The following is a 143,249-nucleotide window of genomic DNA, read 5'->3' as shown; positions in this document are numbered from 1 at the left end:
TAGGGCACGTACTTGAGGGAGAGGCTAGTGTGCTTAGCCACACAAAATGGATGCCAAGGCAGCAATGATATGGAATAGTTGAGCCAAACTCTCAATACCTTGCCTCTTCCTTCCACTTTTAATGACACTTATAATTACATTGGACCCATCTGGGTGATCCAGGATAATCTATAATCTTCCCTATTTTAGAGTCAGTTGATAATTTTAATACAATCTATAACCTTAATTGCCCTTTGCCATGTAACCTCATATGGGTTCTGGGGATTGGAACATAGACATCTTTTAGGGTGGGGGACATTATTCTGCCTACCACAGAAAGTATTGTGTAAATATTCATTTTTTTGGAATTCATGGTATGGAGCTTGGAAGAAACACTTAGGTTGGAAACAGACCAAACAGACCAAACAGACACTTTGGTTCGACTCCATTAGATAACACCTAACAGAGGTATCTCTTTAATTAGAGACAGTAGTTAGTCAAAGGTAAGGAAGTCGTGGCTCACAGGGAAAGTGTAGTCTGAATAGAAGAGGACTGAAAATAAAATGGTCTTAAATGAGGGGGTGCCTGGGTGGCTCAGTCGGTTGAGCATCTGACTTCAGCTCAGGTCACGATCTCACAGCTCGTGAGTTCGAGCCCCGCATCGGGCTCTGTGCTGACAGCTCAGAGCCTGGAGCCTGCTTCAGATTCTGTGCCTCCCTCTCTCCCTGCCCCAACCCACTCGCATTCTGTGTCTTTCTCAAAAATAAACATTAAAAAATGGTCTTAAGTGATAACACCTAAGAGGTAGTCCAAGAAAGAGAAGTGCACAAAGGAGACAAGAACAGCCAGGAGGAAAATCGGGAAAATGAATATAGTGGATACCATTGGTTGCCCACTCAGCAGCTATCCCTCTACATCTTTGCTAAGAGAGCCCTGCTTCTGTCGGATATTCACTCCCCACACACATAGCCATGGGGCTCAGGAAAGACACCCTCAGCCAACAGTACATGGCATTTCTCTGGTGACCGTTACTGTTCCAAACTCTTCCAAAGGGGTACATGTGACCCACATTGGCCCAACAAGATCAAGGACTTTATTTCATGATTGGGAGGAGAGATGTCTCCATTCCTCTGGTTAAGAACCAGGAAGCACGCTGCCCTACTTTCTGCTGGCAGCCACTTTATGATGATGAGAGGGCCAAATCTTAGGATGAAGCTGATGCTGTGGATGCTACAGCAAAAAGCACCTAGATTTCTGGTGATGTTCAGCCACAATATCGACTGCTCTGGAAGCCAGCCCTCAGTTTGCATTTTCTGTTAAGTGAGACGGCTTTCTTATCATTTCAACTGGTTTGGATTGAGGTTTCTTGAATCTGCTGCCAAAGGCATCCTAGGTGATGATGAGAACTACCACAGAAACCCAGGAGGGCTACAAGGTCTGGAAAGGTCTGCTTGGCTTAAAGTTATAAAGAAGACAAGTAAGATGAGAACTGAAAAGGGTGTTGGATAGCAACAAAGAGGGGGTTGATGACATTAGGGAGAGCACTGTCAGTTGAGTGGGGTGGGGAGAGACCTATTTCAGTGAGCTTGAGTGCACTGGAGATGAGGAAAAGGAAACCAAGGACTTTGATTATGAAGGAAGATGAAGTATTGTTGGAAGACATAAGGAAAAAGGAATACAATTTTTTAAATAAACGTTTAAGATGAGCATGTTTAGTAGAAAGGATGATAATTACATGTACTGATAGCCTATTATGCATTAGGTACTGTACTAAGCATTCCATATGTTCATGTTTTCAGTCTTCATAGCACCTGTGTGGGGTGGATATTAGTATCCCCATTTACATATAAAGTAACTGAGGTCTAGAGAAATTGAGAGTAACTGTCTAAAGAGCACATACCTGGGAATTAGCAGAGGCAAATCTAGGTCTTTTTGGTGTGTGTTGTGGTTTCATAACTATTTGACCATCTGGTCCGCTCTTATCCACACTGACTGTAGGTTTTTGAAAGTGGTGATAGGTGTATAAGTATCTAATGTATATAGAACTTACTTGGTAAATCTTCATCCTCATTACATTTTCTGGACAACTGCACACACATATAGTATACTCCTTTCTGGGACATTTTCTGTTGCTTTGGCCCAGACCTCTTTGTTGAGCCTGGTGTCAACGAGCGTATCCAGAGTTACCATCTCCCTCATGGCAAATTTCCAGATCTCTGTGAGTGCCTGAGGAGCACACCTCTTGAAACCTGTTCCATGGATGATGCACTTGTGAATGTTGATGGTGTATTCTCTGGTCACTCACTCACTGCTGGCAGAATGGCCCTTCTCGTTTGCCCTTCTTTGTGAGAGAGCCACAAAGAGGGAGAAGAGGGCAAGGTATTCCAATTCAGGTTCAGTCTAATGCTGCCCTACCCTTCACCCCTGTGCTGTCCTCCCTAAGAGGTCAGGAGAGAGAAACAGATTGCAGAAGGGGAGATAGTTTGTGAAGTGAAGCCTAATACTCAGAAAATGCATGTAACATAACCTTAGTTGTGGTAGTTGGCTCTGTTTGGACTGCTCAGAGTTGCCTCTTAGAGTTGCCTCTCCTTTGTTCTCCAGTATTTGTCTTTATAAAGCCTTGAGTTATCCTACAGTTCTTTATATATGAAGCGGGGTGATAACCTGCATTCCCTTTCATTGAAGTGCGGGTTTTTTTCCTTTAATTTTATCCTGGTTGACATGTAAAATACATATAATTTTGGTATTTGCCTAAAATACTGATGTTTGACAAGGGTGAACCCTTGAACATAACTCCTAGTGCCAGATGTGAAGGAAAGCCTAGATCTATTGGAAATGTTTTCGGGTTCTGGGCAAGTGTCTTATATCATGAAGTACTGAGAGTTCACAGGAGGGAGGGAGGGAGGGAGGATGAGGCTGCCAAGGCCAGACTAAGGAGGGCAAAGATCTCTCTGGTTGGCTTTCCTAATAAACTCCCCAGCTGCCATGGGATATGAGTTATAACGGGACATGGGGAGTATGCAGAACTTGGAGGGACTTGTGAAGTGAAGCACTGGGAGATGAGATTGGCTTGCATGGTCTTGTTCAAAATGTACCCTTTGAACCAGGAGATAGCCTGTAGCAGACATTGTGGCTGGTTTCTCCTATGTCCATTCCAACCTAGATGATATGTCTAAGCTAATCATGGTACTCCCATCCTCCTTGCTATTAGGTTTTTTAATATTTTTGTTTTATTTCAGAGAGAGTGTGAGTGAGCAAGCAGGGGAGAAGGACAGAGAGAGAGAGAATACCAAGCAGGCGCCACACTCAGCACAGAGCCCAACATAGGGCTCAATCCCATGACCCTGGGATCATGACCTGAGCTGAATTTAAGAGTCGGGTGCTCAACCAACTGAGCCACCCAGGCACCCTGCTATTAGGTTTTTTAAAACAGCTTTTATGAGACATCACTGACATATAAAAATTATATATATATATTTTTTAAGGTATACAGCCTGATGATTTTACATATATTGTGAAATTATCACCACAATCAGGCTTGTTAACATATCCATCACCTCTACATAGTTACCAATGTGTGTGTGTGTTGAGAAGATTTATAATCTATCATCATAGCAAATTTCAAGTATACAGTAAGTATTGTTAACTATTATCACTGTGCTGTGCATTAGATCTCCAGAGTTTATTCATCTTGCATAATTGAAACTCTGTACCCTTTGACCAGCATCCCTTTGCTACTAGTTATTACTAGACATGCACAGAATTCTACCAGTCTCAGCTAATAAAACAAGAGCAGGACTTAGAAATGGACAAGAAAGTGTGTAGCCTCATGGCTACTGGCAGCCATCTTGGTGCTATGAGGAGTTTTTATACTAAAGACAGTGGAGCAGAGAGAAAAAAGATCCTAGTCCTCGATGGCATTTTAACTGACTCAGTTGACCAACGCTGGTTTAATACCTGCCCTATCTCTAAATATCCTACGTAAGACAATATATTTTCTTACCATTTAAGCCTATTTGTTTCAGATTTCCTACAACTTGCAGCTGAGCGAGTCCTACCCAATGTACCTGCCACAGGATAGCAAGCATGATGACTGACAACATCCTCTAAGACTGTAAGCCAAACTGGACTCTTTAGGTTACCCTCAGGATGGCCACTCAAAGCCAAGGAAGGGGAATTGGTGGGTTTTTGTGCCAGTTAACAGTATGTGTAAAATAGAAATACACGCATACCTCATTTTATTGTGCTTTGCTTTATTGCACTTTGCAGATACTGCATGTTTTACAAATTATAGTTTTGTGGCAACCCTGCACTGAACAAGTGTATTGGTGCCATTTTGGTAATTCTCACAATATTTAAAACTATTTCGTTATTATTATATTTGTTACAGTGACCTGTGGTCAGTGATGCTTGGTATCACTATTGTAATTATTTTGCGGTGCCATGAATTGTGCCCATATAAGACAGAGAACTTAACTGATAAATGTGCTCTACCAACCCACCCTGCTATCTCTCTCCCTGTCCTCAGGACTCCCTATTCCCTGAGATACAATAATGTTGAAACTAAACCAATTAATATCCCGACATTGGCCTCTAAATGTTTAAGTGAAAAGAACAGTCACATGTCTTTCACTTAAAATCGAAAGCTAGAAATGACTAAGCTTAGTAAGGAAGGCACGTTGAAAGCAAAGACAGGCTGGAAGCTAAGTCTCTTGCAAGTTAGCCAAGTTGGGAATGCAAAGGAAAAGTTCTTAAATTGAAAGTGCTACTTCAGTGAACATACAAATGATAAGAAAGGCAACAGCCTTGTTGATACGGGGAAAGTTTTAGTGGTCTGGATAGAAGATCAAACCAGCCACAACATTCCCTTAAGTCAAAGCCTAATTCAGAGCAAAGCCTTAACACTCTTCAATTCTATGAAGGCTGAGAGAGGTGCGGAAGCTGCAGGAAAAAAGTTGGAAGCTAGCAGAGTTGGTTCACGAAGTTTAAGGAAAGGAGTAGCATAAAAGGAGCATATATCTCCACAGCATAAAAGTGTAAGGTGAGGCAGCAAGTACTGATGTAGAAGCTGCAGCAAGTTATCCAGAAGATCTGGCTAAGACATGAATGAAGATGGCTACACTAAGCAGATTTTCAACATAAACAAAACAACCTTCTATTGGAAGAAGATGCCACATAGGACTTTCATAGCTAGAGAGAACGCAATGCCTGGCGTCAAAGCTTCAAAGGACAGGCTGATCTCTTAATACAGGGTAATGAAGCTAATGACTTAAATTTGAAGCCAATGCTCATGCACCATTCTGAAAATCTAAGGGCGCTTACTTGGCAAGGATGCAGAGAAAGGGGAACTCCCTTACACTGTTGGTGGGAATGCAAACTGGTGCAGCCACTGTGGAAAACCATATGGAGTTTCCTCAAAAAGTTAAAAATAGAACTAGCCAATGACCCAGCAATTGCACTACTAGGTATTTATCCAAAGGATACAAAAATATAGATTTGAATACATGTACCCTAATGTTTATAGCAGCATTATCAACAATAGCCAAATTGTGGAAAGAGTCCCAATGACCATCAACTGATGAATGGATAAAGAAGATGTGGTATTAGCCATCAAAAAGAATGAAATCTTGTCATTTGCAATGATGTGGATGGAGCTAGAGGGTATTATGCTAAGCAAAATAAGTCAAAGAAAGACAAATACCATATGATTTCACTCATATGTGGAATTTAAGAAACAAAACGAACATAGGAGGAAATAAAAGAGGAAAACCAAAAAACAGACTCTTATCTATAGAGAACAAACTGATGGTTACCAGAGAGGAGGTAGGTGGGAGAATGGGTTAAATAGGTGATGGGATAGGAGGGCACATGTGATGAGCACTGGGTGTTGTATGTAAGTGTTGAATCACTAAAATCTACACCTGAAACTAATGTTACACTGCATGTTAAATAATTGGAATTTGAATTAAAACTTGAAAAAAATAAAGGCCTTTTAAGAATTGTACTAAATCTACTCTGCCTATGCTCTATAAATGGAACAATAAAGCCTGAATGACAGCACATCTGTTTACAATATGGCTTGCTGAATATTTTAAGCCTACTATTGAAACCTACTGCTTAGGGAAAAAAAAAATCCTTTCAAAATATTATTGCTCATTGACAATGCGCTGGGTTACCCAAGAGCTCTGATGGAGATGTATAATGACATTAATGTTGTTTTCATGCCTGCTAACATATCCTTTCTGCAGCCCAAGGATCAAAGAGGAATTTTAAATTTCAAGTCTTATCATATAAGAAATACATTTTTATAAGACTATAGTTGCCATAGATAGTGATTCCTCTCTGATGGATCTGGGCAAAGTAAACTGAAAACCTTCTGGAAAGGATTCAGCATTCTAGATGTCATTAAGAACATGTGTGATTCATGAGAAGAGGTAAAAACATCAATATTGACAGGAGTTAGAAGCTGATTCCAACCCACATCCAGGCAGGAACCTCCACCAGCAAAAAATTTTTTGAATGACTTTGAGGGGTTCAAGACTCAGTAGAGGCAGTAATTGCAGATGTGGTGGAAATAGCAAGAGGACTAGAACTAGAAGTGAAGCCTGAAGATGTGACTGCATTGCCACAATCTCATGATAAAACTTGGACACATGAGGAGTTGCTTCTTATGGATGAGCAAAGAAAGTGATATCTTGAGATAGAATCTACTCCTGGTGAAGATGCTGTGAAGATTACTGAAATGATAACCAAGGATTTAGAGTATTACATAAACCTAGTTGACAAAGCAGTGGCAGGGCTTGAGAAGATTGACTTCAGTTTTGAAAGAAGTTCTGCTTTGGGTAAAATGCTATTGAACAGCATTGCATGCTATGGAGAAGTTGTCCATGAAAGGAAGAGTCAACTGATGCAGCAAATTTCATTGTTGTTTTATTTTAAGAAACTGGCACAGCCACCCCAACCTTCACCAACCACAACCCTCATTAGTTAGCAGCCACCAACATCCAGGCAGGAACCTCCACCAGCCACAAGATTATGATTCACTGAAAGTTCAGATGATGGTTAGCATTTTTTTGACAAGATGTTTTTAAATTAAGGTATGTACTTTAGATTTTTTTTAGACATAATGGTCACAAACACTCAATAGACTACAGTATCATGTAAACATAACTTTTTTTTTTAACATGTATTTATTTTTGAGACAGAGAGAGAAGAGCATGAACGGGGGAGGGGCAGAGAGAGAGGGAGACACAGAATCGGAAGCAGGCTCCAGGCTCTGAGCCATCAGCCCAGAGCCTGACACGGGGCTCGAACTCACGGACCGCGAGATGGTGACCTGAGCTGAAGTTGGACGCTCAACCGACTGAGCCACCCAGGCGCCCCTAAACATAACTTTTATATGCACCGGGAAGCCAAAAAATTCATTTCACTTGCTTTATTATGATATTTGCTTTATTGCAGTGGTCTGGAACTGAGCCCTCAATTTCTCCAAGGTATGCCTGCATGAAACTGGTTTGAATGGTTAATTTCTGTATTGTGCAGCTGAGGAGGGGAGGTAGGTAAGAAGAGTTTATTTTTCAATTTACATTTTTTATTTATCCTCTTTTTTTTTCCATGGGCATTCATCACTTTTTTATTGTGGTAAAATATTCATAACATACAATTTAACATTTTAACCATTTTTTAAGTTTATTTATTTATTTTGAGAGAGAGACAGCACAAGCAGGGGAGGGACAGAGAGAGAGAAAAAGAGAGAGAGAGAGAGAGAGAGAGAGAGAGCGAATCCCAAGCAGGCTCCACACCGTCAGCACAGAGCCCAACCAAGGGCTGAAACTCATGAACTGTGAGACCATGATCTGAGCCAAAACCAAAAGTCGGATGCTTAACTGACAGAGCCACCCAGGCACCCCTACCATTTTAACCATTTTTAAGTGTATAGTTCAGTAGCATTTAGTAATTTCATATTGTTGTGATATCATCACCACCATCCATCTCAAGAACTATTTCATTTTCTCAGACTGAAACCCTATACCCATTAATAACTTCTATTCCCCTTCCCTCTAGCCCCTGGCAACTTTCTATCACTTTGTTGTTCTACTTTCTATCACTATGAATTTGATTATTCTAGGTAACACATGTAAGTGGAATTTTACAATATTTGTCCTTTTTGTGACTTATTTCACTTAGCATAATGTCTTCAAATTCACTGGTATCATAGTACGTATCAATGCTTTGTTCCTTGTTATGGCTAAGTAATATTCCATTGTGTGCATATATCACATTTTGTTTATCCATTCATCCATTAATAGACACTTGGGTTGGGTCCACCTTTTGGCTATTGTGAATAATGTTGCTATGAACATTGATGTACAATATCTGTCCAATACTAAAAACTTTTTATTTAAGCCTATACATGAAGTGGGGAGAAAATCTGGGAAAAAATTAATAAAAAGGCTAAAAAGATGGTTGTGTTTGAGTGATGAGGTTATTTCACTTTTTTTCATTATAAAGTCATATACTTTCCCTAACAATCACATATTATCTTAAAGAAAAAAAATGTGTTTTTTTTTTAAAGAAAGAAACTTTTAAAAAGAGTTAAGGTAAAACTCACCTGAGGTACAGAAAAGTTAACGCAAGGAAAAAACAAAACAAATCAGTATTTGTGGAGTGTCTATTGTATCTGAGCCATTTTAACACATCTAGTATCCTTTTTGGTATGCTAGAAGCTTCTAATGAGGATAAATACTAATAAGTAAGTAAATAGGTAATTATGTTCAAAAAATAATATCATCTGATACAGAAACTTACTGATCTTCATAGAACAGTTATATTCACAAACTTGCTTACGCTTATGCTTAATTGTATACTTTAAATAGGGATAATTGCAATCCATCACCAATACTCCCCCCCCAACCCCCAGTCCCTGTTTGCTTAGAATTGATTATGTAGCTCTCCTATTGCTGAATAACTGTACAAATACACTTTTAACTGTAGGGGCAGAGGGCAGGCCAACCCAAGATGGGCCACTTTGGCATAACAATTCTTTTGAGTTAAAAAGCAATTAAAAAAAAAACAAAAACAGCAGATTCCAGAAAAGCTCTTAACCTCCTCATCAACTGCCTAAAAAGAATTTAAATAGAGAACTTGAGGTAGGAAGAAAGCAATCACCACACATAACTACAGTATAATATGAACTAGATGTGGTAGACAGGGAGGAATCTAACAAAGCCTGTTTGATCAAATCCCATTGTTCCTGAGTAGCTTAGCAGACATTTATTGGTAAACACTGTTCACTCTTTTTCATTTTCCTGTGAATTGCATTCCTTCCCTTTGAAGTCCCAGACCCCTAATCTCTTCTCCTTAGTTCAGGATGACATTATTCTTCTTTTTGCCTGCCTGTCTTTGGAATTTCCTATCTGTGTGGATTTCCTACATGTACAAAATGAAATTTAATTTTCTCCTGTTAATCTGTCTCATGTCAACTTGATTTTTAGTCCAGCTAGAAGGACCTTGAAGAGCAGAGAAAATTATTCCTTTCCAACAAATAGTTGGTTAACTTTCATAAGCTTCTTTCCTTCTTTTTTTAATACTTTAAGTTGCATCCTCTTCTACTCTGAAACAAAGCTCTCTGTGTTTCATGCTCTCAGGTCCCTAAGTGTATCTTCATCTCTAATAAAAATTATTTTAAATATCTTTCCATAAAAAAGATAACTTGAAAATGATTACTCTGTAAAGATGATAAATTTCACAGTTCCCTGTCTACTACTGAGAAGTGTGTTAGGAGAAAAATCTCTTCCTCATCATAACAGGCACCAAATTCAGTTTCTTCCTACTGGCATCAGAAGAACTCAACCAAAGGTGAGGCAGAATCACAAATCAGCAGACAACATCATCATTCTAAAGCTGCCTTCTCTTAACTTGCAACCCACCAATGAAAACCAGTAAGAAGAAAAATGTTAAAAATCATGTACTACACAGAATTAAAGGAATACTTTCAGAAAGTTGTCTCAAAGTAAAACTTGTTAAATTGAGATATTTTACAACCTGTTAAACCTGTTAAATAATGGTTTAAATACTAATAAAACTGGCTGATCCTTCATAGGCTAGTTGAGGTTTTGTAGAGGGCTCTGACTTTTTAAGACTTATTTCTTCCTTCTCTACATTTTCTTTTCAACTCCTCTGAATCCTGATATAACAAAAAAAAAAAAAAAATCGATGCAAAACAAGTCCCCACACTCACTCCACAGTTGCTGGGTGCCTTCCAGATGGCTGCCTGAAGATTTTAGGGATATATTGTCTATTCAGCTGTTCCAGTGGTTGCCTGTGGCTTGTCCCTGGCTTTGAAGTTGAGATACTGTGCCTGTAGCCTCAGTGAGAAGATATTGACCCATTTAATCCACATATTTAGGGATTGCTTGAGATTTCAGGCTGTGCAGATCTAAAGGGTCCCTGATTTAGCCAAAGGCAAAGAAAACAGGACCTCAGCCTTGTAACTGAGAGTAAGATAGAAAGAATGAGCTCCAGGTGACTAACTGCTTTGGGGAAACCCATGGTACTGATTTGCAGATGTTATAGGTGAGAGTCTTGGCTGTGAATACATTCCAGTGAGCTCTTACATGTAAGTTTCTTACATAAAGTTTCTTGACATAAAGGGAACTGAGCTACAGCAGCTCACATGAATCCCTCCCATTAACTTTCCGGTTTTTCTTCCCCGTGTACCTGGCCAGGCTTAGGGAAGAAACCCATTCTGAAACAGAAGTTTAAATGATCAGATTCTCCATTACTGCATCAGAACCTTCCAGAACCTTCTCATAAACAACAGTCCCAGGCACATACATCTAAAAAAAATAAAGGCTAATACCTGTTATTTTAAATAGTTAAGGGCTTTTACACTGAAATAGATAAAATATTACTGTACCCACTCTACCATTCCATATTGTTTCGCCAAAGCATCTCATTTGGAAAGTCAACTTTCTTCCATCCCACTCCTTTGGGAAAGGACTGATTTGTCCTAGTTTTTGTTGAGAGAAGAGCAGAAAACGTGAATACATCTTAAGAGCTCTCCATCAGAATTGCAATCCAGATCTGTTATTTCCCTGGTCTCCACTTTTGCAGTGAAATACCTTGCCTAATATCAAAGAGTTCCTTTCCTCAGGCTACCTTTGGGGTGAAGCTCCATGGGAAAGAAATGGATATTCACATCTCCTTCTCTTTCACCAAAGGGATAGAGATCCTAGGTGTTTCAGGCCACTTCTGGCAGCATCTCTCAGCCTTTTAAACAGCTCTGCTTTGTGAAATATGGCAGGGTATGAGTGGGAAGTGGGAAGGGCCTGCAGTTTTCCTTGAAGAGCTGCTTTCTTGTGGAGCCATTGTTTTCTCTCAGAAATTGTAATCTATCGCCACCTGCTGGTCCTTCTGTCTACGTGTTTGGAATAGCAGGAATTGAGTTTAAGATTTACACACGATTTGCCCAAATACAAATCACTCTGTCCTCCTTGATTAATTTCTTTAACATTAGAATATTTCATCTTTTGAATACCAAGGAGGAAGGGACCATTTGACGATTATCTGAGGAACTCAGCGCTCTCCGATAGGAGAAAAGACTGTAATTTCCGGAGTTCTTTCCAGCGTTGTGGCTGAAATTCTGCCTTCCTCACCACCCTTTTAACCCTTTCCTGCCTCCCAGGAGTGAGTATGGCGTGGGTTTTTTGTTTTTGTTTTTGTTTTTGTTTTTGTTTTTTTGAGGTGGGGGTGTCTATTTAGCTATGGTTCCCAAAGAAAGTACAGAATGATTTGGGAACTATCTTTAAAGTACACAAATACACCGAATAGACTTTTAGCTTCGACTTAAGAAAAGCTGAGTGTAAGGTTAGCAACGCTTTTCACAGCCCTGGTCTCGGGAGACAGACGTTTAAACGGTGAGCACTGCCATTTTTTCCCCCTCTTTTTCGGTCATAAATTAGATACTTAAAATAGACCTAAAGAGCCAGCTGAAATGAACCAACACCGTGACTCTAAATTACCTTTCCTGGAGGCTAAGAATGCTAAATGCGTCAAAAAAAAAAAAAAAAAAAAAAAAAAAAAAAAAAAAAAAGATTGACGTTTCTTATTTACTCACCTTGACGTGGACCATATTTTACGCATAAAAATCTCACCCGCAGCCTGTTTAGGCGCCCCTTCCACGCCTTACTCTCCTCCCACCCTTCCCTTTTTTCTTTTGCTGAAAGACTGTGCTCCAAATCCAACAGGAATATCTTTAAACATCCCTGGGAAAGGGCATTGTGGGCGGAGGGTCGTGTTCCCAAGTTCCAGCCATCGCTGACCTAAAGGAAGGTTGTCCTGAGTGGACAGGATCAAGTAGCCGAGGCTGCAGGCTCGGAAACCCCTAACACCCCGGAGAGAACGGAGGACTCGCACTCGCCCACTCCGTCTGCCTCTGGGCACCGTGTTCCCCTTTCTTCAAAGCTCTAAACCTTACATCAAATGCAAACGAAACAGCTGGGCGGACACCACTCCCTTCCGGACCACCTCTCACCACCGGTTCGAGTCCCTGTAGAGAATATCTATTTTCCACCCTCATTGTCCAAAGCATCTCCCCACCACCCATACCGGGAGTAATAAAAGATAAAAAGAATAGCGAAAAACAAACAAAAATACGGATTCCAAATGTTCTAAAGAGCCAAAAGACAACCACAACCACCCTCACTACAAATTCTTACCGAGAAGGAGAGGGCGAAATACACTATTCTCCCACCCCCCACTCCAAGAAGGGAAAAACACAGCAGTTAACTGCAGGGAGGGAGACGGGCAGGGTGAATGGGGCGGGTTGGCCAAGGGCTGGTGACTGAAGCCGACCAAAGGGAGGCCTAAGGGACCGAGCTGCGTGCGCTGTCCTTGGTCCTGAAAGAGCCGTGCCCTGCCTCCCAACTTCGTGTGCTGGAACTGGCTGTAATTTCAGGCCCTTAGTTCCTTAACATCCTCGCAGAGCCCAAGAGTCTGGATTGGAATGGGGAACAATCGGCAACTAACCCAAACCATGAAGCCCCCAACTTGGTGTGGGGGGGGGGGGCGGGGGGGAAGGGCTTCTGTTACTCTCCCTGCCTACCTGGAATGTCAACTCCATGAGTACAGAGATAATAGAAGTTGCTGGGACAGTGTAAAACTCCCTGAGAATAGTGCCTCTCACGAGGCAAATGATTAATAAATATTCGTTTAATGACTAATTACTAATATTTAGTTAAACATTTTTAAAGTTTATTTTTGTTTATTTTGATAGCAATACAGAGAGCAAGTGGGGGAGGGGCAGAGCGAGAGGGAGAGAAAGGATCCCAAGCAGGCTCTGTCAGCACAGACCCCCCATGCGGGGGTCGAACTCAGGAGCTGTGAGATCATGACCTGAGCTGAAATCAAGAGTCAGATGCTTAACCCAATGAGCCACCCAGGTGACCCTAGTTAAACATTTTTAAGTTAAGGAGAAGACTTCATTCCCTCCCCCTCCATAAAGGAGTGAGAGGGATGTCCTCGCAATTGCGCGGACTCAACTTTAATTTGTGATACCTGCTCTTATAGATATCTTTTTCCAACGAGATATTTTCCTTAGCTAAAACGTTAGGGGTGAACGTTTTGGACAATGGGGTCAGAAGAAGGAGTGGTTGGAAATTTCTGAGTCTCAAGCCACAGGTGAAAGTAAACGAATCTTCCTTTCCGGAGAATCTGCGGTCTTAGGAGAAGGTTGAGGAGACAGGGAGAGCCGGCATCTTTCTGAGACAGCGGACCCCGAAGGGTATCGGGATTTGTTGCCTCCTCCCGACGGTCGGCTTGCTCCGAGCGTCCTCAGTGATTTAGCACCGGCACTGGGCTCTCTGATTGGTGCAACATCTCCTTTAGGGAGGCTCTGGGAGGGGACGTGGGTGGAACTCCCAGCCTCATTTCGGAGTAAACCGCACTTTTCGTGTGTTGCGGTGCCGGGTTTTGAAGGGATGTTTCCTGCTTTGATTGGGCACGCCCACCTTGCCCAGCCTGGAGCTCTGGCGCTCAGAGCTGAGGTTACTGCCCTACCCCGCCCCCCCACCCCCGTTCAGGATGCTTTTGTGTCCTTAAAAAGTGCCCGAGCTTTTATTGCAAGGTGGAGAGAGGACGACAGTATTTTCTTTAGTATCAAGGGCAACGCGGTGATTTCAAACCTCAGAGCGCGAACCCTCTTACTGATGGGACTATATCTTCTCAGGGCAGAATCTTCGATCTCTATTATGGAATTTTCGGTGATTAGTAAGATTTTCTGCATCCCCACAGTGTCGTGGTAAAAGGAGACAAGACTATTCAGAGAGAAGGTGTGGGCTTCGGTTGGACCAGCAAGGCCGCAGACTTGTCCATAAATAACCCCTGCCTGCTGCACCGCCAACAGGAGGCGAAAAATCACTGTGAAACGAATAAAGGAATCACTGGTTACACGATATCATCCAGATACACACAAAGATCAACTTTTTTTTTTTTTTTTTTTTTCCCCAAAGAAAAAGAAATTGAGGAATTGGAAAGAGGAGAACATACATTAGCGACGAAGGTGGCTGAGGGATGGCTTGACCAGGCAGGAGAAGAACAGAGCCCAGACAGCCCTTCTAGGTGTTAGCTCCCGCCGGGAGGAAAGACCCCGCTAACACAGGGCCTCGCGGTCTCTGAGCGCCTGGCGCCCCCTGGTGGAAATTTTTCCGTGAGCGCCTTTTTATTATGAGGGGCTTCTCCCAACGCGGCAATTCATTAAATATGTTTAAATATTGCAAAGGGAAAATCCTTTAAAAGCGCAAAATCGAAAGAGGAGTGAGAAGAGTGGGCAGGGCAGGGAGTGACTGTCTGCTCCCCACCCCCACCCCCACCCCCGCCCCCTGGGGCTCGGGTTTCCCGTTTGTCTCAGAGCAGCGCTCGTGCGTGTTATTAACCTTCAGATGTGATCAATCAGGAGGACTTCTTTCCCCATTACCAAGGGGACCAAAGCAAGCAGGGAGTGCACAGTGGATGGGAAACGGGACCTTTGCTCTGCGGACGGCAGTGGGTAGCGGTACTCAGTTGAGGTACTTTGGGGAGGCTCTGAGCTGGATGAGGAAACTGAAGGGAAAGGAGTGGGGGTCTCTCCGGGGGTCTGAGTGTTCCCCCCTCATCTCTGCCTCCTTTGCTTTTACGACAATCCTGGTTCAATAGAAAGCCAGTGAGGACGCAACCCCAGAGCTCCCTTTTACTCAAGAAAGAGTCATCGGGTCGTAGATCCGGGAGGACAGCGAGGAAAGAAAGCCACTGCTCTAGTCTTCTCAAAAGTATGGGAGGGGAAGGGAAAGGGAGAGAGGGATGAAGAAGAAGCACTCAACAAGGCAGAACTCTTCATAGAAATTATCTTTTCCATCGTCTTACCCGACACTCTGTTTCAAAAAATAGAGCACGTTGAGTACAGCCTGGATTACTCATAGGGCCTTTTTTTTTTTTCCGGGCCCCAAACCGTGATCTGGATTTATAATCGCCCTTTAAAGCTCCAGAGGCGATCAGGCACCTGCAAAGGAGCCCCACCGCTCTGCCGACGAGCTGCCCCCGCAAGCAGCGGCCTCGTGATTCCCCCGCCGAGCCGGTCCCCGCCTCCCCACTCCGCCCCCGCCTCCCCCAAAGCCTAGCAGCTGCCTCTCCCGACTGCTCTCTTCTCCTCCTGGCGCTCGCGTGCGGGACGGTGCTGGCGGGAGCGAGGAGGCAGCTGGAGGTGACGCCGGGAAGATCACGCCTGTGGCAGGACCGGAGCCGAACGGTTCGCTGCGCGCTGCGCAGAAGAGCGGCGGGAGCGCCCGGCTTACTGTCGCCTAGCCCAGGTGGGTAAGCGCGCGGCCGCCTGGACTTCCCAGTTCCCAGCTTCAGCTCTTCAGCTGGGTGCTCTTCACCCACGGTTTCTTGGCCAACCCCCACTCCCGGCGACCGCCATCTACCCTCCCGAGCAGAACGCGTCCCGCCCGCCCCACTCCTGGCTCTCCCTTGGTGCGCGGCGCAGTGACCCCCGCCCTCACACTCATCCAATCCCGCACCAGCGAAATTCACGCCTAGGGATGTCCAGAAGCTGAGACCTGCGCTGAAGTGGAGAGAGAACGATTTTCCCCAACGCTTCCTGGCTGTGAGCGCGGATCTCACCGAAGGGCTCGTGGGCAGCGGCAGCCAAAAGGCGCGACTCGGAGCGGTAACCTGTTACTTCCCCAGAAGCGGCGGTCTACCGGCTGTCTGCGTTGCTGTATTGAGTGCGCGCGCAGGGCTAGGTGTGGGGTCCCAGGGTGCTTGTGAAGGCTGTGGCCGGCGGCTGCTACTCTGCAGAGTCTTAGATCTACCCAGATTGGCCCGCACTCTCTGTCCCGGGGCCTTCGGTAGCCATCGCGCCAGCGCCGAGCGCAGTACAGGGGCGTCGCGCACCGATCCTAGTCTGCCGCCTTCAGCGCGCAGAGGGCAAGTTCGTTTCTCCGGTAATGTCCTTTCTTGGCCCCCTCAATCTCCGGCTTTGTACAGCGACAAATCCCGGGACCTCAGAGAGTTAGGTGGAGAGGGAACAGAGAAACCCGGACGGAGCCTCATCCTAGGCTTCCAGATGGCTCAAAGCGGGGTGGGACAAGGTTTCCGACCCGCTGCTTTCTTGCTGTCTGGAGTGCAAGGTGATTGTAGTTCTTCCCCGATCAAGTCAGAGAGAGAATGTAAAAATATGACTCTTTTTTCCCCTCACCTTGTCTCACCAAAGTCCCCGGTCCCCGGAGCAGTTACCCTCCTTCTTTCCAGGGAATTAGCCAGACACAACAACGGGAACCAGACACCGAACCAGACGTGCCCGCCCCGTGCGCGCTCCCCCCGCCTGCCCGCCCTCAGGCTGCTGAGAGCCCAATGGGGCTGGTCGTGGCTCGGCTGGAAAATCGCACATTGAGCCTCCCGTGCCCTCCTACCCCTATCCCCCGCACCTCCACGTTTTGCACTGGCCTTGGGCTCCCCTAGTCTCTGCGCTGCACTCCAGGTCACCCCGCTCCGCCGCCAGACTGGAGAGCAGCCCTGGGCTACGTTGCCCGCGCCAGAGTCCCAGAGATCGCGCGCACGTCTCCTCCTCCCCTCGGCGCACCCCGACCCAGCGGGTTAGGTGCCCTTCCTCCTGCCTCTCTGTCCCGAGCCCAGACTTCTGGGGGAGCGTCCGCGCCCCCAGCTGCTCAGTCGCCTCCCGCGCCGGACCCCGGAAGCCCTCCCCGCACTGCTCTCGCTTCTCTTTGCAGCCTGTTCCTGCGAGCGACTGGCCGAGGACCCCGGACAGCAGAGGCCCCAGGACGACCGAGCTGATGGCGTCTTCGACCCCTTCTTCGTCCGCAACCTCCTCGAATGCGGGAGCGGACCCCGATACTACCAACCTGCGCCCCACAAGTAGGTTCTGTCCCAGTTTCCTATCAAATAGACTGCGGGGAAGATGGGGGCGCTGGGACGTGAGGAGGCTGCGCTGACGGAAAGGGAAGGGGTAACGCAGAGATGATGGAGGCTGGAAAGAGATGGGGCCCTGACCTGGGTCCTGGCCAGAGGTCGTTTGACTGCCAGGGATGCCAGGAGATTCTGGGGCGCTGGAGAGTAGGAACCACACAAGGTTCGAGCAGCGGCGATCGTTGGGGGCTTCGCTTCGGGGGAGGGACGGACAGAGAGTATTGTTTTTGTTGTGTGTGGTTTCTTCGCTTGGTGGGACGACTGGGGTCAGGGCAGAGGGCGGTGTGAGGAGACTGTAGCCTCGGCGGGAATAGAGTTTTCTGTCTCCAGCTCTCGTTGAGCGGAGATCCGGCCCCCCTCCTCCCTTCCCCCCGCGCTGTGCTCGAAGTCTATAATCAGCGGAAATTTCGACGTTAATTGCAGCTTTTAGAAAACTCGGGGTCCCTAATTGCTGGAAATTTGCGTCGAGCTATTGACGAGTGAGGGAGAAGCCAGGAGTGAGAAAGGTGCATAAAACGGTTTGAGATCGAGCCTCGACATTTCAGACAATTAATTACATCTCAGACCAAAAAAAGAAAAAAGAAAAAGAGAAAAGAAAAGAGAAAGCAAGGATCGGGCAGCAACCTGAATGGAGAGAGGTGGGGAACTAGGAAGGGGCAAGCAGCTTTGCTAGGGCGGGAGGAGAGGGCACCCATCCTTTCTCCGGGGCAGGAGATCTGTTAGCAATTGACAGATTTGGAAGAGAGAAAAAAGGGGGAACCAGATACAAGGCGGGGGGGGGGGGGGGAGGGCTTTATGCTTCCCCACCTCTAGCTCAGTGTGCTCCTTAGCCCATTTCCAGAATCTGTCTTTAATTTAGATGTATTTCCTACCTTTCTGTAGAAGTGTGGCGATGAGGGAATTGTTTTTCTTTTTTCCCATTTTGGATTGGTATGCGCCCCCCCCCCCCCACACACACACCAATCTATCAGCTCCAGTAGTAACAGCCCCAGAATTTCTATGTAAGAGGGGCTTAGGAGTGGCAGTGTGGTTAGAAGAGCTTATTGCTACGCTTTTATGGCACTTTCTATAAGCTTGAGAAAATGTCAGTTGTTCCCATAAACGAAGGTGGGGGATTGTTATCCGGCAAGCCCCCTCTCCAATTCTTTGGCGCAGCTACTGGCTCCTGGCCCCGGAGACCGGGGTTTAAGTCCTGAGGTTGCGTTTCAGTTCCCTTTGCAGCTCCCTCTCCCCGCCTCCCAGGCGAGCTACAATTACCCACACAACAAAGAGGGGCTCGGGAGAGCCGCCAGCCCTGGTGGCACGTGAGCCGGGCACTGGCGGCCGAGCTGGCCGGAACAGGCCGGGAGGAACGCGAGGCCTGCCCGCCTTTGTCTGTTGCTCTGGCCTTGATGGATTTCTTTTCCAGACCTCTCCACATTTCCCGCCCCTTTTTTGTTGCCTGATAGGGCTGGGCGATCGCTGTGTTCACCCACCTCAGAGTCCTGCCCGCATTCCACCCCACCCCCGTTAACCTTACCCCCGGCGGTAGCCCACGGTCTAACGCACACGCCCAACCTCGGGTGCGAGAACCAGTGGAGGCGCTGACCTGAGTCCGCACCTGGCCTGGCGCGCCCGGAAGCCACCGAGGCAGAAGGAAGGTAGTCGAGGACCCTGCCTGGGAAGAGCGTGCAGCACCTGTCCTGAGAACGCCGTCAGTCGCCCCCCAGCAGCCCAGCTGCGGAGCCGGCATCCTAAGCTGCAAGCGCTTGCCCGGCTCTCTACCGGCTCTCACCCTCCCTTGCAGACACACCCTCTACCCGCCTGCTGGCTCCGTTTCTCTCTCCCTCCAAGCTCTCCTGGGAGGTGGCCTTGCTTGATCCGCACAACCTTACTCGGCCTCCTGCTCCAGCGACACCTTCTCCCAGCTCTCCGCCACTCGGGCTCCTGGACCTTCTTTGAGCCAAAGGGGATCACTCACTTCCTTTCCCCATCTTTCTGTCCCTTTATTTCACTATAACCCCCCCAACTCTGAAAGGCAGTGCAGTGGGTCTGAACGCCAATGTCCCAGCTGAGTAACCTTGGAAAATTCGCTTAACCTCTCTGAACCTCAATGTTTTTATTTGTAAAATGAGTATTAAGATTAACACTCTTCTTGTTTCACAGGGTTGTTCTGAGTATTAGTGGAGATGCTGTTTAAAGCAAAAGCACTTTATTGAGTGGAAATAGCTCTTTACCCGCCAGGTATTATTATAAGGGTTTTGCTTTGGCACCGATTTGCTGTCTGAGGCAGGAACTCCATCTGTGACCTGCTGTCTCACTGACGTCGGTCTATTTCTTCTCCCCGCTGGGGCTCTGTTGTGCCTCGGGTTTAATGGATGTCACTCTCCTTATCGCCACCAACATTCGCGCGGGGCTGAAAGGCTGGGCCAGGGTGGGGTGGGGGATGGGAATGATTGGAGGCGCCTTGCTTAGAGAGATACGAAGGGTATTTCACGCTGGGCCCACCACACCAGTTAGAGTGCGGGCGCCACAGGCACCCCCGTGCACCTTCCTGGAAGCCGAACCTCGAGGGCAGCATAGACCCTGAGGAGTTTGAGCCTGGTAATGAAGGAAAACACAGCAGCAGAAATGGTCTGCCATTCGGACCCGGAGGAAAGGCGCCCGATTCCCTTTGCATTCTCCAGCTCCACACCCGAGACGTCCGAGGGAAGGGTTAATGAGGGGCAGGTTGGGAAGAAGGGATCGGAGATGAGGACCGGAGGCGCACTATTGTTTCTCGATTCTGGGTCCGACTGAAGAGCAGCCATGCGAGCCCGATCATCTAGTCAAATACTATTTTTCACCCAATTAATTCCTGAACTCTTCCGCGACCCCATTTCATGCCAGTTTATTTTAAGCTGCCACTCGGCTGGAGACCCGCCAAGAAATTATGAGACGTTTTGGTCCCAGATGCCTCTGTGTTCCCTTTCCGGGCTGTGCTGTGGTCGCCCTTCGAGTCCGCAAGGCGGAGGCCAAGGGACAGGGCCTGGAGGGTGGGTCCTGGGTAAGGAGCAGCCTGGCCCCGTCTTTTGCACGTGGGTTCGGCCCTGTCCCACTCCGATCCTGCCTCCCCAGCTCCCCTGCCAGTGTCGCTTGGAGAGACGGGCGGGTCCCATGGGTTCTCGGCCTTCCAGAAACCCCGTTCTATAACTGAAAGTGGGAACAGGAAGGGAGTGTGATGGGCCCTCGAAGGGCACGAGTCTGCCCGTCGGCCCACGGATCTGGCTTCTTGCTCCTTTCACGAAGGAGTTTTTATTGAGGAGCACTGGCGAAAGACCTGCCTCCTCCTCCCCAGAACACATTTGCCCTCGACCCGGTCCCCCACGTTCCTAATCTCACTGATCGCACCTCTTTTGCTTTTTAGCATATGACACCTGGTGCGGCGTGGCCCATGGATGCACCAGAAAACTGGGGCTCAAGATCTGCGGTGAGTGAAAGGGCCCGCTGGGGCCCGGCGGGCCCGCGCAGCTCGCGGGTTTTGAGGGTTTGGGAGAGTGGGGTGCACGCAGGAGATCCAATCTCTTGGGTATGGCTTTCTAAAGCCCCGACGCCTAGCGAGACGCTCCTCTACCTGTCTTAACCCTCCTCCGCCTTTGCTTGACCCGGCCGGGAGGGACCATTTTTGCTGGAGTCCGGGACTAACCAAGACCCAGCGGGACTTCCCCGGTCTAAGGCGCAAAAGCGCGAGCACAGCGCCCCCGCGCGGCAGCCGGGCTCTTCTTGCCCGGCGTCCGGGTCGTTCCTACGCGTGCGCTCAACCTGCGGCCAGAGGGTCTGGTAGAAAAGGTCAACTAGTCTGGTTTTCTTGGAGAGCAGGCTTAAGGCACGGTTTCCGCCTGAGGCGGAGGCTGGCAGGTCGTGCCCCCTACCCCCGCCATACGTACGTTGAAAGTGGCCTCCCCAGTTTGAGAATTTGCTCCGATATGTCATAACGGATTCAGATTTCGTTCTTTCATTCGTTGCCTGCAGCCCCCCCGGTGGCCTGCCTGGGGGAGGTGTGGGCGGGCGCAGTCCAGAGGGTTTGCGGAGCCTGCCCTTGAAGGAGAGGAGGGTAGGAAAACGGGGCAGGCGGGGGCGTGGGGCCGCAAGAGGAGAAAGGGGGTGTCGGGCACGATTTGCCAAAGAGGAAGAAAAATAGATCTGGGAGCTGGAAAGGAGAAAGAACCTTTCTCCGGAGACGTGATGGTCTGAAATGAAAACGGCCAAGGGCTGTAATTTTTTTTTTTTTTTTTTTTGTAAGGGAAAAAGGAGATTTGTTCGAAGGGACACAGCTGAGTGGCTCCGGCTGAACAATGAGGACTTGCTTTCCTTGCTACATTTCACCGTCTAAAATCTCTAACCTTATCGGGCCAGAAAATACGGACGGGCAGGGGGCGGAGGGGCGGGGGAAGATTAACGAGGGGCTTATTAAAGAGCCATCCGTCAGCGGCTGCGCGCGGGAGATAGCGGCGGAACGAGTACGGGGCACGCCCGCCCCAGCCGCGAGCGCGGGCCGGCCACGGCGTGTTCCCCGGGCCCGCTCTTCCAGCTTCTCTGCGTCCGGGGGCCCGAGGAAGGCGGCAGCTGGGGCCGGAGCAGACCGGGGGCATTTAACGGCTTCTGGGAATTACCCTGCCTCCCTCGCTTTGCCGCGCGGCGCCCTCCCTGCGTTTCCGGGGCTCTGTCCCTTTGATCCAACAAGCAGCATTCTCGGTGAGCAAGCGTTGCTCGACTAGACCCAGCCATCTTCCAGGGAAAGCCCAGCCCTGCCGCGCGGGGCGGCCCCGGGTTTGACCCTCTCCCCAGCACGCGAGGCCCGCGGGGCTAGGCCGGGGCCGCGTCCGCGCGCGGGGGCAGCTGGCCGCAGCCGAGCTTTGTTCTATAAATAGCCCCCTCCCCCCGCTGCCATTCCCGGCTTAATGGCCCGTTTCGCGCCGGGTCCCTTCGGCGGCCGCGGCGCTCAGCTTCTGCAGCCGTCATTGTCATGCAGCCGGGCAAGCAGAACTGAACGAGCCCTGGGCGCCCGCCGCGGTCGCGGGGAGGGCGGGGGAGACTTGGGATGAACGCGGCCTTCCCCGCGGTCCTGCGCCTGCCTGGCGGGCAGCCTTCGTCCACCCGCATTCCCTGCGTCCGTCCTCGCGCCCCAGGCCTTGCCCTCTACGCCCCCCTCTCCGAGTCGGGGGAAGAAAAGGTCTAACTGCCCCCCTTCGGGAGACACACCTGAAACGTCTCTAAAGGGTAACTGGGCAAGAAAGAGTTGAGCTTCCTTGGGTCTGAAAATAGGAGTCCCCGAGTTTGCATCAGTTTCGCCTGAGGAAGGACTCTGGAACATTTGGAGGTGACCATCCCCAGAGAGTTTCTTCTTTGTTTCTAAACACACACGTACCCCGACACTAATTTCAGAGAAGTCGCAACCTGTTTGACAGGAGGAGAGGCCTGGTAGTCTGTTGAGGGGAAATTGCCTTCTGCTAATACGCAAGCTTTGGGGGCCACGCGAGAGGAGGCTTCACGTTAGGTTTGATTCTGAAAGGAAACAAAACCCCAGGCAGATTTAGTTTCCATACTTTGGGCCAACTCTGGCTGTCCAAAGTGAAATCTTCGGTGTTGACCTAAATCTACAGCCTTCCCACCTTGCCCACACACAGACACCCCAGCTCCCTTCCCCCCAGACATTCACCAGCCTGGATGCCGCCTTCTTGGCACTACCCAGGTTGGTTTGACCTTTCACATTAGGACAGGGTAAGAATTAATGGTCCTCTTCCAACCTCCAAATCCCCATTGCCCTGGGTGACGCCCCTAATCATCTTCAGTGCCTTGCCAAGATTCAACTCCCACCCCCTCGCCAACCTCCCTTCCTTGGAAGCCAGGACTAAAGCTGCAAGGAAGGCCCTGGGTCTCCCCGGTGATGCCAGAATCCTCTGGGAAAATAATCAGGTAGAGAAAACCCAGGGTCTGCCAAGATGTAGAGTGGGGTAGCTACAGGCATGGTGGTATGACTTAAATAGAACGCGATGCAGGAAGCCCAAAGTTTGGGCTCTGGGTTCTGCTAACTTCTCACTGTGTCCTTGGCCCTCCATCACTTACGTACGCAGAGTTCTAAAACTGGCTACCAGTTACAGCCTCCGAGCTGGTTTACTTAGCCACATTTGGAAACAACTGGCTCAAGTCAAGTGCTTTCTGGCTCCCTACACTCTTTCCCCATTCAGTGGGCCCCCAGGCCTTTGAGTTTAGGGGTAGGGGTAAGGAATCAGCCTCAGGATCTCCTCACTGCCCAGAGGAGGAGTCATGACAGGGTTCCCCTCCTGCTCCTGATCTCCCCTTAAAACTAGCTAGAGTGCTACAAGCTTGCCTCTGGTTTTCTCTTTGCCTCTCAGGAATGTTGAGCTGGATTAACACTCACAGGCTTGAACTAGGTTCTCACGGGTGGTATGCAGAGCAAGAGAGAATACAGTCTGCTTCAGTGTCAGGGACCCCTGCTTCCAGGACCCCTTGCTAGCCAGGGAAGTTGCCAAAGCACTGACTTCAATGTCACCCTCCACCTGGTCATCCTTGGAGAAGCATACATTTCTTTCCAGAGCCTCTCAGAGCCATGAGAGGTCTGGATCATTTACCTTTTGTGAGGCTCCCAATGTCTTAGAAAACAAATATCTGCCAAGAAATTGTTATTCTGATAGCAATATGCAGTAAGAATTTATATAGCAAATTAATGGCTTTAAACACAATTTATAATGCAGTGGAAGTGTGCTATTCATAAGTACAGGATTGATAGGAAACATTGATTCCTAGTGCATTCCAGGAAGTGTGGCCCAAGGATGAGATGCAGATTTAAAGTTGTGTCATAATTGTCATCTCTCAATACTATCAGGACACGTCTGGGAATGCCTGTGTCAGCACCTCCTTTGGAGATAACATCCCAAGCCTACATCAAGGTCATAGGTCCTGCAGCTGCCCAGAGGAAAGGCGTTTCTAAGGGGTTTCAAGGTAGAGACTTATGGCTTTCCCAAAGAGTGAGTCAGAGCCAACCAGAGGTCAGAGACCTAAAGAGTAAGAGTTCACCCAGTAGGACCTCATTTCCACTACGCCACATGGTTGGTCTTTTTAGCCTGGCAAATTCCATAGCTCGCTGTTCCAGGAGCAGGTGAGCGGTCTTGGAATTCACGGGCCAAGTGCTCCTGCATCCCTGTGGCAAATGAGTGCTGGCTCCAGATTTTGAACTCTGGGGGTTGTAGGGGAAATTCAGAAAGTAGGGGAAGAGGAGAGGGAAAGGATACAACCCCCATCTTTACATCCAACTGTGGAGCTTTATTATAGTGTCCTACCCCTCTCCTGATGTCCTTTGGGGCTCTAGCAATAAGTTTACAAGGTGAGTGCTGGGAAGAATGAACGGCCTGCTGCCTATTCTTCCCTCCAAAAATAGCCCCCCGCTCCTGTGTGTGGGAGGATTCCAACCACTGCAGCCTTCCCCCTGCATCCCTCCTTATTCCACCCCTCGCCACTGAATTGCAGTCCTGGGGAAGTAAAGCCGCATTCCCCAGATTAACTTGTCTCTCCTTGAACCTCCTGGGACTTTCCGCTGAGCCTGCCTTGTGATGTGCATGACTCCCCAAGGATCTTGGTACCTACAAAGACAGCTTTGGGGTCACCAAGAAGCTTAGAACGTTCTTCTTCTTTTCTGTGTGTTGCATTTGGGGCTAAGATTGAGGCAAGGTTGGAGGAGATGCTGAGGGAAGGAGTGGGTCTGCAGGTCCCCAGCCCCAGAAGGAATGGGTGTAGATACTGAGGGAAAGAGGGTGCTCCTCCTTGGCAGAGTGTCCGGCTCTTTTGCCTCAACCTGCTTCTCTGTTGGCCACTGGTGCTTGTGCTGCTCACCTCAGATGGGAGAGATTTCTCCTCCTTCTGAGGAGCAGAGGTGAGGTGCTCTGAGTCCCACCCTGGGCTCGGAATTCAGTCTGTTTAGTTCTAGGATGGCTTTCTAGCTTTACTCCAATGTTGGTCACCATCTGCCAAACTGTAAGTTTGTGGAGGGTGGGAGATCTGTCTCATTTATCTCTATCTATCCCCTATCTTAGATGCTTAGCAAAGTGCTTTTCCACAATAGATGCTCAGTAAGGGGGGCGCCTGGGTGACTCAGTTGGTTAAGTGTCTGACTGCAGCTCAGGCATGATCTCGCACTTTCTGAGTTCGAGCCCTGTGTTGGGCTCTGTGCTGACAGCTCAGAGCCTGGAGCCTGCTTCGGATTCTGTGTGTCCCTCTCTTTCTGCCCCTCTCCTGCTCACACTCTGTCTCTCTCTGTCTGTCTCAAAAATAAACATTAAGAAAAGATAGGTGCTCAGTAAGTATTTATAGAATTAAATGTCGGCACACATAAGGCCTTAGGCTTCCTTGTCTCTTTCCCCAGTACCTTTATTCAAGGAGAGGGGGTGGGGTGGAGACAGCTGCATGTCATGTTTGGGTCAGAAAAATTATACTTACATTCAACCCTGTGAGCATTACCTGGTGCCTGAGGAAAGCATGTTCCCTAGGGGTCCCTAACCCCTAGTGCTGGTCCTCCCTGACTCCTCCCTCTGCTGGTCCTCACCTCCTCCTTCCTCTGGTTGCACCTCCCATAAACCCAGTGCCGGCAGCATCCTCTCCAATTGTGTCCTTCCCCTTAAAACCCCATCCCGGGGCTAGTTACTGGAGTGGAAGCTGTCCAATCGACTTAATTCTGAGTTCAGTGTCATGTTCAGAGAGGAGGATGGGCTTTGCTTACTGTTTTCCTCTCTTGCATGACTGGGTCTGTGCCACTGATGACACTTGGCATTGCCCCTTCCCCGCCTGGAGGCCAGCAGTGCCAAAGCCCTTATATATAAAATGCAGATACTCTGCTTCTTCTCACAAGAAGCAAGAACCCTGCTTGGAGAGCAGATCTGGCCTGGCAGCTGACCCTCCAAGGCTGGGAATTTAGTGCATTCCCTCTGACCCGGCATCTTGTGCTACAGGCTTCCTGCAAAGGACCAACAGCCTGGAAGAGAAGAGCCGGCTTGTGAGCGCCTTCAAGGAGAGGCAGTCCTCCAAAAACCTGCTTTCCTGTGAAAACAGCGACAGGGATGGACGCTTCCGGCGCACGGAGACGGACTTCTCCAACCTGTTTGCTCGAGGTAGTCCCCACCCTCCTACCCTCTCCATGCCCCCCAACCCTCACCAGTCCTATCCAGTAGGTGCCTTGAGTTTCTTGACTTTTTCCTGTAATTATACTTCTGTTATCAAAAATGTCATTACTTTTTCTGAACTGTCAAGAAACTACCTTTCCAATATTTGAACGAATAAACTCCCTCCTTCCCTACTGCCCAGGACTTCATCGTTGTGGATCCTGGATGAGGGCAGTCAATAAAAACAGTCAACTCTGAAGACACTTGCAGGGGCAAATATGGTTTCATAGAATCTCTGAATGTGAAGAAATCTTACATATAAGAAAATCCAGTGATTCCCATGGTAGCAGTTATCCTTCAGGGTTGGCAACAACAAGAAAATCACTCTGTGGGAAGCTGTGTGGCTGGGCCTAAAGACCAAGTGCTGTTCTGAAACTCCTTTTCCTTTTGGAGATCTTTCACTAATTACTGCTGTCCCCACAACTCTGGTCTCAGGAGGGTTTTTTCAGCCTCTCCTAAAACAGCTTGAAGGTAAACCTGCCCCCTTCCATTAACTCCCCACAGGCCATAGAGGCCAGACCCAAACAGTCAATAGGACTTCACTGAACCTCAGAGATAATCCGGTGAATCGATACAGAGCCTCATGTACAGCCAATCAGCTCTTGCACTATGGCTGACAACTGCAGCTGAGCCCCCTACAGTTTTCCTCCCTGCTTAACCCAGCCTGACTCTGCCTCCCACAGGCTAGAACCCAAAATCACCCCCAGATATCCCGAAGTCCAAGCTCAAAGGATGAGGTCAAGAGGGAGAGAGATGGGAGTTCCCTCTCCCACTTTTCTGAGCCAACCTTCTAGCTCTAGTTTTCTATCCAAGGACACTACAGAGGACCATTCTGTTCAGGGGAGGACCTCAGCCTCTGCCCACAGAGCCCTCACCCTCTGCCGTCAATGATCAAGCATATCATAATGCCCAACCAAAAAGCCAGTGTCTTAAACAGATGTAGAGGGACATGCCTGGTCCCAGGGGAGCAAGACAGAGGCTCCTTCCATCACATACCTGACGGGCACTCAGTCAGCCTGCAGAGTGGACCACAGTAGGAGTAGGCTGCTCATGGCTTCTCAAAGCACTCCATTCCACTTACGAGCAGCCTAACTCTCAGACAGTCTGTAAACCTTCAGAAAGTCTATGCACAACTTCTGTATATAGACATATGTGCATTTTTCTGGGGAGACGGCACATCAGATTCTCAATGTGTATACATAACCTGGAATATACCAGGTCTGTAAAGCTGTCGTGGCTGATATTAGGGATGTCTGGACTAAGGCAATTCAGACATGAGCCAGGCGATAACCCCTTGTTGGCTTTCCCCCTCAGATCTGCTTCCAGCTAAGAACGGGGAAGAGCAAACTGTGCAGTTCCTACTGGAGGTGGTAGACATACTCCTCAACTATGTCCGCAAGACATTTGATCGCTCCACCAAGGTGCTGGACTTCCATCACCCGCACCAGCTGCTGGAAGGCATGGAGGGCTTCAACTTGGAGCTCTCTGACCACCCTGAATCCCTGGAACAGATCTTGGTTGACTGCAGAGACACCCTGAAGTATGGGGTTCGTACAGGTAAGAGTGAGAGCCAGGCGGACGTGCAGCGGGAAATTTGCCCCCCATTGCACCCTTGCCAGTTGAGGACAGCAACTGGCACAAACTCTGTTCAAGGTGAAGTTCAAGGTGAAGCACAAACTCTGATGAGGGAAAGCTGCAACATGTTCAGTGACCACAGAACGACCTTGGACAGTGGCAGTGGGTGGAAGGCCTAAGTCTGGCAAAAGCTCATCATCATTTTTTGTTGTAAACATAAATTAAGAAATACAAACTCGTGGTGCTATTTCAAGTTCTGTAAAAAGAGTTTTCATTCTTGGTTTTAGGCTCTTCCCAACCTAAAAAGAGGAGAATGACCTGTCCTCTGCTTCTTTTCTCTCCTCCATTTCATGCCTATTTCATTCTGATAAATCTTACCCTTGCCTGCCCCTAAATCAGGGGAGAATTGGGCCCATTTCCCTCCCTTTCTGTATTAGTTTTCTAGGGCTGCCATAGCAAATTACCAGAAACCAGGTGACTCAAAACAAGAGGAATCTATTCTCTCACAGTTCTAGAGGTTTAGAAGTTTGAAATTTAGGTGTGCAGGGCTATGCCCTCTTAGAAGATTCTTAGGCTCTGTCCTTACCTCTTCCGGCTTCTGGTGGATGAGGGCATCATTGGCTTGTAGATGCATCACTCCGGTCCCTGCCTCCACCTTCACATGGCATTCTCCCTGCGAATGTGTCCACAGTTTTCTCTTATTTTTTTTTTAAGTTTACTTATTTATATTTAGAGAGAAAGTGTGAGTTGGAGAGGGACAGAGAGAGAGAGAGAGAGAGAGAGAGAGAGAGAGAGAGAGACTGACTCCCAAGCAGGCTTCATGGTGTCAGTGCAGAACCCGACACAGGGCCTGAACCCATGCCCATGAGATCAGACCTAAGCCAAAACCAAGAGTCAGGTGCTTAACTGACTGAGCCACCCAAGTGTCCCCAAAGTTTTCTCTTCTTATAAGGACACCACTCTTTGGATTAGGCCTACTCCACTCCATTATGGCCTCCTCTTAATTTGATTACATCTGCAAAGACCCTCTTTCCAAATAAGGTGGTATTCACAGGAACCAGGGACTAAGACTTGATCATATATTTTTGAGGGACACAACCCACAACCCCTTCTGTTGTCTAGGCAAAAATGTTACACACATACACACCATTTGCACCTGACTCTAACCTTTGGAGTTTAGACAATCTGAGTCATTAAATCCTATTTCTAATAGGAGGCCTTTGAGGACGCTCTCTTGCCTCCTTTTCATGTTATAGAAACCCTCTCTAGTCAATGGTCCTGGCCAAAGTGGTTACTTCCCAGGTGCTTCAAGTTGAAGGACTTTTTGGATCTCTGACTGGCTGTTTCTAAGCCTAGGAGTGGAGCAATGGTTTCTCCTTCCTGCTGTTTTTCCCCCACAGCAGCTTGGCTTTCCCGAGCTCTTGGGCAGACAGATCTACAGGAAGTGGCAGTCCATGGCATAGTTGCCACCACAGGGGAGCCCCTGGTAGCCCCTTGTTCTTTTTATTCTTTTTCCCTCTCCTCTCCTTTGTTATCCCTCTCACTCCTCCTAGTCACTTGAAAGATAGATTTAAGGCCAAGACTAGGGAGGTTGGGGGTGATAGAGCTGAGTGAGACTATTGCATGACAAAAACCAAGTGTTGGAATGAATAGGCTGGCCAAAGAAGCATTTTTAAATAAGGAATCCCAAACAGCTTTTGAGGTGTGCCAAGACCACTGAAACGAGTGTGGCTTCCTTGAATAACTGCAGGATGGACAAGACTTAATTATGCTATAAAGTCTTTGTTTGATTTTTTTTTTTAATTTTTTTTTTAACGTTTATTTATTTTTGAGACAGAGAGAGACAGAGCATGAACGGGGGAGGGTCAGAGAGTGGGAGACACAGAATCTGAAACAGGCTCCAGGCTCTGAGCTGTCAGCACAGAGCCCGACACGGGGCTCGAACTCACGGACCGTGAGATCATGACCTGAGCCGAAGTCGGCCGCTTAACCGACTGAGCCACCCAGGCGCCCAGTCTTTGTTTGATTTTTAAAGAAAAGCCTGCTCATCAGTTTAGTTGTGGCTCACCTTGGTCTGATGGCTAACCTATCCCTGATGGAGATCAAGTAGTGTTATGTAGCTAGACAAAAAAGAGTCAGGATTCTCCATGTATGTTTTAGCTGGACTTGCTTTAGTCCAGTGTTTTTTATTTTGTCAAGTCACTCTCCACACACTTTCTCAGACAGGTGAGACCATGTGCTTTTATCACCAAAGCTCAGAGTAGTGTTTTCCCTCAAAGAAAAATTGATTTGTCATAATCGCAGCTCGTATTGCCTCCAAAACTGAAGCATCACATGGTCATAGAAGCATGGACTCTTATTAGACCAATGTATGACTCTACTTAGATATTTAGCCTGCAGCCCTTCACCCCTGTTCCTCTGAGCAGCTTCTGGGAGCAGATATTTGTGTTTATAGAGTTTGTAATCTCTCAGGCAGTGTGAAACCTGTATCTCAAGGTGTTGACCCTGGGAAAGTATACTATTGCTGCCAGACGAAAATACAGCTCCTGGTGGCTGATCTGTAATTTAGATATAGATCAGAGTGACTGGGTAAACCCCACAGGTAGCTACACACAGTGGAAGGTGTTTTTTTAAGGATATTAATAGTCAGCCAAAATAATAACTTGGGTTTTAATAAAGTGAAAACAGACTGATCTGGGTGCAGTTTGTAAAGAGATGATATTGGTATTGGAAATTTCTTTACAAATTAACAATCTCTGGGGGCGCCCAGGTGGCTCAGTCGGTTGAGCGTCCGACTTCAGCTCAGGTCATTATCTCATAGTTCATGGGTTCGAGCCCTGCATTGAGCTCTTTGCTGACAGCTCAGAGCCTGGAGCCTGCTTCGGATTCTGTGTCTCCCTCTCTCTCTGCCCCCCCCCCAACTTTCTCTCTCTCAAGAATAAATAAACATCACGAAAAATTAAAAACAAACAAACAAAACCCCCCACAAATTAACAATCTCTGAAAAAGGAACTAGTATATATAGATTCTCTGTGACCTGAGACAGAGACTGGTCAGCCCACAGTCACGGTAGATATACCAACTTCCTTGGTTTTTCTTTTTTAACTTTTTATTATGGAAAAGTTTAAACTTTTCCAAAAGTAGAATAGTACAATCAACCCTGTATACCCAACACTTTTATCAACTCCTGACAACTTTGTTTCACCTATTACCCTCCCTTCTCTATTATATGGAAGCAAATCTCAAAGATATTATTTCATCCATAAATATTCTTCATTCTCAAGAACTCTTTAAAAAATAAATAACCACAAGAGGCTCCTGGGTGGCTCAGTCAGTTAAGTATCTGGCTCTTGATTTTGGCTCAGTTCGTGATTTCATGGTTCATGGGATCAAACCCTATGTGGGGCTCCGCGCTGACAGCACGGAGCCTGCATGGGATTCTCTCTCTCTCTCTCTCTCTCTCTCTCTCTCTCTCCCCCTCTCTCCCCCTTCCCCCCGTCTCTCTGCCCCTCCCCAGCTCATGCATTCTCTCTCTCTCTCTCTCTCAAATAAACGTTATAAAAAATAACCATAATATCATTGTTAGATCAAAAAAATCCAAAATTTACAGTTCCTTAATATCAAATATTCAGTCAATGTTTAAATTTTCAATGGTCTCATGAATTTTGTAATTCACAAATTATAATTTTATAATTCATCCCCCACATTGCAATTGCTTGATGTGTTTCTTAGTAAATTTCCCCCTCCATTTTTTATTCATTGAAACACTTTGAAAAATAACTTTCTCCCCCTACCTGACTTTAGGCCATGTGCTGCTTAGCACCACACTTATCATCTGTTACTTCACTGAATATGGAGAATTGAAATTGAAGTTGAAAATAGGTCATTTTATTACTTGATAGAAATTTGGAGGCAGAATGCTGTAGTCATAAGATAAAAGTAAGATTTTAGACAATTTTGTTTCCTTCGTATATTCAACGGACAAAGAGATACTGGTTCACTTTTTTTCTATAGAATTTTTTAAATGTTTATTTATTTTTGAGATAGACTGCAAGTGGGGGAGGGGCAGAGAGAGAGGGAGACACAGAATCCAAAGCAGGCTCCTGGTTCTGAGCTGTCAGCACAGAGCCCAACTCGGGGCTTGAACTCGTGAGCTGTGAGATCATGACCTGAGGCGGAGTTAGACACTTAACCAACTGAGCCACCCAGGCGCCCCAATATGGTTTCACTTTTATTTGAGGACATTTGTGTTAGTCCATCTATCATTGTCCATCTTTTGTGTCTGCCATAGAGATGGCTTGTTTTGATACATTATCAAAAAGTACAATTGCATTTATTTATGATAAATTCTATATACATATATATATATATATATATATATATATATATATATTCAGTCTTGAAATGTTTATTGTTGAAAGTTTTCAAATGGATATTGCATGTCTTTCAGTGGATATCAACAAAATTTGTTATGTTGCAGGAGATCTCATAGATTCTGCTGGCACTGAGCAAAGTGGAATCATTTTTTAGAGTAATCTACATAAATATCTGGAATCTGGCCCCATACTTACACTAAGCTTACTGTTTATGCTTCTTTCATTTTTTTCCCCCTGAAGATCAGTATTATTTTTTGAGGACTGTTGAGATTCAGAGATTGGTGTATTCTGATATAAGAAGTCATAGTCTGGATATTCTAAATGAGTCGCCATCACATCTAAGGAAGAATAGACATTTTCAGAGAGGGGTCTCAGACCAGGAACATTCAAACACCAGCTCTCTGACAGTTATTTCAGAGGCAAAAGCAATTTCTACTGGAAGCACAGCAGTCAGCATCTCTCTCTAATACCAGTTCTCTGTCACACACCCCTAGATAATCTATTGCATTGACACCTTCGTGACAGCCTAGCCAAGCCTGCTGATGTGGGATTGAGTTTTCCTGTGAATGCCAAGTTGGCCAAAACTTGGCAACAATCCTGAATTTGCTGAGAACAAAGCCTGTTAAAGCATACTTCGTGTTATAACCGGTTTTAAGGTTATATAGTAATAATAATTATTTTACCAACAACTTGATGAGTGAATGAAGCTATATTTGCCTCTGTTTCACAGAGGAGATGCCACGTTATCTCAGCAATAAGTTTGGTTTAAGGGTCACCTGACTATGTATGGACAAAAACACACTAATGCTTGACATCATATTTGAGTGACATAGAGACCCAGAGACATCGGGGCCAGAGCTCGCACCGTCCCCGGGCTTGGTTTGGGCCACAGAGTCACAAATCCTCTCTGAGTCCTGAAGGCTCTCCTCCATCAGTAAATGTTGATTTGGGGTTAAATCCTTGGGATGTTCAATTAAAAGTTGAAACATTTATGGATAAAATCAGGACCACTCTATCCAGATTTGTAATTAAAAAAATCATTATGACAGAAAAGTTCATCTGAAAATCAATAAATTAGATACTGGAAAGCTTATTAGTTTCATGACATAGGATTTTTTTTTTTAACTTCAAAAGCATTCTGCTTCAGGGGCATCTGGGTGGCTCAGTTGGTTAAGCATCTGACTTCAGCTCCGTTCATGATTTCACGGTTTGTGGGTTTGAGTCGTGTCAGGCTCCATGTTGACAGCTCAAAGCCTGGAGACTCCTTCGGGTTCTACATCTGCCTCTCTCTCTCTCTCTCTCTCAAATAAATTAACATTAAAATTTTTTTTAAGGATTCAGCTTCAGAAACATAAGTTTTGGGAACATCACTGATGCTAAAGTTTGGAATAGGGTAGGTCAATCTGCCCTCCCTTCCCCCATATCCTTGGGAAGTCCTGTTAGACTCTTGGGATAAAGAGCCCATCAGTGTGGCCAGCCTTTGCTTGGAAGATAGCTTGAAAAATCTATGTTTGCCTTGATGCTTGCCTGTTACTCATTTCTCCAGGTCACCCTCGATTTTTCAACCAGCTCTCCACTGGACTGGATATCATTGGTTTAGCTGGCGAATGGCTGACATCAACTGCCAATACCAATATGTAAGTTCCGCATATTATTTTCATGTAAGCAACCAAGATGTGTGATTATGGCTTGTTGCTTTAAAAGCCCACTTCCAATGGTTCTATAATAATGTTATTACAGTTACCTTAGTCATCTTTTCTCTTAAAATCTTTTAAGTTTATATTAGACTAAGAGAATCCATGTCTCTTAAAGATGCATCTAAAGAGGTCACATTTTGGAGTATGATCTTGGTCTGTTTTCCCACCTAAGTACATTGGTCCTCATCACTTAGGGCATATTTCCTTCACAGTTAAAGCTGCCAGAAAGCCACAAACTAGTTTGACCCACCTATTGCTTACCTAAAAGTTCTAGAACAAAATTCAGCTGGTAGTGATATATATTCCTTTCAAAATAACTCATTGTTTTTCTGAATTTGACATTTTTTTCTGTACTTGAGTTGGCAAAACCTTCATTTGTTTCCAGTTTCCTATAAATTTATATGAAACTGACTCTAAGGCCCTGGAGGTGCAAGGATTTCCTGGGTAGTCTTCTTGCAATCACCCCCACAGACTCCTTTATATATATACTCCCTCTTTGGAGACAAGGACAGGTTACGAATTGATGGAGGGTCGTTATAGCCTACTGAGTACTGTCTTTTCTCTGAGTACTATGATCATGCTTTACCACTATCTATACACCCAGCCCATGGCACCACATTCTATTAAAATATCCAGAGGAAAATAATGAAACAAGTTTCTAACAATAATTTTTAAAATAACCATAGAAGAATTACATTAGTCACCATGGAAATATTGAGAAAATAACCACCCACTTTCTAAGTTCATGGTGAAGTAGATTTGAAAAATGAATATAAGTGAAAGGGTGGTATTGTTTAAGATGAGAAATTCCATTTGACATCAAGATAGAATGTAAGTTATTAAAGTTCAAGATATTCTATTTTTCTTCAACAAATTCCTACTGGCCACAAAACCTGAGAAGGCACTTTAAAATTACCTGTTGATACATGTGTGTTCCAAAGCTATTTAATGCTGTGACTCAAAATATTTAGCTACATTCAGAAAGGTTTTTATTAATTAAGGATTCCTGCGTTGTTTGCTAATTTAAAACAGCAGTGACCGATTTTTAAAAGCAAACATGACAAGTGAGGTTTTTAGTGCTAAAAGGCACAGGAGATTAAATTGATTGAAAACAAAAATGATTTTCATGCTCCCTGTTTGCAAGTCATGGTCAATGTCACAGAGTGTGTATGTTGGAGCACCGAGGCTATGAAGAGACAAGAGGAATTGGGATCAAAGATACAATTGCTTGTTTGGCCTCCTCTAACAACAACAAAAAAAAAACTTGCCTTTTCAACCTTTACTGTGGTATGATTTGTGAGATACAAATATATCAGCAAGCCCAGACATCATGATGTACTAATTATAACTTGAAAAAAGACACTAATGCTTAATTGGAACATCTCATACTAAGGAACAATTTTAAATTAGGAAGTATAACTTTAAAAAAAACTTAACTATTTGGAAAATAAATGAGAAAAATAGAAAAAGGTAGAAAGGTATATATCCTTTAAGGCCCAAGTACTCATATTAACACAGGCACTGAATTCACCCAGCATCTTTAAGTGTGTATCCTGTAGGCTTCTCAGCTGCAATTTCCTAACATATATGGCCCATCTCAAGGTAAATTAAAGGAACTCGCTCTTTTGTGAGTTCATGACCAGATAGTCTCCTAAAAGGCTTTTCTTCAACCAAAGAGATCTCACAAATTCTCCTTTTTGTGTGTCCATAAAATCAAGTCTCTTACTCTTTCCTTACCTCAGCTCAGCCATGAAACACTAAAATATGTCCCAGCCATCTGAGGTCAAGGCCAGTCCAACTAAATGGCACATAGTAATTGCAGCTGTACTGAACACAATGGATATTTATAAAATATGATCCGATTCCAACAGATCGATAGAGAAGGTTATTTAACATAGTGAAATAGTTTCTGTCAGTTCTAGAGACAAGGCATTGTCTGAAGAAGTAATAACTATTATCTAGAAATTGTTCTAAGTCAGTTCCCCTGGAAGATCATGAAATGTGGTAGCACTGTCAGGAGCTTATGCAGAAATTTGCTCCCTTGAGACAGTTCCTTCTCCAGCTGGGGACAGTGTTCAAAATAACCTGGGAAAGAATGGCAAAAGGATTTTTCTTTGGCAGAGTAGGCAAAATTAGTGACATACTCATTTTGTTGGCCTGCTCTATCATTGCGTTTGGGTGGCACTGGTAATAGAAAGTAATGACTATATTCCTCAATATAGTCTTTCAGAAAGAACTATGTGGTCTCCTAATTTGAGTGGCAAAGCGTAAGGTATCTGACTGTTCACAGAAAATAGAACATTTACGTTCATGCGTTTACACCTGCCTGTGCATGTAGCTTTGAGATCTGTTCTCCGAGCAAGGACCCAATGAAGATCCAAAGAAAACTTTACAAATGTGTAGTTGTCCATGGCACGTCCAGCTCTTTTCTTCCAAAACAGGAAGCCACCGAGCACAACTCTGCAGGCTGAGCAGTGCCCAAGTGCAAACAGCAGCCTTCCCTCATGCACCTGACAACAATCCGTAATCTTAATGGCAAGATCTATCACAGCCCCTTGTTACGAGGTTATGGTTTCAAGTATCTAGTGCTTTATTTTCATAGAAATTACGCAGGAGAAATTTTCTGTGGCAGTTATCAGTCATTTTATACTGCTAGGCAAGTTGTTAGAGAGGAATCTGCAGTAAGCAGTTCTCATTCATCATAGAGAAGCAGCTGGGAGGTAAAAGACGAATTCTGACTCAGAAATATACTGAGATCTTAAAGCAAATCACTGAATTTTTCTGAGACTCAGTTCCTTCTTCAGAAAATGGGAGATAATAATATCCATCCTACAGAGTGGTTCTGAAGACTGGAAAGGCACCAGTCTTAAGTGCCTGTTGTATGCAAGGTGCAGTGAACACGCCTAGGAGAGGCAGCCACTACACAGGCCACCGTTGCCATTTGAGATGCCTCCCAGCTCTTTTGTTTCTGTTTCTCATCATCTCTGGACACCAGAGGGGCTCTCTAAGCTTCCTCTCAGATGTGTTATCTTTTAAGGTGAAGATGGGCCAGCTGCCACATCTGTAAGGAGGAGAAATCTAAGAGGAGTGTAAAGTTAGAGAGTCTACATAGAAAATTATTTCTCTTGTTAAAGAAGTTCCCAGTTTGACAGTCACCAGAGCTCCAGGTTCCTTGTGCTTTTCTAATCCATATTGTAGCACATGGCTTTCATACTGAGAGTCACCTCATGGTGCAGGCTGGCTGCTGGAGCTCTAGCTATCACTTATGTGTCCCAGAATTAGGAATGAGGGAGGAAGAAAGGAAGGATGAAAGGGAGGGAGAGAGGGAGGGAAGAAGGAAGGGAGGGAGGGAGGAAGATGGAGGAAAGAAAGGAGGGGAGGAGGGGCGTGGTCAAAAGGGGAACACACTCTTTCTTTCTAAGCAACCTTTCCAGAAGCTCCACACAACAGTTCCCATAGCATCTCTTCAGCCAGAACTTAGTCCCATGGCCACACCTAGGGAGGCTAGGAAATGTAGTCTTTGATCTAGGTGAATTACAACCCTGAATAAAACTGAATGAAGCAAAGGAAAATTGATACTGGTTAGCAACCAACAGACTCTGCCCAAGAGAAATAGAAGCCTTAATCAATTTGCCTTAGTTTGGAATGAATCCCACTAGGAAGTTGAGTTGAACCACTAAAAAAGGGCCGACTCACCACCCTACTCTGAACATAGAAAGACTCCGAACTCTCCTTTAATGTCACTCATGAATGTCACCATCCTGTTTTGGTCCCTAATTTCCAGTCTCGTGTTCTTACTTCACCCCAGAGCTTTTTGAAGGTTTAGTTCCTTGTTCTTTGATTCTGAAATGTCATCTTATATGCTGACTTTAGCATCTAACCAGCTTCTTTTGAATCCATATTTGACCTTGGCTCTCTGGGCTTTATTCACTTTCGTCTGTCATTTAGAGAAGGGGTACCTAACTTGGAGTCCAGGTTGCAAGAGGAGAATCTCCTATAATTGCATACAAAAATGATGTGCATATCCTCATTTTCTTCCTGGAGAGAGGGACCATAGCTTTCCATAGGATTCCCAAAGGCGTCCATGACACCAGCTAAGTTAAGAGCCACTGCTCTAGGGTGAATTTCAAGGCCTTCTATAAGGCTTTGGGCACAGGCAGACTCCCAGTTGTAAACACGGTTCAGGATGGGAAGGTAGGATCAGAGAAGTATCAGAAGTAGGGAACATCCTGTTAGCCCAACTGTCAGGCTTAGCTGAGGATCAACAGCCATGGACCAATCTGTCAGCTTCCAAGAGAGGATGTCAGGACTAAAGCCGTGAATCAGGATAAGCTTGGTGTTAGCTGTGGGATAACTGGTCCTTTAGACCTAGATAGGGACTGTCAAACAGGATGCAACAAGGCCAAGAAACAAATGCTGGATTCATCCTTGTAAGCTTCCTCACCAAAGTTGGAAATGGTATCTAACATCTTTGTTTCCTCAGTATATAAGATGCTACCTGGCAGAGAATAGTCACTCGATAAGTATTTATTGAACAAAACTGAAAGAAAATTTTAGCAACTAGGAACCTGGTATAGATAAGGAGACTGAAATAGATGAGATCAAATAGTCTCATGATCAAACTCTCTAGACTCTTCCTCCTAATCCTGAGCGTAATGTCCTATTCCTGGTCCTTGGGTAGAATCACTAATTCATGCAAACCTGGGACCTAAATTGATTTAAATCATGAAGCAGACCAACCCCCTGGCCTTCAGTGCCATCCATCCTCCCTTCCCCCACGCGGTTCCTGCCCGGCCAGGAACTTGACTCCAACTCAGCTTTCATCTAATCCTCGATAAGGTTCTGATATTGTGGTGTATGATTCCATTTGTTCCTTGCCTTTTCCCAGAGAGCCTTCTCACTCGGTATTGTGAGATTCCAGCACGCACACTGACACCAGTACCTCTCCACCACACACACGTTTTTGCCATTCCAACATTTGCAAACCTCAGTGGCACTATCGATACCACATTTGTTCAAGAATGGTTAGAAGCACATCATGAGTTTGCCTCTTGGTACACTCAGCAGCACAGGCTAAACCAGGAATCCTTCTCTTCTTCTTCCTTTATCAGGCCATCAGACATGAGGGAGTGTTGGTTGCTACGGTGATGGGGCTCAGAGCAGAACCAAAGCATGATTGTGACCTCCAGAGGTGATGGTAACTGAACACGATTTCCAAGGGTCCTCCTCCTAAATTTCAAGGGTCCTCCCAAGGAAAATGGACATATTCTTTTTGGAAACAGAATTCTTCTACCAACAGATATATCCTGAGGGTCCTCCAGGATCTCTTTGTTGTCTTTTACCCTTTGTCCTCTTTTACCACCAAGTGATTGATTTGATTGCTTCCCCCCTCCCCACAATGATCAAAACTTAGTAGCTTCACCTGTGTCTTATTATACAATTGTTATTTCATCCTTGCAAACAGCTTTTCTAAATCATTAAGCCGACAAGAATTCCCATTAGTCCTTGGTATTGGCATTCAGCCCAAACACCCTAATCAGTGATAAAGTCTCCCCATATCACTTGGCTGAGTCAATCTAGGAATCTCTCTTGAGCAAGCATGGTCTGAGCTGAGCCCACAATAGGCTCTAATGCTTAAGAATACCAAGCAAAAAGAAGAAAGACAAAGAGCCTCAGAGTCAGTAAATATCTTTTTGTTTTCTGGCTTAATTTGCAGTGGATGGACCTTCTCTGATTTCTCTTAAGCCCTATCCTTGGCACCACAATCTTGTTTCAGTGACTGGTCTACTTGACTGTGCTTCTGTTCTCAGTTGCTTCGAGAAGAGTATGGCTTGCTACTTCTAAATCAGTTTGTTAGAAGACAAAGCTAGCCTGCTCAGGTATCCGGTACCCACAGTCAGCTGTGTATGCCAGTTGACTATTCTTATTATTTATAATTGGTAATTAGAAAATCATCACTTGTAATTATTCTTGACAGATATTGACTTCAGAGAATTATAGAAACATAGCTGTCCTTGGGGATTATTAGTAGAAAAACCATGTAGATAATTATATTGAGATCTTTAAAACCTGGGTCAATATTTCCAATTAGATTCACAGTTAGGTTTCAGATGTTTACATTGTTTTTAAAAGATAGATTTTGGCTCTGAGTTTTATAGATTCTACAAGTATGAAACTGGCAGTCGGTTTCGGTCAGTTGCAAGCCAATTTTATGTAGAACTTAGAATACATTTTTTCAATTAACATTTGCATCGTCTTACATCTTAAAGGTGAAGGAGATCCAAGAAAGTCATTTTCCTTCCTTCTATTTCTCTGGGTGGACCACATCTAAGACATTCCATTCAGATAAAATCTATTTTGTTGGTGAAAAGTCACAGGGCAGGTATTTCCACCACCTCTCTAGGTAACCCAGGCTGGTTTCTATTTTATGATTGGTGACTTAATACATTTCCAGGAAATAAATTGCTTTAGTGGTTTTGAGTACCTGTTTTTAGATCCCAAGTACAAATACTAAACCAATTATCTGTGTTCCCCAAATAAGTGGTTTGACTTCTTTATGATCATTTTTTCCCTCACCGCCTTTTCAGGTTTACATATGAAATTGCACCAGTATTTGTCCTCATGGAGCAAATAACACTTAAGAAGATGAGGGAGATAGTTGGATGGTCAAGTAAAGACGGTGATGGGATATTTTCTCCTGGTATGTTTCTCTTCTCTTTTCCTGACTCTCCTTGAGATTTGTAGCATGGATCCTTGGGATCCCTGAGAACCCTAAACCCAAAATGAGTTTGTGGAAGAATCATGACCTTAAAAAGAATTTTTTTACAATACTCCTACCCTATCTTCGTCAGAGTGAAGGCTAGCAAGAATGCTGCATTATATACATACTATCTAACAGAGCCTATGCCTCACCTATACAAACTGACCAAGGTTGTGTTCAAATCATGCCACACCACACTAGTCTGTCAACAACAATTTGATCGGTCTGAGGATCAGTGAATCAAGATTATCAATTGACTAATCGATTGCAGCCAAAATAGTGTGTCTACTTTGAATCTCTAGTTTGATGTAGATACAGTAAGAATCTTTAAAACAAGGGCAGATATTCTTAGAGGTAAGTAGGACTGTGGAATGGTATCAGAGGTGGCATGATTGTTGTGTACAAGGGGAGGAGAAGAAATAAGAATTACAATTGTCCAGGCTATTCAAGTCAACCATGAATTTGCCTGTTTAATTGTCAAGTAATTGATGCAAAAGTGATTAGTTTGTGTTAGCCAGCCATACCTAGATAGTTACCTCAGTTCTCCTTATGTCTTTATTTAAGTAAACACGAGTTTGGTTTTAATAAACTTAGAGTTCTCCTAAATGACTCAGTAACTCAGTTGAGCTGTTCTTTGAGAAGACTATCCAGGCAATGTCACTGTTTCCTTCTGTAGGCTTCATTAGTCTCTCTTTCTCTGTCTTTCTCGTTCAGAGAATAGATTCATCTTTGTTCAGTAAATAGATTGAGCAGAAAGTGAAAGCAGGAAGGTTGTAACTCACCTGTCTCTTTGCAGGAACTGCCTTTGCCACCTCTTGTATTTCTGTTTAGGCTTCAGGTGGAACAGGCATTGGAGTACATGAATCACCTCCAGCCAAATTGCCTAGATGGCTTTGGTAATGAGTGTGACTACTTGTATTCCCAAGGCAAAGGGGTCAGAGGGAAGCCCTGGCAATAGGGAAGCAAAAGCTATCCGGATATTGTCCCTCCCCTTTCTGACCTCCTCCCTTGTCTCTTAAGACACCAGCTCAACCTTAATTATTAGAAACAATAATGATGGAGCTCCACACCTCCCCGTGTATCCTCTTGCTCTTAGGGGGAGCCATCTCCAACATGTACAGCATCATGGCCGCTCGCTACAAGTTCTTCCCGGAAGTTAAGACAAAGGGCATGGCAGCTGTTCCCAAACTGGTCCTCTTCACCTCAGAACATGTGAGTTGTGTGCTCTTCTCATGATTTATGGTGTTTTACAAGGAACTGTCTAACTTCTGACCTCAAACCTCTGTTTGTTGCAGAGTCACTATTCCATAAAGAAGGCTGGAGCTGCACTTGGCTTTGGAACCGACAATGTGATTTTGATAAAGTGCAATGAAAGGTAGGCAGGGGAGAGTGAACATTAGGTTCTTGATGTATTAAATGTGTTCATCTGTTAAATTTGTTTTATTGTGCTTAAGCACTGACTCAGTACAGTGTGCCAAGCTGCTAATGGCCTGTTGAAAATATCCGATTAAATTACTTTTTGCTGCTGCTGCAGTTTTTCTCATGTGCAATCTCATTGATTCTTCATTTTAATTTCTCTCCCTTTCTAATAATTACAGGGGGAAGATAATTCCAGCTGATTTAGAGGCAAAAATTCTTGAAGCCAAGCAAAAGGTATGTACCCTGTGGCGCACCTGAACTCCAGCAAACACAAAATTTTAAAAATACTTTCTTTCTGCCCTAGACAATAAAGGTCTTTGATAATATAAGAGATAACTTTGTTGTTTTTCTAAAATTATATTCTCAGGTATTTGCTTATTTCCAACTTATGAAATGATTTCACTTTAAAGCTGTGTCTATACAATGTCATTTTTTTTTTTAAATGAGAAATTCAGTCACTAAGCCACTTGTCCTACCTTTATTATGCCAAGTGATTGGTTTGATGTACTTCAATAAATCCACTACCCAAGCATCGTGAAGATACAGCCTAATTGAGCCTTTTACTTGCTACTTGTTAGCTATAATCTCAATTTAACAAATACAAATACCATTTTAGCTTTAGGCTTCTGTTTAGCAAAGTGCTTCCATGCCCTGGAAGATGGTTCATGGTACTTGGTGAATCAGCCTTAATAAATTCTATCAAACAAACAAACAAAAAGTTGCAGAGAACAGAGGTACTCCCAAGGGACTGCCAGGTAGCTGTCAGGCATTTACCAACTCGTTGTTTTGGTTACATCCTTGTACCGCGTTCTCCAGCTATAGCTGTTTGCTGGTCAGTAGAGGAGATGGATAGAAATGTCACTCAGACTGAGCAAGGGTCATAGGTGGAGCTGGACTTGAAAAAGACGTAGGATTCCCAGAGTGCCCCAAGTCTGTCTTAGCTCTGTTACTCTCCTTACTCGTTTATTTCTTGTTCACATCAAAATTTTACTGTGCCCACTATTCATGAATATTTCAGCTTCCGCCGTGTTTTAAATAAACAAACGATGCCTCAGGATAATGATTACATCAATGCACTTAGAACAACATAGCTTCGGGGCGCCTGGGTGGTTCAGTCGGTTAAAGTCTGACTTTGGCTCAGGTCATGACCCCGCAGTTCGTGGGTTCGAGCCACATGTTGGGCTCTGTGCTGACAGCTCAGAGCCTGGAGCCTGCTTCAGATTCTGTGTCTCCCGCTCTCTCTACCCCTCCCCCACTCATGCTCTGTCTCTCTCAAAAATAATCGTTAAAAAAAAAAAAGAACATCATCGCTTCTAAAATATACAATACCCAGATGATGTTCGGAGCTACATGCCCATCACTCTAAACACTTATTATTACTCTTTCCTGCTTTACTATTTGCCATAGAACTTACCACTATCAAACATACTGTATATTTTGCCTGTTTAATTTTGTCTGCTGTCTATCACTCCCCACTAGAATGTTAACCCATGAAGACAGAAATCTCCATCTGTTGCGTTCACTGCTGTATTCCCCTACAGCTCTGCAGCAGGCCTGGCACGTAAATGTCACACCAAAACTATTTGTTGAATGAATGAGTAAATGGGCCAATGAAGAATTCTCCCAGACATAGGATCTGACACCACATACGCTTGGCTGATCTCTGCTGGAAGGAAATGCTACTGCAGTTCTACTTCGTGTGGAAAGGAGAAGGTTGAAAAGACTAATCAGCCTGTCTCTCTTCCTTTCTAGGGATACGTTCCCCTTTATGTCAATGCAACTGCTGGTACAACTGTTTATGGAGCTTTCGATCCGATACAGGAGATTGCAGATATATGTGAGAAATACAACCTGTGGCTACATGTCGACGTAAGTGCCATAACTCACAGAGCAGCCACTCCGTCTGGGGGTGGAAACAGCTCCACTTTATGATTTGCCAGAAGTGGCTCCCAATGCTCCAGCCAGCCCTCTCTCCGCATCACGTTAGTTCAGCCCTTCTGCAGCACCCCGGCCCCCCCCCCCCCCCCCGCCCGTCGGCTGTTCACGCCAGGTTTGCACTGTACAGCTGTGCATCCCCTGGGACTCATCCAGCTCCTCCCCGGCCCACTGCTGTCTTCTGTGGTTCTTGTGAGGGTACAGCCCCCACCACCTTTCCAGCAAACTTTTGTCTAGACAAATGGCTACCAAGTGGAAGATAGCTGGTTTCAGAGGGAAAAGCGTACAAGATACGGTATACAGAAAGTAGCCATGAAGCTGGACTCTCCGCCCTCTGCTTCCAGTCCAGCCATTTATGACCCTTTTCTAAAAACAAACACGTATCTGCTACATGTAGGAAAAATAAGGCAGTGTAAGGACGATTTTCTCAAGTAAGAGATTCGGTCCCCAATTTTGCCGGAAACACACACATTTTCCACATGTGTGACTGGGTGTATTTTTTCCCTTCTTCTCTCTCCATTCTCGTATGGAGATAACTTCTCACAACTGGACAATTGGGTAATCTGCCCAGTTCTTTGAGCACATAACTAACAAAGGCTGTGCTCACACCCCATGGTGTCCCCGGATGCTCAGTAAACCTGCATCGGGGCGCCCCCATAAATGTCTCGCTGTTGTGGGACCTCCAAGCCTGGCAGAGCTGCCACTTCCTGAATTTTTTCAGGAGCCCTTAGAATTCTACCCCAGGGAGAATTGGATGGCAGCCTCCCGTCCTTCGGGTCACACCCGGAGCCGTGCTGGGGCTCACGGAGTGCCCCTGGCTTTCCACAGCACTTTGGGCCTTTGGGTCTTGGCACCATTGGCTCAGACCCAACTTACCTGTGTCAGTCACATAGCCGCTCTGAGGTTAACCTGAAGGAGCTTTTGAAGAAGTGACGAATGATAAATAATTACAACTGCCACTGGTTGAACAGTCAGCGTGGGTTCCTTTTGTCAAACAGACTTTCGTTTTTCACCATTTACATTCTGTCTCATATTTTACTAGAAGTGTGGAGTGATTGCTTTTGGATTCTTAAACGTCTCTGCTCCCCTTCCCTCTTCTGTCTCTGTCCTCACAGGCTGCCTGGGGCGGTGGGCTGCTTATGTCCAGGAAGCACCGCCACAAACTCAGTGGCATAGAAAGGTAAGGGCCTGAGCTTGGGCCACCTTTCATTCAGGCCATCAAGCATGCTGTGCTGCCTGGTCCACTGATGTTCCCTACCCCGATTCCCAATGTCTTATTTTAGTCTGACTAAGCCCACATTGGGTCAGTAGGCATTCATTTGAGCAATTATCGTATGCTAGGCACTGAAAAAAAAATAAAAAAAAAAGATTCCCAGTCAAATGAGTCCTCCTGAGTTCACAAATGAGAGAGAGAAAGACATGTAAACACTGATACACAATGTGATAAGCACTACAATGGATGCGATTTCTGGGTACCCATGTGGCAGAGAAGAGAAACAAAGCAGTACAGGGATCTTGAGGCCAAATGAGAGGCTGCCAAGGGCACAGAAAGGGGCGCTGATTCATTTCATTCTTTTGTCTTATTAAATTCACTGCTGAGAAAGGGGTAAGACACTTAGTGGATCTAACAAATTTACTTTCTTGTTCACCGTTTAAGTTCAGTGGGTCGTCCTAAGCCAAATCCGATTTTCTTTTTCTTTTTTTTTTTTTTAAACGTTTATTTATTTTTGAGACAGAGAGAGACAGAGCATGAATGGGGGAGGGTCAGAGAGAGGGAGACACAGAATCCGAAACAGGCTCCAGGCTCCGAGCTGTCAGCACAGAGCCCGACGCGGGGCTCGAACTCACGGACCACGAGATCATGACCTGAGTCGAAGTCGGCTGCTCAACCGACTGAGCCACCCAGGTGCCCCACGATTTTCTTTTTCTAACTGGTTCTACTTTTTATTTTTCCTGGCCCAGTAATCTGAGCCATTTCTACAGAAGCTCCCAAACTGAAGTGCTCCCCCACCCCCACCACTTTGTTCCCCGTTCTCCTCAATTTACTGATTTCACTTGGTGGTCAAAGCCTTTGGCATGTTTGGATCTTGCATCCATTGGAAATGGCAGTCCCCTCTCCTGTCACCTACAGTGGCTGAAGAGGCAAAGAAGATTTCCCAGAGGAGGAGGGAGGCAGCAAGACCCATCTGGGCTTTTCCCCAAATACTCATTGCTGCCAGGACACCTCCACCTGGACATTGGGGAACCAGGACTCTGCCCCGCCAGCTATAATTAAGGCTGCTTCTTGTGCTCACATGCTATAGCTAACCTGGCACATTTTGTGTCAAGAACAGAAGCTTCTGATCAGAGAGAATGCAGTCATAAGCCAGATATGATTTTAACCTGACTCCAATGTATTGATCCAAAATGAACTCACCTTGATTCATTTATTCATTCAGCAAATATTTGCTGAGCACCTGTCAGGACCCAGGCAGGTATGGATGTGAACACTCAGTTCCCTGCCTCAGTCCAGCCGTCTATGGCACTTTTCTAAAAAATGTGTAGCTGGTACACATAAGAAAAATAAGGCAGGGTCTAGAAGGCATTATCAACTAAGAGATTTAAAATCTTCCTGAAGCTTACTGTCCAGTAAGGTAGATGTTCATAAATAAAGACATGTTTAGTCTGTCTCATAGGAAAGAAAAATCAAGTGGGGTTAGATAACAGTGAGGACAGGGTATGCAATTTGAGACAGGGTAGTCAGAGAACCTTCCTGAGGACATGATATTTCAGCGGATACCAGGATAAAGGGAGACAGGAAGCAAGGATACATAAAAGAGTATTCCAGGCGGCGGAAGGGCAAGTGCAGAGTCCGTGAAGTCCGACTGTTCTTGGCAAGTTGGAGGACCATCCAAAAAGGCCAGTGTGGCTGGAGCAAAGTGGGAGAGGTGAGAGCAGACCAAGGTGGAGAGGTAGACAGGCAGTAGGGAAAGCATGCCAGCAGGCTCTCCCACAGTAAGGACTCTGTCTTGAGTTTTAGCTACCTCTACTGTGCCTCTTCCCTTCTGGTTCAGTTTTGAAAGGCCAGTGTCAAGGTGAGTGGGACTGGCTCTCTGAAGCATAACTATATGATGCTGTGACCTGGAGGATGATATATTAAATGTAGATGAACGAGTCCAACTGTGCCTTAGATTTCTCAGGCAATCTCCATTTTCCATCTTTGAGTCAAGGAAAACCTAAACGTTTTGCACAGACTTTTCTAACATTTTATTTTATTTATTTACTTATTCTTAGTTTATTTATTTATTTTGAGAGAGCGCGTGCACCCGACCTGGGGAGGAAGAAGAGAGAATCCCAGTCTCCACACTCGGTGCAGACCCGTTTTGGGGGCTTGGTCTCATGGCTGCGAGATCATGACCTGAGCCAAAATCAAGAGTTGGATGCTCAGCCAACTGAGCCGCCTGGGCACCCCCTAACATTTTAAAGCACATGTGTCTTCTAAAGGAAATTGAAACCATATCATATCTTATTACTTCACATTTGTAACAGCAAAGAATCATTTACTTCAGACCTCTAAGACATTCAAAAAACCATTTAAGACATTTTATGAGCTCTAAATAGAGTTTTTTAATGAATCAGTGAATGATAGCTATGAAAAAAATCCATTAGGAGTGCCTGGGTGGCTCAGTTGGTTAAGTGTCTGACTTCGGCTCCAGTCATGATCTCACAGTTTGTGAGTTTGAGCCCCGCGTCAGGCTCTGTGCTAACAGCTCAGAGCCTGAAGCCTGCTTCGGATTCTGTGTCTCCCTCCCTCTCTGCTCTTCCCCAGCTCATGCTCTGTCTCTCTCTCTCCTTCAAAAATAAATAAACATTAAAAGAAATTTTTTTAATTGATTAAATCCACTCTTTTAAATATGGATTGACACTGATGATTTTTACTGAAATAAACATTTAATAACCTTTTCTTACAATTCTTCACATGTCTCTTTCACAAAGGTTAACTTATTATGCACAAAGGGGAAAAGTACTTCAGGCCTAACTTCTTCTTGAAACACCCAATAGTCACATATACACTAAATTATTTTCCGTCTAAGGGACCTTAGCAAGATGAGGAGGTTAAAAATTCACAGCAAGGATTTAGCTCTAGGGGAAACAGAGGCAGTAGAATTCAGAGTCAGTTGCTATGTCTGGGGAAAGCATCCTTCACAGATACTAAAGTGCAGAGCCCAGCTGTGGGCCAGGCCATTGGGAAGGAGTCCGTAAACCACTGAAGCAAGGTAGCCAAGTTTCAATCATCATACACTACACTTAGTTGTCTCTGTAATGTCCTAGCTAGTGTGCCCCTTAACCATTTTACTGTGTCTGAATGACTGATGTGGTTGCTAGGAGACTGTGCTTGGTGAGCTGTCATTGCAGCCTAAACTGGCAATATCATCCTTATTTGGCATTTCAACAATGCTGCTAAGTAGTCAAAGTCTAGAATTATCCGATCGTTCCTTGCTTCATAGTACCTCATAAGTAGTGTCGCTCTTCGTAGTACCTCATAACTAGTTGGTTAGGTCAGCATCACCAGCCCATTTTGTAAATAAGAAGAGGAAGGCAGAAAGAAGCCAGTCTGTTGCCCAGAGGGAGGCAGGCTAGCGGAAGAGTTATGAGTACGGGCTCTGCAGTCCGTCTCCCCGGGCTTGACTCTCAGCCCCAGCACTTCCCAGCTATTCAGCTTTGGGTGATGTACTTCACCTTTTCATTGCCCAGTTTCTCCATGTAAAGTGGAGGCGATAATAGTCGCTGCATCACAGGGTCGGTGTGAGAAGTAGATATTTCAGGAATGGTTCTTAGAATTTTGTATTTATTCGCTCGTTTATCCTTTGTTAAGGATAACTTCTTATTTTACAGATAAGAAAACTGAGGCACAGAGGAGTTATGTTACTTGCCCAAACTAGCAAATGTCAGAGCCGGGATTCAGACTCGGGCAGTCTGGCTCCAAAGCCTGACTCCTTAACCATGATACCATAGTGATAGAATGCCTGTAAAGCTCTCGGGACAATAGGACACATAACAAACGTTCTTCATAAATGTTAGTTATTGTTAACAGCAGTGATTTAGAAGAGGCAGTCTGCAACTTAGGCCCCTAAGACTGCCTGCAAAATATTTGTTTACTTCTTAATTAGTCAGTTTGGGGGACTAGGCATCTAAAACATATACCGATTCTGGTTGCGGTAGATGGTGTTTTCCTCAAGAGGACGGTTGCCTCTTGCTGACTCCTGCACCTTCTTCTCAAAGTATCATGTGCTTCTTGCAGGGCCAACTCAGTCACCTGGAACCCTCACAAGATGATGGGCGTGCTGTTGCAGTGCTCGGCCATCCTCGTCAAGGAAAAGGTCTGTACTCCCTCCAAAGATGAGCTGGCAGCCCGAATGTCCTTTACGAGGCACAAGAAAAGCATGGACTGTTGTTTTATTTTTATTTGTTGGGCAGTACTTGACGAACACACAAGACTGGCAGCACCATTGAGACAACCCTTGCTGTTCTTTCCTGCCCTTGTCTCTCAGCCTTCAGCCAACTAGTGCCTCCCGTTGGCTCCTGCCCTTCCTGCCCTTCAGTACTCAGGGCCCTGTCAGTGACGGAAACTATTAGGGCACTTTTTCATTGCGTGTTCCTTCACGTTTGTATAAACAAAAGTGAGAGCTCAAAAGTGAGCTGCAAACTCTCACCTCAGTGAATACAAAAAGGGCTCACTGGAACCTACTGCAGGTTCTTAGCGTGAATTTGTGTTCCCAAGAGCTGAAGTAAATTAGGCGGAACAACAGCTGCAAATGTCAACTTAGGGCAACTAGGAATGTTGGCTAAAAAGCTTCTGTTAAATGAGTTAGTTCTTTAAGCATCTAATAATAAGACCCTGCTCTCAAAGCACTGTTGCTCCAGTAAAATGTTTGCACACGAGGCATTCCAAAAATCTGTCTCCAGTTTGTAGGAGCCAGAACCTGCCCAGGCTCTTACTCCTTTCTTAATAGAGTGTCTGGTAACATCACAGGAGATCCTGGAAAAGACTAGAAGACTTTTGGGGTGGGAGGGGCACTTTTGGGGAGGAAAATTCTTCATAGCCTGAGACTGTCCCACTCCCTGCAGGAAGTTTATATCCCCAACCTTTACCCACTGAACACCATAGCACTTCCCAGTCTTGGAAACAACCCCAAACACCCCCCCCCCCACACACACACGTTTCTAAATGCCTCTTAGAGGCCCAGTGGGTCCCTTGTGGTAAGCATCTGAGACAAAAAAAAAAGAATCATTTTCTAATCAGAGTGACAGAGAGAAAGGGGCAAAGGTTTTTCCAAGGGTGGTTTTCAAGAAAGACATCAGAACAAATGCAAGGCCTCATAAAGACTTTAAAAGAAAGTTGCATGTGATCCCAAGTCCCTCCTTCCTACCTAGCGGCCCTGTTCCAAAGCCACCCACGTCTCTGACCTATGAATACAAACTTGTCCTATGTCTTGACCTATGATGCAAATTTGTCTTGATTTGCACGATAGGGTGTACTCCAAGGATGCAACCAGATGTGTGCAGGATACCTTTTCCAGCCAGACAAACAGTATGATGTCTCCTATGACACTGGGGACAAGGCAATCCAGTGTGGCCGCCACGTGGACATTTTCAAGTTCTGGCTGATGTGGAAAGCAAAGGTACGAAGGGGTAAATTCAGGAAAGAGAGCAGAAATGCAACTTGCACAGGCTGGCTGGCAAAAGAGAGGCAAAGGTGTATCACAGATAATTCAACGTGTGTGTGATCGATATCTAGATAATTGAGTTAACCATATTTTCTTTGTTTGTGAATGAGATCACTTTATCCCTTATGTCAAACTCTCCCTCCTTCCATTCTGTGTTCTCAATTTGAATTAACACGAGGTTTTCTTGTAACTTCCTCTTATAACAACTAAAAATTATGCCAAAAAAGGACTTCCACTGCAATCCTTAGGGATGCTGAAATTATTTAGTGCAGATGTAGAGAAAGAGATAGAGATAAAATTACTGTGTCATTCTATGCAGAACTCTGAATTTCTTATGAGGACTCAAATCATGGGTTATATGTGACAGTTTTTAGTTCTATTTAAATAATAGCTTTCTCATTATTTGTACTTTTTATGTTATTCTAGAAAATGCATATTTTATTCTGAGAAATTCTGCTGCTAGGCTAAGGCATGCTGTGTCTGCATTTATTAATTTTTCAAGTTGCATTTCTGTGTCTAGGAACAAAAAGCAAACTATTGGGATTTCCCCCTAAATTTGGGTGAGGGAGATTACCATTTTGACTATTTGTTTCAAAAGTATTTTTATACAATCAAGTAAAGGCAATTTTCATGTCACATCTCTTTATTGCAACCATTGTTTTTACTTACCTACTGTAAATTAGTTTTAATAATTTCCACACTTGAAATTGTGTCTACTCATACCAAAACAATGAAGTTTTCCAGTGATACATCTCATCAGATGTTTCTTCTGTAGAAGGATTTAATGGATTATTGGTTTTTTCCCCTCATTAAGTCATTTTGTCTTAATATAGAAATAGTCTGAATATGATTTCTACCACCAAGTAATCATGGGTATTTTAAGCATATAAATAGCCATGCACTGCAAGAAGAGAAGGAGCCCTATCGTTTAGAAATATAATGGCCACGTGGCTTACATCAGTAATTTGTGTCTTCATTTTGCCTGACAATAACCTCTTGAACCGTCTGCCGGGAGTTTGGCTCATAGTGAATCGGTTGCTGAGATGAGACCCTGGTGCAAGCTTCTTTCTCAAGTGGAAAATAGACTGGACAAGGTGTACACTCAACAGTGACTACTTGGGGAGGCTCATGCTTTGCCTGTGTTGGACTCTGCCCAGGCCCATTAGCAATCCACAAGCCAGCCTTGCGCGTCTGCTCCCCTTGTTAACACTGACCCACTCAACAACCCCCATGCTGGTGTTATTAATCAGCCGTGCTGGTTTTTGAAACTCATGCTCAACCAGTTTGTCAATAACTGGAGCTGTTGGAATCTCAGGGCCTGTACGGAGACCAATGGCTTCCCCATCTGCTTGCCTGCCTATCACCAAAAAGGGATATAATACTGTTATATGGAAGATAGCCTGCCAGGGAGTTTGGGGACATGCTTGGCTAGGACTTACTGCTGGGAAAGGTGGGTTCTAAAGTAGTATTGCTCAAACTATTTGTGGTGAAGAACCGGTTGTTTGGGTTTTTTAAATCTATCATGGACCAATACAGTAAAGATAAATTACTAGAAAAATGAAAGTAAAAAGTATATAAGGCTTAAACATCAATTTTTAAAACTAGATTCAGTAGACATAAAATTACTCTGTCAAAATTATATTAAGGTTTCTTACTGCTTAATCTCAATTTCTTTTTTTTAAGTTTATTTATTTGGGGGGGGGGGGAGACTGTGAGTGGGGGAGGGGCAGCGGAGGGGGGGAAAGAGAGAGAGACTGTGAGTGAAAGGGAGGGAGGGAGGGGGAGAGAGAGAGAGATGAATGAATGAATGAATGAATGAATGAATCCCAAGAAGACTCCATGCTGTCAACACAAAACCTGAAGCAGGGCTTGATCTCACAAACCGTGAGATCATGACCTGAACTGAAATCAAGAGTCAGACGCTTAACCAACTGAGACACCCAGGCGCCCCTCAATTTCTGTTCTTACATTATCTTGCACCAGTTACAGTTTGTGGACTGTCCTCAATCCATAGGCAACAATTTGAGTACCACGATCCCAAAGCAAACTAGCAACAGGCTTCAGAGCCAGGCTGTGAGTAACTAGAGGGAAGCTAAAAGCCCTATTGACAATAACTGCCCAGAGACTAGAGTGCCTTCAAAAGAGAATAGACACACTTTATATTATTGGGTGCAGTGCTGTGAAGAAACTGTACTCGTTTAATTAAGCAGTTCTTTTTAACCATCTCCAAGAATACTCTCGTGTATTTCCAATAGATAAGGTCAGGATAGCTTTCTCAAACGCCCGTCACAGGAAAATACAACCCATCACCAACAAACATGACTTTTCTTTTTCTAAACCAGGGCACAGTGGGATTTGAAAATCAGATCAACAAATGCTTGGAGCTGGCTGAATACCTCTATGCCAAGATTAAAAACAGAGAAGAATTTGAGATGGTTTTCGATGGTGAGGTAAGTTGTCATCATGGACTCGATGCACAGCATTTCCAGAAAATCTAATGAGGGATGCTCCTGAAGCCATATTTTCCCACATTGCTGGAGGCTACTTCTGAATTTTTGTCTTTATGTACTTTTCATTTAATTCCCTCTGTGTCTATGAACTTTTCTTTTGATAGCTTTGGAATGACTTTTGCCATTTGCCTTTTCTAAAATTGTCCAGCTCTTGACCAGTCCTTTGCAGACAAGAAGTCTTTCCTTGGCACGTTTGAATCCTTTATCTTTCCTGGGTGTGTATTATCAATCATTGTGTTGAACTTCCGTGATAAGTATTTCTCAGTTCCATGAAGCTTATAAGATGGGTATATCCTTGTCTTCTAAGACTTGTTCTAAAATGAAGTTCTACTTTACATAGATTCATTATGAGGAGAGCAAGATAAAATTGCTTCTGCTCTGAGTTCATATCCACATTACACATAATAAGATCCTTGTCATACAGGTATTGACTGAATCCTTGCTTTGTGCCAGGCCCTATGCCCTGAACTGGGTTATATAGTAGTGACCAAAACAGATATTGTCTCTGCCCCAATGGAGCTCTCAGTTGGATAAAGGAAGTTGGAATAGGAGCCAGTATTTAATAAAAGGAAATCCACTCATAACCCATTATAATATAACACCACCTCCATTCAACTTAGTCTATTTGTCAGGCAGCCTAAGCTATTAGGAACACACTAGAGAGTCACCAGACGAGGACGAAAAAGCCCTGAGCAGTTCAACTTAATGACACAGTTCTCATGCATTTCACCTATGGGACCACACTTGGCTCATTTACACTATTTTAAACATTCTACTAGCAGATTAGAGAAAAATGTGGTGTCTCAAGCCAGTTAGAGGAAGGCACAGTGATAGCAAATAGCAGCCTAGGAAGGAAATTGAAAAATTATGTCAAGAATACAGAAGAACTCTAAAAGGATAGGAGTTCTTAGAACAGAGACACTAAACAGTTTTAGGCATCTCAGTGAGGTCTGTCTTATGGTTTAGAGCTGGTATTAATATTCATTATGATAATCCTGACTAATCAACGAAAGATTCAGAATTAATATAGTAAAACTCACAAAATATTCACTATCAAAATAAACTGTGTCCAGCATCTTCTATATATGAGGCACTACAAAATGGCAAGATGAATAATACTCTTTAAAAACTACCCAAATGTAATGATTTTTTAACAGTTCAATGTTTAAAAGTGGTAAATATAGTCATCTAGAAAGTTGGTTATGGGAAACCGCTCTCTCGCCAGATATGACTGGACAAACTAGGTATTGTTCTCCCTAGTATAGAAATAACAATGCTTTCAAAATGGACTTGAAGCCTTTTTTTTTTTTTTTAATGTGTGTGGGATTTTTTGTTTTGTTTTGTTTTCTTTTTTGGTCTGAGAACCTTCCACCAAGGGTACATAGGGGTTTGGGAATAGCTTTCTTTCAAGTTCTCATAGTTTTCTGTTTTGTTTCTTTGTTTGTGAAAATTTCTGCAGCCTGAGCATACAAATGTCTGTTTCTGGTATATTCCACAAAGCCTCAGGGGCATTCCAGATAGCCCTGAACGACGGGAAAAACTACACAGGGTATGGACTCTTTTCTTGTCTCATCTAACCCTCTGCAATTTCTCTGGCTGGTCAGAACACTTTATGTGTCCTTCTAATGGAAGAGAAATAAAAAATAAAGACTTGGGGTAGTAGGGAGCCATCTTCTTATATTCTTTTTGGCTCTGGATTGTCCCCTTGCTATGATTCAGATACAGCGGGAACCTCTAAAGGATGCACCCCTGTCTTAGTTTGGTGTTGCGGTATGCAGGGCAATCGAATGATATGCGTATTCCTGGGAACTCCTGTATTAAACTGTGTCTATTAACATATCTTTTAAGTTCAAGTCTACTCTAATATTGCTTCATTCCAGTTGATTTCTATATCGATTTTATTATTTGTAGTTGTTGATATTAATACTTAATTTATATAATATTTTATTCATCTAACAAATATTCATTGAGCATAATCTATGTGCCAGGCAGTATCCTGGGCTCTGGATTATTCAGAAGCCTTAATTTGTGTTGCAGCCCATAAGAGTTTTTTGTTTTGTTTTTTATTTTATCATTGTTCTATGACTGACTTTCAAAATTCAGTCACACAGTAGTTTCTGAGGGAATTTATGATAGGATAGACTTAGTCATTGGGTACTAACTACTGGAGAAACTAGAATATAAAATATTTGCTTTTATACCAGTACAAATGCAAATAGCAAAACGTATATTGCTCTTTTTTTCAACTAGGAAATGGTTTGCATTGTTAAGAGAGTTGTGTTAATATTGGTCTTGAGTTTGGTTTCGTGTTTTCCGTCACAAGGTGGCCCCCAAAATCAAAGCCCTGATGATGGAGTCTGGCACGACCATGGTTGGCTACCAGCCCCAGGGGGACAAGGCCAACTTTTTCCGGATGGTCATCTCGAACCCAGCTGCTACACAGTCTGATATTGACTTCCTCATCGAGGAGATAGAAAGACTGGGCCAGGATCTGTAATTGCCCTCCATAGAACATGAGTTTATGGGAATCCCCTTTCCTTCTGGCATTCTAGAATAACCTCTATAAATTGCCAAAACACATAAGCTATTTCACTGAGGGAAAATATAATATCTTGAAGACTACTGTTTAAACATTACTTAAGCTTGTTCTAGTATGTAGGAAATAATGTTCTTTTTAAAAAGTTGCACATTAGGAACACAGTATATATGTACAGTTATATATACCTCTCTCTGTATATGTATATGTATGTATAGTGAGTGTGGCTTGGTGATAGATCACAGCATGTGTCCCCCTCCAAGAGAATTAACTTTACCTTCAGCAGCTACTGAGGGGCCAAACATGCTGCAAACCTGCTTGCCCAACAACCCCAGGGAAAGATGTTTTTCAACATGTTGTGTCATAGGGACCAAGGGACATACTTTTGGTGAGAGTTGACTTTGTTGTCAGTGTTTCTCCTAACTAAAGTGATGACAGATGAGACAAAGTACCGCTAGATGACAAGAGTCACACCCTCCCCATTAGTATCCTGTGAGGGGAAAATTGTAGCAGAGTCATTGTTACAGGTGTACTGTTGCTGTATTTTTAGAGACTAATTTGTGGAGATTGTGTATATTTCTGTTGTCTGGCCTTTGGGGGGCAGGGGAAGAACACATGTAATGGTTTCAATGACTGTTTAAATTGTAGGTAAATGAAATAATTGCTTATTTCTATTCAGAGATTTACCATGTTAAAGAGGCATCTTGTATTTTCTTCCCATTTGTAATGTATCTTATTTATATATTAATGCAGTAAGTTCAGAAAACTGTTTATGGTATTTTCGTGCATTTGTGAGCCAAAGAAAAAAGATTAAAATTAGTGAGACTTGTATTTATATTAGAGTGCCCTTAAAATAATGATTGAAGCCTAAGTTTACTGTCTGTAAGAGAATTCTGATACTGTACATAGAATCATCTATACGGAAATCCCATTACTTAAATAGCATCTGGTCTTCTATTACTCTCTCCGTCTGGCTGTGTGTCTGATGTTCTCAACGCTTTTCTAGTAACTGTTGGATTATAACTAGATCTCCTGTAATTTTGTAGTAGTTCATGACCAATCTCTGTGACTCGCTTAGCTCAAACCTAAGGCAACGTTTCCGAAGACCTTCTGAAGAGCTCCGATAAACTGACCAGGCTCACAACTGTTTTTGAGGAAAGGAAATTCACACTGTGCATTTTAGAGTATGCAAGAAGAATATAAACAAATAAAAATATTCTCCGTGGAGAATTGGAACAAAATTTTCTCCTAGTTCATGTTTGACACACAGAGCTTTCCAGTGATGGTTACGGGTCACCACAGCCCATCCCCTTTCCACCAGCTGACTTTAGGTGACGGTCAGTAACCTTCTTAAGGGTACTGGGACTCAACCCACTGTCATAGGTGCCCGACCCCCTGATCTGTACAATCATTATGACTGTAATTAAATAAAATTTGCAATTCAAGCCTAGAGAAAGAAAAGCCATCCCTGTTTCTCTTTTTCCTATTTGCATCTTGGAGTTCCATTCATGCAGTCATTCGACACATGTTTTCTTCCTCTGTCGCAGCCACGATTCTAGGCACTGGGGTTACAGTAGAGTGCATGGCAGACAAAGTTTCCTTCTAGTAGGGGTCTTAAAGCATTTGGCATCTGTGGTATCTGGATACTTCTAAGATCACAGAATCGTGCCTCACTGCTGCTTATGCTTGAGCAGTGGGCCCAATTCACTTTCTCAGGAAATACGTTTTGGTGCTGGATTGTTAGGAAATAGGGCCCATTTTCTACAACATTCTATTTAGCTATAATAATACCATTTCACTCATTTGGAATACAAGGAGTTCTCTATTCAGCACACACAGGGGTTAGATAAAAGTCCTTTGTAATGAGCATCCTGACTTCACATGTAACTGTTGTAGTAAACAGAGTCCCACGGGGAGATGATCACAGTCACTTTATTCTATCTGCCACTGTTCCTTCAAATCCTTTCTGTGGTATGATTTTTTCCACGCCCCTGTTTGAATTCAGGTCAATCCCAAAGCTTTGCTGGCCTCTCAGTTATAAGAACAGTTTCATCTTAGCAACCAAATGTCCAGCTCAATGTAGTAAGACTTCACGTTTTTATACAACAGAGACCCTCCCTCGGCCTGACAGTGTTTTAGGCTGCAGTCCTGCAGTGGCATGGGGGGAGGGGCTGGTGTTCAGATAAGGTCAGCTTCTCTTTTTACTCTTTCAGCTCATCTCTGCTCCCTAGCTGCTGCGTTTCCCCTAGAGGCGGAGGGATTAAAGTAACAGAGGCACAATTTTAGGTAGCTGATAAATTCTCATCTAGCATCAGGGCCTCTGGTCCATGAGAGTTTTTTTCTCATGGGACCATGAGGTAGGGAGGGGGTGGAATGGGGATTTTTTTTAATTAAGGTAAAGTCAAAGATACAATAAAATTCGTTCTTTATAGTGTACTGTGTATAGTGTTCTGCGAGTTCTGACAAACCCATTCAGTCACATAACTACCACTACAATAAATTTCCCCACGTCCCTTTGTACGCACCACCTCTCCCAATCCCTAATTCCTGGCAACTTCTGGTTTGTTTTCTGTCCCTAGGGTTTTGCCTTTCCCATCATGTAAATGGAATCATATAATATGTAGCCTTTTGAGTCTGGTTCCTTTCACTTAACACAATGCATTTGAATCCATCCATGTTTTGTCTATATCAGTTGTTAATTCCTTTTATTCCTGCACAGTGTTCCATTTGTATGGATGTGCCAGTGTGTTTATCCATTTCCTCACAGAGGGAAATTTGGGTTGTTTGCACTTTGCGGCAATTAAAATAAAGACGCTCTAAATGTTAGTATGCAGACTTGTGTGTGAACATAGGTTTTCGTTTCACTTGGGTAAATGCCTCGATATAGAATTGTTAGATCATATGGTAAGAGTGTGTTTAACTTTACAAGAAACTGCTATACTGTTTTCGAAAGTGGCTGTACTGTTTGGCATTCTCACCAGCAATGTACCAATTTTCCAGTTGCTCTGTATTTTCGCTGACAGTTGTTCTTATAAATTTTGACACATTTTAGTCTTTCTTTTTTTTTGGTTATGGTTTTATTGAGATATAATTTACATAACCATATAATTCACCCCTTTAAAGTGATAACTTCCTGGCTTGTAGAATATTCCCAGAGCTCTATGTCCATTATCACAATCAATTTTAGAACATTTCTATCATCCCAAAAAGAAGCCTTGTACCCATTAGCAGTCATTCCTCATTCCCATACAAATATTCCCTCTAGCCCCTGGAAACCACTAATCTACTTTCTGTCTACAGATTTGCCTTTTCTAGACACTTCATATAAATGAAATCACACGAAGGTGGTCTTTTGTGTCTGACTTCTTTCACTTAGCATGTTTTCAAGGTTCATCCATGCTGTAGCATTTATCACTACTTCATTCCCTTCATTGCTGAATAATATTCCATGTAGAGATATACTACATGTTTTTTAAGTTTATTTATGTATTTTGAGAGAGAGAGAGCACACGCAAGTAAGGGAGGAGCAGAAAGACAGGGAGTGAGAGAATCCCAAGCAGGCTCTGCAACGTCTTCGCAGAGCCTGAGGCAGGGCTTGAACTCCTAAACCCCGAGATCATGATCTGAGCCCCTGAGCTGAAGTTGGATGCTTAACCGCCTGAGCCACCCGGGTGCCCCTATACTCCATTTTATTTATCTATTCATCAGTTAATGGACATTGGGGTTATTTCCACTTTTTTGGTCATTGTAAATGATACTATTAGGAACATTTGTGTGCAAGTTTTTATATAGACATATGTTTTTGAACTAATAGTGGTATCTTGCTGTGATTTTCATTTGCTTTTTTATGAAACACTTTTGATGAAGTCAAGGTCTTTCCTCCTGAGACCGCTTAGGACTCATGCTCAGCGCTGGCCCCCTTGACAATCTACCCTGTCCAAACCATTTGTTGGGAGCCCTTCTCTTCATGCCGTACTCTTGGGTGGTGTTCCTTTTATTTATAATCAGTATGTGGGGGGCCCCTGCGTGGCTCAGTCTGCTGAGCATTTGACTCTTGATTTTGGCTTAGGTCATGATCTTCTGACTTATGGGGTTGAGCTCCACTTCAGGCTCTGCCCTGAGCATGGAACCTACTTGGGATTCTCTCTCTCTCTCTCTCTCTCTCTCTCTCTCTCTCTCTCCCCCCCCCCCCTCCGCCCTGCTCCTGGCACATGCATGCACTCTCTCCCTTTCTCTCTCTCTCTCTCTCTCTCTCAAATAAGCTTAAAAAAATCAGTATGTGGAATATATAAGGAGGGTTTTGGTGTGGTTTTTTGTTTTTACTTTTCTTTTAAACAGGCAAGTAAAGGATAAATAATAGCAGAATACTTAAGTACCCACTTCTCAGCCAAAGAAATAAAACATTATCAGTACCTTAGAGCTGTCCAACCTATCGTGAACCCTTCTTACCTGGATGTTTCCTCTTTCCCGAGAAATAATTGCTATTCTTTTTTTTTTTTATGTTTTTTTTTAAATTTTATATTTGAGAGAGACAGAGAGACAGAGAGCGAGCAGGGGAGGGGCAGAGAGACGGAGACAGAATCTGAAGCAGGTTCTAGGCTCTGAGCTGCCGGCACAGAGCCAATGCGGGGCTTGAACTCACAAGCAGTGAGATCGTGACCCGAGCCGAAGTTGGATGCTTAACCAACTGAGCCACCCAGGCGCCCCAGAAATAATCACTATTCTGAATTTTATGTTAATCACTCCCTTGTTTTTCTAAGTAGTTTTACCACATGTATGAGTCATTATTGTTTAGTTTTACCGGGTTTTGTACTTTATAGAAATAGAGTAATACAGAATATATGTAATTCTATGATTTGTCTTTCTATTCAACATTATGATTTTGTAAGACCAGAGCTAACCTATAGGGGGTCTTTGTACAGTTAAAGAAATTAAAAAGGCACCGCTCCTCCCTTCAGGGACAGGCATCCCTGTGCTAGTGTAAAGCTTGGCCCATAGAGCATGGAATAAATTTCCGTGCCTACTGAACCCATGGCCACAGCTTGCAAACACAGCCTTACATAGTAGCTTCATGTTGTTGAGATTTACCTTTGATGATGGTTCCAGCTGGGATTCATCCACTTTTATGACTATTCTATTGTATGAATATACTGCAGTTCATTTATCCATTTGATCGGGGCGGATATATGAATTTTTTTCCAGTTTCCTGCCTTTAGGGCCAATGTTGCTATGAGCATTCTTGTACTTGTTGGCTGGTGCACATGTTAAAAAAAAAAAAAAAAATTCTAAGGCTTATGCCAAGAAGTGAAATTGCTGGTTCACATTGCTGAACTTTACTGAGTAAAGCAGAGTGGTCATACCAAGTTGTGCATCAACCAGAAGTGCACATTTTTCCATAACCTCACCATCATTCGCCTTAATATTTTTGCCAGTCTGGTGAGTATGAAGTAGTATCTCGTGGTATCTGTCTTACCCTGATTAAAAATGAGGCATCTATTCACATTTTTATGAATTATTTGTGTTCTCCCTTCTATGAAATGCCTAAATCATGCCCTTTGTCAATTTTCAATTGAGTTGTTTGTCTTTTTCTTATGATATTTAGAAGTTCTTTATACATTTCAAGTAACTAATTCTTTTTGATTATATGTTTGGCAAATAGCTTCTCCTAATTTGGAGCTTGCCTTTTCATCTGATTAATGGTCTTTTTTGAGATACATAAGTTCTTAAATTTAATGTAGTAGAATTCATCAGTACTTATCTTTACATTTTCTGCATTTTTTGTGTCTTAAGAAATTCTTCCCTAACCTGAAGTCACAAAGATATTTTCATATATTCATTGGCTTCTAAGTATTATCGTTTTATTTCACATTTAAGTCTTTAATTTGTCTTGAACTTATTTATTCATTTTTTTGGTATCTGGTTCTTCTTCAAGAGTGAGAGCTATTATTAGCCCTTTACTCTTTCATATAAATTTCCATATAATTTTAGAATCAATTCATCAAGATGCCCCCCCCCAAAAAAAAAACTATTGGAATTTTATGGAATCTGTGGATCAGTTTGAAGAACATCAGCATATTTTCAATATTGAATATAGTAACCATAAGCATAATACATGTCTCCATTTAACTAGGTCATCTTCAGTGTCTTTCAATGAAGTTTTACAATGGACATGCACGATTTTTGATAGATTTATTCCTAGGTGCTTTATAGTGTTGTTATTGTAAATGGCATCTTTTTTTGTTGGAGTATAATTAACATACAGTATTATATTAGTTTCAGGTGTACAATATATGACTCAATGATTTTATGTTACTCAGTGCTCATAATGATAAGTGTATTCTTAATCCCCTGATCTATTTCACCCCAAAATGGCATTTTTTAAAAATTACATTTTCTGACTAATTGTTGCTGATGTATGAAAATGCAATTGTCTTTGGGGTAATGATTTTGTATCCAGAAAGCTTGCTAAAGCTCAAAAAACTTTAGTTCTTTAGTGTTTTCCAAATTGAGAAATATACCATCTATGGATAATGACAGCTTTGTTTATTCCTTTCTGATCCTTATACCCCCTTTCCTTGATATGCTGCACTGGCCAGGATACACAGTACAAAGCAGAAAAGAAGGGTTGGTAATGGGCACCCTTGCCTTAATCCTGATATTAGAGGGAATGCTTTCATTGGTCACCATTCAGTTTTGTTTCCTTTAGGTTTTTTCATAGATGCCCTTTATTGGGTTAAAGACATTTCTTTTTATTCCTAGTTTGCTAAGAGTTTCTGTAATAAATAAATGTTTAATTAATGTGGCATTACTCATAAACAATTTGTTTTCCATGTCTTTTTTTTTTTTAACTAAAACAGTTGACAATTTTATTTTCACATTTCACAGCACAAATGAAAATTGTTTTTTGTTTTTTGGGTTTTTTTTTGGTCCACTATTCCCCTGCCAAAATCATTCTCTCTTTGATAGGAAGAGGGAAGAAGTCTTCCTTGTCATGTTGTTAGAAAACACCCAGAGGGGTGCCTGCGTGGGTGGCTCAGTCAGTTGGGCCTCAACTCTTGATTTCGGCTCAGGTCATGATCTCACAGTTGTGGGTTCAAGCCCCATATCAGGCTCCCTGCTGACAACACGGACCCTACTTGGGATTCTCTCTTTCCCTCTCTCTCTGCCCCTCCCCTGCTCATATGTGTGTGCTTGCTCTCTTTCAAAAAGAAAAAAACCAAACATTAAAACAAACACCCAGAGTCACAGCACCATGGTGTCCTGGTGAAGTAGAACAAGTAATATAAAATGGATATAAAGAGGCTCCGGCTTCAGGGGCTTGTGTGGCTCAGTCGATTAAGCCTCCGATTCTTGGTTTTGGTTCAGGTCATGATCTCTGGGTCATGGAATCAAGCCCCGTGTAAGTCTCCACACTCGTGGAGCCTGCTTGGCCTCTCTCCTGCTTTCTCTGCCCCTTCCTCTCTCAGTCTCTAAATAAATGAATAAACATTAAAAAATTTTTAATTAAAAGAGGCTCCTATCTCTCCTTATCTGTCTGATAGAGTCATTTATTTATGAGAGTAGAACTGCTCATAAATTACCCAGTTTTTATGGGTTTTTTATTGCTTACCCTGAACATTACCATTTGAAAAGTTACTAATTTTACTCCTCATGAATCATATAAGAGCATTAGAATACTTTTACTCTGATCATCATCCTCCCAATATATATGCCATTCTTAGCTAGTATCTTAGGTCTCTCTTTTTTAACAGTACAGTCTGTATATTATTAATAGTTTTATTTGATAGATTTTTGCTTAGTTATATACACATATTTACCACTCTATTTATGCATGATACCTTCTTCCATCTCAGACCTTCCATTTGGGTAATTTTCTTTTTCCTTGATCTGCATGCATTTGAACTTTTCTTTATTGAAGCCTTTTAATAGCCCCTGTCTGAGAATGGGCTAACTTTACTTCCCGGACATCATTTGTGAGGCTGGCTTAAAAGCACATGATCCAAGTGATTTGCTGCTTGAAGCTGGAAAGGGTAACTATTAGATAAGGCAGACTTTGCTAGACAGGAAATGTTTCAGTTACATCAAGGGGCCCTGCTCCTAGGCATTATGGGGACTCTGTTATCTCTTACAGATACAGGAAGTCAGATACATTCATCAGATTTACCTGCAAGAATCTTAAAATCCTTTAATCTGACCAAATGATGTAAAGCAACTTAACAAAAGGGATCTCACTATATTTTGAGGTGCAAAATACAAGGTTTATAATACAAGGTTGCTTTAGTATTCCAATAAAACCACTTTCAAAACGTTTCCTGATTTCCTCAGCCTCCATAATCAACATCTGTGTTTTATGTTTGCCTGGCCTCTATTTTTTTTTTTTTTTCTGATCACATCACTCTAATTTTCCTTTGACAGTGTAATTTGAAGGGATGAGACCATTCCCTGATTCCAGAGATCGCCTGACTCAGATATGGCATATCAAGGCATTCCATCCCCTGGACCATAGGGATGGACACTTGACTCTAGACAGGCTGAGGAGATTCCTGAAGTGGCGTCATGAAGCCCCAGACAATAAGGATTCCATGAGTAAAGCAACCTGTGAGAAGCCCAAGGAATCTTGGCCTTGACATAACAGATGGAACGGGGGCCCCACTTTGAAAGCCTACCCTATGTTCACCCTAAGATTCTTTACTAAGGCTGAGTTTGTCCAAAGGGCTATATTAGTTTCTTCTTCTTTCTGTAACTACTACAAATGTAGTAACTTAAAACAACATAAATTTACGTTCTTACAATCCTGGAGGTAGAGGTGAATTCCTTCTGGATGCTCTAGGGGAGACTGTTTCCTTGCCTTTTCCAGTTTTTAGAGGCTGTCTGAATTCCTTGGCTCATGGCCCTGCTACACATCTTCATCTTTGACTGTCCTGCCTCCTTCTTTCCATTACAAGAATGCTTGTGATTACATCGGACCCACCTAAATAACCCAGGATAATCTCCTCATCTCAAGCTCCATAATCTAATCGCATCTGCAAACTCCCTTTTACCATGTAAGGTAACATATTCCATAGTTGAGGGATAAGGACACGGACATCTTGGGGACATCCGTCTATGGGTTGGATCCACCATGAGTTAAATGTGGATTAGGGACCAAAGTACCTCCTGACAAAAACTTCATCTGAGGAGAAGAGACAGTTAATGGTCCAAGAACAATAATTTGGTATGAACGGAATCTCTTAAATTCAACAGAGAAATGTCTTATTAACAGATTAATTTTTGAAGAGGGAGACCTTTGATTATTCCTAAGAACTATCAGAAATCTGACGAGGAGATGCTGAGAAGTTGTTTCACTACATACTGTGAGTCATTTACAACATAAGCTGGCATGACTTTGTAGCCACATAACAGAATGGGATCTGCATGAGGATGTCAGGGAAAAGGCCATGCCTTATGTCTGGATCTCACATTATTGGATTAAGTTTGGCTTCAACAAAGACTCTAATGATGATGGCTTCAAAGTGGTTAACTTTCAAGGGTATTTCTTCCCAGTCATAAATACATTTCAAGACTCAAGGGAAGAGAAAAGGGTGAAAAAGGACAGTGCTATCCGCTGCCAGCACGGCAGGTGCTTCTGCTCCAATGCCAGGACTACTTGGCCATCAGGATGCTCGTCGGGTCACTCCAGCAGGCATGAACGGAGGAACAACAGGCACACCAAATGGCAGGAGGATGTGGCTGGGTGAGTGGTTTCAGACTTTGCCTGTGCTCCTGGTCCTCAAAGCATGTGTGTGTTGAGGGAAAGGAAAGAAGGCATGAGGGATGGTCTTGTACTCTGTAGTAGGCTTCTGAATGAGGTTTTTCAATTTGTCTCCCAATCCGTGTTTAGATCCAACTACAGAGTCAAGAAGCAGTAAGACCGCATTCTAAAGAGAACTGACCACCATGAAGTCATTCGCCCTGCTCACAGCTTACACAGAGGTCGTAGAAGTGGCCCTTCTAACACTAGCTGCGGCCTCAAACAAGACTTCTGACCCCACCACCTCCCCAGAGGGGACAGAAGGACTTTGTCAGGGCTGTGCTTTGGGGCCCAACACCCCCAGAGAAGATGGAGCCTGGCAGTCGAGGGGGAGGAGGCATCCCAGAGGAGTGACTCGGGTCACGGTCCCGTCCCTGCCACGTCAGGTCCCTCCCCACACAAAGTCTGGTGAGACGGGAAGTGGACTGAAGAGCTGGGCCTGGGCTGCCTGATGAGCCTCTGAAGCCCGGGAGGTGAGGTGAATCGAGGCAAGGGGAGTGTGAGAGGACCAGGCCTGGCCTCGGGGGTGGGTACGCAGAAGGACCCTGTTGTTCTCCCAAGGGATATCATTCCCAGCGAGACCGCGTGGAAGGTTCTAGAAATCGCCACGGAGCATGCGCCAACGGCGCGTAAGGCGGGCCACAGCCCGAGTTGGGACATGCACTTCCCCGCGGAGTCTCGCTCTTGGCAGCAGCTCTGGATTTGGGTGCGAGTGTATGGTGTGTAGAGAAGCAGGTGGAGGGGTTGCTGAAGTAGTGACGCCTGCTGCGGGTTCATTGTGGGTGTTAAAATTGCCCTGCGTCTCAGTCGTGAACGCTTGTTGAAAATACACGACCGTGTAAAATAAAGTCTCTGGGAGAAAATATGCCAACTTGTAAACAGTGGTTATTTTTAGAAGACAATTAAGAATGACCTTTTTAGTGTTAAAAAAAAAAAGCTGGACTGTCACTTACTAATCGAGAGTGATGAGGCAGTTATGGCTTGTAAACTGTTGCTGAAGGGTCCATTGCATAATGAGAAAAAAGAGGTTCAACCATTGGGACCAAAGGGTGAAAGACAAACAGAACAGTTTCACGTTTTACTCCGCTGAATTAGGATTGTTCAAAAATGCTTACAGTGAATTTACAATACTAACAGATTAAGCGCCAAGGACCTTACCCCCTGATAGTAGGCAAGCTACCCTACCCTTTCCTACAAGGGAAAAAAGCCCTGGAGAGAGGACTGTTTCCACAAATGACTTTGGAGAACCAAAACAAAGGAAAGGGCATGAAACTGGCCCAACCATTTTGTGAGCAGATGAAGTCAAAGAACTTCCACTAGATTCTTAAGCACTTACACATTGGAAGGAAGGAGCAAAAGGGGTCCAATCAAGGAAATGGCTCCATGTGCCACGGCGTCAGGGTCCTTTCCCGATTTAGTGGAGTGGCCATGGCCTGCAGATGCAGGAGAGCATATCCCAAGCCAAGGCTGGCTGGGCAAGCGCCTCCTTGGGCCTTTGGTGTATCACAGCAAGAGCCACAGAGGGAAGGAGACCTGGAGAGTGCACCCCAGTCTGGCTGGAGGAAATGGTGAGTTCCCCCTGGGACCTGAAGGACAGCACCCCTACCTGCACTCGGGGGAGTGTGGGGGCTTTCAGAACTAGCTAGGAAGAATTTGAGCAGGCCTGGAGTTCCCTCTGATAACAGATAGGGGTAGCCCCAAAGATACTGGGTTTTGCTAGTAATGCTGTGACCCTGTTTTTACACATGTGGCCTGGGAAAACGGGTTACAGAGAATAAGCTGCTATAAAGAACCCAGAGACAAAATTCCAACCAGGAGGAAGCCATGTCCTTTATCTGTGTAGCTTCAGTTTTTACTTTGTGGGAGCAAATTCACAGGCTGAATGGCAGTGTGCTCATTGCCTGCACTAGTACTCAGGCACCCCATAGTCCCTGTAGGTAAGTCCTGCTGAAGGGATAGTAGACATTTTCTTCTGCCACTGCGCTGCCTTCCAAAGTAAATTTAAAATGGAACAAACGTAAAAGAGAAAGGGAGAAAGAAGAAAAAGAAAAGAGAAAAAAACAAACCTTTGACTAAGCTTAGTTGTGGGCCTTGGAGAAAATCAGCTGAAAGGAAGGAATGGAATGAGGTGAGGGTTACTGGTGCTCAGCAGGCTCCAATTACAACCCAGTGGCAAATTAAACTAGTTTGGCAGTCGTTTGGGACTCAAGATAAAAGAACAGCCTTCTTGCCTTACTCCGGTCAGGGGAGTCTGAGAGAAGCTGGAATCCTCCAGGGAGGAAGAAGTAGAAAGGTGCTTTGTTTGAATGTTAGTTTTAGGATTGGAAGTCGTGGGGGTGGTGATGATGGTGAGTGGAATAAATAGAAAGGAAAAGAGAAAAGCAAAAGAACACTTCCTTTGTGCTTTTTATTTTAACAGGAAAGCTTTCCGTCTTCAGACTCTATAGACGCCACCTAGTGGGCAAACAACTCGTTCACACTCAGCACGCATCTGTGGCTGGCCCAGGTTTGATATTTCATATTTACTTTGCTTCACTTGCCAAATGCAGGGGTGTAAATGGTGTTTTAGTCCCTCAAAGGCTGCCATCCATTGGCGTAGAGGCAGCAGCTGATTAAGGCTAGTGGAAAGTGGCCCAGGAGTGCCAGGGACCCCTGGGAGCTGGGATAGACACAGGGAACTCAGCAGCTGCCAGACTTAAGGCAGGAGTCTGGAACCCAAGAGGCAGAAGACTGTCCGGGGCCTACAGCTGTCGGTGGTTAGCAACAAGCTGAGGGCCTGGAATCTGGGGCATCTGATGCGGTAGGTTGGAACTCTTAAGGCAGAAGTCTGACATTTAGAAGGTCATTATTATTTCAAGACAGTGGCACCAGCTGGCAGAAATACAGTGGTGAGATTCATCCTAGGCAGGGACTGTCCGCTGCCCATTCTGTATTTTATTTCAATATGGGTGCCTTCTGGGGCTGGAAAAGATTTGGGGGGACCACAGGAGCCTGGGCATAAGGAATATTTCAATCAGTCTGAATTTTTTTAAGTTGAGGTATAATCAACATATAACATTATATTAGTTTCAGAGGTACTCCGTGATTTGACATTTATATATATTATATATTTGTAACCACCACAGTAAGCCTAAATATCTGCTACCTTACATGGTTAAAATTTTTTTGTGATCAGAACTTTAAAGATTTATTCTCTTAGCAGTCTTCAAATATGCAATACAGTATTATTAACTATAGTCACTATACTGTACCTTACATCCCGAGACTGATATATTTTGTAACTGGAAGCTTGTACCTTTTGATCCTTTTACCCATTTTTCCCATCCTCCACGCCCTGCCACTGACAGCCACCAATCTGTTCTCTGTATTTATGAGCTTGGGTCTTGTTTTTTAGATTTTACATATAAGTATAGTATTTATCTTTGTCTGACTTACTTCACTTAGCATAATGCCCTCAAGGCCCAACCATATCATTGCAAATGGCAAGATTACCTCTTTCTTATGGCTGAATAAAACTCCAATGTGTAGTTATACTACATTTTCCTTATCCATTCATTCATCTAGTGATGGATACTTCCATGTTGTAGGTTGCTTCTATGTCTTGGCTATTGTAAATAATACTGCAGTGAACATGGGAATGCACATATCTTTTTGAATTTTTCTTTGTATAAATATCTAAAAGTTGGACTTGCTGGGTCATATGGTAGTTATACTTTTAATTTTTTTTGTTTTGAGGAAACGCTGTACTGTTTTCATAGTGGCTGCACCAACAATGCATTAGGGTTCCCTTTTCTCCACATCCCTGCCAATGCTTGCTATTTCTTATCTTTCTGATAATAGCCGTGCTAACAGGTGTGAGGTGATACCTCATTGTGGTTTTGGTTTGCATTTCCCTCATGATTCAAGATGTTGAGCATCTTTTCATATACCTGTTGGCCACTTATATGTGTTCTTTGGAAAAACATCTCTTCAGATCTTCTGCCTATTTTTTTTTAAGTTTATTCATTTATTTTTGAGAGAGAGAGAGAGAGAGAGCATGAGTGGAGGAGGGGCAGAGAGAGAGGGAGAGATAGAATCCCAAGCACGATCTGTGCTGTGGCCCAGAGCTAGGTGTGGAACTCAAACTCACAAACCACGAGATCATGACTTGAGCAGAAGTCGGGTGCTTAACTGATTTTTAAATCTGATTGCTATTGTGCTGTATGAGTTTATATATTTTGTATATTAATCTCTTATTAAATGTGTGATTTCCAAGTATTTTCTCCCACTTGGTAGGTTACCTTTTCATTTTATTGATGGTTTCCTTTGCTGAGCAGAAGCTTTTTAGTTTGATATAGTCCCACTTGTTTATTTTTGCTTTTGCTGCCTTTGCTTTTGATATCAAATCCAAAAACTCACAGCCAAGACCCATGTCAAAGAGCTGACTGCCTGTGTTATTTTCTTGGGGTTTAATGGTTCCAGGTCTTACATTCAAACCTTTAATTCATTTTAATATTTGTGTATGGTGGAAGGTAGTTGGCCAGTGTCACTTAAATTGAGTTTATGGCATTTACAATCAAAAGAATCCCAAATAATACAGTTGCTAAATCCTACTGCTAAGGGCTATGGAGAGTGCTGGTAGTCAGAACTAAAATGGCAGTAAGGCAGTAAACATGATCACTCTACCTACCTGCCCATAGCCCCTTCTAAGGGACTGTCCTGCCTAAAATATCCTGATGATCTAAGCATGTTATTTCAACCTAAAACTTGGCCAAGAGCAGAGTCTTGATCCCAGGATAGTTAGGATAGGTTAGGTTGTATTGCCTTAACAAGTAATATCCACAGTATTAGTGGCTTAGAAGACTGTGGTGGAGAGAGGAGTGATGAACTGGGTTTATTTCCTGACCATACTCCATGTCCATGACATGCCAGGTTGGGGTTCCTCTCCAAACTGTCTTCCATTCCAGACAGGTTTTAGATGCAGCCCCCTACTGGAGTATTGCTGGTCACTACAGCAGAGGAAAAATATGGCTGAGATAATACAAAATGTTGAATTGTCAAATCAGACTCACAGGGATCCTTGATCCTAGCCAGTACTAATATGTATTGATTATTCAAAAGATACAGGCAGTCCTAAGATACAAATGAGACCTCGAGAAACTTGGGCATGCCAATGCAGTTTTTCCTTTCTGTATTAGGACACATTTTTGTTCAGATTTAAAATTTTAAGGAAGGCTTCACTTGGAAAAAGGCAGACTTTCAGTTATGAAATGTATACAGTTTATACTCTAATCATTACACAGTTTATTGACAGTTTTCCAGTGTCAGAAAATGCATGCCCCAGAAATGCATACAATTCAGGTTTGTTTACCTTAAGCAATCAAGACAAATCTCCTACTAAAAGCATTCCATAGGTGATGATTCTCTATGTGTCATCAGGAGGTGTACTTAGCACATTTACAAAGAGTAATTCCTTTCTTTTAATCCTCTCTACCACCTGTGTGTATCCCAAGGAGAAGGAGAACTGTTTGCAGGCCAGCTGCTAGCCTCTTCTTTTCTGGTGATGAATCATGCTTTGGCTCTTAAAGGCTTCTACATGGAAATGAAGCAGATCACTTTTACTTACATTTCACTGGCTAAAGCAAGTCCTATGGCCAAGCCTGGGATCAAGATGAAGGGGAAATATAATCCTTCCTCAGGGAGGGGAACCAGATATTGTTGAACAGTTATACAGTCTACCACAGGCAGCCAATCCATGTTCAGAAAGGGAGACACTGATATACAGATTTGCCTTGTATTTGGGTGATGCTGACTGCTGGCAAAGATAAACCTCTTAATTTCAGGTGTTTAATAAGAAATGCTTATTTCTTCAATTCTAAAATTGATATGGAACCACAAAAGGCCCCGAATAGCCAAAGTAATTTTGAAGAAGAAGACCAAAGCAGGAGGCATCACAATTCCAGACTTAAGCCTCTACTACAAAGCTGTCATCATCAAGACAGCATGGTATTGGCACAAAAATAGACACATAGACCAATGGAATAGAATAGAAACCCCAGAACTAGACCCACAAACGTATGTCCAACTAATCTTTGACAAAGCAGGAAAGAACATCCAATGGAAAAAAGACAGTCTCTTTAACAAATGGTGCTGGGAGAACTGGACAGCAACATGCAGAAGGTTGAAACTAGACCACTTTCTCACACCATTCACAAAAATAAACTCAAAATGGATAAAGGACCTGAATGTGAGACAGGAAACTATCAAAACCCTAGAGGAGAAAGCAGGAAAAGACCTCTCTGACCTCAGCCGTAGCAATCTCTTACTAGACACATCCCCAAAGGCAAGGGAATTAAAAGTAAAAATGAATTACTGGGACCTTATGAAGATAAAAAGCTTCTGCAAAGCAAAGGAAACAACCAACAAAACTAAAAGGCAACCAACGGAATGGGAAAGATATTTGCAAATGACATATCGGACAAAGGGCTAGTATCCAAAATCTATAAAGAGCTCACCGAACTCCACACCCGAAAAACAAATAACCCAGTGAAGAAATGAGCAGAAAACATGAATAGACACTTCTCTAAAGAAGACATCCAGATGGCCAACAGGCACATGAAAAGATGCTCAACGTCGCTCCTCATCAGGGAAATACAAATCAAAACCACACTCAGATATCACCTCACGCCAGTCAGAGTGGCCAAAATGAACAAATCAGGAGACCATAGATGCTGGCGAGGATGTGGAGAAACGGGAACCCTCTTGCACTGTTGGTGGGAATGCAAATTGGTGCAGCCACTCTGGAAAGCAGTGTGGAGGTTCCTTAGAAAATTAAAAATAGACCTACCCTATGACCCAGCAATAGCACTGCTAGGAATTTACCCAAGGGATACAGGAGTACTGATGCATAGGGGCACTTGTACCCCAATGTTTATAGCAGCACTCTCAACAATAGCCAAATTATGGAAAGAGCCTAAATGCCCATCAACTGATGAATGGATAAAGAAATTGTGGTTTATATACACAATGGAGTACTACATGGCAATGAGAAAGAACGAAATGTGGCCCTTTGTAGCAACATGGATGGAACTGGAGAGTGTGATGCTAAGTTAAAGAAGCCATACAGAGAAAGACAGATACCATATGTTTTCACTCTTATGTGGATCCTGAGAAACTTAACAGAAACCCATGGAGGAGGGGAAGGAAAAAAAAAAAAAAAGAGGTTAGAGTGGGAGAGAACCAAAGCATAAGAGACTCTTAAAAACTGAGAACAAACTGAGGGTTGATGGGGGGTGGGAGGGAAGGGAGGGTGGGTGATGGGTATTGAGGAGGGCACCTTTTGGGATGAGCACTGGGTGTTGTATGGAATCCAATTTGACAATAAATTTCATATATTGAAAAAAAATTAAAAAAAAAGAAAAAGAAATGCTTATTTCTTTTTCACATTATAATTCAACATGATATTTGGCAGGTAGCTTTCCATGTGGTAATTCCAGATCCTAGTCTCCTTCCATATAATTACTCCACTCCCCCTTATGGCCTTAGAGTTCTCTTCCAGGGAAAGAAAGGATGAAGAAGTGAGAACAGGTGCTTCTGAAGAGCTTTGGTTCATAAGTGACACACAGTTTCACCTACACGCAAGGTTGACTGTATTCCCAGACTGTAAGGCTACTTCCCAACCACGACTCTACACAGTGGAGAGGGAACAAAATCTCTGGTGGAAGCCAGCCATCTCTGCTGCAAGCATAAAACATGAGGCTAGAAAGGCCTTCCTCTTGGAAATATCAACTGGCAAACACTAAAAGAATTTTCTAATTTGTGATGGAGCTGTAGCTAAAGGAATATATCCGTTAGAATTGGGTTGAGTTGTGGATGGGGGAGGAGGAGGGAGCAGCTTTAAAAAGAAGTTCGTTTTTTTTAATGTAAAAGTCTAAAAATGACCATCCCAGGTCTAGGGTCATGGCTTGCTTCATGAAGATGTCAGGGATCAAGGACCCTTCTATCTTATTTTAGAAGGCATGGCCTCCATTCCCAAGGAAAGGCTTCTTCCCGGTTCCATGACCAGCCATCTGTCTATGGCTGTCTAACCAACAAGAAAGGATAAAGAAGGGAATAAAGGGCTCATACCTCCTGTCATTTTTTTTTTAAAGGTTCCTGGAAATCACCCTAAGATACTTGTGTTCGTATTCCACTGGCCAGAACACAGTCATGTAGCCAAATCTAGATTCAAGAGAGCTGGAAAATGTGATCTTTACTCTGGTAGGCCAGGTAGTTAATAAGTTAACTGCTGGGGAAAGAACTGCTCTTTTATTTTTTATTTTATTATTTTTTAATAAAGCCTAATGGATGGGATTGGACATGAACAGGTTGTCTCCTTGCAGATTAACCTTAATGAGCAAGAGTTAAAGATAATTCGGTTGCTTTTCACAATATAATCACAGAAAATTTGAATCTTTCCCTGTCGTGCAAGAGAGCATGATTGGTGGAGTGGGGATCTAGATACAATGATATATTAGTTTCTTAGGATTGCTGAAGCAAAGTACAATGGACTGAATAGCTTGAACAATAGAAATGTATTGTCTCACAGCTTTAAAGGCTAGAAGTCCAAGATCAAGGTGTTGGTAGGGTTGTTTCCTCTCAGGGGCTCTGAGGGAAGGATCTGTTCCAGGCCCTCTCTGACTTGCAGATAGCTGTCTTCTACCTCTGTCTCTTCTTATCATCGTCCCTCCACACATCTGTCTCTGTGTCCAAATGCCCCCTTTCTTACAAGGATCCTGTCGCATTAGATTAGGGCCCATCCTAGTGACCTCGTTTTAACTTGTTTTCTTCTGTATAGACATTATGTTCTGAGGTACTGAGATTAGGATTCCAACATATCTTTTTTGGGGAGACACAATTCAACCCATAACAAATAGTGGAGGATGGGATGGCAAGAACCTTTATAAATAGCAATGTTTAATATTCAGTTTAAATGTTCCATTCATGTATTTTCAAAATTATTTAAATTAAAGTTAGTTAACATACAGTGTAGAATTGGTTTCCAGAGTAGAACCCAGTGATTCGTCACTTACATATAACACCCAGTGTTCATCCCAACAAGTGTCCTCCCTAATGCCTATTACCTGCTTAGCCCATCCCCCTACCCACCTCCCTTCCAACAAACCTCAGTTTTTCTCTGTATTTAAGAGTCTTTTATGGTTTGCCTCCCTCTCTGTTTTTATCTTATTTTTCCTTCCCTTCCCCTATGTTCATCTGTTTTGTTTCTTAAATTCCACATATGAGTGAAATCATATATTTGTCTTTCTCTGACTGACTTATTTCACTTAGCATAATACATTCTAGTTCAATCCACATTGTTGCAAATGGCAAGATTTCATTCTTTTTGATTGCCAAGTAATATTCTGTTATGTGTGTATATATATGCACACACGTCATCTTCTTTATCCATCAGTCAATGGACATTTGGGCTCTTTCTGCCCTTTGGCTATTGTTGATAGGGCTGCTATAAACATTGGGGTGCATGTGCCCCTTCAAATCAGCACTTTTGTATCTTTTGGATAAATACCTAGTAGTGCAGTTGCTGGGTCATAGACTAGTTCTATTTTTAATTTTTCGAAGAAGCGCCATACTGTTTTCTAGAGTGGCTGTACCAGTTTGCATTCTCACCAATAGTGCAAAAGGGTTCCCCTTTCTCTGCATCCTTGCCAACATCTGTTGTTTCCTGAGTTGTTCATTTTAGCCATTCTGACAGGTGTGAGGTGGTATCTCAGTGTGGTTTTGATTTGTAGTTCCCTGATGATGAGTGATGTTGAGCATCTTTTCATGCGTTTGTTAGCCATCTAGATGTCTTCTTTGGAAAGAAGACATGTCTTCGTGCATTTCTTCACTGGATTATTGTTCTGCTCATTTAGATATAAAACCCCTCTATTACCCCAAATCTTCAGTAAAAAGTCTGCCATGTATGTTAGAGGCACTTTGGAGAATGTGAGTGAGGAAGTACTCTTGGTGTGCTGATCCCACTCTGTCTACTCTCAGAGTAAGCCTGGAGAGTGCATGCCCCTAAAGCATCCGTCAGCCACTCCCAGATGAGGACATGTTGGTGGGTAAATACAACTTCCTCACTCCCTGGTTGGGACAACTCTGAGGTTTGTCCCTCGCGTCATCTCCAGATTCCCCAGTGGCATGGACCACCAGTTGCCCACAGTGGTAATGTATGCTTTACTGACTGACTTTCCCTCCTGACCTCACATCTCCACTCCCTCACTGGTGTTTCCCCAGGGTTACCTCGCAAGTAAACTACTTGTGATCAAAACCTAGCCCGAGGGCTTGCTACTAAATGATCCTACACTTAGGCAGTGCCCAAAAGTTTGAAAACTTAAACTGAAATCCAAGAGCTTTATAAGTATGCTTAGGAAAAATATCTCCATATTTTTAATGTCTGTTAATGTCTTTAATAACCTCCTGTGGTGGAGAGCCAATACTGTGTCAGAGTCTCTTGTTTCATTCATGGGCTTTCAGCATAAAGTTTGAAAAGGTGGAAACAACAAATAATTGTATTTTCAAAGTTCATTTTTAGTTTGCTCCCTGCTAGCACCTTAAAACAGATGGTATCCATTCAAATGAAAATGAGGTACAAAAGTGATTTTTATTAAAATTAACATTCAATTTAAGTTTTGCTTTATTATGCATACCACAAATAACTGTGTGAGTTCCCTGTAAATAGGGTGTATATTCGACATAATTCATAGTTATTCATGCTCTACCAATTACATTGAAATTATGACTGGAGTTACCACAGAACCTCAATAATAATTACTATATAATTTGCAGTTTTCCGGATTGGGGAGCTCTTTGGAAGCTGCAAGTAACTAGCCAATTGTTTTTAGAGAGTACAGTAATGACTGTTATTACAGAGGAGTTGAATGAAGCTCCTTTTTATGCCCTGAAGATTACTTGATAATTACATTTGATGCTATCATTAAAAAAAAAGTCAGCAACAGATAAACAGAGAGCAAACTAACTATAATAACAGTCCAATAATGTGGGCCAATATCGTTGGCTGTGAAAATTAACACAATCTGCCATCGATTTTTAGTTCTCTAATGGGAACACCTGCATATACAAGTACACTTAATTAGATGGATTGCCTTGCCTCCTGAATGGCATTAGAAGAACAATAAGTGAAATTGAAGGGAAGATTTCTGAGATTTTGTTTGTGATGTGAAAGTACAGTAAGGCCACAGAGATGATTCAAAGGAAGCCAGCCCCCCTCACCGCACCCAAAACGAACACAGCTCCATCCTCCCTTCAAAGTCCTCCGTATGGTGCTCTGATCATCCCGGCATCTCTTTTCAGTAACCTGACCCTGGACTAGAATGTATTACTGTGGCCCACTTCTCAGAAAATCTCTATTTTCTATAGATGAAGCCCATTAAAAGATTTCTTACTTGTAAGTACTTGAAAACAGTATTTCTCCTCTACTGTTTTCCCTTTTAATGTTTGTTTATTTTAGAGAGGGTGCACGCACACGCACACGTGCACACATGCGCCTGTGAATGCGGGAGGGGCAGAGATATGGCGGGGGGGGGGGGGGGGGGGGAACAGAGGATCCCCAAGAGGGCTCTGTGCTGACAGCAGAGAGCCCCGTGCAGGGCTTGAACTCACACAAACCATGAGGTCATGACCTGAGCCAAAGTCAGACGCTCGACCGACTGAGCCATCCAGGTGCCCCAACTTTTTTCCCTTCTAAACTAGGCCTTCCTAGACTTTGCCCAGACATTTTTTATGCAGGACGATGCTTCTCATAGGCACTGACCCCAGGATAGTGTCAGGGATTCCAAGTTTGCTTTCAGTCCTGTGAATCTCCTTTCCCCTTTCTCCTCCTCTCACCTTTAGTGCATGTCTGAGCAAAGCTTATTTTTATGACGTGATCTTGTGCCATCCCTGTGCTACCTTTCCCAGTGCCAACTGCTCTGTAAAATTACCTCCAGGGGGTGAATGAAAGATTCTCTCCCCATCTTAAATACCTCAGCCAAGGCCAGGGCCGACACTGATATCCAGAGCCAAGGCCAGGGCTTCTGAAATCCAGTGTCCTAGGCTGTACCTCGTCACGTTACCTTCCTGCAACTCTTGGGTATAGCTACAATAAGTGCCCACCGTCCTGACCTCCCTGCTGGAAGAAGAGAAGTCCCTGCCTGAGAACAGCCACAGTGACAGCATCAAGACAGTCTCTGCCACGCTCATTTTCTGCGGCAGCTAACTCGAAGTAAAAGCTCCTGCCTTTCACTGGTAGGTTGCCCTGGGAACCGCCGTTTTCAGTCTATTAAGATCTTTGTTCATATTTTGTCTCGCTGCTAGTATTGGCTCCTGTTTCTAATGTTAATAAGACTTCCACCAGCCGGCTCGCTGAAATGGCCCTCTTATACTTTTATTCAACTGATAAACTCCAACCACTTTATGACAAAACCATTTTATTTAACGGTCTCCAAAAGCACCCCATAAAATGCTTCACGAGTCCTTTCTTGAGGCCTTTGTAGCAAGACCTACTAGACTTTCAGAATTCCTGTGACCAGAGTCTCATCTACTTCTAGAAGACTCTAGGTGGTGGAAGGACCCCCTATAGAAAATCTACGGGCGGTATGGACGACATGACAGACTGATAAGATGGCTAGAAAGGCTGAAGTAGACACAGTTGGAGGTGCTGCCCAGCTGTCCCTCTGTCAGGAAACTTCCTTCCTCCCCTTCTTCCATAGAATTGGGCCACCAGCAACTGAATCAATTCTGGTACACCATCCGTCTGGCCTCAGTGATTGGTGCAGAAGTGGGTATGTGACCCACAGAGGACTCTTCTGTGTCTTTTCTATGAGAGCTAGATCTTGTGAAAGAGAATAAATCTCTTCCCTTGGCATGACAAAGACTGCAAGTAGCCAAAAACATGGAGAGAGAGAAAGACAGAGTGAGAGAGTATCTTGATAATATAATTTGACCTATTGGGCTTAACTGTGCTGGAAGAAGCCAATACATGTGTTGTGTTTTTTTTTTTTTTTCCTTAAACTAATTTGAGTGAGTTTCCTGCCACATGCAGCTAACAGAATTCCAGCTAATAATCCCATTTATTTTACAGATGAGGAGCCTAGGAGTTCAAGAGTTTAACTGATTTACCTAAGTCCACTCATCTAGTTAGTAATATGGCCAATTGGAAAGCACGCTGTAAAAGAATGTGACGTGAACCATCTATTCGTGCTGGGTCAGAGAAAAAGGACCCTGTTGAAAGCTATTTGGATGCTAATTCTGTCATTAGCTCTTCCAGCTCCATGCCAACCAGCTCTCCTACGTCATCTGAAAATGTGATAAGCAGCCAAAAAATGTCTAAGCCACTATTAATATTCTTAAACAAAAGTATATCCCAAGTGCAGAAACCTTCCTCCAGAATGACATTGACCCACTGACCAATCTTCTTTTGATATAGCTGTTCAGTTGCTTGCTAACCCACCTAACTACTGTCACGCAGGCTACACCCTTGCTACTCAAAGTGTGGCACGTGGACTTGTGCAACACCATGAAGCTGGTTAAAATGCAGATTCTCGGGCCCCACTGCAGACCTCCAGAATCAGAATCTGCATTTTAACAAGAGGCTCAGGGGATTCACTGCACAATCAAGTTTGAGAAGCATGGATATTGGTTCTTCACCTTAACAACACGCACACACACACACACACACACACACACACAATTTTGCCACATGTAGTAGTCCCCATTTATCTGAGGATTTGCTTTTTGCAGTTTCAGTTACTGGCAGTCAACCACAGTCCAGAAGCAGATGATCCTTCTCCGGACGTATTGTCATGTCAATAGCAACCTAACGCTATGTCACAATGCCTACATCATTCACTTCACTCCATCTCATCAAATAGGCATCTTATCAGCTCACATCATCACAAGGGTGAGTACCATATAATAAGATATTTTGAGAGAGAGAGAGAGAGAGATCACATTCATGTAACCTTTATGACACTATATTGTTATAATTGTTCTATTTTATTATTAGATATGTTAACCTTTTACTGTATCTAATTTATAAATTATTTTTTTATCACAGGCATGTATATATAGGAAGAAACATAGCATATATGGGTCCGGTACTATCCACAGTTTCAGGCATCCACTGGGGGCCTTTGAACATAAAGGGGGACCTTTATCCTTTGTACCTTTAATGAGTTGATACAGACATGCCCCTTATCTAAAAGTCAGGCACTTTTGTGGAAATAAGAAATACAGTAGTTTGATGTGTCTCTTTCTTGCTGAATCTGTGCAAGCTCGTATTGATCGCTATTGATAAACTATTTTAATGAAAAGAAATATTGCCTGGGCTTAACACCAAATTGCCAGAACTACAGATTAGAGTACCTTTCTTTTCTTTTTTTTTTTTTTTTTTTTTTTTTGACTTTTGGAAAATTGGGATCACATTTGCCCTTCTTGAGTCTTTCAAAAACCACCCCAAATATTCTTCCAACACATTCTTCACACTTCCTTAAAGATGGCAAAGGGGTTCAGCGATTTCATTTGCAAGTGTTTTCGGTATTCTGGAACTCATCCAGGTTAGGTCATTCAAGCTAATTTAGAGCATCTAGGTCACTGGATTTCAACCCTGGCTGCACATTAGAATCACCTGAATCATTAGAATCACAGCTTTAAAACTACCTGTGCTTGGGCCCCGTCACAGGCCAATTGAATCCACATCTTGGGGGGGGGGGGGGGAGAGAGTATCAGCAGGGTATTGCTTTTTTAAGCACCCCCAGGTGATTCTAGTGTGCCAGCAGAGGTAAAAGCCATTGAAAAGAGGACTGAGGTTTTTAAAAATCTAATTCCCAGGGTGCAGAGAATCAGAATCTCTGGTCGAGGCTCAAGCATCAATAGTTGTAAGCCCCCCAGATGATCCTTGGGTGCAGCGGGACAGAGAACCACTGAGCTGGGTGAGCCCAATAAGCTCTTCTCCCCTAATTGAGTGCCTTTCCTGATGTCAGAATTTGTCCCATCCTTCTTTCCTGTCTGAAGGGAATTCCCCTTGATGAAGGAATTCAAAACGAAACAGAAGTTCCTGATGCCTTTCACAGAGTTTGTTTTTCAGTTTTATCTTGGCTTTTCTTTATTTCCTCCTCAGTAGTGTGAAATGTTCTTTAAAAATATTTTTTTTAATTTTTTTTAACATTTATTTATTTTTGAGACAGAGACAGAGCATGAACGGGGGAGGGTCAGAGAGAGGGAGACACAGAATCTGAAACAGGCTCCAGTCTCTGAGCTGTCAGCACAGAGCCCGACGCGGGGCTCGAACTCACAGACCGTGAGATCGTGACCTGAGCCGAAGTCGGCCGCTTAACTGACTGAGCCACCCAGGCGCCCCTTAAAAATATTTTTTAATGTTTATTTATTTTTGAGAGAGGGAGACAGAGTGTGAACAGGGGAGGGGCAGAGAGAGGGAGACACAGAATCCAAAGCAGGCTTTAGGCTCCGAGCTGTCAGCACAGAGCCCAACGCAGGGCTCGAACTCACAGACTGTGAGATCGTGACCTGAGCCGAAGTCGGATGCTTAACCGAATGAACCACCAAGGCGCCCCTGAAATATTCTTGATTTGACCAGCTTGTCCCTAAGAAAACACTGCCCAGTCCTCGTGAAGCCTATCATGTCCCTAGTTTAAGAATCTAGAAACATTTATGGAGTAAGCCATTTGCATTCCGTCACCTTAGTGCAATATCCTTCCCAGACTTTTCCCCACACCTGCAGGACAGTTATGATTGACACCATTAGGCAGATGAAGAAACTGAGGCTCAGAAAAACTAAGTGACTTGCTCAGAACTATACAGCCATTAGGTGGCCGAACTAGGATTTGAATCCATGGCTCTTTGGCTCTAAAAATCATACTCTTTTTCATTATGGCACAGTTCCTCCCACGTTTTTTGGGGTTTTTTGTTTTTTGGTTTTTTTGCTCCTCACAATTCTATTTTTAATTAAAATCTTAGGTGCATAAATTTTCCAGTATACTAAATTCTTATCACAGATAAACCAGACCAGGCATGGAATATCTATCACTGATTCCTAGAGAAGTTGTATTAGCATGACCTGGAAGCAGGCAATCTATTCCTTTCTCTAAGTCATAACTACAAGAGCGGACCATGATATCTTCAAATGTTTGCACGAGTTTTTAAGCCGTGGGTGCTTATAGATCTGTTTTCATTATAGATCTATTTCCAACGTGTTTTCTAACTTGTTAAATAGTATTTTTAAAATACCATAATTCCTTGCAATCCTCTCCCCAAAAAGTAGAAATCTAAATCCACATATCTCACCTATTAACTAAAATCTTATTTCTAAGATTTAGGTATAAGGTGGCTAAGTGGTCTCCATTTTCAAGGAAGAGAAAACATAAAATTGGTTTGACTTGTATTTGAGGGATTTAGATTAAATATGAGGAAGTTGTTTATTATGTTAAGTATGGGGAAAAGTAAGTTTACCTGTCCACCTCTAATGGGCTTTTTCAGTGAAATCAGGACTTCATGAAAAGTGGAGAGAGGAGGAATAACATTCTACTTCTTTAGGGATGGTTTATTTTGCACTGACAGTTCTGGGCTGTTTGAGATGCATTAGGACAAGTTGGAGGAATCCTAGCCTGCAACCTAGAGAGAGGCAAAGGTGATCATTTCTTCTAAGATAATTCTCATTGTAGTATTTCAGGACTAGAGTAAGGTGTCAGAAATGGGAAGTGAGGGACATGTCTGCCTTTTAAAAGTTAAAATGCCAGAGAAATACATTCTGGATCGGAGAACGTAGGGTCAAAGTCACGTCAAGAAGACAAGGCTAGCAAGGTTCCACTAGAACTTATTTTCATGTAATTTCTGTTCTTCATCCTTTCTGCTGCCTGGAATGGGTTGAAATGGATGGAGCTCTCTCAGTTATATTGGATCATGAGATGGCATTGAGAATAGAAGCCACTTTGATGAATATAGCAAATAAAAAATAGAGGGTCTATTCCAGACCAGAAACTGTTCTCCATCTGAGGCAGATATTATGCATTCTTCTGTTATATGCACCCCAATCTAGTCCACTAATAGATTCACATTTTGGTAAGCTCTTGAGCCTTCTTAGCCCAGGGCCCCATGGAAAGCAAGGAGTAGAGATCCATTCAAAGAAAAAGTACATAAAACCAGTTCAGGAAAAATATATAGTAGCCAGATCAGCTCAGTAACTGAGGGTGTTACTGAACTGAAAATATTCTGTTAACCAGCTCAAAGATGGTAGTATCGCCCTTTCCTGACCAGAAGAAAATGATTTTAAATCTTACTGGATTTTGGTCCACGTTCCTGGAGGAAGCCTAAGGGAGGCTGAGTGAAGGCACCAGGGGAGCAACTGCTGTCTAAAAAGCTCCACTGCAAGCAGGCTAATTGCCCCCTCTATAGATGTAAAGATTCAGGACTCAATTCAGAGTGTTGTTCAGATCCCAGTACTGACTGAAGTAGTGAGGTCTCTCGGCGTCACCTTAAGAGCTAACCTTCTGGCAAGGGCAGCGTAAGAATCTTTAATTACTCTTTTCTTTAACTGATATCAGCTGCTCTGTCCATTTGATACAACCTGCACTGAATGGAGACTCGTGCATTTAGTCTTCTCCTGGCCGTGGGGCTTGCTTAATTATTCTTGGCATCCAGTTTATCACCTTAGAGCCTTCCTCATGAAAGACATCATTCACACCTCAGAGAAAGGAGCTCTTTATAATATGGCATTTTCTGGAGAAGATTTCACCTACCAAATGGGAAAATACAGCTTGTCAGCCAGACTGGTGGAACATTTTTCATGCTCTGAAAGTTTTCTTCCAGCTACTCAGCAGGCTGTGTTCTGGGCCATTTTCAAGATCTACTGAGAGCCAGTGACTGCTTGTGCCCACAGACTGGGCTGCCACTCAGCCCTCCTGGTAACACTTCTGTGCTTGAGTCCTCTTCAGAAATACCGTGTTGCTTTAGGAGGAGCAATGAACTGCTCTGGGTTCAGATTCTGACTCTGTCCCTCACCTTGAAGTGGCCCGGGATGACACCTTTGGGCAAGTCAGTTAATTTCTCAGGGCCTCAGTCCACTTATTTGTAAAATAAGTGGTTAAAGTATTAATGCTTTCAGCTTAAAATACTGTAATTTTGTGGGTTTTCTTATTGGGAATAGAAAAATGAAAACATTTTGCTCCGCATGAGCAATTACTTTTTATTGCTGAAATAAAACACATACTTTGCCAAAAGCACAAATGTATATTAGCAGAAAGGTTAAAATGTAAATTTCCATATTCTCACCACTGTTCGTATTTTATATTTTTCCTACATACTTTAAAAAAATTTTTTTAATGTTTTTAATTTATTTTTGAGAGACAGAGAGAGAGAGAGAGAGAGAGAGAGAGAGAGAGAGACAGAGCATGAGCAGGGAAGGGGCAGAAAGAGAAGGAGACACAGAATCCGAAGCAGGCTCCAGGCTGTGAGCTGTCAGCACAGAGCCCGACGCAGGGCTTGAACTTGTGAACCACGAGACCATGACCTGAGCTGAAGTTGGATGCTTAACCAACTGAGCCACTTAGGTGCCCCTCCTACAGACTTTTAAATAAGCATAAACATGCTAGAGATCTTTTTGCAAAAATATCACATCCAATCACCTGTTCTGTGGTCTGCTTTTTCACTGAACACGATATTCAAAACATTTCTCTGTGTCAAATATGTATGTATATATATATACATATATATATATATATATGTATATATATATATACACACACACAAACACACACATCATCATGTTAATGATCACACAGAATTCTCAGAATGTAGCACAATTTGTTTAACTAAACTTCTGTTTTTTGCTATTGTAAATATTGCTGTATTGAAATCCATATATGTATAGTTGACCCTGAATAATGCAGGAGTTAGGGGCATCAACTCCTTGCCCAAAATCCACATATTGTTTTTGGCCCCCTAAAACTTAATTACTAATAGCCTGCTGTTGACTGGAAGCCTACTGGTAATGTAGACTGTTGATTAACACATATTTGTATTATATGTACTAGATGTATTCTTACAATAAAGTAAGCTAGAGGAAAAGTGTTATTAAGAAAATTGTAAGGGCTAGAAAGTACATTTATAGTATTGTAGTTATTGAAAAAAAAACCCACATGTAAGTGGATCCATGCAGTTTAAACCTATATTGTTCAGTGGTCAACTGCACATCTCGTGTAATGTCTTTTTCCTTCAGATAATTCCTAGAAATGAAGTTCCTGAGTTTGACAATACCCTTCTTTTAAGGATTTTATACATGTTCCAAGTCGTCCTTGAGTAAGTTGTATGAATTTACTTTCCTCAAATGTAAGAATGCCTTTCCCCATCCTCTCTCTCATTCCTTTTATTGCTTGTTTTTCTGATAGGTATATCCTATTCCTTTTAATTTTTCATTCTTTGGCAAAAAGTGGGATTTGTTCTTTCTGTGTATTTTTCTTGGAGATTTGTGTATTTTCCCTAGAAAACGGTCTATGTCCTATGTCCACTTTTTTCTGTTGGGACTATGTCTGGGGTCTCTTGTATAGGCATAGCTGCTGCCACCTTAACATAGAAGATGGATGAGACATGACAGGTGAATGGGCGAAGAGGGAGGGAGTCCCCAAGGAAGGCAGGCAAACCCATGTGCTCCCACATGGCCCCTGGCACTCCCAGCCCCTAGGTAACATGCTGCAGACACACAGAGGAGGGAGGTGTCAAATCGGTACCCCTGTGGATGTGAGGGAAAGGAAGGAGCCCTTAGGTGACTACCTAAACCTTGGTTGTCACAGTAGGGTCAGGACACAGGGCGATTCAGAGCAGTCCAGGAGCCATCACGTAGAAAAAGTGACTAGGACACAATGAGTGATAGATGGGGAGGAGGAGGTACACAAAATGTCCAGCTGCATTCAATATCCACCACATATTTATGCTTTAGTTATTTGATAAATATTTGAGTATTTACAATGAGCCAGGAACTCCACTTGCCAAAATAAATTAATACACTACAGGGGCGCCTGGGTGGCTCAGTCTGTTAAGCATCCAACTCTGAATTTTGATTCAGGTCATGATCTTATGGTTTGTGAGATCAGGCCCCACGTCAGGCTCTGCACTGGCAGTACAGAGCCTGCTTGGGAGTCTCTCTCTCCCTCTCCTGCCCCCGCTTGTGCTGCTCTCTCAAAATAAACAAACATTTAAAAATAAACAAACTACAATAATATTGTTACCTATATAACTGTTTTTTGTTTCTTCAAAAGGATTCCATTTTTAGCATTCAGCAGCAGACTAGGGAGTATTTATTTCATTTGAAACAGAATGCGTAGTCAGAACACTAAATGGGATGGGATCTGAATGGATGAGTTGAATACTTCTCCAAGTGATGTGTTGTTTTGATAGAACCTTGTGACTAGACAGGACCTGGAGATGACATGACGATTTGCAACGATGCCTTAAATGGTTTCCTTGGGGCTGGGAAAGTGCTAGAACGCTTGGTCAGCCAACTCACCATATGGGAATATGTTTTCACAAAAGGCAAACTATTAACAGACTGTTTTGAGTAGTAGTGGATGGGACTAGCAATGGTAGTGGAACGTCTATCAGTTTTTACGATAAATGTATATTACAATATTTTGTGACGATCTCCAGACTATTGACATGAGAGAAATGGAAACTTCTGAATATGACCCTGTGGTAGCTGGTCAGTAATTCACTACAGTTGACTCAGAGAAGATTTCAGACTCGGTAGAATTCAGCTGCTCTTCCTTGCCTCTCCCCAAAATATCACACCCTGGTGCAATAAAAAATCAGGACTTCAGCCATGTGGATTCTCTCAAAGGTAAGAGGTAGCACAGTAAATAAGTCCCTCCTTCTTTATTACTTGCTCATTTTGGGTGTGTCTTCATAATTTTTCGAGGCAGTTTCCATTTTCACCCTGGGTGTATCACTTGCCCAGCCAGTTTTTCCTCTCTGTGAGTTTTGTTCCATTGGAGCAGAGGCTAAATACCACAACTTGCAGCTTCCAGGCAAGGAGGTGGGGGTCAGGAGTAGATTTTGCAGTATCTCTAGAAATCTTCCAAATAATAGCCATTCAGGAACATAGACCTTAGTTTCAGTGGTTCAGGAGAATTCATTTGGAGTAGAGAAAACTCATTGGCTGGTGGCAGTGATTCAAGCTGCTCGCTTCACAAAGAATATTGCCAGAGCCAAATTCTTTGCCAGTTATGGAGGTCAGAGGTGAGGCAACTGTGCTTACAGGGCAAAGCTCTTTTACGGATCCCCTTGGCTTTCTGCTTTCTTCTTTATAGCTGATTAACACCCAATGGCCATTTCTTTAAAAAAGAAAAATTCAATTTCTTGGTTTAATTAACTTCCCTAACACAGTATTCACCACAGTCTGCCGGGATTCAGACACTGACGAGACTTCGTCATATCTGATTTCAGTTCGAGGTAATTCATTGCTGTAGCTCACTAAATTCCAAATACTGTCCCAGGGCTTGTGTGGTCAAAAGGAGGCCTGAACTTAACCCTCGGCTGGCACATGTGAGGATTTTTACATGCTGAGTTAGTGTATCCACTGTAGGTGCTTTTTGGAGAGCCCGAAACTTTTTGCCTTGGTTTGACATTTTGCCTTAACTTCATGGTCACAGTCTTAAGATCAGTCTTCCATCCTTTTTCCATGCATTCGCTGATGGCATGGGTTTTGTTATCGTTAATTTTAACATGGCATGGAGTACTTCTTACTGCCTCATTCTCTGAACGATCAATAAATAAGTGTTTATGGAGAATCCAGAGAGCATGGTTTACTTTATACATTTACCAAGTATCTGCAGGTTTAGAGAATTCTATTTGCTTTTATTCTTTTATTACAGCTGTAAAGCATTATATGGTAGAAGCAATAAAGTATAATGGTTAAGTGCATGAATGCGAAGCCAAATTGCCTGAGTTCAAATCTAGCTCTGAAATGTCACAACTGGGCAAGTTAACTGATGACTCTGTGCCTCAGCTTCCTCATATGTAAAATCAAGATAATAATAGTATCTAATTTGGGGATTGTTAGGTAGTAAATTAATTAAGAAATGTGAGGCAGTTAGGGGTGCCTGGGTGGCTCAGTCGGTGAAGCATCCGACTTCAGCTCAGGTCATGATCTCACAGCTCGTGAGTTCGAGCCCGGCATCGGGCTCTGTGCTGACCGCTCAGGGCCTGGAGCCTGCTTTGGATTCTGTGTCTCCCTCTCTCTCGGCCCCACCCCCACTCACACTCTGTCTCTCTTTCAAAAAAAAATTACAAAAAAATTTAAAAATAAATAAAAACAAAAAAATTGAAGAAAAAGCAAAAGAATTGAAGAAATGTAAAGCAATTAGAACAATGCTTCGGCTCATCATAAGTTCTCACAATTCCACTCATAGTGAACAGTTATTAGAGGATATCACTACTGAAAGATCATTATTATTTCACTGAGGAATTACGAATTGTCTACAACTAGCAGTCTTGTCAACCGTCTTTCATCTATTACCTATATTGTGCAATGCATGGTGGGTGATGAAGCCACAGAGGTGAATCCTACATAAGCTCTACCCTTGAATTAATTGGGAATTTGACACATTCATCACAATTGAGTGATGATTTGTTGCATGAAGTCGCCTAGTTGCGCCAGCCTGGCTATTGACTGAGTTAGGACCCCATGCAGCACAAGATAGTAGGAAGTATCTCAGCGTTCTGACATCCAACTCATTATTTCCTCTAAGGCTTTCTGAATTATCTCACCTCTGTTGTTGATCTCTGCTCCTGGAAAAAGCCCGGACCTAAGAAAGGAAACAATCCCCAGGGACCTTTAAGGAGCACCTTGAAGAAGGTGTTAGTGCATGTTACCTATTCTAAGACGCACATTTTTTCCCGCCGTTTTATTCCTCTGAAATCAGGTGCAGCAAAGACGCATTGCCAGCGCCATTGCCTCTGTGTGCAAAAATGTGGTCTTAGGTGCTTGGCTGTCCCTTCCCTTGAGTTATGTGCATTGTCAGTACCACAGGACTTGAGGCTTATTGTTAAAACATCTTCAAAATGATCATAATGTGACATGGACTAAATGAAAACCTACTACACATACAGGAAGGCACAGAAACACCGCTGTAATATGTGACTAAAAAAGAAATGGCTGCGCTCGCTTCGGCAGCACATACACTAAAATTGAAACGATACAGAGAAGATGAGCACGGCCCCTGTGCAAGGACGACACACAAATTCGTGAAGCATTCCAGCTGTAAAAAAAAATAATGACAAGTAAGTCTGAAAGTGAGCTTTCGTTACACATAAAATAAAATTCTAAGTGCTCAGAGCACATGGGCCGTAAGTTAGTTGGCAGCATTTTCTTGTTTCTTCATAACGGTTCATTTTATACTTGAGATATCCTTAGATTTGATGACATGTACATCTTAAAGCTCAAGAAAGAAGATTATAAAGTAGCTACCTTGAAATTTCCCACAGCATTCCAGACTTTCAAATTTTGGCAGAACCAAATTCTACCTGCATTCATATTTAGTTTTTAAACTCATCTCATTTTTTTCAACTGAGATACATTTTTTTAATGATTTTATTTTTCTAAGCTTATCAATTTTGAGAGAGCACAAGTGGGGGAGGGGCAGAGAGGAAGAATTTCAAGCAGGCTCTGTCAGCACAGAGCCTGATGCAAGGCTTGAACTCATGAAACTGTGAGATCATGACCTGAGCCAAAAGCAAGAGCCGGCTGCTTAACCAACTGAGCCACCCAGGGACCCCTAAACATGTTCATTTTGAAAGAAAAAGTCCACTTGTGAAATGAAGGTTTTGCCGTGCTAGTTGAATGGTTTAAATATGAATTACAATTAATCTGTAACTATTAAGCTGAAAAAACATGTTTGACCATTTATCATGTAAAGTCATCTTACTGGTGAGCCTGGCTGGCTCAGTTGGTGGAGCATGCAACTCTTGTTCTTGGGTTGTGAGTTCAAGCCCCACGCTGGGTGTAGAGGTCACTTAACAGTAAAATCTTTAAAAATAAATAAATAAAATCGCCTTACAGTAGAATGCAGGCATGTGTATAATCCCTTGGGAAACCCCACATCTAGGTGAGGTTCCACCTGCTCAGATGTGTCACTTCCTTCCAGCCACGGAGCTTTTCCCACTATTTCCAGACTATTTGCATTTGCTTTAAAGAAATTCACACTGAAAAATCCTTCCCAAACTGAATTCAGAGAGCTACCATCAATTTAGTGTTTGACTTCTCAGCACTCATTAATTTTCCTGTTTGTTTTGGTCACTAAAGGATGGAAAGTTCGATGCCCTACTTTGGCTGGGACGACTGACCCTCTAAGGTTGCTGGACACTTTATCATGAATTCTTACTGACATTTTGATACAATAATTGTGGAATGTTGGGAGAGGGGTCTGATTTTAGCCTAGGGAGATCATTTTCAAGATCAGTACTTGTCCTTCATTTACTTTCAATTTGTAAACCCAGTCATACATCTCCTTTGACTCAATAGAGCATCACTTTCACATATGGCCAGGACTCTTGTATCAACAAGATGAGGAAATTCTGTTTATCAGCAAGTGATGCTTTCCCCACTTTGCACTTCCTACTAATTATGGCTGTTAATTTTTCAGGGTCCTATCACAAAGAGCAGTTCATTAACTTTAATTATTTTTGAAATTCATTGGCTCCAATACAGAGTGAAGCTGGCAGATGCCAGAGGGTTAGAGTTGCAGAAATTAATTAACAAAGAGTGGAAGCTCTTATTAGCTGATGCTTTTTGCTATCTTCCTTTTTTTCTGATTTAACCACTTCAGAGTGGGTCTCAGGCCCTTCAAACTGGAGGCAGGGGAAAGGTTAGAGGTGAACGTTCAAGACACAGGAAATCGAAATCGCAGGCCTTGGCCAGGAGCAGAGCGCTTGTCTTGTTCTGCATTATTTCCCAACTGTATCACTATCAGGTCTGGATTTAGAAAATCCACAGATTAGCTGGTTCCCAAATCACTTCCAACTGGTGTCCATGTTTATAGTTGATTCCAGAGAGCAATTGACACTTAAAACTTCGACTGGAATCCCTCTGCATGGCAACCTGTTAAAATTTGATTTCAGTGGCCCGTGGAAGTCCTTTCCTCTGTATAGTTATGGCACTTTGCTGGTATTCTTTAAACATTAAGCCAGTTGGAATTATTGCTGTAGATTCCACTGGTAAGTCCATGTCTGTTCCAACTTCTCTTTTTAAAAGTATCTTCCTGATGTGGAAAAGTAGTGCTCTCCAGCATTGCTAGAGGCAGTATAAATTGGTACAATCTTTCTTACTTTCTTTACAGTCTTTCTGGAAAACAAGATAGCCATAGCCATAAGATGTCATCAAGTGCACATACAATTTGACCAGGATTTCCACAAGTATTTTGTCCAAGGAAATAGTGAGAAATGTGGGAAAGGTTTATCAACAAGGAAGTTCATTGCACAATTAATTATATTAGTGAAATATTAGAAAAATCTAAACATCCCCACCCCTTGAATATTACACAGCCAGCAGAAGTGACATCATAAAATATTTGATACAGGAAAATGTTTATCTTGTGAAGTTAAAGAACCATGTCACATGGGAATGCAAGCTGGTGCAGCCGCTCTGGAAAACAGTATGGAGGTTCCTCAAAAAACTAAAAATAGAACTACCCTACGACCCAGCAATTGCACTACTAGGCATTTGTCCACAGGATACAGGCGTGCTGTTTCGAAGGGACACATGCACCCCCGTTTATAGCAGCACTATCAACAACAGCCAAAGTATGGAAAGAGCCCAAATGTCCACTGATGGATGAATGGATAAAGAAGATGTGGTCTATATATACAATGGAGTATTACTTGGCAATCAAAAAGAATGAAATCTTGCCATTTGCAACTACGTGGATGGAACTGGAGGGTATTATGCTAAGTGAAATTAGAGAAAGACAAAAATCATATGACTTCACTCATATGAGGACTTTAAGAGACAAAACAGATGAACATAAGGGAAGGGAAACAAAAATAATATAAAAACAAGGAGGGGGACAAAACAGAAGAGACTCATAATATGGAGAACAAACCGAGGGTTACGGGAGGGGTTGTGGGAGGGCGGATGGGCTAAATGGGTAAGGGGCACTAAGGAACCTACTCCTGAAATCATTGTTGCACTATATGCTAACTAATTGGGATGTAAATTTAAAAAAATAAAAAATAAAATTAAAAAAAAAGAAAAGACAAAGAGCTTGTGATGAAGGAAACCCAGCAAGCAATACATGCAAAAAATGAAAATTTCATCAGCCACTCTCAACAATATGTCAGTGAAATAAATGGCAGAATGTTTAAAATTTCTTAAAAAGTAGCCATTAGAATATATTCAGATAAAATATGTGTTTGTCCTGTGTGTACTTTCCAAAATAGTTCAATATATTATTTGTCTCTTTAAAGTCTCCGTATTTAATGATACTATTGTGTAAATTCATTCGTTATCAAGAAATTTCTTTTCCAGCTAAAAAAATAAATTGTATTTACCTTAAATTTTCATGATCTCCCAAATGATAAATGGTTAATGTTACTGGTAATCCTTATTAGGAAAGAAAACCAAACCAAAGATTTTTTTTTAAGTGTTGGGATAACTCAAAGTTAAGATGATAACAGTTGATAATTTTCAGCTTTTGCATGGATTGTTCTTCAGTTCATACTACTGACTTTTTTCTCCTTGTATTTTTCTTCCGCCTTAAAAAAGAAATAAGCTATACTGATATATTCAAATTCTTTGTAAAAATGAAAGCTATAAAACCAGGTAGACTGAGGCTTTAACGCCTTAAATATCACACCTCATCTCTTCTTTTTGTGAAACGCCTCTGCCCTCACATAAAATCAGTGGGTGAGTTGCTAAAGGTCACCAGCCAACTGGTAACAACTGTCAAATTCTATACCCAGCCCCCTCGTTCCATCAACTAGATGACACTGCCTCCCCCAAAACAAGAAAGTTGTTAAAAGTTCTCAATAAAAATGGAAATATACAAGCTAAAAAAAAAAGAACCATGTCACAGAACTATATAGTATTATTCTAACTTGAATACTTGTATATTGTTATAACAGTTTATGAGGGGCAGAACTACAGTGCATTTTTATTTTCATCCTTATATGTTTATGTATTTTTCAAATTTTCTACATTGGACAACCACCACTCTTATGATCAGAGAAGGAACATGAAAGGCTTTAAAAAAGAAAGAAAAGAAAGAAAACACCTCCTTGAGACATAGCACAGTTGTTGAAATTTATCAAAATCAAGGCCTTATTCTTCCTGAAAGTTCAGGAAGAAGGAAACTATGATCTGCTAAGGGCTTGTCCTGTATTAGGCACTGTGCTAGGGCCTTTTTACATATATTCTTCCACTTATCATCACAATAGTCTCGTAAGGTATGTTCTTAGCCTTATGGATGAACATGCAAAGACTCAAGAGACTTAAGTAGCTTAACTTACCTCAGTTCAAATAACTATTAAATGACAGAGTCAGAATTCAGAGTCAGGTGTTTTCATTTGTTTATTCATCGGCTTATTCATATATATATACACACACATATGTAATCATTAGGATGGCTAAATAGTTCTGGCATATAAAAAATAGAGAATAATATAACAAACAGAATAACATTAAAAATATCCATAGTTTCCACTTCCAGCTTAAGAAATTAAATATTTCAGATATACAGGATGATGCCTGTGTATTTGTCCCCAATTCCATTCTGTTTTCTTCCATTGAGAAGTAACTATTATCTTGAACATGGAGTTTATTATTCCTATGCAAGTTATTTTTCCTTTGCTGTATATGTTGGTATCCCTAAACTAGACTAAATCAGTTACTGTCCAGTCAGGAAAATAGAAACCACTCTATGTGTTACACACAAAGGGAGATTTAATAGTGAGAATTACAAAGGTATAGAAAGGGCTGGAGAAGCATATGGGATAGCGTTTAGTTTCATCCACTTGCCCCCCACCCCCAGATCCGCTCTCCATGTTTCTTTGTGCTCAGAAAACTGAGCTGTACTGTCTCACTGTACTCTCTTGATCTCTGACTTCCGGTTGGTTTTGGCCTGTGGGAAGTACTGGTGAGAGGTAGAGGGGAAGAGGAGAATGGGATCAGAGTAGCTATTCACTTGGTTTCCTTCTCATTGGGTTGTTACAGGTTGGCACTGCTGCTGCTAAAATAGCCCCCGATACTACTGAAATGCCCATTTTCAGTCACCTCCTCCTTTTGCTGGTGCTGCCATTGCTGGAAACACACAACCTGCACAGACAGAAAAGTGACTTCTCCCTTTCTTCTGTTTTTTAGTCTCCTGTCAATGCTTTGCCCTGGCAAAACCTCACCGGAGCCTGTGACATGCGGTTCACAGGTTGCCGACCCCTTGCCATCCAGAAGAGTTCCCAGAAAGGCTCGCAGTGGGGTTGAAAGCCAACAGTACACAACCAGCACAAGCGCATGGTATTGTTTGCATTTTTAAAACTCTAAACAGTGTCATGCTATACATATCCTTGCTTTTTTTGTTTAGCCTTATACTTTTGAGATCTATCCGTGCTGATACATGTGGCCCTAGTTTATTCATTTTAAGTGCAGTGTTGTATTCGGTGATGGTATTTCTGCAAGGGAACTAGTAAGGATAGAAACGTGGACATTACTGGCATTGGAACAAAAGAAATCTAAAGATAGCATATGGCAAACTACATACAGTATTAAAATTAAAGGAAAATATTTCTAAAAGCTTTTCATTCCTTCATTCAACACAGATGCCTCAAGCTTCTACCATGCCCTAGGCATTGTGCTTGGCACAAAGGACAGAAAGCTGAATATGACCTCCTCCCCGTTCTCTGGTTGTTGATGCATAGACAGTTAGATACACAGTTTTCATCAAGGTAATAAGTACTATGATAGAGTTATGACTAGGATGCTAGAGAGGCACAGAGCTTGACAAATAGAAAAAACCTACAGAGCAATTTCAGTTATATAGATTTAAATTTTCTAAACAAGTAAAATAGTGTATTGCAAATGTAACTCAGCGGTAAATTCACAAAATGATACCACGACCACAAAGATTTATTCCAAGAATGCAAAACGCATAAAAATTTAAAAAAAATTTTTTAACTTAAAAACATTTAAAAAATTTTTTTAAACTTATAAACATAATAAGTTACATAGAAAAGGGTAAAATGGGTAAAATGGAAATATGTCAAAAAGTAACTTGAAAAAATTCTGCAGCTTCTCCTAATACAAATTTGAAGTGGGATTAGCAGGATTCCATCTCACCCATGATAAAGATTAGTTAGCAAAAACTAAAAACAAACATCATATTAAATAAATTGTTTACTACATTTCCATGTAAAGCAGAAATAAGATGCCACTGGCAATCATCTTGTTTCAGAAGTCTTAGACAGTACAGCAGGTTTTTTTAAAAAATTAAAATCAGGCATTGTAACAAGTATCAAATTGTGAGCTGCGACATTGCTATTAAAATAGAAAATGTCTATGTGATATTATTAAAGAAAGGAAAAGGGAAAGCAAACTGCAGAGTCCTGGTATAATGTGACTTTGTGTGGGGGCGGCAAGTGGGGGGAGGAAAAGAACAAGCAAGTGTTTGTACATAGGTGTGTATCAGTTTATATTTGGCAAGGAAAGAAGTGGAACTATACGTACCAAGCTCAACATTGGTTATCTCAGAGGAGTAGAGTTCGAGAGCAAGAGTTAGTGGACTTTTTATTATTTTAATTATATATCTTTGTATCATTTTAAAGTAAGCACGTGTCACTTTTATCATATAAAAATCTAGTAAACAGGATTTTTAGTCAGATGGTCAAGGAAGGCTTCCTGTAGTGATGCTTGAGCTCAGTTTGAAAGATGAGCAGTGTTCACTAAAGAAAGAGGGGTCTTCTCAGCAGGAAACATTGGGAGCAAAGATGGTGCCTGTGAGTCATCTCCATCATCGCCAGGTTCTGGCATTTATGGGTTTCCATGTGGGACAGCCAGTCCTAACAAAACAGTAGTGATCAAATTCAGCAAATTCTGTTCCCCTTTAGAAGGAAGGGACTAAAGTTACCCTCCCCAAAGAAGTTGATGGCCTGACAACATTCCTTTATGATCAAACATTCTCTTTATGATCGAAGAGAAACGCTAAGTACTTCCACTATCTCAGTGTGCTGATCAGTCTCAAGGATCCAAAGCCTGAGTTAAGTTGTATGTAAGTGTGTGCAGGGGGTGTTCAGGGTTAGAGATGACGGGAGCACTTCTATTCTTCCCCACCAACTAGATCATTCTTGCCTTTCATGCCTTTATTATTTTTCTTCCTTTACCATTACCTCTATCCCCAGCTTTTCCCTCACTCTCCCCCAGTTGCTGTGTGGCTGCACCATGAACATTTCCACCGGAGGTGGTCAAGCAATCCCTTTGCCCTGCAGTGATGTCATCAAGCCATGTACCAGGAAGAGCCTCCCTTGGGTGGGGCTTCCCCTCCTCAAGATACACACCTGGTGGGGAGAACTCGTTGTAGAATTCCAAGTTCAGTTCCCAGAGAGGTTAACAGCAAAGACACAATAGATCCTTAAGCAGCTCTTACCCTATTCTTGGCCCTGCCCTGGCTAACCCAGGGTCTACCACATCAGCACCTCCATAGATCTGTAACTGGGGTACAGGGGTGCAAGAGATCCTGGCTCCAGGGGTCCCAAACGGACCAGGTTCGGCCACTTGCTGCTGACAAGATCCAAGATAAGTGGTGGTGAAACCAGACAGGCATTTATTTCAGCGAGGCCAGCACCAGGAAGACTTTGCAAAGACAGTCTCCAAAGTGCTGAAAATATCTTCTAGGTTTATATAAAGAAAATGTGGGACAAAGGTCAGTGTGTACATAACATAGATGTAGGCAGTAAAAGTCGGGTTGATCATTGTCTTGGGGTCAGTCACGTCAGGTCAGGTCAGGTCGGTTGTTATTGCTTAAGGGGTAGTTTTGGTTCCCATATGGGATGCTTAGCTGTGGAGTCTTTTGCCTGAGTTAAGTGATAAGCTGGAAAGAATAACTTAATCACTTAGAAAGTACAGACTGAGGTCAGAATGGAGGTAGTTGAAGTCCTCTTTCAGGTACACCTTTCACCCAATATCTACCTGCTCTGACTCCACTGGACATCAGCAACTGTTTCCAAAAGACAAGTATCATTGATTTTAGGAAAATGTTCCCATTCATACCTATCAAAGAGCAAGTTGTTAGGGCGGACTCTTTATTGTTTGTTTGTCTGTTTGTTTTTCACTTTGACAAGCCCTTGAATGCTTTTAGAGTAATTTTGTTTTGGTTTTGCTTTATTTTGGTATATTTTTGTAAATGTATTATGAAAACACAAAGTGTTTTTTAAATAGGACAGCTGAGCTGGCACAAATGAAGACCTCAGGACGGGGACGGGTGTGCAATACCACTGTCAATCTCGCTCCATTCCCCTTGTCACCTTTTAGAAGGCAAAGCAGGCACTCACAGCTTAAGCTAGCCCCTTCCTTCCTCTAAGCCCAAACTCCTAGGATATACTGATCCTATACCCCTAACATGGCACAGAGGGAAGACCGCACTCTTTCATTGGAAGAATCAGATATATTTAGAAAGAATACATGTCCTTGGTTATAATATATTCTCTTCAAAGGATATACTAGCATGAGAACTCATCTATTTTCTCTACCTGAACTGAACTGTCTCATTGAAAGAAATTTTCCTCCAAAATAGGGCTGAAGAAGCACTTCCTGGCTGACTGATAGAGACACATCCCCAGAAACAGAGTGTAGGGCAATGGTGGGGGTGTCCTAAGGAACATGATATCCTTGGCTAATGCTGGAAGGTGCTGGCTGGGGACACAAACTCCCTGGGGGTGTGGACCCTCCTGTCCCTACTTGGACAACTCTGACCCTCAAAGCCTGCTTGATTGGTTAGACAATTAGTTGGTTGAATGCAGAGCACTCAGAGTCAGAGGGAGACCCTTTTAGGGTGCTCTGCCCTGAGGGCTCTCAGGTCTTCTTCTTCCACCCACTCACATGTCCCCCATGCCAATGTTAATCTCTTCTCTCCTCCTGCTCCCCACCCTTCCCTAGTATTCTAATTCTTCACCTCATTACACAGAGGAATCCACCTCTCCCAAGTCCTTCCCCAACCCATACACCCAAACTCATCCTGATTTGGGAAGTCACAGAAGCATTACCCAACCTCTTATAGAGAGAGACCCATTATATATAGAAATACATTTGGCTTGTTTTGCATCACAACCATGGTTACGTCCTCTATAAACAGTTTCTTGATTTTCTCCCATCTACTTTACTTTTTTTTAATTTTTTAATGTTTTTTTTTTTTTTTTGAGAGACAGAGACAGAGCACAAGTGGGGGAGGAGCAGAGAGAGAGAGAGACACACAGAATCTGAAGCAGGCTCCAGGTTCTGAGCTGTCAGCACAGAGCCCGACAGGAGGCTTGAACCCACGAACTGTGAGATCATGACCTGAGCTGAAGTCAGACACTTTAACCTACTGAGCCACCCAGGCACCCCAAGAATTTAAATTTTCTAATAAAACAATAAATTTCAGTCAAAAAAGTCCAACTGTTATAAAAGATATTCCTGTGCAGTTAGATTCATATAAGATGGAAATACGTATGCTTGTGGCCAAGCTGACACTTTAATCAAGAATTATAATTAATTCCCTTCACCCACTTCCATGTCCTGGCAAGGACTAATGTTTTCTGTCCCTATAATTTTGCTTTACCTAGAATGACCTATACATAGACCCTACATAGCATGTTGCTTTTATGTTTGGCTTCTTTCACTTAACATAATACTTTTGAGTATTATGTTTTAACAGTAGTTTGTTCCTTTTTATTTCTGAGTGATATTCCATTGTTTAGATGCACCACAATTTGTTTAGTGATTTATCAGTTGATGGACATTGTGTTGTTTTCCGTCTTTTTTTTTTTTTTTAAAGAGAGAGCAAGTGCACACAAGCAGGGGAGAGGGGCAGAGGGAGAGAGAGAGAGAGAGAGATTGAGAGTGAGAGAGACTCTTAAGCAGACTCCACACTAAATGCAGAGCCTGACATGAGGCTTCATCCCACAACCCTGGGATTATGACCTGAGCCAAAATCAAAAGTCGGGCATTCAACAGACTGAGCCACCCAGGAGCCCCTGGGTTGTTTCCAGTCTTGATGATTATAAATAAAGCTTTTGTAAACATTTGTGTTTAGGTTTTGTATGAACATTTTGTCTAGGCATTCATCTTCTGTAAATATCTAGGAGTGAGATCACTGGATGTGTGGTGTTTAACTTCTCTCTACTCTATAAATTTAACAAGATCCCAATAAAAACTGAGACTTTTTTTTTAACTAGGCAAATTGATTTGTCTAGTTCAGGGGTCCGCAAACTATCGACTGTGGGCCAAGTCCAGTGCATGCTGCTTTTGTGAACAAAGTTTCATTGGAACACAGCCACACCCACTCATTTACTTATTGTTAATTGCTGTCTTCACTGTATACAATGGCAGAGTTAAGTAATTGCTATAGAGATGTAGGGGCTGCAAAGCCTAAAATATTTGCTATCTGCTCTTTTACAGAAAAAGTTTGCCAATCCTTGATTAATTTTGAAAGCACATGACAGGTTTGATTTCACAGCTCCACAGCTGGAAAGCAATTTGACTAAGGATGACTATCTCACCCATGTGTGATTTAAGTATCATGAGGGAAAAAGAATTTGTCTTCACATGAAACAGCTATCTCCTTAGGTTATTTCCAGGGGGAAATGAGGAATAATGTGTTATCAACCCCTTGTAAGTCCCTGAAAGCCCCTTGACACACTGTGATATTTACACAGAGACTGTCAACAATCACCCCAACACCACTGTCCACATTGTGCTTTAACGACATGATTTACATTGTCCCATGATCAAGAGTAGGGGCATGGAGAAATAAATTTGCCTGGGAAGGCAAGATTGATTCCTCTCTATCACCCAGGACCATGCAGAAGTCCACCAACCTCTTCTGTGTTCTGAGGGAGTAATTCGGTACAACTCCTAAGTTTCCATCTCTCTACAATATCAAGGGAAAAAAAACCCATCAGGGAAGTAAAGCAGGTATCATAAAGTCAATATTGTTCTAACTGCACTACTCACTGGCACTACTTACCAGCACCTTTTATCTTCAAAGGATCCACAGGTAATAATTAACCTGAGCACTCGTTCCTTAAAATTAGAGACCCGCAAAGTTGCAGGAAAGACTCACTGCTAGGAGGCAGATGAAAGAAATAGACCTGGGAATTCTTTTACCTACAAAAGCAAAACCAAACAACAACAACAAAACAGGCTACCTTGAGAAATAGAGGTTTTAGTTAAAAACTACATGTGGTAATAAAGGTGATGGAAACCTCAAAGAAATGCCAGGGCATTACTACATTTAGGGCCTTAGCACTGAGTTTGTTTGCTGGAAAGATCATACCCAGCTCTAGAGATTCTCTTTGACAAAAGTGCCAAGACAATTCAGTGGAGAAAGGACAGTCATTTCACCATACCATGCTGGGACATTTGGATGTCCAGACACACACAAAAAGTGGGCCTCAAAATACACCTCATGTAACTCAAAATGGATCATAGACCTAAATGTAAAATGTAAAACTATAAAACTTTTAGAAAACATAGCAGAAAATTTGTGTGACCTCGGGTTTGGTGATAAGTTTTTAGATATAATGCCAAAAGTGCAATACATAAAAAAAAGTGCTAAATTGGACTTTATAAAAATGAAAAATGTCTGTGGTTGACAAGAGAATGAAAAGACAAGCCAAAACCTGAGTGTAAGTCACATTTTTGGTAGGGATTCACATCCAGATCTTTATTCTTATAAAGACCGCTTAAAACTCAACAGTATGAAAAGAAATAATTTTAAAATGGACAAAATATATGAACAGACACTTTGCCAAGGAAGATATATGGATGGTATGTAAGTATATGAAAAGATATTCAATAGCATTTGTCATTAGGGAAATGCAAATTTAAACCATAACAAGATGCTACTACATAACTAATAGAATGTTTAAAATCCCCAAACTGACAATACCAGATGCCGGTGAGAATGCAGAACAACAGGAATGCATGTTCATAGCCAGTGAGAATGCAAAGTAGTGCAGACCCCTTGGAAGACAGTATCAGATTCTTATCAAGTTCAACAGAAATCTACCATACAATCCAGCAAACCCACGCCTAGGTATTTACCCGTGAAAATTCATGTTCTCACAAAATCTATATGTGAAAGCTTATAGCACTTTTATTGATACTTGTCAAAAACTGGGAGCAATCAAGATGCCCTTTAAGTAAATGGAAAACAAATTAGGGTACATCCGTAGAATGGGATACTATTCAGTAATAAAAAGGAATGACCTACAGACACACACACAGCATGCATGACTCTTAAATGGATTTTGCTAAGTGAACGAAGCCAGACCAAAGGTCTACGCAATGTATAATTCCATTCATATGATATTCTGGGAAAGGCAAAACTATAACATTGGAAAACCAATTAGTGGTTGCCAGAGGTTAAAAGAAGGGGAAGTGGTGTATCACCCAAAGAAATTTTTAGGGAGATGGAAATGTTCTGTATGGTAATACGATGGTAGACGCATGCATTTGTAAAAACCTATAGAACTGTACATCATAAAGAGTGAATTACGATGTATGCAAATCAGAAGAAAATCACACCATAATGTCAGGGAATCCTAGGATGGAATGTCGACTGGAGCTAATGAATCTAACTTATTGTACAGGTGAAGATTGTATATATCTGACATACATATCATTTATCTTCATAGATCACACTGAAGAGGGTAGGGAAGTAAAATGGAGCTGACCTAAATGACTTTGGAAAATGGTGTTTTGACTGGAAATCATAAAGCTAAAGAGAGAAAACTATATAAATATGGCACGCTAGTTGATAAATTTGCTTCTTATAGGAGTAAATATTAACAATTCTCAAACGATTTCATATGTATAGTGAAGTTGAAAAAATAAGTACATAAATGGTAGATAATGAGAGCTAGGTCTCTCACTGTCAGACAAAGAAGTTACAAATAAGCAGAGGGAAAGTGCTAAAATGAATCCTGTGGGGCTCAATTAGAGTCAGAGACGGTGTGGCCTCATATTCAGTTTAATATAGACACAGATAGACATAGAAATAATTATAGATATTTAATTATCTTAACTGTATTAAATACTTATAGATCAATATATTTTCATGTTTCCTAGCTCTGTCTGAGGAGAACGTCTAGAAGCAGTGACACTTCAATAGCAAGGAACACACCCAGAGCCCGGATCTTGGTTTTTAAATATCATTCTCCAATTAAAGGAAGCTGGACTTGGAGGAATGGGCTGATTCTAGGGGTAAAACAGAAAAAACACAAGATAAGACTGGAACATTCTGCAATACCAGAAAGTACAGAAATACTCAATGTGTTGTGTGTTTGCACAACAATATGAATGTACTTAATATCACTGAGCAGTACACTTAGAAATGGTTAAGACGATAGACTTTATGTTATGTGTATTTTATCACATATAAAAAGCAAGGGATACAGGAGTACTGATGCATAGGGGCACTTGTACCCCAATGCTGATAGCAGCACTCTCAACAATAGCCAAATTGTGGAAAGAGCCTAAATGTCCATCAACTGACGAATGGATAAAGAAATTGTGGTTTATATACACAATGGAATACTACGTGGCAATGAGAAAGAATGAAATATGGCCCTTTGTAGCAACGTGGATGGAACTGGAGAGTGTGATGCTAAGTGAAATAAGCCATACAGAGAAAGACAGATACCATATGGTTTCACTCTTATGTGGATCCTGAGAAACTTAACAGAAACCCATGGGGGAGGGGAAGGAAAAAAAAAAAAAAAAAACAGGTTAGAGTGGGAGAGAGCCAAAGCATAAGAGACTCTTAAAAACTGAGAACAGGGGCGCCTGGGTGGCTCGGTTGGTTAAGCGTCCAACTTCAGCTCAGGTCATGATCTCACGGTCCGTGAGTTCGAGCCCCGCGTCAGCCTCTGTGCTGACCGCTCAGAGCCTGGAGCCTGTTTCAGATTCTGTGTCTCCCTCTCTCTCTGCCCCTCCCCTGTTCATGCTCTGTCTCTCTCTGTCTCAAAAATAAATAAACGTTAAAAATTAAAAAAAAAAACCTGAGAACAAACTGAGGGTTGATGGGGGGTGGGAGGGAGGGGAGGGTGGGTGATGGGTATTGAGGAGGGCACCTTTTGGGATGAGCACTGGGTGTTGTATGGAAACCAATTTGACAATAAATTTCATATATTGAAAAAAAAAAAAAAAACAGGAGAGCCTGCCAAAGGGACACCGAAGCTGAACTGAAAGTGGTCTCGGTGGGCAAAGCTGCAACAATTTGAACAAAATACATCTTTCTGCATTCCTATCAGTATTGAATAATGAAGTACTAGATGATAAAGTACAAAATAAGTATATGTGAGTCCATACTGATATAAATGTAATGATTAAATAAATAGGAGAGAAGAGGCAAAATTTCTTACAGAAGAATTCCGAAGTGTATCTTTGGATACTCTCCTCCAGGAGGTGGAACTTGAGGATGAGCTAGATTTAGTGACTTGTTTCCAGGGGAAAGGGAAAAATAGTAATTTTACTATTAAGTCGGACAGCACCTTAACAAAGTGATCAAGGGTAACATCAACAGTAATGAGTCATGTTACTGGCATGAACTGCTGATATAATGAAAAGGGCACCTCGCCTCTATGGGATTCCTCCCCCAAACCTACAAGCCCCGTCTAATCATGATAAAAACATTAGACACACTTAAACACAGGTATATTCTGCAAAATACCTGACCAGTGCTCTTTGAAAGTATCTAGGTCCTGAAAATCAGGAGAGTCTGAGACACTGCACAAACCAAAGAAGACTAAGGAGATAGGGCAACTAACTGTGATATAGGATCCTGAATTGCATCCTGGAACAGAAAAACATTAGTGGAAAAATTTAAGAAATTTAAATAAAGTTTAGAACTTAGTTAACAGTAAGTTTCAGATGTTGGTCCTTGATTTTGACAAATGTACCATGGTTATGTGAGATGCTGACAATAGGAGAAACTGAGTAAAAGGCATATGGGAACTCTCTATACTATCTGCAACTTTTCTGTAAGTCCAAAAAAAAATTTTTTGTTAAAAAAAAAACTAAATAGGGGTGCCTGGGTGGCTCTGTCAGTTAAGCGTCCGACTTCAGCTCAGGTCATGATCTCGCGGTTCGTGAGTTCAAGCCCCGCGTCGGGCTCTGTGCTGACAGCTTAGAGCCTGGAGCCTGTTTCAGATTCTGTGTCTCCCTCTCTCTCTCTCTCTCTCTCTCTCTCTGACCCTCCCCCGTTCATGCTCTGTCTCTCTCTGTCTCAAAAATAAATAAACGTTAAAAAACAAAAACTAAATAAAAGGTTTGGCAATAAAGGTGATGGGAATATCAAAGAAACACAAGAACATCAGTATAAATTGGGCCTCATGGCTGTGGTTGTCGGGAGGATCGCTCTCAGCTGTAGAGATTCTCATTGGCTCTCTGCCCACAAAACAGCATTTATTGAGCATTATTCTAGTGTGGTGGTTCTCAGAGTTTGCGTGTATCAGAATCAGCTGGAAAGTAAAGACCACAGGGACCCAGGTTCATTGACGTAAACTAGCACTGGACTTCTGTATTTTCAGAGTTCCCTAATGATCCTGATACATATCCAAGCCTGAGAACCACTGCTGTAGCACTTCTCTATTAGTGTGATCCTTTAGTCATTCATTCGTTCATCCATCCATTCAGTAACCATTTATTGAGCAACTGTTCTGTGCCAGCCCATTCTTAGTATTAAGTATACAGTAGTAGACACACAGGCAAAGACCTCATGGAGTTTATATTCTAATACACAGATAAAACTACTCTGACTGAGTCTCTTGTATTTCCCAGTTCCAAGTCCCCAAAGAGAAAATATGATTGGCCTAGCTAATCACCACCAGCTAATCTGCTGTTTGTTTGCGGAATGGGGGAACAGAGCTTTTATCAACAGGCCACTTTATAAGTTATTAGCGTTGGTGTTGGCTTCTGGTAAGTCGGGGGTTCCCCTCTACTCCAATCAGCTGTGGCTGGGGTTCCACGGCCTGAAACATGACCCCTCCTGAGGTTTGCTCCCTCAGCAAAACTAGGTCAGGAAGGGGCCACAGGTAAGGAAGGCCCTGTTGTCTGACTATAGAGAGTGGTGGTTATCCAAATGTAGCAAGAAGCAAACTTTCCCGGAGCAGTCTAAAGGCAAAAATATGAGGCTGCACTAGTCAACATGAAACCAACATCCTTCCATCATGAACTATTTATTTATGGGCTTTTGCTTTGCTGCTGCCTGTGATGTTTCAAAATAGCAGCTTGCCTGCAGCAGATTCCTATTTCAATTGAGATTATCTCGGACAATAATCTCCCATGCATTCCCCTCCATCATTTTATATTCATTTTGTTAGCTTTGGCAACATAGGATTTTATCCTTTGCCTTCTGAGCATATTCACTAACTGAAAGAGGAAAAAAACTAGCACCAGGAAAATGGGAGCAATGGTTATCACATATTTTTAGTCCCAAATCAGGTGAGCCTTGTATCTCACCCTCTACCAATTGCTACTAAAAAATAACACAGATTTTTGATGAGGCACAAATGGGAACGGTAGTGGTAACTTATTAACTGATCCTGGAAAAGACAAGACTTTGAGACTATTTCATTCAGTTCAAAACAAACTTTACTACCCAAGACTCAACCAGGAACTGGGGATCTGAAAATGAAAAAAATCCAACACTTACCCTGAATGAATGGACCATAAATGGTGGAAGACAGGCCTATGACTATAATGATGTTGCCAGAAATTATTCTAGGAAATAAGAGTGAGATGCATTTTTCTAAATTTAGGGATATATAAGTAACATTTGAGAGGGACCTAACAGGATAGTTAGAATTTTTCTTTCCTTTTTAAGTTTATTTATTTTGAGGAAGAGAGAGAGTACGTGTGCAAGCAAGGGAGGGGCAGAGAGAGAGAGAGAGTGAGAGAGAGAGAATCCCAGGCAAGCTCCACGCTGTCAGCACAGAACCCGACATGGGACTCGAACTCGTCAGAACTCATGAACCGTGAGATCATGACCTGAGACGAAATCAAGAGTTGATCGCTTAACCAACTGAGCCACCCAGGTGCCCCAGGATTTTTCTAAATATAAATTTAAGAAGGAGTACCCTAAGGTAGGAAAATAAATGGCCTATATGGGGAATAGCTATTCCTTATATGACTGAAATAAAATATAGCTCTAAGGAAGGGCCAGAGTTGCTCATGGACTACCATGGGTCCACATCCTGGGTTTTGCAAACCATAGCTAGTGTCAAACGTCTGGGAAACAAAAATTTGACCACTGAACACAGCAATAGCTTGTGACACCACCATGAAGAGGATTATAATTGTCAAGCAGAATGAGAACGTCAGCAAATCTAGTTCTTATATGTAGCCATTTACATTAAATTTATTAATGAATTCACTGCCAGACACTCTGCTAAGTGTTAGGAACATAGAGCTGATTACACTGAAGTCCATGCTCTTGAGGAACCTAATAACTGAACGTTTCATTTGTGTATTTAAGTGTTTACTAGGGTTCCTAAAAACCTGGCATTGGTTTATTGACAGCAAAGAAAGATAAATGATGTTTTATTTCAAAACTTTAAATACTCTTTTATTACAGAAGCAGTCCATGAGAATTATAAAATACAGAACCAGCAAAAACAAAAAATAATCTCTGTTACACCCAGAAATCATCACTGTAACCCTTGGTCCATATCCTCCCACATCTTCATATACGTACATACGTATTAATATGTATTTTGCTTACAAAAATGTTTTCATATTGTTTACAGACATACTGTGGCTTGTAACCTGGTTTTTTTTCAGTCAATAATTTCCACTTTCCATGTTAGTAAATGCTTTGAATATTCATATTCAAATTTGACCATTTGAGCCAAAAATGCCCTTTACAGCTAATTTCTCCAAATCAGTCTTCAACTCAAGACCTTACATTGCATCTCCTGATTATGTCCTTCCTATCTGTTTTAATCCAGTATAGTCCCTTTCCTATAATTCTGACTTGAAAAAACTGGTGAGCTGTTCTGAAGAATAGTTCACCTCCTTTATTTGCCTGGTTATTTCCTTGTGATGTCATTTTACATACATTTCCCTCTATCCTCTACCCTGGGAGATCTAACTAAAGATGTGATAGAAGCCCCAAATATTTTGGGCTAGAATATTTCATGGGTGGTAATGTGTACTTTACGTTGCTTCACACCAGAATACACATTTTCTGACATCTGGTTGACCCACCATTAGTGATCAAATTGACCACTGGGGAATGGCCATAATTGGAGATTTTATAGGGAAGGGGCAAAAGGAGCAATGGAGTAGGAAAAGTGTGAATACAACTTGGCTACTTAAAGTAACCAAGGGTTTCCTAGGAAGTGGGAAACCCAGCAGCAGGAGGTGGAACACCAAGGGCATCCAATTGCGCTTTCCACTCCGACATCGCTCAGATTGTGACCGATCCTCTGATCCTGTGCTCACAATTAGGAAGGCAAAAACAGAATCAGAACGTTTTCCTTTGTAAAACTGAGTTTAGCTGAGCGGATGCAGTATCCAGCCCACGGAGAGGCACTATCGCCCTCTGTATAAACTGGGACAAGACCCCCCAGAATAGCTCTCTGTGTTTGGACCCACCCTTTTCTTTTTGGTAGCAGCCTTTTCCCTGCTTCTGGCCACCAGGGGGAGCTACGACAATACAAGCTTTCATTCAGGCGAGCGGGAACGCGTCTGTTTAAGCTTGTCTAACCTAGGGATCCGTAGCAAGATGCCAAAGCCGGAGGAACTGTTTTTCTATTCTCTCGCGAGCCTGAATAAGCTCCTCCCCGCCTGCGTGTGCTCAGCCCTCTTCCGGTGACTTGCGGCAGGTGGCGCTGTCTGCGGCGTCGCAGCGGCAGTGGGTGCCGCGGCGACGCTCTCCCGGCGGGCAGTGCGGCCCGGCTCTCCGGCGGCAGCTAGTGCCACGTCCCAAGTGCTACGCGGAGGAGCGGAGCGGGCGGTGCGCAGGGGGCGGGGAGCAGCGCGGATCCCGGCCCGCTCACATTGATCGCCCGCCGCCATGGGGTCCTCGCAGAGCGTCGAGATCCCTGGCGGGGGCACGGAAGGCTACCACGTCCTGCGGGTAAGAGCTCCGACGGCGGCTCGGGAGCGGCTGACTGCAGGCGGGGCCCAGCCGCGGGGAGGCAGAGGCCCCGACGGGCCCCTTCCCGGGACAGCCAGGCCTGGTCCCGCAAAGGAGCGGCGACCGCGGGCGCTGCCTTAGCCGAGGCCGGTTCGGAAGGCTGCGCGCAACTTGCCTACCGGGAGCGCTCCGGGCCAGGGGTCCGCCGCTCTGGGAGGACGGAGTGGAGCCTGAGGCGGCAGCCGGCAACTTGGTCAGGGGCGGCCCAGACACGGAGGGGGTGGGGGTACAACCTTGACTCCTTTTTCTCCTCACAGCCTTCTCTGTTCTCCTCCTTTTAATTCTTACCTTACAAAGTTAGGAAAGGCTTGGGGGCAAAGTCTGCAAAAGAGGTGATTGTCAAGGTAGCATTGGAGTTTTCTGAGAAATTGAAGCCTGGAACTCGGCAGGCTAGAGGCAGGGGATGCGACGGCAGGTGATAATTCACCTCGGCGCTATCTGGGTGTCCGGAAAGGTCAATTAGGCAAACAGAAAACGAAATGGCCTAATAGTAGGTTTGACGGACTTAAATTCACTTGCTTTTGCAGGACTCTTTTCCTGTGTCGCTCCTGACCTTTCCAACCCTCCTTTTCCACATTTCCTGGCGGGGGGGTACTTCCGTTCTGTTCCAAGACTGCTCAGGGTGGTAAAAGAGGTAATGGAGAGGAACGTTTGAAAAAACAAACAAACGTAGGTAAATACAGGAAAGCAGCGTCAGTCACTGGGATGGAGAAACATAGTATCTCAAAAAGCATTAGGTAAGCCCCTGCTTATGAGCAGCCTAAGTTGTTGCAAAGCATGTGGTTCTTAGGGAACTGGAAGTCTCTAAAAGTAGCATTGATGGTTATGTGCTGTGACACCTGCGTGAGTGGCAACATGATGGATTGTCAACTAAGTGGCCCTAATCCGTAGTACCATTTCAGGACATAATAGAGTGTCACTAGATATTAGCTGCTCTCAGGCAACAGCATTTTCACTGAAAGTGAGAAAGTACTTCCTGGTGCTTACGGTCATTCTGTCTTAGATCCCATGTTTTAGGTGAGACAGCATTCTTAAACTGAATTACCCAGTTAAGTGTGTGATAGTACTGTGATCGATCCCCTTTCTGATCTTCAGGATTATCATGTCTTGTTGCCTCCCCACTGTACTGAAAATCTCTCTTGAAGCCACACTTTTGGTAGGAAAGGATGATTTTCCCGGAAAATAAAGGGAATCTTTAAACAAACCATATTACCTTCGTATTCCCTTCAGCTAAGCCAGCCCCATGTGCCACACTGATGGGAGAAATTGAAGGAGAAGTGTTGGATCTAAATGTAAAGTGAAAATTAGCAGCAGTACTTTTCTCTTATCTGGTTTGATTTTGATTTTCTACCCTGGAGCCCGATATCCAGTATTACCAGCTGATTCTCACAGTGGCTGATGGTAGCCATGAATCCTTGGAGACTCATGATATTTTAATAATATGTGCACTCAGTAAAACAGCATTATTGAGTTTTAAAAGTCTGTTAGAAAGCTGTATACATCAAAAGGATTGCAGTTGAATGACTTCTGTTCATGACTGTGTTCCACGTAAAGTAAGTTGAAGTATATATTCTTTACGTAAGTGCACCTCAGTAAATCAGCACTCATACATATTCAGTAGTGCAGATGTGTTATTAATCTATAAATCTGATTTTCCAAATCACTAGAGACAACCTTAGTTTTCCTGCATCTGGAGCATAAATGTTGCAAAAAATGAAATCTTATTCAAGCTGTGCTAGAGAGAGCTTTAAAATAGTAATGACCATTTAGTTTAGGAGCATTTTTAAAATGTGTTTGAGTCCTAACCTACTCTGTCCCTAATTCTGTCATTGATTTCCAGTTATCTTTGTTTTTAGAGGGGAAAGTACTATGTTAAATCCGGACATATTAAAAAAATTTTTCCTTTCATTTATTATTGCCTAATATACAGTAATATATTGCAGTGCTGGATTACTGAGCTTGCAAACTAGAATAGATACAGTAAGATAACCTTGGAGTAAAATCACTCCTATTAACAAGTTCTAGAATGATTTCTGAGAAGTTTGTTTCCTGGGGCTCCTGGGTGGCTCAGTCAGTTAAACATCTGAGTCTTGGTTTCACCCCAAGTTATGATCTCACCGTTTGTGAGTTCGAGCCCTGCATCAGGTTCTGTACTGACAGTGCAGAGCCTGCTTGGGATTCTCTCTCTCTCTCTCTCTCTCTCTCTCTCTCTCTCTCAAAATAAATCAACTTTAAAAATTAAAAAAAAAAAAGTTTGTTTCCTTTAGTAATCGATTCCCTGGCCATTTCCTTGTTAGTAATAAAAACTTGTTGGACTGGGTTTTAAAATAACAATTATAGGGGTGCCTGGGTGGCTTAGCCGGTTGAGCGTCCAACTTCAGCTCAGGTCATGATCTCACAGCTTGTGAGTTCGAGCCCCACGTCTGGCTCTGCGCTGACAGCTCAGAGCCTGGAGCTAGCTTCAGATTCTGTATCTCCCTCTCTCTCTGCCCCTCCCCCTCTTCTGCTCTCTCCCTCTCTCTTTCTCTCTCTCTCTCAAAATAAATAAACATTAAATTTTAAAAAATTAAGTAACAATTATACTGACAACCATTTCCACTGCTATCTTATTGTTATTTCAGCATTCCTACAGTTCAAGTACTTTACATTTTTTTCTATATTCCATATCCATTGGTAGTTCTGCTTTTAAAAATTTTTAGGGGGCAACATTGAAATAGTTTTAGGTTTTCTGCTGTGAGCAGTGTACTTTCCTTTTTATGCGTTACGCATTTTGTATTAATGTACATTTTCGCATTGTGATCATATTGTATAGCCAACTCCCCATTCTTACCCTAGAAGTAACCACAGTAGTTTCTTACGTATCTTTTCAAAAATGTTTTATGCAGGTAAAAGAATTCTGCTCTCCTTCACTCTTTGTTTCTTTCTGTAACTGTTGGAATCACATGATACCTACTATTACTCCCCTTGGTCTTTTATTTGCTAATCCATCTTGGCAGTCTTCATAGGAGCACATAGAGATCTGCCTCTTGGTTTCACTTAGCTCCACAGCAGTTTGTTGTGCCAGAGTTTAGCTAAGCAGCACCTGGTGGTGATGGACATTTACTTTTTCTAAAAAGTCTTTGCTGTTGTAAGTACATGTTCACAACCTCAAATCCTGTCTTGTTTTCACTTAAAATGTACATTTCCCAAATTATTGAATCTTAATATTAATTTATACAAATGATCTTCATTTTGGTAGATTACTACATTGTTTTCTGATTATCAGCATATGTTCATTACAGGCTTTTTAGATAAGTTAAAGTGTTAACAAGAACCTAAACTACCTGTAATTCTGTCATCTAAAGGTAAATAATGCCGAAGTATTTTTTCTAGTCTCTTTTTTTCTGTGCCTAACCTTGCCCCTTAGCCATGGTTCACAAAGATTTTGAATGATATGACATTTTCAAGTATGGTATAGCCTGAAGTTATGGTAAGATATTGGCTTACAATCAAAAACACAGTGCTAAATAAATCAGGGCCTAACCACAGATTGGAATGCTATACATTCATGAAAATTGTGTTTCAAAACACTGTGTGGCCATAGGCATGTCTCTCTGTGTAGGTGCATGTACATTCAAGTATCAAGGAAAATAAAACAGGTAATAAGCCAGGCTATTAAAAGGATTATTGGCGAGGGGCGCCTGGGTGGCTCAGTCGGTTAAGCATCCGACTTCGGCTCAGGTCACGATCTCTCGGTATATGAGTTCGAGCCCTGCGTCGAGCTCTGTGCTGACTGCTCAGAGCCTGGAGCCTGTTTCAGATTCTGTGTCTCCCTCTCTCTCTGACCCTCCCCCGTTCATGCTCTGTCTCTGTCTCAAAAATAAATAAACGTTAAAAAAAGAATTAAAAAAAAAAAAAAGGATTATTGGCGAATGGTGACATTTTTACATTCCTTTAAACCTCAGTATATTCTTATTATTTTAAGTTTATTTTGAGAGAGCATAAGTGGGAGAGGGACAGAGAGAAAAGGAAAGAGTGAGAATCCCAAGCATACTCCACACTGAGAGCCCAACGTGGGGCTTAAACCCATGAAACTATGAGATCCTGACCTAAGCCAGAACTAAGAGTCAGACTCTAACCAATTGAGCTACCCAGATGTCCCCTGCAGTATATTTTCTAAAATTTCCAGAGTGGTCATGAAATACTTGTATATTCGAAAAAAAATTATTAAAAGATATTTTTATTTTAATTTTTTTTAAGTTTATTTTGAGAGAGAGAGAACATGCGCACAAGTAGGGGGCGGGGAGAGAGAGACACAGAGAGAGAGAGAATCCCAAGCAGGCTCTATACTGTAAACATGGGGCTCAAACCCACAAACTGTGAGATCATGACCTGAGCTGAAATCATGAGTTAGCAGCTTAACCGAATGAGCCACCGAGGCACCCCAAAAGATATTTTTAAAAAGTGGACTCCTAGTGGAAATTTAATTTGTTCAGAAGCTCTCTTTTAAAAATAGCATTATATTTGGAGCACCTACCTGGGTGGCTCAGTCGGTTGAGCATCCGACTTCGGCTCAGGTCATGATCTTGCAGTTCGTGAGTTCGAGCCCCGCGGCGGGCTCTGTGCTGACAGCTCAGAGCCTGGAGCCTGCTTTGGATTCTGTGTCTCCCTTTCTCTCTGCCCCTTCCCCACTCATGCTCTGTCTTTTTCTGTCTCTCAAAAATGAATAAACGTTAAAATAAATAAATAAATAAAAATAGCATTATATTTCAGATTCCCTTATGCAGTAAGTCCAATTTCATGTTCATCATGAGTACCACTTATATTCGCACCCTCTAATGTTAACGTTAGGCAGGAAAAATGTTAGCCAGGGCTTCTTAGTTTTGTTAGAAGTTACTATAAGTTACTACAGTTGAAATATGTTGAATTCAAAATTCTTGCCTAGATTCTCCCTTAATTACCAAGTGAACTACACAAGGCTATTTTCAAAATTACATTTTTGGAATTGCCTTATTGATGCCCATTATAAGATCTGTTTCTAAATTTAAATATTCAAGTGAATTCATTCTACCTTTAATATTCTTTGAGATGGAAGTTCTCTGAGGACATTCTGGAACCAGTGTTCACACCACTATGGGAACATGGAAAATGTCATGTTCACTATTCTTTGTCATTTCCTTCAAGAGAGATTTTGGAAGTGATGGATGTTTTGAAGGAAAGGCCATTGAGATGAAGTATGTCTCCAGTGCAATAACAGGCCTTTATCTGTAGAGCCATTGGCTGCAGACTGGGCAGCATTTCTTAGAGGAGAAAGTGACAGTGAAATTATTTCCATGGAAAATGGAATATCGGGGCCCCTGGGTGGCTCAGTTGGTTGAACTTCCAACTCTTAGTTTTGACTCAGGTCATAATTTCATGGTTCATGGATTCATGCCCCATGTAAGGTTCTGTGCTTGACAGCTAACACTGCAGGGCCTGCTTGGGATTCTCTCTCTCTCTACCCTTCCCCCACTTGTGCTCTCTATCTCTCTCAAAATAAATAAACTTTAAAAAAGAAAAAAATGGAATGCCTAGACATAACTACTATTGCGTGGATCTGTTCTTTTTTTAATGGTGCCTCACTAATCTGCATGAAATCCTGCTCAACTTGGCACTTATTTTGAGAAAGATAATTCCCGATATTTGATAGTCATAATTTTTCTTTCTTTTATTCTTTTTAACTAACACAGTGTATCTCAAACTTAAAACGAATTTTTTTTAACGTTTATTTATTATTGAGAAACAGACACAGAGTGTGAGCAGGGGAGGGGTAGAGAGAAGGGGAGACACAGAATCCGAAGCAGGCTCTAAGCTGTCAGCACAGAGCCCGACGTGGGGCTCGAACCCACAAACTGTGAGATCATGACCTGAGCCGAAGTCAGTCGCCCAACCAACTGAGCCACCCAGGTGCACCCCGCCCCCCCAAAATTTTTTTTAATGTTTATTTACTTTTGAGAGACAGAGACAGAGCACACGTGGGAAGAGGCAGAGGGAGAGGGAGACAGTCCAAACTCAGGCGAGATCATGACCTGAGCCAAAGTCAGACACTCAACCAATTTAGCCACCCAGGTGCCCCTCAAACATTTTAAACTCATGTCCCCACTTGAAAAACATAAAAATCTCACTACTATCCTCTTTCCTCACTCACTCTGAAAACAATGGTTATAAAAAGAAAACAGTTGGGTTATTTGATGTTTTTCAAATACAAAGTTATGACTGAAAAAGCTCTATAAACACCACCTAAAGATAATGATCTCCCAAAGTTGATCTCTTGTACTAAAAAACCACGAATAAGGGCACCTGCCTGCCCCAGTCAGTAGAGCATGCAACGCTTGATGCCAGGAGTTGGGATGTCGATCCCAACATTGGGTGTAGAGATTACTTAAAAATATAATCTTAAAAAAAGATTTAATAGTCTTTGAAATTCCTTTCAAATGTAGGAGTCAGATTTTTAGTTCATAAATGCCGTCAAATACAATGTGTGTGAACCTTAGGACATGCTTAGAAGTTGTATCATTAGACATAAACTTTTTCTGAAAAGACCTTGAACAAATTAGTGTTACTCTGTTTATCTACACTTTCATATTTTGTGATGAAGTGTGTTTTAATGTGTTTTTAAGGATCCTTAGGATCCTTATTTGGGGAGGTCTACTGTTGATGGGTAACTGTGGTTTCTGTTCTGGTCAGTTAAGTAGTAGAATGCACAGCACGGGGTGTAGTGTTTTCTGGGTCAGACACTGACAGCTTCTTTTTAAATAATTCCACTGAAATTGTCATAAGAATTGAACTTGGAATAACCATTAATATCAGTACATTCATTTTGTTGGCTTTAATACTGTGCTGAGAGGATTACATTATTTCAATTGATTCACTAATACTAGTTAATCTAAACTAGAAAATATTTTATATGTAAAGGTTTGGTACATGCTTTAGAATATAACTGTAGATTGCCTTCAGAGGTGTGATTAACTAAATAAGAGGACTTTTTTTTTTTTTTCTCCAAACAACATGCAGAACCAAAGTAGTTAACCTGAGAGACTGTCCATGTCCCTCTTGGCACTGCAAATGAATTTACTGCAGCATGAAGGGAGTGATGCTGAGGATTGTTTTTTATTGTAAGCACCAGTGAGAGACCATTCCAGCACATTGTCAGCATTGAGGAACCTTGTCATCTTGTAGGCGTGAATGCATTGAGAGACTTGATAGTAGAGCACCAGAGACCCCTCTTGGGAATCACTGAACCATCCTGTCCCCTCCATCACTTCATTGTGTTTCCTTGGGCAAACCTTTGAACTTCTTTAAGCCCCATTCTTTGTATCTGAAAAGTTAATACTAGTGCCTCCTCTGCCTGTTTTTGACTAAAAACCATAGTAGATACTGTATACGAAAGTGTTTTGAAAAAAATTGAGCACATTAATTTTTTTTCCTGGCCCACTGCCACCTTGCAGACGGCCTTGCTCTTAAATTTCTTCATTAAAGACTCTTAAAAACTGAGAACAAACTTAGGGTTGATGGGGGGGTGGGGTGGGAGGGAGGGGAGGGTGGGTGATGGGCATTGAGGAGGGCACCTGTTGGGATGAGCACTGGGTGTTTGTTGTATGGAAACCAATTTGACAATAAACTTCATATTAAAAAAAAATTTCTTCATTAAAACAGTGCTATTTAGCATAGGGTCTGGAGAATGGTAAAGACTCAGTAAATGTTAGCTGGCGTCTTTATTGTTAGCATCTGCACTATTGTATCACCCATTGAGAACCACTGTTGTAGTGGCAAAATACTAATTAAAATGGACCTCTAAGCATTTTAAGTAGCATTTCCATTTACATGCTCATTCAGCAGCTACTTTTGCCCTTGTATCTAACCCTATATGTTACTACTGTTTAAAACATAAATGTGGGATCAGATGTGACCCATGAATTTTATTAATGTGCCTGTGAATTTTTAAGGAATCCTCAGTTTTAAGGAAATTGTCTTTTTTAAAAGGAAGGTACCAGTGTCCTTTTCATTGCTTTATCGCAGTGATACTAAACACATTAATTAAAATGACCAAAAAAGTCTATGCAATTAAAATAATGTTGTTGGGTTGGATCTACACTGTAGAATCTATAGATAGTGGCAGTTAGACTTACTTCATGGTGAGTTGTCATTCAGTCTTAGAAACTATCTCATCAGCCTCCTCGCTTTACAGCTAAAGAAAAGGAGCACAGAAAGATTATTGCCTAAGGTCACACAGCAAGTTTTCTTTCCCTAAGAAACGCCTAAATTGGTATTTGAAGATTATAAAATTAGGTGACAACTTGTCAGACTTTTTGCTTCTTTTGGAGCAGGCTTCAGTTTCTTTCAACATCATTTTTCTGATATACAGACTTTCTCTAAGAAAGTACAGTGTATTGATGGGTTTTAATTTCCTTGGTTATCATTAGAATTTTTAAATTGCTTCATATGTTATAAATTACATCATAGGGTCAGTCAGAAAAACATGCTCTTTGAGTTATTTTGGTAGAACATATAAGAATGTTTTAGCAAACTGGGGCGCCTCGGTGACTCGGTTGAGCGTCTGACTTTGGCTCAGGTCATAATCTCCCTGTTCGAACCCCACGTCAGGCTGTGTGCTGACAGCTCAGACCCTGGAGCCTCCTTCAGATTCTGTGTCTCTCTCTCTCCTCTTACCCCTCTCCTGCTCGTGCTCTCTCTTTATCTCAAAAATAAACATTAAAAAAAAAAATGTTTCAGCAAGTAAAGCTTGAACTCTTCCAGTCTACTGCAAAATAATTTCCACATATTTGTATCAAGTCCCAAACAGGAACACTGGCCCTTTTCAGACATGGAAGAGTCCCCCCCCCCCCCCAAAGTGTCTTTCTGTTTTTATTTATTTATTTTTATAACTGAAGGATTTCGGGTTTATTTTTATTATATCACACCCCCCAAGTTTTCTCACATCATTTTGATCACGCAAGCGTGTAAATATGTAACATGAGGCCTTATGTGTATAGTTGAAATGAATCATTATCAATACTTGGATTACTTGGATTGGACTTAATTTTTACTTTTATTTAATATCCCTGGTGGTTTTTTAAATAGTACAAAAAATTAAATTGAGAGAGGAGATGATGGTATAGACAGAACTACCTTTTATGTGTGAAGGAATTGGTGGTGCAGTAATAAAAAGGAGACACATATCACTGAGCCCATTTTATGGAAACATCTCCTTGGTTAGAAAATGAGAAATAATTCACATACTAGCCAGACGTGTGATAGGTATGTCTTTGTATATCACCTTATGAAATGCTTGGTTTGATGATCTCCTGTATTCTGAAAGTAGCCTTGCAGTTTCCTTTCTTTGTTACATTAAGATGGCAGTTCTCCACTCCTCAGCTGGGAGTAGTATATAAATGATGGAGTTAAGAGAATGCCTACCCCCAACTCCACCCAAACTCTTCTCCCCTTCTATTCTGCTGCCCCTTTCTCCTCAAGCCAAGATTTAAGAGAGAGTGGTTCATGCGAAATGACCCAAACCTAGTATAAAGTACTATGACACTTTTAACCCCCGGAGAAGAGATGGATGCTTCCCTGGAAAGCAACCAGCTTAGAACAATTAGGTCTGTACACAAGGGAGAATCCATGTTAAATCTGGTAAAAGTGCCTCATGGTCCAGGATCAGAAGGTGAGAGAAAAGCCAAAAGTTTAATTGCATTTATTATCTGGAGGTTGATTGGACAAAAAGAGTTAATGACATCTTGTAGGACTCTTTCCAATTTTATTTTTATTACAGATCAAAGCAAGAAATTTATTTTCCACTGCAACTCATGTGTACTACTACATTTCATGAAAAATAATGACCCTTATGAAGTCATGAATTTTTTGTATTTTATCTATTCTGATAGTTTCTTATTTTGACATTTCCCTCTTCTGTAATGGTCCACTAAATTGATTTCAGAACAAACTCCCTGTAGTAATTGGATGACACCACTTTAAGAAGAATTTATATATAGTTGGTGATTCCAAATCCAGCTTCTAATCATTGGTGCTAATTTCTTTTTATGTACTGGGGATGGATACCCCTTCACTGTGCAGTTTCTCTTATAAGCTCATTTTTTGTTTCTTGAGTAAAAATCTCTAGCAGATTTTATCTTGCATATTGTAGCTCTTTTTTCTAGAGTGCTTATGAAAGAAGTATTTCTTTCATGTTGTGAAATTTATTTTGGTAAGATAACCTCCAGATGTAAAGTTGAACTCTTATAAGTGCCAGTAAGTGTGTTCATAATTTATTCTACATGTGGGTGTTTGGCTCACATTTATTTTTGTCATTCCCTTGTAAGCATAATTACTCTTCAGTATTTTCAGCTGCTATGTTGTATTCCTTAATTGTTCAAAGTAAACCATGAGGCCTGAGAAGACTTCAGCATGCTTGTTAGAACTCCCAGGGAATGGATTTGTCTAAAGTCAGTTTTTTCCTTAAAATGGAGTATTTGCTGCTTTCAGTATCAAGAATATATTATAAACAAATCTATGTTTTAAATGCATTGCATGCTTCCACCATTACTGATAGGTGCTACATATATTAAAAAATTTTTTTAATCTTAATTGTTGTGATGATGTCCATGTGCTGTATTGGAATACATGTACTTATCACCTAGACTTGGGCTGTGCAGTACAGTAGTCTCTAGCCACATATGGCTGTTTAAACTTGGATGTAAATTATTTAAATTAAATGAAGTTTAAAACCCACTTCCAGAGTCACACAAGCCACATTTCACATGTGGGTAGTGGCTACTGTATTGGACAGCACACGATACAGAAGATTTTTATAATTGCGAAAAGTTCTAAAAGCAGCTTAATAGTGGAGACCTTTTTAAATTTTTGTATTCCCTACCACAAGACACAATCACAACTACACCTTTTTTGTTAGCGCACAGTTTATACTCCCTTGGTAGAATTTGGTAAGTGGCATAAGTTAACACTCAACTTTTTATTTTTCTTTTGGTTTTTGATTTTTTAAATTTTATTTATTCTCATTTTCTGCCAGCTATCATTTTTTTGCTGTAAGCAAGTGGCAGTGGCATCTCTTTCAGTTCTTTTGTTTGGTTAGTACTCTGTTCGTGGCTTGGAATCAGGTAGCCAAACCACGTAAATATAAATAGAATCTAAGAGTGGTCCTGAAATGTTCTGAAAGGGGAGCATTAGAGTAAGTTATTTTGTGGCCTTTGTACTGACTGCTTTGTACTCAACTGACCGTTGAGATTTAATTGCTGGCTTTCAAAGTATGTTCTTTGTAGGTGAAATATTTGGTATGTTCCTAGGTTGTAATAATTGTATTTCTGCTTTTTGGATAGAGGGGAGTATATGTTAAAGCTTTTTAAAGTGCACATAAGTGTAAAGCTTGATGAATTTTCACAGACAACATACTCGTGTAACCAGCATCCCATCCCTCTCCAGGCACACTCTGACTTACCCACCAACCCCCTCAGAGTGAATGCTGTCCTGATTTCTAACAGCATAGATTAATTTGACCTGTTCTTAGCTTTATATAAATGGAATCATATGTACTCATTTGTGTCTGGCCTCTTTTGCTCACATACCACTTGTAAAACATATCCATCTTGTGTATTGTTGTGGGTTTTTGTTTTATTAATTTACCTTATACCATCGAGAGATTATATCAAGATTGATTTATCTGTTCTGCTGTTCATGGGAATTAATGTAGTTTTTAGTCTGGGGCTAGTACAAATAGTGCTGCTGTGAACATTCAACTGTGTGTGTCTTTTGAAGAACATCTGTATACCCATTTCTATTGGGTATGCTTAAACAGTGCAATATTTGGTCAAATATTTCAATATTAACAGATATTGCCAAATAGTTTGCTCATTTGCATTCCCACCAGCAGTAATTGAAGTTTCCAGCTGTTTTGTATCCTCACAAACATTTAGTATTTTCCATCTTTTTCATTTTCGCCAGTCTGGCAGGTGGTATCACATTGTGGTTTTAATTTGCAGCTATTGAAGTTGAGCATATTTTCATATTTATTGGCCACATCAGTACCCTTTTTTGTTTAGTGTCTGCTAAAATCTTTTCCCCATTTCTCCATTAAGTTATTATTTTTTTTAGCAGCTTCATTGAGATACAATTTACCTGTCATTAAATTCGGCCTTTTAAAGTATACAGTTCACAGGTTTTTTAGTATATTCAGAGTTGTGCAATCGCTTCTCGGCCTTTTGGCTAAGATCAAGTGTAGAGTTGTGCAACCGTCACTAGTATCTAATTCCAGAACCTTTTTATTCCCCCCGGAAAGAAACTCCATACCCAATTGCAGCTACTTCCCATTCCTCCTACCCCCAGCCCCTGGCAACCACTAATCTACTTTCTGTTTCTGTGGATTTGCCTGTTTTGGACATTTCATATAAATGGAATCATGCAATATGTGGTCTTTGTGATTTAGCATAGTGTTTTCAAGGGTCATTCATGTTGTAGCATGAATACTTCCTTTTTATTGCCAGATAATACTTCATTCTATGGGTGTAACACATTTGTTTATTCATTCATCAGTTATGGGACATTGGGTTGTTTCCACTTTCTGGCTGCTATGAATAATGCAGCTATGAATTTTGTGTACAAGTTTTTATGTGGACATGCTTTCATTTCTCTTTTTTATATATCTAGGAGTGGAATTGCTGGGTCACATGGTAACTCTTTGTTTAACATTTGAGGATCTGCCAAACTGTTCCCACAGCAACTGCACCATTTTATATTCCCACCACTAATATATGAGGGTTTGTTTCAAACCTTTGTTAGTATCTTTTTTATTTTAGCCAGTCTTGTGGATGTGAAGTTGTATCTCATTGTGGTTTTACTGTCTCTTTCTTAATGATTTGCAGTAATTCTAAATTTGTTCTGAATATAGCTCCTTTGTTGGATGTATAATAAATCTTTCCATTGTCTTAAGTATGTCTTTTGATGAGCAGAAGTTTGTAGTTTTAGTATAATTCATTAATTTTTTTAGTTTATGATTAGTGTTTTTTGTATCCAGTTTAAGAAGTCTTTCATATTTGAAAATCTCAAAGATATTCTCCTTTGTATTCCTCTGAAGGCTCTATCATTTTACCTTTGACTCTACCTCTATGGTTTTATTTTTTTATTTTGTTTTTTGTTTTATTACAAATTTATTGCAAATTCTTTCCCTTTCCTTTTTTAAAGAGGAGAAAGACGATTAATGCATAATTAGAACAATCATGTAGTGTCCAGGAATTCATTAGTTGTAAAGATTTGCCCTCAGGTGGTGATTGCAGAGTTAGGAAGGTGACTTTAAGATTTGTAGAAACCCCCCCTCTCCCCCCGGGGGTGCCTGGCTGGCTCAGTTGGAAGAGCATGTGACTCTTGATCTTGGGGTTGAGTTAAGGCTCCAGGTTGGGTGTAGAGATTACATAATACATACGTACATACATATATACATATAAACTAATTTTACATTAATTAACTAACTTAAAAAGAAAGATTTGTTTAGGCATCAGACATGCCAGGCACATCATTAAAAAAAGATTTGTAGGACTCCTATCATATATCAGAGTCTTAGCTAGGCATTTCATAAACTCATTCAATCTCTACAGTATTCATGCACAGTAGATGATGTTATCCTTTACTTGTGGATGGAAAGACTGAGGCCCAGAAAGGTAAATAATCTTTCCCAAGTTCACGCAGCTAATAAGGTAAGAGCATGCCTCAAAATCAAGTCAGTCTGATTCTAGAACTCCATTATCTTTACATTGTGCATTTTTTCAAAATCTTGCAAAATCTTAACTATAAACTTTCCAATTTAACCTATTCATCTTAAATTGCTGTAATATTTGGCCCAATAATAAATACTAATGATCTATGGAACCAGATAGATAGATGGATAGATGGATCCAGGGTTTTATATATTCATTTTTTTAATTAAGGTGGTTTGAAGGAAGCAGGTGAATCAATAATTGAGAGATCTTATAGGGGGCAGGAAGTATTGAAGTGGTAATCTGATGCCTGACAGATTGGGTGCCTAAGAGATTCTTGTCAGTGGATAGTATTGCCAGAGAAACTTAACCTGTGTGGATGTTTAATTTGCTGTGTTGTAGATCTTGTTTTGCATGCTATGAAATGTAGGAAATTGTCTTTAAGTATATTAGGGTCAAAGAGAGCATTTTCTAGGGCTCCCTCTGTTGGCTTCCTGTTAGATACCTAGTTGCCAGAATTGTACTGGTACTAATGATGTAAATAAATTTAGGAAAGAAGTTAACTTCAAGGTACATTAGAAACAGAGGAGATTGATGTTTGTAGCAAATGCAAATAGAAAAATAGAGAAAGGGTTATTTAAGTGTACTTATTTTAGAATTCAAATTTGGCTATTGAATTTCTTTTGAGTAATGGGAAAGAATAGTTCTAATGTTATTAGGAACTCCATTTCAAATAGTGGTAAAACTTTATACTTGGAGGGTGGCATGATAAGCATCAGTGTGTGGGATCAACTTTCTAAGTTGGTGATGACATTACAAAAGTACTATCTTTGTCCCTTTTTAACTGAAAGATAAACTTTTGGCAGCCTCAGTGGAGAAGTCTGAAATTGATCAATGGACTGGTTGGTTTCTAGAAAAAAAAGTCATTTGGAAACATTCAGATTCAGAGAATTAGAGGATTAGATGAGGACCTTATTAAGTGAGAAACGCCACAGCAAAGGGTCTCCAGGAGTCTATGCTAATTATCCTCTTTTCACACTTGAGGCATTTCACACCTAATTGCTAGGCACCTAATAGGCATTTCACACCTAGTAGATCATGACTCTTTCCCAGCTAGCTGTGACTTGACCTCCCTTTTCTTCTCATAATAACTCCAGACTGCCACTGTTTTCCTTTCAGAGTTGCCTTTTGAAGAGAAATCTGTCTGCCACTTCGAGTTCTAGACATTTTGCTTGGTAACATGTAGAATATAAAATATCCTTCATTTAAGAAAACTGAGTATAAAGAAGCTAAATGAGTTTGTGCTGATTATTTTCATTAGAGCTAACACTTGTAAATAATAAAACCCTTTGATATTTAATCAACTTGTTTAATTTACAAAAATGATGTAGTCCCAAATTTGCAAGAGAATTTACAGAAAGCAAGATTAAACAGTTTTAGTAAATTAAAACATGGAGCCATCTTTATAATGGACAACTTTTGTATTGTGACAAATGAAGAAGACCTAGTTTTACTTCTTCAGAAGCAGTGATAGTATAATTTGGTTTTACCTAAAAGGTAACATTTGGGGCGCCTGGGTGGCTCAGTCGGTTAAGCATCCGACTTCAGCTCAGGTCACGATCTCACGGTCCGTGAGTTCGAGCCCCGCGTCGGGCTCTGGGCTGATGGCTCAGAGCCTGGAGCCTGCTTCCGATTCTGTGTCTCCCTCTCTCTCTGCCCCTCCCCTGTTCATGCTCTGTCTCTCTCTGTCCCAAAAATAAATAAACGTTAAAAAAAAAAAAAAAGGTAACATTAGTCCAAAAAGTAATGAATGTATCATTAATCAAAGATTAAATTTCCTTAATCCAAGAAGTCTGGTATTAGAGGAACATATTCTGGGTTCCTTCCTGGGTTCCATTTTGAAAGCAGTAAAATTTGTTACTGTATAGATAACTGCAGATTTGTGTGTGGATGAATGAGTGCATCTATTATTTGCATAACTTCAGAATTGACTATTGACTGTTAGAACTGTTGGGAGTGTTACAGATAATCGGCCTGCAAATATCCATGCAAACCTCGTTTTCAAAGGATAGTTTTGACAGTATAAAATAATATCACTCTGAATAAAAAGTCCTTAAAACATTATGAAAATATTTTAGAGGAAATACAAAGTGGATTGTATTAACTTTTTGCTGTTTTGTCATACTATATTACTATTGCCAGCTACTAATATTTTTATTACTGTAAATTTAGAATATTTAATAATTTTAGTCCATTTCAAGTTTGGTATGCTAACTAACCATTTGAATTGTTGAGAATCTAAGTAATCTTAATCTTCCATTTAAAGTCCTGTATAAGTCTGGCTCCACTCTTTTTTTCCAGTCTCCTTACTGGACTAATGTTATAAGATAATACTTTTGAGTTTAACCTCTGCCACGAGCCAACTATAGGACCATAGGCAAGTCACAGGATGGTTTCTTTACCTGCAAATAAAAGAATTGCACAAAATCTGTGGGTTTAGCACTTTATTTGGAGAAACCCTTTGAGAATCTAATGAAAGCCATGGATCTTTATACCCGGAAAACTGCTGATTTCTACAAAATGTTGCATATAATTTCAGGAGCTGCAGTGCTCCCTGAAGCTATCCACACAGACCTCAGTTTAAGATCCCCTGGATTAGAAGTTTTGTGATTTTCAAAATCTATAATTCTATATTTCTGTCCCACACCATTCTGTTGTCTAGCTATACTATATTATGATCCCCATTTTTTCAGACTCCTGGATATTTACTCATTTCAACTTTCAGATGTCCTTTTTATCCCCTTACCTATCTCGACTTTAAAACCCTCTATTTTTTTTATAAGTGGTATATTCTTAAAAAAGTTTTTAAATGTTTTTTTATTTTTGAGAGAGCACAGGCAGGGAAGGGTCAGAGAGAGAAGGAGAAACAGAACCCGAAGCAGGCTCCAGGCTCTGAGCTATCAGCACAGAGCCTGACTCGGGACTTGAACCCGTGAGCTGTGAGATCATGACCTGAGCGTTGGTCGCTTAACCAACTGAGCCACCCAGGCTCCCCCAAAACCATTTATTTTAAAGCACAATTCGGATGTCTTTTTTTTTTTCCTGTGAAGCTTCTTCAGTCAGAATTACTCTTCTCCTTAGAACTCTGTCCCTCCATTATAGCCCTTAACCTCTGTAGTTATTAGAGGACTGTGTGTCCTCTGTCTCTCCTTCCTCTTGTCTGTTCCTTAATAGATTATAAATATCTTGACATAGTAGCTATGTTCCTATATTAGTTTTGTTAATAGAGTGGTGCCTTACTAGTAGTAGTCGTGGAATAAATGCTTGCTAAATTAATTTGAATTTGTCACTCAGTTGTAATGAGTAACTGTCTGCTATGTCCTGTGCTACAACCTGAGAAGGTTGCCCCCAACCCCCAAAAGTAGAAGGTAGAGTGAAATAGGACCATAGAGAAAGAACCTCATATGTGGGATGAACTTAAAGAATAGGTAGAATATAGGGAACTACAAGGGCATTAGCTGGGAGAGAGGAAGAGAAATGAGAGAACTAGTATGTTTTACCTCTTATCAGTGAAATTATCTTAATTTTACTGAAAAGAGATAGGTATTAAAATTTAGCTCATAATTTTTAATTAAGCTTTGCATTTTTCTTTTTTGGCACTTTTGTTTTTACAGGTACAAGAAAATTCCCCAGGACATAGAGCTGGACTGGAGCCATTCTTTGATTTTATTGTTTCCATTAATGGTTCGAGATTAGTAAGTTCAGCTTTTTGTAGTTTTGACTATAGTATTTTGTAACCTTTTGAAATTGGAATTTTTCAGATTATCTGGGGTGGATGTTTATTCATTAGTTACAAACATTAAATGGAGTTATGATACCAGTTTGTAAAAATTATGTTAGTAAACATGAAAATGTCAAATACAAAATACTATATATACCTCACCCTTCAGTGACTATCTTAGGAGAATAAAATTCCTGGAGACTTTTATATGTTAAATATTTAATTTTTTTAAGCAGAAAGAAATAATTAGGATTAAAAAGTTTGCTTTTTCAGTAATGTCAAACTTCTGTATGTTACTGACAAGTGGATTAGTAAAGACCCGTTCTCAAATAACTTAGTTTTCTTGGAGCTGAATTCCTTGATATATATAAATAATATTATTGGAACCAGATAATTATGTTCCAAAAGTACAGAATTAAAACCACCTTTTATAAGTTGCTTTCAGTTTCCCCGTAGTAAAGTCTTAAGGAAAAAAAAATTACATAATTTCAGCAACAGAAATTCTTACGACTATGGCTACTTGGTTGGTTTATTTTTTCATAGCAGTTTTTGTTCATTATCAACATCTCCTATATAATGGCTTTCAACTTTTTGTTTATTATCAGCATCTCCTACATAATGGCCTTTTTTCATTTATGTAATGAAATATTTAACATACTGCTTCCATTTTTCTCTCCTGCCAGTTCCTAATAAATTAATAAAGCATATGTTTAGGAGTGCTGTCCAAAATTAAACTACAACCTCAGCAAATGTTCTAGATTTTAAAATCAAAGTCATACCAATTTTGTTAGTAATATGACTTCTTAAGAAGTATTTTGTTTTTTGGGTTTTCTTTTATTTTTCTTACTAAAAACAATTTTTTTTAATGTTTATTATTTATTTTTGAGAGAGAGAATCCACAGAATCCAAAGCAGGCTCCAGGCTCTGAACTGTCAGCACAAAGCTGTATGTGGGGCTCGAACTCACAAACTGCGAGATCACGATCTGAGCCGAAGTTGGACGGTTAACTAACTGAGCCACCCAGGCACCCCGGAGTATTTTGTTTTTTTATCACTAAAGCTCTAGATCACCTCAAATAATGTTGGGTTTCAAAATCCATAATCCGTAGTTAACTATTAGAAAAAAGTCAGAAGTTGTTGATAACATAGGAGTTCTTAATTTTTTGACATTCTTTCACTTCAAGGAGCATTTGAATGTTAATGAAAGCTTTACCTGTTGGATGTTGATTATTAATACTACTCCAGTAGGGCCATAGGATGCTTAAGCTAAAATAGTTAACATTTTTTATTTATTAAGAAAAAATATTTCTATGTGTTCACAGAATAAAGACAATGACACTCTTAAGGATCTACTGAAAGCAAATGTTGAAAAACCTGTAAAAATGCTTATCTACAGTAGTAAAACACTGGAGCTTCGAGAGACCTCTGTCACACCAAGTAACATGTGGGGTGGCCAGGGCTTGTTGGGAGTGAGCATTCGTTTCTGCAGCTTTGATGGGGCAAATGAAAACGTTTGGCATGTATTGGTAGGTATCAAGTGTGAGCTGTTACTTGAAATTTAAGAAATGTTGTAGAAAGGTGCTGTCTTCAGCTTGGTTGGATTGTAGAGGTATTATTACTATTATTATTATTATTATTATTATTTATTATTAGGCTATTTTTAGTTTCTGAAAAATGGAATTCATTGCTTTAAAAATATGGATTAATAATTTTTTTAAACTTAGGAATAATTTGTAAAACTTAGGGTGCCTGGGTGGCTTAGTCTGTTGAGCATCCGGCTCTTGATTTTGGCTCAGGTCATGATCTCACAGTTTGTGAGATTGAGCCCCACGTTGGGCTTTATGGTGACAGTGCAGAGCCTGCTTGGGATTCTCTGTCTGCCCCTCCCCTGCTCACACACATGAACTCTCTCAAAATAAATTAAAAAAAAAAAAAAGGAAGAGCAGCAAATGTAGGTGCCTAAGAACTATTTTTCTATTGATTTATCCATTAGAAGAATTGTTAAAGCAGATAGCTACAAACAGCTAAAATAATAAATATTTTAAATATTTATTAAATATTATGTGATTTTATGTTTGAGAGATTTAAATATGTATAATTCTATAGTTTCTGACATGTCTAACAAGATAGAAGTACAGAGGTTTTAAAATTTTTTTTTTTAACGTTTATTTTTAAGAGAGAAAGACAGTGCTAGAGGGGGAGGGACAGAGAGAGAGGGAGACACAGAATCCAAAGCAGGCTCCAGGCTCTGAGCTGTCAGCACAGAGCCTGACACAGGGCTCAAACCCACGGACCATGAGATCGTGACCTGACCCAAAGTCAGACACTTAACCGACTGAGCTGCCCAGGTGCCCCAGAAGTACAGGGGTTTTTAAATCATTATAATTAAGGACTAAACTGTAAAATTTGAAAGATTATTTTATGTACATTAATTTGGGGGTGTGTTTTTGTGCTATTCCAGGAAGTAGAATCAAATTCTCCTGCAGCACTGGCAGGTCTTAGACCTCACAGTGATTATATCATTGGAGCAGATACAGTCATGAATGAGGTAATTAGTGTGTTTGTTAATAATGAAAGTTGTATATTCTCATTAATGTTAAGTTCAGAAGTATATTTGCATACTTCACATTTAGAGTTGGAATTTAGTTCTTGGCTGATCAAGATAACTTTCACAACAGGGTGTTAAACAGAATATCTGGGAGGTATCTTACTAGGTATAGCTGTGAGGAAAAATACATATGTGTGGCAGTTGCACAGATTTTGTATGAGATATACAGAAATCTCTTACATACTTCAAGACTAAATCAAATGTTCATTTTAGTTATTGATTTCATTTTCTCTTCCTCTTTTTAAGGGATCAAAGTTGGCTCAGCTGCATTAGATCCTTTTCCTTGTCTGTTAGCTAGTGGAAGTATATATTGCTAAAAAAAGTGAGAGGAAAAATATGATGCCCAGGTAACCAGGTCTTACTAATGAAGAGTAAAAGCAGAATATGTAGAATTTGGGTGTAGAAGAGTTTTGCTAAACTTGCTGACTAGGTCTTAGAGAACTGGACATAAGACCTTGCACATAGGAGCTAGGTAAAATATCTGAAACCTTGTTTGGAATGTTGGTTTTAAGGAATGAATTTTATGTCTAGCGGCAGGGCCCACAGTCTGTACTTTTTAAAAAGGTTTTCCAGGTGATTCCGGTATTAACCAGGTTTGACCCACTGTTCTAAAGTTCAGTAATGTAAAAATGTTTCTTTCCTGTGATGCTTTTGCAGTCTGAAGATCTGTTCAGCCTTATTGAAACACATGAAGCAAAACCATTGAAACTTTATGTGTATAATACAGACACTGATAACTGTCGAGAAGTGATTATTACACCAAATTCCGCATGGGGTGGAGAAGGCAGGTAAGATCACCTTTTAGACTAAGTAATGATTGCATAAACTTACAGTAAACATGATTGCTTTTATTTTTAAACAACTTACTGGTTTATTATAAGACTTTTCTTGAGAAAAGGAAAGAGCTGACCTGGAATATCGAATTCAGTAATCCATTTTTTTTTTTAATGTTTTATTTATTTTTGAGACAGAGAGAGACAGAGCATGAGCAGGGGAGGGGCAGAGAGAGAGGGAGACACAGAATCGGAAGCAGGCTCCAGGCTCTGAGCTGTCGGCACAGAGCCCGACGCGGGGCTTGAACTCACAAACCGCGAGATCATGACCTGAGCCGAAGTCAGATGCTTAACGGATTGAGCCACCCAGGTGCCCCTCAGTAATCCATTTTTTTAAAGAACATATTTAGGTAGTGTCCTTTTCCTTACTGATCTAAGAGTGAACAGCCTTGTTTTGTTTTGTATTTTAATAAAACAGTTTTCAGTTTTATTTTCCCAGTTCCCTTCCCCAGCAATGGGACAGTACAATTGTAACTTTGTCTAGCTGCTGGGGAAATTCCTTAGCATTTTGTGGAAAACTGTTGGCTTTCAGAAGTGGACAAACTAGCCAAAAGTTAGACAAAATTGCAGCAACTATAAGAAGCAATTTAGAAAGAGGATCAAGCCACGCAGAGAAGCAAACTAGAAAATCAGTTTCTCGGGACTGTTCATCAAGTCAGTTTCCTAATTTCAAAAAGCCAAAGCAAAACATGTGGACTTAACTTTGCCTCTGTAGGTCTTTCAGCTGTTGTTTAAATTGTACAAGTTTTTCATTATCTTGAAAGCCTTGTTTAATTGAGGAATTTTTGAGCATAAGCCATAATTATAGGAAAGCCTAGGGTTTGGAAACTTTCACACATATTTTATAAAAGTTCCAGTAATTGCTGGTAAGGGGATGACCTAGTTGACACAGGCAGAGAAAGCCCCTATTTGTTCATAATCATTCCCCACACTACCTGAGATTCTGTAGCTGACTAGATATTGCAACCAGGATGCTAGCTTTTTGCAATTTGAGAAAATAGATAGAGGTATCACCTTAAGAATCTGGCCTTTCTGGGACAATTCTTGATCAAGTTATTATCTTTTGTCCAGGTTTGTAAACACACAGAAATATGATCTTCTCAAGGCATTCAAAACTGACTCATTTCAGAGGGACTGCCTCATATAAACTAAATTTGTAGAGAAGCTGATGTATTTATTAGAATGGCTTTTAGTTTATAATAGAAAAGCGTCTCTTCTCCAGTTAGAATACTCAGGTCGGATTAGCATCACAAGAGTACTCGGTAAGCATGGAATCATGGTGGAGTCCAATAGCAAAGAACATCACTAATTCTTTAATGTTTAATTCTGCAGACTAAATACTGCTACATTCTCATTCTTGGAGCCTTCTTTTCTAGACTCTGGCAACTATTCCTTTTCTGTGGAAGACATTTTTCTTTGTGACATGGTTTAGTATCATTGATCAGCCATTGCTTTAGACAGGTGCATATAGACCATTCTTAGTTTGCCCTCATCTGGCAGATATGTACCTGTGGGTTTCATTCCTTCCTCAGAGACTGACCAAATTTCATTTGTTCCGGCGTATTTCTCTTAGTTTCGGTCTCGGGCTATCCGTAAGTTTGCAGAGGGGCTCACTGTGGCCTCAGTGCTTTCTCTGCAACCACTTATTTTGATTAATCACCTTGTTTTAAAATGCACCTATGTCTGATAGGCTATGATCAGTCAGTCTAAATTATTTAATCTTTCTTCCTCTAAATCTGAGATCTAGTTTAGTGATAATTACAGATTTGATGGTAGAAGGGACGAAAAGTAAGCAAAGGAAGAGGTAATTTTGTGATAAGAAGCATCATTGCAAAGTCAGATTTGGCTTAGGAAGAGCGGAAGTTGGCCACTGCTTGCTCTCCCGGCTTTTGTTGGGGGCTCAAACACAGAAACAAAAGATGCATTGGCGGGGGAGAGGCAGAGATATCTGTGCATGGACTTCTCAGAAAGTATCAAGTAGTTTAAGAAATAAAAGTAATAATGATGGAAACCTAAGTTGGAATCTGATTGTGAAGGGCCTTAAATCCCACAGTCAGGAATTTGGATATACCTTGGGTAGTGGGACTGAAAAATACTGTACCAGTGGGGGTTTGTTGGTTCCAAACAGTAGAAACTAACTGTCGTTGTCCTAAGTAGACATGGGTTTATTGCTGTGGAGTTGCTCAGATAATCAAAGAAACAGCTTAAAGAATCAGATGTGGGAAGGACAGAATTCAGCACTGCTAGGGATTTAGAGAGGAAGGACTAATTGGCAGTTTTCATTAGTATTCTACTGAAGAGATGAAGCTGTTTTTGTTTTCTGTCACTCCCAAGATTTGCAGCCATGGGCAAAGAAAGGTGGATTGGCCTGGCTTTGGTTATGAGCCACTCCTTGGGTTGGACTAGGCTCCCTGATTGACAGTCCCACCAGCACTGCCAACAATGCGGAGAAGAAATTCTGCAAAGGGAAGAAGAGAAAAGGAATATTGGGAGGCCAGCAGACTGAAAAGCAGTGTGATCATGTCTTACTAGAAAGATGCCTCTGGTGGCAATGAGAGGATAAATTAGGACTCTGGATTAACTTGGATTGATTTGTGTCAGGCTCTGAAATAGAACTAGGGACTGTGTAAATGACATCATCGGGCAGAAGTACTTGGAGCTCTTTGGTGGAAAGGGCCGTATGTCATTCATTCAGCAAATAATTATTGAGTGTCTGCCATGTGTCAGGAACTGTTATGGCAGTAAACAAAACGAGGTCTCTGCTCTTAAGGACCTTAACATTTTATTGGGGGAGACAGCAGATAAATAAATGTGCAGTGTGTCAGATGAGGATAAATGCTTGAAGAAAAATAAAGGAGCTGTAAGGGTAGTGTCTGGTGAAGGGGGGTGCTGTTTTTTAAAGGGTGGTCAGAAGAGGCCTCTTATAGGATGACACTTAAAAGAATGGGAATTTGGTTTTGTATTTCCAAACCTCAGTGAAATGCAAGCTGTGATTGATAACAATAACTGTAAGAAATAAAAATATTTTCACAGCCTAGGATGTGGCATTGGATATGGTTATTTGCATCGAATACCAACACGCCCATTTGAAGAAGGGAAGAAAATTTCTCTTCCTGGACAGATGACTGGTACACCTATTACTCCTCTTAAAGATGGATTTACAGAGGTGAGATAATTTTACTACCTGATGATGTATAAAGTTTTCGCTAAAACGAGTCAAGTGTCAGTGTGTGTGGTAGTAGCAGTAATGGAGATAGGGTAAGAGAGGAGTTAAGTGTTGGCCATGTTGAATTTGAAATTCCTGTAGGATATCCAGATAGATAGCCTGTGGATCTGGATTTCAGGAACGAGGACAAGACTAGACATACAGATTTGGGAATCATCAGCAAAGAGAGGGTAATTTAACCTAATGAGCAGCGATAAAAATTATTGAGGGATTGGGCCTGGTGGATCAGAGGACTGAGGTTAGAATCTTGAACATTCCTAATATTTAAATGGATGGGCAGAAAGGGGATCCAGGAAAGAACAGGGATCCAACAGAGGAAGTCCAAAGGGAAGACAGAAATCCAAAGGGAGGACAAAGCATCAAGAAAAATTAAGAGAAGTCAGGTTAGAGAAGGAGTGACAAACACATGTCCTGGGCTAGGACACTTTCAGAGACTAGCAGCAGGCAGAGATCAAGTCACAGGATGGAGGGCAAATGGTGGTAAGGTGGTAATGATAGCTGGTGCTTAATCTTTCAAGAAACTGAACTAGAAACAAAGCAAGATGCTGTGTGGGGATGCTTACAAGATCAAAGTAAGACTTTTTAAGGATAAGTTATTTGTACAGGCTTAACAGGCTTTTATTTTTTATTTATTTTTTTAATGTTTATTTATCTATTTTGAGAGTGTGAGTGCGAGAGTGGGGAAGGGGCAGAGAGAGAGGGAGAGAGAATCCCAAGCAGTCTCCACACTGTCAGTACAGACCCCAGTCATGACCGCAACCACAAGACTTGGACTCTTAACCAGCTGAGTCACCTAGGCGCCCCAGGCTTACAGGCTTTTAGCATGCTTTCTATGAAAGCCTCCAAGGACAGTTAACTCTTGTCTGCATGACAAAATAAAAACCAAACATCCAGAAGGAAAATGCTACAGCTATAAAGAAAGAAAGGGCTGCCACCACTAGCATCAGTTCTAAAGAAAGTAGAAAAAATGCTACAGGGAAGTGTAACCTTTCCTCACTCCCCACCCCTGCCATTGGCTGACAGCCAGAGCCCATGTTAGTCTGCTGCCCCTCATCTATGGTTTCTGCCCCAGATAAGCCTCTGTGGGCAGTCTGGAAGACCAGAGGCTGAAATGGCAGCTAGGGAAAAGGGCTAGAGGGCACTGGAGCTGGCGGAAGTTGGAGTATCCAGAGATGAAACCACCCATCCACCCATCCATAGACTCCATATAGACTTATCCCTCCCCCACCCCAGAAGGTGGGGGTCTGGCTGCCACATTCATTCATTGATGAGAAAAGATGAGGTGGACTGAAGGGTTAGACATCTTGAGAAACTTTTAAGGACTCCATTCCGCATTAAGACTTTGAGCTGACTTCATCCGGGAACGATGAAAGTTACAACTGGCTGAGAATTCAGAGAAGAGAAAAGCAGTGTTTTCAAGGTGGAGTAAAATGAGTTTTGGGCATCTGTGAAGGAGGAAAAAGTAGAATCTCCTCCTAGGGTGGGAGTAGCTAGAACAGTGTGTGTAATGGGGGAGATGCCACGTGTCAAGAGACTGGAAGTGACCGGACGGGAAGATGTTTATAGCACGTGGTCCTTGACATGTAACAAAAATAGGAAGGAGTGTCTGAAGGCAGAAGTGCCAGGTGAAAACGTTGACAGCTAGTATGATCAAAAAAGGTACCTGTTAGAAACAAAACAAATGAGCAAAGGGAAAAAGGCAAACCAAGAAACAGACTCTTCACTACAGAGAACTGACAGTAACCAGAGGGGAGAAGGGTGGGAGGATGGGTTAAATAGGTGATGGGGTTTAAGGCGTGCACTTGTGATGAGCACCAGATGTTGTATGGAAGTGTTAAATGACTATATTGTACACCTGAAATTTAATATTACACTGTATATTAACTGGAATTTAAATAAAAACCAAAACAAACAAAAAAAGCGGTATATGTAGGACCCGTGAGAGACAGTGTATATATTTTCTTTGAAATAAACCTGAGTGGTTTTTCTTTCTTTTTTTTTTTGGCAGGTCCAGCTGTCCTCAGTTAATCCTCCATCTTTGTCACCGCCAGGAACTACAGAAATTGAACAGGGACTGTCTGGACTTTCTATTAGCTCAACTCCACCAGCTGTCAGTAATGTTCTCAGTACAGGTGAGCAGAAAAATCTATTCTCTTTTCAACTTACTTTGTTTTACATGATCTTCTTTTCTGCCTCAAGCCATAGATTTTAAAAATTAATGCCAGTGTACTTTGAAAACTGTAGATATGTCCTGCATTTAAACCACTTCTCAGTGTATTTTAGACAAATTGTAGAGTCAGGACTGTACCTTTAAATTCTGTTTGCTCTATTTCCTCAACAAATGTTTGCAGTATCCCCTGGATAGTAAACACTGGAGAGAACAGAAGTGAGCAGGATAACGTTCTCTTCCTAGAGGGTTCAGTCTTGCTCAGGGGACACATACATGTCTTCCTCCTTTTCTGTATTTCTCGTTCTACCTAATAGAGTCATTTTTTGTTTCAGTTTTTATTCCAGCAGCTTTATTGAGATATAATTTACATACCATACAATTCACCCTTTGAAAGTATACAATTCAGTGGGATTTTTTTCAGCATATTTGTGCAAAGTTGTGCAACCGTCATGTCAGTCAATTTTAGAACATTTCATTACGCCAGAAGAAACCCTATACCCTGTGTCTGTCATTTACTGTTTTTCCCCAGCCCCTCGGGCCTAGACAATTCCTAATCTTTCTTTCTGTGGATTTTCCTAATATAGACATTTCATGCAGTATGCATGGTTTCGGTGACTGGCTTCTTTCACATAGAATAATGCTCTCAAGGTTCCTTCATGTTGTATCATATATTAATACTTCCTTTCTAACGGCTAGATAATGTTCTTTTGTATGGACATGCCACATTTTGTTTATCCATTAATCAGTTGAGGGACATTGAGGTGGTTTCTACTTTTTTGGCTGTTATGAATAATGCTGCCAAGAACATTTGTGTACAGGTTTTTACATGGACCTATGTCTTCATTTTTCTTGGTTATATTCCTAGATGTGAGACTGCTTCATCACATGACATAGATCTTAGCTTGGTAGGTTGGTAGAGTTTACTTCTCTCTTGCCTTTTTAAAAATCTCCTGTTTTCTGGTTTTGTTTCTTGATAATACCAAGAGTATATTATTTAATTAAATACTGAGGAAGCAAAAGAAATACTGACATAGTTTAGTTGTATTTCATTAATACCTTTTATTCTTGAGCTCCTTTTAATATTTGTGTTCAAATTTTGTTCATACTTGGCTCTGTTCTGGAACGGACTTAGAATGTATTCACCAAGATGCAGTTAAGTTCAACAGTTTATTTCTGCAATTGGTCCCTTTGGTTCAAATCCCAGCCCTTTTCAGAGTCTTCATTTTATTTCCCAAAGATGTGTTTTTCTAGATAATATTTAAAATTTCAATTTTTGGGGGCACCTGGGTGGCACAGTTGATTGGGCAGCCAACTCTTGATTTCGGCTCAGGCCATGATCTCATGGTTCATGGGGTCAAGCCCTGCATCAGGCTCCGTGCTAATGACACAGAAACTGCTTGGGATTCTCTCTCTCTCTCTCTCTCTCTCTCCCTCCCTCCCTCCCTCCCTCCCTCCCTACCTCTCCCCCCCCCCCCTTTCAAAAATAAATGAACGTTAAAATTTCAACTTTTTATAATTAAAAATTTCAAACAGTCTAAAATAGATGGTATGGTACTGTGAACCCCCAACACCCAGCTTCACCAGTTTTCAATATGGTGATATACCTCTCTACCCCCTACCATTTGCTTGTTTTTTTCCCCAGCTTTTTTACAATATAATTTGCATACCGTAAGATTAACTCACTGTATGCATACATCTCAATGATTTTTAGTAAATTTATGAAGTTGTGCAGTCATCATCACAATCCAGTTTTAGAACATTGCCTAGATGAAATTAAATATTAATGTCATCAATATCAAGTCATAGATCCAATTGGGATCCAATTTAAAGTTTATTTCACTTGAGCAGTGTTGGCATCTTGTTTTTATATTGTGGGTTTTTTCCTTACATTCCATCAGATGGTCCTCTAGTTTATTCCTGAATAGACTTAGTAAAGGTGGGTTGGTGTAACTGCCACGGGAGCAGACCATATCTTCCCTCACTACATTATGGTAACACTTGTGTTATCTTAAAAGCATGTGCTGGGATCCCTGGCCTTATTACGCTGTGGAGAAATGGCTTCTTGAATATTAAAAGATAGAAATGTAAATAAAGCAATACTCAGAAGAGACTGAAATCAACATTTTCACTGAATAAATCAATTAAAAAATTGAGTATTCTTGCAGCGTGACATGTGAGAACCCACTTTTTGTTAGGCATTTACTTACCCATCTTTGCTTTTAAGTAATTTGCTGCAAAGTAGCCCAAGCAGTAACTGTAGAAACATTAAAAGTATCTTTAAAAAAGAAAACTCCTGTATAGATTTGAAAATTTTTGGATTATGAAATTTTAGAAAATGAATATATCGTTTTGAAATAGCATTAATCAGTGTGACTTTTTTGCTACCCTCCCTCATGCCTCACATTTCTTGTCCCCTCCCCTGCTTGAGTTTTCTGCAGAGAACTCCCACCATTTTGCATGTTGGTTATTTTACTTGTTCAATCTCTGCGTCCCTTCTCCTGTCCATTATTAGATTATATCCTGAAGGTAGTGATTTCTAATTTCTTTATGTTGTAGAGTGCCTCAGTGCCTAGAACAATGTCTAACATATATATAGATACCGTAGGTGCCCCCAAAAAGCTGGAATTAATGAACAAACGTAGTAGTCAACCAACTTTCATGAGAATCTGATGGAAGCAAAGAACCCTCTTCTTCTTTTACATGCCTCCAATTTCTGCAGAAAAGTAAATACATGAAAAAGTAATTCTATGAAAAGGGTTGCTTCATGCTTTTAGGCACAGTTCATTCCTGCTACCATATTTAAGCACATTTCTGTAAGAAAATCTGGACTCCATGTGCACTATTGTTTGGATAACAGCAAAGCCTCTAGCATGAGTAGGTGGTAGACATTAATAGATAACCTTTATTATGTAGAATCCTAAGAGTTACTTGCACTTGAAGAACATAACCTTCTCAAGCTAATAACATCAGTAAAAAGACTTCAGAGGAGTGTCACAGAGCCTGTAGATCAAAAGGAAATGGAAATTCAGGAAGCCAGGTCGTTCTCTCCATCTCTGGAGACCCACATGCTCTCTTGTCTCTTCCAGGCCATCTGCATCTTCTCCCCTTTCACAGACCAGCATTCATGGTTTCAAAGGGCACATGGTCCCCCCCGCCCTGCCAGCAGCCCTAGGTTTATGGGGCATTCTAGTTCAGGAGCCCCGTAGAGATTGACTAGAATCCTCGAGTCTCATTTCTGAATTTGTAAAACAGTTTTCTAATCTAGCCTTATGTCAGGTATAAAATTCTTGTGCAGTGAGCTTAGCTGGGGTGGGTTTGCAGAGCCTCCCGCCCTCTTAGCCGAGACTCTGCTAACAGTCTTTGTTAAAGGCCACAGGCAGAGTATGTAGATCAGCTAAGACAGTCGGTGAAGCAGCCAGAAGCCGGGCCTGAATGAGTCCCACGGAATGAAGACCCTACCGTGGTGGTGAGGGAAGGGGTCTGAAGACTGTCCTAATAAAGTGTCTTCGTTCTTTGTCAGCTGAATTTGTTAGAAATTTTGTTTAAGATCGTGTTTTTGTTTTAGGTGTACCAACAGTACCACTATTGCCACCACAAGTAAGCCAGTCCCTCACTTCTGTGCCACCAATGAATCCAGCTACTACATTACCAGGTAAGCAGCAGGAGACTGGAGATGTATGTAGTGATAATAGCGTTAGTAATATTGTGCACCTTAAAAAAACAGTGGGAAAAACCGTATACCTCTGTGGTGACTTTTTATGTCTTTTCATTTCATTTTATCTTTGCTATAACTTTGTGATAAATGAGAGTAAGTAGCAGTGAGCTGTCAGTCACCAGCTGTTAACTTCTGAGCCCCAGGCTCCTTGTCCTCAGCCAGCTATGCCTCAAGTGCAGCGTGAGGCAGGAAGAAGGAATATGCAAAAGTTCTGTGCTGAAAGAGAGCATTCCATATTAGCTTCTTTAGAAGCTTTAACATGAAGTTAGATTTGTGTTTATTTCTTACTGTTCCCAGTGAAGACCAAGTTTCTTTACCCATCAGATAACAATCTTATTTCAGGGATAACGGTGTTATTAGCAGTAACACTATTATTTCAGGGATCAAATATACTTGCATCATGAGAGCCTTTAACTGTATGGCTGAAGATGTCATTGCACACACATATTTAGTGATTAACCAAGTGTGTACACAGACACACACAGAGTGGTAAAGAAATGTGGTAAAATGTTGACATGTGGGGAATTTGAGTGAAAGGTATATATATGGAGTTTCTTTATATAAACTACTTTTGCAACTGTAAGTCTGAAATTATTTCAGAAAAAAATTAAAAAGCCAGAAGGATTGTGAACCTCAGCCATTCAAAGAGAAATTTAATTCCGTTTACTACCGTACTTGCTGACATAAATCAGCTCTTCCCCGCGACACTCAGGCCATCATCGTTCTTGCTCTTGGGTTTGGAGGTACTCGAGTGTCTTTTAAGCCTTACCTACTTAGCCATCTAATCACTTAGGTACAGAAAGACATTTCACATAGTGAGCTTTGTTGTTTTGTGAATGTTATGATACAGAACTGCCCCACAGTAAGTGGACTTCTGGTGTTCTCAATTTGAAGTGGGTAGTATTTTTTTCAAAACATGAGGATTGAATGTTTTCCCCGGAGGAAGTGGTTTTATCATTTGCTCTCTGCCTTCTCTTTAGGTCTGATGCCTTTACCAGCAGGACTACCTAACCTGCCCGCCCTCCCCAACCTCAACCTCCCTACACCACACGTCATGCCAGGCGTCAGCTTACCAGAACTGGTGAACGCGGGTATGTGGCCCATCTTGCCTTCCTAGGACTCTGTCTAAATAAAAAGCTTTTACCCAGGAAAGCAGATCCTCTATTGCAGTTTTTTCTGGAAAGGGCAGATCAGTTGAACAAATTTCAGTTGCTTCAAATAAATATTTTTTTTATTTAAAAAGCTTAAGAAAGAGGAAGAATATTTTTGTGATTCTCCTCTACTTGGCCGCCTCTCTTCCATTTTCCTCTCCTTGCACCCTGACAGCCCAGATACCAGAAAGGCCAGTTGTAGAAATAAAGAACAGCAGTGTGGTGCTGCTTTGAGTGAACTGGAGGGAAGGTGTGCATTCACCCAGCGCAAGTGAATGGACTCCTCGTGTTTGGGTAGCTGCCACCAGCGGTGTTTGTTTTGAGTAGCCAAGACCAGAAACGTGGGCTGTGAAACTGTCACCCTTGCTCAGCTGGCTGGGTTTGTTGTTATTTGATACGTATTCTCTGTTACTGATAGATGTTTTTATGATAAAAACTGAGAGAGACTTTAGCTACACATAGTTAAGCTGGCAGATACTCCAAGTATTTACACTCAGATTTTATGCCCTGATGAAAATGAAGCAGCAGAGTGGCCCACAAGTCTGTTCTTCCAGTTAATGATTACCCAGCTCTCCTTCAACTTTGAGAGGACCGCATGTCAAGGCGACTGCTAGTTGCTCATTTCAGTGGCTAGGCCCCTTGGTGATGTCAGGGAGTGTGCACGGTCGTGTTTCTGTCTCGGTCGTAGCTGTCCCCGTTGTGCCGTCCCCATCTGTATGTATTCATCACCTGTCCTCGTGGACGCATTTACTTTCCGCCCAGTAGTTTAAAAAAAAAAAAAGGAAGACTAGTAAACCCTCATGTTTACCCTGTCTTACCACTCCTTTTGTTTTTTCTATTGTGCCCTGTATTCTTGGCTTCATCCGCCCTTTCCTCCACTTAACAGACAGACCCTAAGAGCATTGAGGTTTTCACCAGCCCGGTGGTTGCTCTGAATATATCGTACCTTCTGCCGTTCCTTTGTTTCTTAAAAAAGCAACGCTCTTTTCCTTCATTCTCCATTTTGAAATCCTCACATTGAGCCCACCAAGCGTAATGGTTACCAGTCAATCAGAGGGCTTGAACAGAGGCTGAGTGCTTACCGTGAGGTGAGGCTAAGGGAGGAGGCTACAGGACAAGCGCCTCCCTCCCCAGGCCGGCCCGTCTCCTCTTCCTGTTTCTGTCCAGAGGGCCCCTCTGACTCAGCTGGGGGCTTGCCTGACTGAAGGGGAGTTACGTCCAACACTAGTGTGGCCGCATTGCTTGCCAGGTGGGCTTCTGCCTGTCCTAACGGGGAGAATCATTTCTTCTCTGAACTGGCTGAGTCACATGGAGGTTGTGGAGTCTGGAAGGCGGGAACCTTTCCTTCTGGCCAGCTGGTCTTGGATTGGATATTTAACCCTAACTGTCCTGGCCTCCACCTGAGGATAAGCAGAAGTTGCGATTTGTGGTGTCTCTCCTTGGCTTCAGTTTCCCTAATGAAATGCAAATAAAAACAGTCACGTGATGATGACAGCTGCTCTTTCAGTGCCGGGAGGATGTATGATCTGTGCCGTTTTTGTCCTAGGTTTGCCACCTCTTCCTTCCTTGCCTGCCCGAAACTTACCTGGCATTGCACCTCTCCCCATGCCATCCGAGTTCCTCCCGTCATTCCCTTTGGTTCCAGAGGTGTCTTCTGCAGCGAGCTCAGGGGAGCTGTTACCCTCCCTCGCACCCACCGGGAGCCCACCCTCCGACCCTGTCACGACCACTGCAAAGGCAGACGCTGCCTCCGCACCCACCGCGGATGTGACGCCCCCCACTCCCAAGGCCCCCACCACTGTTGAGGACAGAGTCTGCGAATCCAGCCCAGCCGGCGAGAAGCCTGCTTCTGCAGTTACGGATGCAAGTGCCTCCGAGTCACCTTAACTTTGAACCGGTCTTCGGAATTGGTGTGGTGGGCTTTGTCTAACCACAGGAGCGTGTCTGGAAATGCAAACTCTCATTAATTTCATACTAGTTTGTACCGTATCTGTAGGCATCCTGTAAATAATTCTAAGGGGAAAACTAAGGAAGAGGACGTGGGCTTGTATCCTGCCAAGTCGGGGTGGGGCTCATAGGCTGGGAGGGAAATGTCAGAAAGTGCTTGTATTTTAAAAACAACCAAAAAGAATTTAAGAGTGGCTTGCTGCCAGGTTTCCACTGCCATTCGTGGGGGTACACATCTTTGGGAAAGGTGACAGGGCATCCACGAGGCTCCCTGTCCCCCTGCTGCTCCTCCTGTAAGAAAATGAAATATTTTATGCCTAGTACTCACATGCAACATTTCTTGTATTTTGTAAGTCGTTTTTGAGAATGCCGACCACCTCACGTAAATTGTGAAAGGAACAGATATTTTACTTTTGGTTTCTGTGAGTCAATCTCTAAAGGTTTACACGAAAATTCCAACTGAAGATGTTTGTTAAAGTTACACAGTGTGCACTATGAATTGGGCACCTTTAATTCAGCCTATTCACAGATCTTTGTTTAGAGCTCTCAGAATTACTCAGACAACATTTTGTAACTGCTGCTGTTGCTTTATACGTCCACCATCAAATGGCATTTAAAAAGAAATAAAGGAAATGCTGCACAGTTTTAAACCAGAAGGTGGCACTTTGTGGCTACTTCTAATATTATAGCTATACTGGACAAGCATAGATTCAGCAATAAATTACAGTAATTTTATTTTTCTTCTTGTGGTGCATTTAAATGACAACTCCTAATTGCCATGTATGCACTTGTTACTCTCAAGTATGTCACACATCTTTAATGTAATTTTTCATGTCTTTTGTTGGCTCTCTCCCAAGTTTTCTAAGAGATGGTAAGTTAAGTGGAATTGATTTATTGAATGAAATTAAATGCATATTGTATCTGTTTTTTAAATAAGACAAAAGAGGTTCATCAGTTATTGACCTGGTAGTAGCATGAATGTTGCTAAGGGCCCAGCACGTGTAATTGAGCTGCGACTGCTCAGCCGGAAGCTAGACTTGCCAGCGCCAACCTAGTGCCTCTAACGGGGGGCCCAGCACCAGCCAATTTTTAGGATATATCCACTACTGAACCAGGTTTGTACTTCACGCTGAATGATAAAAGAAGGCTCCAGCTCTGAGCACTAGCTTCTTCTGTTTGCATTGTAAATATAATTCTAGAATATTTCAGTTAGCAATCCTATTTTTTTTAACAAGAGCTTGTATCTGGTAGGAAAAATATTCACAAGCATACTTAAATGTTATATGATTTTTTACTTTCCAGTATAGGAAGAGGTGAGCAAGTTGTTATTACTTTCTAAAAGATGCTCGTATTTTTTAAAATGTCAAGGAGATACCTTAGCGGAAAGCAAGTAAGTTTTACGCTTTAAAAGTGATTAAAAAACAAAAAACAAAAACAGCAGCTCTTCCAATGCAGTGATTCTTAACTCTTGTGAGGTCACAGTTCTCATTTGAGAATGATGACAGCCCTGGACCGTCTTCCCAGAAAAAGGAACATAAGCATATATAAAACACTAAGCTCTGGAGAGAGGGGGATTCTTAGCACTCGCTTGGAAGCTAGGCACAGAGTTGGTCTATGTTGGCTCATTGGATCTTCCTGAGGTGTGAAACACGTATTTTAGATACTCCCTGCTTCCTTCAGGAAAACCAGATTCAGTGTTTATGGAAGTAGGGATCCTGTACTGGGTCCAGAGACACAGATATAAAAGATAAGTGTCCCTGCC

At 41.9% G+C, this 143,249-nt stretch overlaps 2 protein-coding genes, 1 long non-coding RNA gene and 1 other non-coding gene across 5 annotated transcripts; all 4 read left to right on the top strand.

Annotated features, from left to right (window-relative positions):
* The first annotated feature begins 15,488 nt into the window (after window positions 1-15,488).
* Window positions 15,489-58,476, top strand: GAD1 (glutamate decarboxylase 1). 2 transcript variants are annotated; one of them, XM_060621600.3, is made up of 17 exons: window positions 15,489-15,821; window positions 17,244-17,388; window positions 20,825-20,887; window positions 26,421-26,579; window positions 27,945-28,187; window positions 34,128-34,218; window positions 40,866-40,978; window positions 42,135-42,250; window positions 42,334-42,413; window positions 42,637-42,691; window positions 44,210-44,326; window positions 45,508-45,572; window positions 49,674-49,752; window positions 50,905-51,054; window positions 53,442-53,549; window positions 55,069-55,158; window positions 55,933-58,475. In XM_060621600.3, the coding sequence occupies exons 2-17, from the start codon at window positions 17,307-17,309 to the stop codon at window positions 56,104-56,106; spliced, it is 1,785 nt and encodes a 594-aa protein (XP_060477583.3). In that variant the 5' UTR covers window positions 15,489-15,821; window positions 17,244-17,306; the 3' UTR covers window positions 56,107-58,475. The 2 variants fall into 2 exon arrangements, with proteins under 2 accessions (XP_060477583.3, XP_060477585.3); XM_060621602.3 differs by lacking the exon at window positions 15,489-15,821 and adding an exon at window positions 16,065-16,180 and having other exon boundaries at window positions 55,933-58,476.
* A 21,223-nt stretch (window positions 58,477-79,699) lies between these two features.
* LOC132673036 (uncharacterized) lies at window positions 79,700-102,546 on the top strand. The gene is made up of 6 exons (XR_009607847.3): window positions 79,700-79,856; window positions 85,188-85,267; window positions 86,612-86,801; window positions 89,072-89,242; window positions 94,314-94,463; window positions 102,267-102,546. It is a non-coding gene; the product is annotated as an uncharacterized LOC132673036 (long non-coding RNA).
* LOC132673978 (U6 spliceosomal RNA) lies at window positions 89,120-89,226 on the top strand. The gene has a single exon (XR_009608309.1). It is a non-coding gene; the product is annotated as a U6 spliceosomal RNA (small nuclear RNA).
* A 5,520-nt stretch (window positions 102,547-108,066) lies between the features above and the next one.
* On the top strand, window positions 108,067-142,222 carry GORASP2 (golgi reassembly stacking protein 2). Its single transcript, XM_060621604.3, has 10 exons — window positions 108,067-108,279; window positions 125,732-125,812; window positions 127,160-127,363; window positions 128,299-128,385; window positions 129,103-129,233; window positions 132,312-132,444; window positions 134,513-134,636; window positions 138,240-138,326; window positions 139,370-139,480; window positions 141,087-142,222. Exons 1-10 carry the CDS (start codon window positions 108,217-108,219, stop codon window positions 141,425-141,427), a joined length of 1,362 nt encoding a protein of 453 aa, XP_060477587.1. The 5' UTR covers window positions 108,067-108,216; the 3' UTR covers window positions 141,428-142,222.
* Window positions 142,223-143,249: the final 1,027 nt, after the last annotated feature.

This window comes from Panthera onca, chromosome C1, assembly GCF_046562875.1.
Source record: "Panthera onca isolate mPanOnc1 chromosome C1, mPanOnc1 haplotype 2, whole genome shotgun sequence".
NCBI classification, from domain to species: Eukaryota; Metazoa; Chordata; class Mammalia; order Carnivora; family Felidae; genus Panthera; species Panthera onca.
This window is presented reverse-complemented; position numbering and strand designations above follow the sequence as displayed.

Coding starts and splice junctions, on each gene's coding strand:
- GAD1 (XM_060621602.3), top strand. CDS start 17,307: ATGGCGTCTTCGACCCCTTCTTCGTCCGCAACCTCCTCGAATGCGGGA. Junction 26,580..27,944: donor CTCCAACCTGTTTGCTCGAG/GTAGTCCCCACC, acceptor TTTCCCCCTCAG/ATCTGCTTCCAGCTAAGAAC. Junction 40,979..42,134: donor TGATGGGATATTTTCTCCTG/GTATGTTTCTCT, acceptor TCTTGCTCTTAG/GGGGAGCCATCTCCAACATG.
- GORASP2 (XM_060621604.3), top strand. CDS start 108,217: ATGGGGTCCTCGCAGAGCGTCGAGATCCCTGGCGGGGGCACGGAAGGC. Junction 134,637..138,239: donor CAGTAATGTTCTCAGTACAG/GTGAGCAGAAAA, acceptor TTTTTGTTTTAG/GTGTACCAACAGTACCACTA. Junction 138,327..139,369: donor TCCAGCTACTACATTACCAG/GTAAGCAGCAGG, acceptor CCTTCTCTTTAG/GTCTGATGCCTTTACCAGCA.